We start from the raw sequence: 144,179 nt of genomic DNA on the forward strand, positions 1-144,179 counted from the left end.
TGGGAAATGTTAACGCTGACGCATTCTTGCTACCTGGAACCAAGAGTGAGTAATAGGGAAAAATATATCAGGCAGTATTTCTCATTGTTCAAAGGCCAGTTGTTCTTGTCTGATTATTTCTTCAACTAATAAGTACTGTCGGGCTGCTGTGGACAGAAGGATGGGAGAGATGTAATAGAAAATGAAATATTGTATAGGTCACAATTTCTCCAAAGGAAAATCTGCCAGGGAATAGTAAAGAAATACTTCTCTTTGAATGCATCTTGAGGAAATGTTGGAACTTAATTGAAAAGTTGTTGTGAATGACATTGCTATTTGCTGCTACTAGGCTTCAGATGAGAGCAGAAAATCATACAAAGAAGTTTAAAATCAGAGCGTTGATTAGAGGCTATGCTCAAGGGGCAGCTACCATGAAGGGAAGCCCTAGAAAGGTAAAGAATTGTGAACTGGATGGTTCCTTCCTTTCCAGGCCTTCCTTGAGATGCCTTCTGAACGCTAGAAATTGCAAAGCAGCAATATACAAAGAACTGGAACTTTGTAGTCTTTTATCGCATAGTACTCCAATAGACATAATTTAAAAGTCCTTTGTCATAAAACATGGGAACACAAGAATTCAACTCCAGTTTGCCACCTTAGCAGGGGAGAGGTGTGAGGAGAATTTACTGAGGTGCAAAGAAATCTGAAGAGTATATGAGAGGTGTCTTAGTTTAAACTTATGGAAGACCAGAGAAAGAGAAAAGGGAATATTTTACTTTGAAACTAGATCTATCCAGCTTTCTGAATAGAGGAGAAACAACCAAGAAATTGGAACACAATTCAGCATGAATCCGGAACAGAACTGGTATGGCTCTCAGGGAGTTTATAAAAATGTAGAACTTAATAGTTAAAGAAACACAGGTTTTTGGTGATATAAATCACTTGGAAGGCAATAGTTATTTTAAAATGTGAACGCTGTGATGAATGCCAGTTAGTGGCATGCAGCGTTTGAGCCATTGCTTGAAAAGTGGTTGCTTTTTTTTTAAAACCGTTTTTAAAATTGAAGTATAGTTAATTTACAATATTCTGTTAGCTTCATGTGTACAGCAAAGTGATTTGTATATATATTCTTGTTCAGATTCTTTTCCATTATAGGTTATTATAAGACATTGAAAATTGTTTCCTGTGCTGTACAGTAGGTCCTTGATGTTTATCTGTTTTATATATAGTAGTGTGTATCTGTTAATCTCATACTCCTAATTTATCCTTCCCTCTCCCCCTTTCCCTTTTGGTAACCATAAGTTTGTTTTCTATGTCTGTGAGTCTATTTCTGTTTTGTAACTAAGTTCATTTGTGTCATTTTTTAGATTCTACTTATAAGTGATATATGATACTTGTCTTTATCTGACTTCACTTAATATGATAATCCCTAGGTCCATCCATGTTGCTGCAAATGGCATTATTTCATTCTTTTTTATGGCTGGGTAATATTCCTTATATATATATATATATATATATATATATATATACACACACACACACGCACACATACAGACAGACACACACACACACACACACCATATCTTATTTATTGATTCATCTGTCGATGGGCATTTAGGTTGCTTCCATGTCTTGGCTATTGTAAATAGTGCCGCTAAGCACACTGGAGTGCATGTATCTTTTCTTTTTTAAAAAAATTGTTTACTTATTCATTTTTGGCTGCGTTGGGTCTTCGTTGCAGCACGTGGGCTTTCTCTAGTTGTGGCGAGCAGGGGCTACTCTTCACTGGGGTGTGCGGGCTTCTCATTGCGGTGGCTTCTATTGTTGCGGAGCACGGGCTCTAGGCACGCGGGCTTCAGTAGTTGTGGCATGTGGGCTCTAGCGCGCAGGCTCAGTAGTTGTGGCACACAGGCTTAGTTGCTCCCTGGCATGTGGAATCTTCCCCGAGCAGGGCTCGAACCTGTGTCCCCTGCATTGGCAGGCAGATTCTTAACCACTGCACCACCAGGGAAGGCCTGGGGTGCATGTATCTTCTCAAATTAGAGTTTTTTCTGGATATATGCCCAAGAGTAGGATTGCAAGATCATATGGTAACTCTATTTTTAGTTTTTTAAGGAACCTCTATACTGTTCTCCATAGTGGCTGCACCAATTTACATTCCCACCAACGGTGTAGGAGGGTTCCCTTTTCTCCACACCCTCTCCAGCATTTGTTATTTGTAGACTTTTTAATGATGGCCATTATAACCAGTGTGAGGTGGTACCTCATTGTAGTTTTGATTTGCATTTCTCTAATAATTAGCGATATTGAGCATCTTTTCATGTGCCTGTTGCCCACTTGTATGTCTTCTTTGGAGAAATGTGTATTTAGGTCTTCTGCCCATTTTTTTTTCTTTTTTTTTTTGCGGTATGCGGGTCTCTCACTGTTGTGGCCTCTCCTGTTGCGGAGCACAGGCTCTGGACGCGCAGGCTCAGCGGCCATGGCTCACGGGCACAGCCGCTCCGCGGCATGTGGGGTCTTCCTGGACCAGGGCATGAACCCGTGTCCCTTGCATCGGCAGGTGGACTCCCAACCACTGTGCCACCAGGGAAGCCCTGCCCATTTTTTGATTGGGTTGTGTTTTTTTTGATATTAAGCTGTATAAGCTGTTTGTATATTTTGGAAATTAATCCCTTGTTGGTACCATTGTTTGCAGATATTTTCTCCCAGTCTGTGGGCTGTCTTTTTGTTTTGTTTATGGTTTCCTTTGCTGTGCAAAAGCTTTTAAGTTGACAGTGACTGATGGGGGAGAGACAGGAATCACTGTCCTCTCCGTGAGGTAGAAGCTAGATGTTGTGTGAACTGAACATGTCTCTCAGTTGAATTGCATGTGCAACATTTTGTTCATGGTTTGGGGCAGATACAATCTGCATCAACTACAATATCCAGAAGAGGGCTATGCACAGGGTTGTGGCAGTAAGAGTTCATTAAGTTAAGTACTCATGCCAGTCCCAGGTTCTTCTGCTTTTGGATATGACTATAGTTTGATTTTCTTATAAATACATGGTGCAAATGTTAGGGAACAAGCTATTGGAACAGACATGGAATGAAATAAATACATTATAGATGCCCATGTGCAGGTGGGAATAAAGGACTGCCACGGTCTGACCCAGAGGCACTTCTGCCAGCATCTTAATTTCAGACACAAGGGGCTTCAAAGGCTCTAAGGAAGATAACAATGAAGGGGAATCAGAGCGTACCAAGAGGGCAGTTTCCACTGAGTAACCCCGAAACCCAAATCAATAGTGTCTTCTACCCACAAAGGTACTGAGGTAGTTACAGGATAACCTCTCATATTAGGATCTGGATATGTTCTAGTGGTTCGCCCTTAGCCCTTCAAACCTCAAACGGTGGCTGGATGTTGGGTGGAGAGCAATAGGCAGTGGTGTGCTGGAGCCGGCTCATGCTAGCTTGTGAGACAATTATTAAATTTTTAGGAATTTTTGAGCTAGTTACTAAACTGTGAATAGCTTGAAATTGGCTATGCCCGCCCCCCACCCCGCCCACTTCCCCAGAAAGCCAGTTGTTAAAGTTTTTCAGCACACCACTGGATATGAAGCTTCTTGTGTACACAAAGGTAAACCTAGAATTGGAACTCTTCTTGGTCCGAACACTGAAGACCTGGTTTTTCTCGAGTCATCTGGTTTTTTTATTTTATTCATACTTCACGATGACCTAGCTGCCATGGCACCTTATGGGCCATGATCTTTATCTGTGTTGACCATGCCTATAGCCTTAGTTCTTCCATATCCTTGACCAGTTTTTAGTTTTCCCTTGGTGGTGTTAACTCTGCTGGAGACCTTAACTAGGCCTCAGTTTGCCTGCCTTGAGTCCTGGCTTATGGCACTACAGCTTCAACACCCATGATGTCTCAGAGAATTAAATAAGATTGTTCATTATCTGTGTGTATCTTGAAGAATGTTCCTCCTTGTAGCAGACATTACTGGTGCTCTGTCCATATCCTTTGACACTCACTATTTTAGTGTATGCCAACAGCATCTACAGAGAACACCTGCACTCCAGTGTCTGATGGCAGTTGTAAGGTAAATCCCTCAGCTTCCTCATTTCTCAGGTGGAACAATTCTGGCACATTTTCCACAACTATCTCCCAGAAATCTCCAGTGGGATTGAGTCCCAGTTGCCCAGAGAGGTAACGGTTCATTTACATATCCCCTCTTATCTTCCTTCCCTATATCACTTTCCCTCTCCCTTGCTGGTGCTCCTGGAATCACCTCCTAAATAAATGACTTGTACCCACATCCTTGTCTCTGGGTCTAATTCTGGGGAAGAACCAGCCTAAGACACTCATCCCCCTCATTTTTATGCCAACAGCAGAATGGAAGGCACTTATGAACTACATTCTGAAAAATTCTTGAGTTATAATACCAAGACAAAGAAGATTCTTGATTGGCAGATCACATATTAATAAATGTTCAACTTGGCATCTCCTTATTTTTAATGCTGTGTGATGGCCAAACATTTTTGCAGTGGTGCTTGTTGCTTTCCCTTTGTCATCATCAAAGTGAAGTAAAAGGGACACACACATATTTGGTTTTAGTCCTGTGCTTTATTTTTAATTCTGTATAAATAAATACAAAATGACAAAAAGATATACGTTTACTGAACATTGCATTGATAGTGTGGCATTACACAGTGTGTCACAATATTTCAGCTTATAATTGTGTCCTCTAGCTGTTGATGCATAATTCTATAACTTTTAGGGTACAATTCGTCTGGAAGCTTTAGTGGAACCCCTGAGTGCTTACACTTGCAAAAGTTTGTTTGGGGAGTATCTGAGCCACAATGGCTCAAGTCTAGGGATATTTCTGGAACATCTAAAACAGTAAAAGAGTAAGGGATAGAGAGGATATTCTTTTTGCGTTCATGAGAAGCATGCAGGGGTACAAATCTCAGACTACCACACTATAGTTATTTCAAGTTTAAGCATTGGATTCAGTATGTCTATTTATAAAAATTATTCAGTAGTACTGATTCTTTCTAAAATTTGCGTTTTAACCATGGGAGGTCAATTGGCAAGGCCTGTTAACAACATTAGGGTTTTTTCTTTTTTTTTTTTTGTCATTTTTCTACAATACACGGTCAACAAAAGCGAAAGATTAAGTGGGACCCTTTGCCAACAACCTCACATTTCTTAATTCATATAAATGCAGACAGATATAACAGCCTGGGATCTTTCATTTAATGACCTCCAGTTCATGGGACTCAACATTCTTACAGATTCCACATCCGCGTTCCTGTTCAAGCTGCTGTGATAAGTATTTATTGCACATTCTTTTAGGGCTCCCTCTCAGTGGATCCTCTTGAGTTTGGTGAGTTAAGTGCTATGACTCAAGGGAATTTTTTAATATTCTTGTGAATCAGTGATGCCTTCTGCAGAAATGAAGATTTTCATGTAGATGATGAAATGTCATCTCAACATAATACCCTGGGGAAGATAACACTTGCTCCCAAGAGGGAGGGGCCTGGCATCTTGAGTCATGCCTTGGTGATGAGAATTTTTAGTTTTTCCAACCCTCACTCTTGATTATTTTTTTAATCCTAAGAAATGACTTTTCCATTTTAAAATCTTTGCCTCCCCCTCCCCCCAGGTTTTGATTAACGACTGTCAGCCCCCTCATCCCTGTGTAAGACCACCCATTCAAGTATAAACACAAATGAGAATGTGGTGCAGTGAGGTTGAAAACAGAAGTCTCATGTTTAATATCTAACATGACTTTTGTCCTGATGCCCTGTTGATCTTTGCTAAAACATACAGCTTTCCATCCTGCTTTGGATTCCAGCAAAAGCTAAAATACTTCATGAGTTACAGAACTCACCACCTTTACTGAGGGGTGTGGTAAAAGAATCTACTTTGAGCTCCAAAATGATCATCTACAATTCATTTTTAAGTGAAATTCTTTAAAAAGAAATCCCGTTTTTATCTTTTCCTATGGAACAAAGACAGAAATGGAAAGTAAAATATTTCCCCTATCAGAAATTGTCCATGTATTGAAGGCATCCAGGTTGCCTGATGACATCATCGCAGGAGTATGGAGAGGGGCAGTATTCGTTCTTCTTCCAACCTTACTGAAAGTTTTAGCAGTGCCCTTTTATAGGCAGCAGCTTGAGTGTTGGTCTATTTTTAAGGGAGATTTGGACTAAGATGGAATCATTTACTAAATATCTGCATAAGTCTGGAATGTGAACGTATTTTGCCATTAGGATTGAAACTTAACTAAGTATATGTTGAAATATGAAAATGAGCTCATTCATCTTCGCTTTTCCCTTGGTCCTTATTTTCTGGGCTATTTAGGGAAATGTTGATGCTTGAGAGTAGAGCAAAGTGGCAAAAATCCAAGGGATTAAATTTAGTTCTTATGTATGTCTTCCTGCCATAAAATATTTCCAAGTTAGTTAACTAAATTAATTGAACATGCAGTTGTGAAGTGGAATTCTTCAAAGATTTGCTAGTCAAGGCCTGGTTTTCTGACCTAAGTTTTTTTATCTGCATTACAGGTTGGCTTCTGAAAAAGGAAGCCCTTCTGGCCTTTATTCCATTTGTTGGAGAGTTACCACTGATGAGAGAGTGTCCACACAGAAATTAGCCTGTGGATGTTTACACACACACACAGGCACCCACCAAACTCTAGACAGCTTTTTTCCCGTGTGTGTGTGTGTGTGTGTGTGTGTGTGTGTGTGTGTGTATGTGGGTGGTGTGAGAGACAGAGACAGAGAGAGACAGAGAGAGAGAGAGAGAAACAAAGGGGGTGGGGGCAGAGAGGGAGAGAGAGAGATCTGATTTCAGTTTCCATGGAAATGGGCTAAATAAGGACTTTAACAGACAGGAGTATGAGTGCAACTTCTTTGCTATTCCCAGCTCAGAACTATTGAGAGAAAATTTGAAATCATTCCAATCCTTTACATTTTTACAAGATCAATATTGTAATTTGGTACCTGTGACATATAATTTTGGATTCAAACTTTCTTTGTGATGGTGAAATCATGCATCCATTCAGTTAGCCCTGTGAAATCAACTCAAGTGAACCCCCACCACACCCCCCAACCACTGATTTGACACTGCACGCATATATACTGCTTTGTCACTCCCCTCGCAGGCTTTTCTGCTCCCTCTCCATGTAGGTGTTGGCCTACACCGAGCATTTCCTTCTCAACTCTAAATGCCTGTGGGAGATCAGAATTCTATGGAAAAGAGAGACCAAATTTATATTTTTCTTTGGCCTCTGTTGACTTCCTTTGAGCCCAGGCATGTAGGTACATAGGATTCTTCCTGCTACAGTTTTATTCGACTGTTTGTGATCATATATTAAACTGAGGCCAGGAAATGTGTTTTTCTTTTCTTTCTCCAGAGACAGAGATGTAACACTGTGACCATTAAAGCCAAAGAAGGCACCATATGCAGGGTTTTTATTAAATGACATCTGCTGCTAAACAAACAAAAAACCCAAACCTCTATCTGTAAGACATTAAGTCATATAAACTTCTTTGATTGCTCATTTGGGGGAAAAAAACAACAAAAAAGAACACATACTAACTGCTTTTAAAAAGCACTGAAATATCTGAATGTAAAAAAGAAAGGAAAGGGAAAAAAAGTAAAACTGAAGATATTTCCCTGGCCCACTGCCATTTCTCTCTTTGGTGGTGTCTATCAGAAGATTAGAAACCTGTATGAAAAAGTGAAAGCAATAAGTTTGAAATCTTCTTTACCCTTGGAATTTGCTCTCAAGATTGAAAACAGGATGCTTTATTGGAAGATGGGGTTTTAATATGAAAGGATAGTCAGCTAAGGCCTCAATGTATTTGGCATGAGGCATTTCCCAGGTTTAGTGTGCTAAGTGGCTCGGCGGCTGCTACAGCCTGTAAGTTCCTTGTGTAAGCCTAAAGTATTGCCCTCTGGTGAAAGCTGGTCAGATGGAGAGGAACTGTGGGATTGCCAATCATCAGTGGGATGGTTTTCCCTGCTGATTTTGTTTTTGTGTAGGTGTGAGATGACGTAAATACATATTTTAGGTGTCAGAGGAACTCAAGTGCTACAGAATATAGGACATCATTTTCTGTTTCCTGAAGGAGTTGGTCATTTTTTATTCCTGATTTTCTTTAAACATCTTTAACATGCCTTGACTTTAGGTAAAAAATAGAGTTGGTTAATTCTCCTTGATAGACAAGTGTTTTAACTCTTTGTGGGAAATTTTTCTGGGCAAGTTTTCAATTAATTCTACCTGAGCAGGTGTTGCCTGCCACGGATCAAAGTGGTGTGACTCACACTTTGTCAAGCGCGGGTTGCAACTGTGGTATTTTTCCCAGTAGGGTTTGATGCTTATCTGTCTCAAACCTGACCAAGCTGAACTAATAATGTGCTCTAGGATTTGAATATTCCTTTTTAGTTTAAAAGTAATTTATTACTTTCAGAATCACCTACTTTCCTGTTGTGAAGAAACCCAACTAAAATAGTGGGAAACACAAGGTAACACTGGGGTCTCTGTTGAAGAAACAGATAAGACTTCTGAAGGCTGAATTTAGTGATTAATCTGACTGACAAGATGTAATCTTCAGATCAATTGCCATGGATACAACTTTAAAATTCATTGTGATTTAGCCCAAACCTTTACAGAATAATATGCAATTTCAGGAACTTCTTTCATTAGCTGTGACAATAAGAGAGGGACCACATTTTGCTCTCTAAACTATTTTATGTCTAGGGTGAGTATCTTTCCCAGCATCACTAAATGCTTGATATAGATTCTCTTCCCTTTTGTCACCCACTGAAGTTGGACTGCTAAAGGAACGTTTAGCTGTTATGACTACTTCATTGTTAATCATTGTTGGCAGGAGTTACCTTTGATGTTAAAAAAATGCATTGGCTATCTAGACATCCTTTTTATAGCTTTGAAACATCTGCACATTTAGAGGAATGAGAGAAATTTGGCCAAGGAATTATTAAACCCAAGTTGAAACTGTCCTTGTTTGGGCCTAGCATTCAACAACTCTGCTCACAGAATCTAAGTGGAGTGTGAATACGTAACTGTGGGCGGGTGAATTATGGGATCATAGACAATAAAAATAGAACCTGAGTGTGTTTCATAAAGTTACTAAGGAGGAATTATGGATTGAGAATTCAAAAGAAAATGTGGGGTCCTTTTATTTAAAAAGTATAGATTTAGGCTCCATATCTTTTATCTTATGGAGATTCCTGAACAACTCCATTATTCTCAGCTCATGTTTCTACTCATTGCACACAAATTTGATTCATTTCACCTTCCCAATAATTACCTTTTTTCCTGCCACACTCTAAATCTTAGGAACTGCACTAGGGCTCCTCTCGCCAACTTCTCTTTTTTTTTTTTTTTTTTTTTTTGCGGTACGCGGGCCTCTCACTGTTGTGGCCTCTCCCGTTGCGGAGCACAGGCTCCGGACGCACAGGCTCAGCGGCCATGGCTCACGGGCCCAGCCGCTCCGTGGCATGTGGGATCTTCCCAGACCGGGGCACGAACCCGTGTCCCCTGCATCGGCAGGCGGACTCTCAACCACTGCGCCACCAGGGAAGCCCCTCCCCAACTTCTCTTAATGTCTACTCCCTGTGTGTGTGTGTGTGTGTGTGTGTGTGTGTGTGTGTGTGTGTGTGTGTGTGTGTGTGTGTGTGTGTGTGTGTGGTGGGGTGGCTGTAAGTTTCTGGTGTTGGATAGTTCTTTCTGTTACTTGTGTGACTTTTCTCCCAAACTGATGTTTCTTATCACTAGGCTTCCCTGGGTGGCACCTCCTTTCCTTGACATGGATGAAAGGTACTGGCTTTCCCATCAAACTAATGCTGCAGATAAACGGCAAATGCCCACTCCTTAAGACTGGGAGTTGGCAAAGCGAAGTGACCACCCCATATGTACTTCTTCCTTCCTCTCCACTCCTTTTCTCCTTGGCTGGATTGCAAAGCAAAAATTCTAGGTAAATTTCCACAATTCCAGACTTTGGGAGAGATCTCTGTGGTTTGGGGTCACTGCTGTTCTCACCTATGACTTAGAAAAATTCCATCAAATGCAGTTTTCCACTAGAAAGCTGTTAGCACTTTGTAAATTCCAAGAAACATTCACTTCCTCAGGTTTCTTTTTCTTAAAGTGTATTATATGGCTGGTCTCAGACATGCTCACGCACAGAAAACATGTAAAAGGGGAAGATAATATTTTTTATGGTTCCCTACAGATAGCTGAAGCCTTTGGCTTGCCAAATCCCACCGAACCACAGGGCTGGGCCTACTAAAGCATTTTAATGTGCCTCAAATGTGTCAGGTATGTTGTAAAAGGCAGTGTGCATGTGCATGTATGTACTTATGTGTGTATATGTGTTATAGGTGTGAGTGTACATGCATTATGTGTGCCTGGTGTGTGTGTGTGTGCCTGGTGTGTGTGTGTGTGTGTGTGTGTGAAGCAGCGCTAATGGGTCGTTACCAATTTTGGCCAGTCACCTATGGTCCTGGGAGGCATCATGGAATTTGCCTTGGTGATTCTGGAAGGGGGCAAAAGCAGTTCTGGCAGAATGTTAATTTAAAGAATAAAGATGTGAAAGTCTGAGCCAGACATGTTGAAGTTTCACCCTGGAAATTAAGTACATTGTTTTGCCAAAGAGAATCGTATGGGTTTTCCCCAGGATGAGCCTGGAATGGGTGGGTAATAGGAATGGGCCGAGTCTTTGCCATTTTGTGGGAATTAAACGAAGCACCTTATAGATCTCAGTGAGCAGAGTCTTCAAACTTCATATCACATGCTACAAAGTGGGGCTGATATCCCTCCACCTCAACAGAAGGCTTCCCTTTTCACGGCTGGGCAGAGGGTTCTGTAAATGGCACTGTTCAGTCACCCGTGCCTCCTTTGTGCTTCAGGGAGGGCTAAGCAGTGCTTCCCCAGCCTTACCCTTAGGACAACCCAGGTACATTCCTTGTGCCTCAAGTTATGCCAGAGGAAGCACAACTAACAGGTACACGTAGAGTCGTTTATTCTCTAGCTTCCTCCATCCATGTCTACGATATCTAGCTGATGGTTGGGAGTCAAGAGAACTGGGCTTCAATTTGTATATCTGTGTCCAAGACACATCTGTCCTTAAATGTAACCATATGTCCATGGCCGTGATTTCCTATGTGTTCACTACAAGTATTACCGAGATGAATGAGACACATTCTCTCCCTCTCTTGAATAGAGATCACTTGGGAGCACCCCTTCAAGGATGGCATGCTGCTGCCACAAGCATAGACCTGTAAAGCTTGGAAATAGGCTGCTCTGCTGCTTCTTCTTTAACAGGGCCCACGTCCACATGTCACCTTTGCTGGCTGCCCCCTCTGTGTGTGTCTATGTGTGGGGAGTGGTTACTGTAACTCTGAGGCTATATATTCCTTTGTTGCAACAGTAAGAATGTGGTAGCGGCCTAGTATTCTTTCTGCCAATAAGAGCATGATGCAGAGGGGTCCTTTCCCCAGTCTCGCCCTGGAGAGTGTGTTTAACTGGTGCTAGAACATAGATTGGACAATGAAAACACGTTTGCAGATTAAATAAATGAGTGAATGAGGAATAAAGGAAGAGTAGTAGGCACTTGGCTGGGCATGAAGAGACCAGTACCTAGAAGCAGTTTTGGCTCCTTGGAGAAAAGATGGTTGAGAAATTGTTGATTGCCCTTTAGCCAAAATGAGGACACTAGGATCACACTCCCAGTGAGGTCTTTATTAATTGAGGACAGTTGTTCTTCACCCTTTTGGGGTCGCAGACCTCTTTGGAAACCTGATGACAACTATGAACTCTCTTTAGGAAAATGCACATATGGAACCTATAGACGCATTTTTGTGTATAATTCAATTCTAAGGAGTTCAGAGTCCCGCCCTCCCACCAACTCATTCATGGCCCCCAGGTTAAGAGCCTGTGATTTAGACACATAGAATTTGGCAGTAAAGTGGCAGAATGGAGAAAGGACTGAGGCTAGGAGCTAGGAGACTTCAATCATAGTCCTGTATCTGCTTCTAACTGGCTCTGTGCGTGTAATTTCACTTCTGCAGGTTTCCATTTTCCTAAGTGAAAAACAGAAGGGTAAGCTTAATTCTATCCAACGGTTCATCTGGTGTCAACATTCTGGAGGGGGAAGAGGCTGGCGTGTCCCACAGGAACAGCATTCCTTCCACCAAGGGCCCTCTGTGGGTCGCCTCCTTGGTAGACGTTGCTTTCTTTGTACTTTGAAAAGAAACCTTCTTTCCCCGGGTCGGCTCCTCCAAACCTTTGCCGTGCTCATTTTAATCTAACCTGAAAATTGACACACAGGCCATAGCTGTCTGCTCACCTCGCTTCCTCTTCCTTGCATGGTGCCCTCACAGATATCAGAGGACTTCAAACACATCACCTGGGCAGAAGGGGGGCAGGTGAGAGGCGGGCTGGGGAGGACAGCCTGACACTGCCTATTCAGGTGAATGGATTTTAGCTCATTCACTTTCCTCTTTGCTTTCTCCTGGACTGGCATGAAACAGAAATAAACAGTTGTAACCACCACGGGGAGGTACTCTGCAATGTGTTGGCTGAAGCCATTCTCAGTTCTTTGCCAGAGAATCTGGTAGTACTAATTTAATATTTTCCTTCGTGTTGCAGATTTACCATGCTTTAAAAAATAGGAACTTTGTCTTTAAATACCTGGTGCTTTTTATGTAGCACAGACTTAAAAGCAAATTACCCCGAAGGAATGTTCAAATGTCTTCAGACAAGCCGGGCATAGTGATGAAATAAGCGCCCTCCCCTCCCCACTCCATTCCCAACTACCTGTAATCCCTTTCTTTCAAGGATTACAATCCAACTCCACCATCTAGGGCTTGTGCCACCTTCACACTCACTCCACTAAGTGATGATCCAGCCAAATTTTGAATGTCTTAAAATGACCAGGACAACTGCGTTTTTACATAGCCCTAATCCTGGGCTCTGATCTGCACAGATCTGCTTCTCTGTAGCTTTCCATCCTGAGCTCTAGTGCTACTGTGTGGGATGGACAAATTACAAATAATAATGTCTTGAGTTCCTTCTCTATGCCAGGCCTTGCCACGAGTGCTCTCTGAACATCTTCTCATGTTAATCCTTACAGTAAACCCACAATATCACTCAAATGTAGGCTCTCGAGGGCAGATTTTTTTTTTATGTGATTTGTTTACTGCTGTCCCCAGTCTCTAGAACAGTATCTGGGTGATATTAGGCACTCAGTAAGTATTTGCTGAATTGAAAGATAGTTACTGTTATTATCGCCATTTTACAGATGAGAAAACAGAGATTCACAGAGATCAAACACTACTATAAGCTGCAGGGCTACTTTAATAGGATCTGAAGGAATAAAAAGCCATTATAAGGAGGATATCATTTGTGTCCAAGAGGCTCTGACTCATGCCACACCCCCAGGGCGGCTGCCCAGCCCACTCGTTCTTGAGATAGACACAGCCACGCTCCATTGCTGGGGCTGGAGGAAAGTGATGTCATGGTCCCAGAATGCCACTTAGAACAATTGGGTGGTGGTTGGTTAAAATAAAAGGGTTATCAAGGGCCTTGTTCAGAGCAGCATATTGCACAAATAACTGTAGCCATGGAGGATGGCATCTGATTAGCTCACTTTTGCCTGAAAATTGAGGGGGTAGAAATGGTAGAAAAGGTAGGAGCAAACACAAACAAATGTCACAAACCAAAGCAAAGCAAAACCCCCAAACCTAAAACCCCCCCAAACCCCAAACAAAGCTTATGAGCTGGAACAATGGCGAAGGAGTTTCATCAGCGATTATCTTATTTTTTCTGTGCAACAAATATGCTCCTTTTAGCCCGAGGAGCCCTCATGCTATTCATTGGGCCATTGCTATAGGACTTAACAATAATGCCCTATTTCAAGTGTCATTTTCTTTCTTGCAAACCCCAAGCTTCTTGTGAATTTACATCTTCTGTTGAGTTTAACTCAATGAGAGAATATCACCCTTACCCTGACTTTTCTTTTTTTCTTTATGAATGGCCAAGAAAGCCCAATATCACAGTTTTTTTTTTTTTTTAGTTGAGCAGGGGAAATATTTTTGATGAATGGAATATTTTCTTTGGTAAACAAACAATAAATACCAACTCAAAACCAACCAAATAAGTTTCTTTGGTAAAGTGGACATTAATGTCTTGGTTGGAATTAATTGAAAAATAAAACTTTTGCAAGTGTTTGCTAGGATTGTTCCTTCCCTCTTTATAGCAATTGAAAAAGTAAAACTTCATGAAGTAAAGACTTAAATTTTGGGGGGATGTGATTCTGACCTATTTTCAAAATGTCTTCTCCATGGTGGGGCTAAACCAATGCTATCAGAGCAATTATTAATAATGAATATTAACAAATAAGTAATAATGATCTAACAATAAATAATAAGTAGTCAATCTTGGCATGCAGACTCCCCCCAAAATAATTCATTCATTCCACAGTCAGAATTCCATAAGCTTAGATTTCAAGTGCTGAAAAGAGAAGTTGACAAGTTTGAAAATGCCCTTCATTTAAAAATACAATATCCCAAGGTGTGCAGAGACCCAATCAAGAGGGGAAACTACTATCTGTCATAAAATAAAGTTCCACATAAGTCATTCTGGTTGACCAAACTGAATGGTTAAATTCTCAACAAAATCTGCTTAATTGGTATGTGTTGTATCAGTTTTGTGGAGTCACTGTAACCCAAGGTGCTCCACGTGGCTGGCACTAAATCAATGGCTGATTTAGAACACGCTCTTCAGAAAATGATTTAGCAACATATGATTTAAGAATAAAACCAATCCCCTCTTCAGCTGTGTTTTATCAATGATAGCCTAGTTGCAGGCCCCTTGGAGAGAGAATTGATCGCAGATCTATTATGCGAACTTGCCCTTTTTCGAGGATTGCATTTGTCCTTAGATTAAAGCTCATTATCTTCTAGTTGAGTGCATAACACATTGGTATGATCACTTAGTGTGTTTGCAGGAGAGCTTGAACAAGTGTGTAATGCACTAGCTATGATCCCCTGCACATATATTTAGAACTGTGTGAACAACAGTACATGAAATAGAAAGCACAGGTTTGCACTTGGTGTAGTTACATCTGAATCATTTGGGAATTTTTGCTGTCTGGAAAGACAATGGTAAACCTAAATCCCAAACATTACCCAGACATTAAAAAAAAGTCTGCCTTATGGCCAATAAGTCCTATGTTTCTTCCTTGGAAATGTACTTTGAAGGGAGTAGTAGCCCTCTTATGAGAAGATCTAAAATTGGCCTGCCCTGTCTTAGGCATGCTAAAATGATGGAAACCCTCCAGTGGTGTGACCCTGGGTGAGTCACTTTATTCTCCTAGGTCTCAGTTTCCTCCGCTGCAGGGGATGGGGAAGTTGCACAGTACATCCGCTAAGGTCCGGAAAGGTAAGGTGCTTTGGGGAAATGCTTACCACTACAGATGTCTAAATAAGCTACGTCTCTAAAAGGGAAAAGTACTGTAGACATTTACCTCAAGTGTGACCAGGTTTTAGCTTCATTTTTATAGACTTAAAGAAATGCAGGGGTCGGGGGCAACATACACAGCCTCTTCAGATCAAACCATTTCTGTTTAGATCCTGTAGATACTGCAAGTCAACAGTATAAACATCTAGGCTCGATAATGTACAGAAGGGCCGTGCAAGGAAGTAGAGGGGTACCAACGAAGGTGGGGGGGCGTGGGGACCAGGAAGATGAAAGTGCAGCCAGGTTAGCAGGAAAGCTTGACTGTCATCGTTGATAGATTTATGGTGGTGATTACATCTTCCAGTCATTTCCATTTATCTCACTTTCAGCCCTTTATGTCTGCCTGAAGTTCTCAGTTTCAGGACTTAACAAAGTTTCAGGACTTTTCTTCTCTGTATCTCTGAGCAAGCATGTCTCCTGAGCAAAGGCAGACTGGCACTACAAGTGGGAAGCTGTGGCAGATAACCATGTCAGTGTTCATTTCTCCTTCCTCAGCTATGTGTGGGCAGATGTTATTTCTGGGCATCCATGCAAAAAAAAAAAAATGCATGTAGGGCCAAACCGCAAACAGCTGTACCAGCTGGCCTTTTTTTTTTTTTTTTTTTTTTTTGTCAAAATGGAAATACTATCTCTGGGTTCAAGTAGACACCTGCTTTTCCTTCATCATGCCAGGTATTTCGGTTTGGCTCTGTGGTTTTGGGTACTCAGAGCCTCTTGCCAAGAGCTGTAAGTAATGAAGCAGATCCATTTGGTGACAAGCAACGAGATATACCAAAATAGAATTGCCTTAACTCTGCATTGCTGGAGCTGTCATTGGTTTAAAGGTATATTAACCAAACCATACTGATGTTAAAAGTATATTGATGGTGGGTGGGTGGGGCGTATGATAAATTCATTCTGGACAACAAAACTGCCTCACCCGGGTGAGTTTAGAGGTGACTCAGTTTCAGTCCATGGGTGATGGCCATTCCGCCATGTGTCTGTTTCTGAGGTTCTGGCTTGCTTTTGGTGGCCAGAACTTTCACAAACATCCCCTTGGGGTGTTGGGGGGATAGATGAGACGGCAAAGACCTTAGACCTTAAACCACAGACGCTGCTTGGAGCTGCCGCTCTGCAGAAGTTCTGGAAGCTTTACTGTTTGAGCGACGCTCGAAGCTATTTCTGCCTTGGCAGCTGACCTTTCAATCAGGAGGTTTTTGTCACAATACCAGCAACATCTGCAGTGTGAGTAAAAGAGGATTCTGCTTGCTAATAAGCTTTTGCTTATTTGATCTTAGTTTAAGAGACTATGAGTCTCCTAGGGTGTGTGTGTGTGTGTGTGTGTGTGTGTAAATTTTCTCTGATGACAACCTTTCGTTTTAAAGATTGAAGATATGCAATGCCCATTTCCCCACCTTGTCCTTTACTTTTTTTTGGCGATGCCTATTTCTTATTCTTAAAAACCAAAGAACAACTTTCAATTTGTTTCCATTAACATCATCCCTTTGCTCTTGATAAGACCTAGGGTGAAAATATAACAAGCAGACGCTATCACACTGTTGTAATTTGGTCAACCACTCTGGTACTATCGATATCCACCATTTCTACACACTCAATTTCCTCCCGATTTTCAGGATTTTTCTTCTCTTTCCTTTTTTTCTTAGAGGGTGGCAGGAAAGTCAGTATCACAGGTAAAATGGCAAAGCAGTGAAAGAAGGTGACAAATGCTATTAAAAACAAGCACCTGAACAGTGTACAGGTCAGATTTGAAGGCACAGCTGCAAGAGGAATCAGACCAACAAGATAGCAGAGGTAACTCTGTAAAATAGCTACCCCATGCACTTCCAGGGCATTTTTTACCCACTTCGTTCTTGTGAAATCCTTGCCCAGAACAAAGGTGGATAATAGTGGAGCACAGTTGTCGATTGTGTAGTTAATTCCGTAAATTAAGCATAGCACAGAGATGCAGTCCAGTTCTACTTTCCATAATGTCATGAAACCTATAACTCCAAACTCCACGGACACAACCGTTAGAGTGAGCCAGACATTAATCAGAGAATCTGCCACCAGGAATGCCGAGAAGAAGAGCAGGAACAAAGCACTGATGCAGGAGTTGTGCAGGGGGGCTCCCAGAGAGGAGGCGTATCGATCCATGTACACGAAGGACGGATTGAAGACGATGAACTTCACCTTGGAGGTGACAGAAAGTCTCCTCAGGGTCTCCAGGAGATCATAGAGTTCTTCTCTGTTCGTTTCCATGGTCTTGGCCACCAAAAACATTCTGGAGGCCACTACATCAACCTCATCATTGTACTTTTTAGAGAAGATGATGTCCTCTTGAAAATGTGAAAATTGGGGGGCTTTCAGGAAGGAATTTCTCAACATGTCTGTGAAATTTTTCTTAGGCAAGCCAGTGGTCACGTTGAGTTTCCGAAGGTAATTTAAATAGCTCTCAAACCAGGATATTCGCACAAACCCCTTGGTGTATTCTAGCACGTCTTCTTGGACACTAGTGTTCCAGTATTCTATAGACTCGTATATGTAAAACCCAATCACCGGACTGTAGTTGCTAAAGTACTTTTGCTGGGCAGTAGTGTACTCAATGGTTTGTGTCGCCGTTGCTACGATGTTACTAAGGTCTGACCCTTCACTGACCTGCAGATAGCCCATTAAGGCAAAGGAAATATAAATAAGGTAAAAGAGAACTACAAAAGGCTTGACATAGGTGTTGGTTATCCAGTCACAGTAATAGCGTTTGAGGAAACATACCAATAGGTGACTCTCGTAAGTGTTCGCTTCCTCGCCGTCAGTTGTGTCCTCGCTGAACCTGGCCGTCAGGAGAAACCTGTACCATGCGGGCTTCTCCTGCAATGCCTCGGGCTTTGGGACTTTCCTACAGAAGATACTATGCTGGTAATTGTTTTCTATGTAGCCAGTGAATACCAGGCTGGAACCATAAAACGAGAGTACATAGAGGTAGTTGAAGAAGATTGCGATACAGGAATTGCAGCAGAAAATCCTGGCTGCCTCAATGTTCGTGAAAGGGCTGGCCCCTATGCCAAAGGTGACCAGGTACATGGCAGTGGTGAGAGAAAAGGAGAGCATGGAGTCTGCATAGACTGCTGCAGTTCTCTCTTTAACGTGTTGGTCTTCTCTAGTTTTCCTCCAGGAGGATAACATTTCAAAAGTCCCATATAATCCATGACCTGAGGGGGCAGAAAAAGACCAGATCAAAAATTTTAAAGGCTAATCTCTCTAAAGAGGGGAAACACCTTGGTCCTGGGGAACTACTGGGTCAAAGGAAATATAACCCGTCCTAGGGGTGACAGGTGACAGTAAATGTCACTGATTTCTCCTGTGGAGAGAGAAACTCGTGTTTTAGTGAATCATAAATGTTAAGGGATAGAGGGAAGATAGAGGAGCTGAGATCTTCATGGCTTCCTTGTGGCTCAAGAAAGCTGGGTGGACTTTTGCCTATAAAAATCTGAGTAGACGTGTGCCTGTGTCTTTTGGGGATTATGCACATTGATAGTTTAGGGTTGTTGGTGCAGTTTGCGGAGTATTTGTTTGCCTTGGTTGGTGGAACACTCCAGAGGGGATGCCTGGCCACTCGTCATTTTGCTTGTCATCCCCACAAGTCTGGCTGGAGGTCAGCACAGACTAAGGCGGTGGGCAGAGGGTTCTGAGTTAACGGCTCATCACCTCATTTAAGTTTGGCCAAGTAGAAGGCTTTAGGGAGAAAGAAGCACTGTATTTAATCTGAGCCTTCACAGGAACCTAAATCACAGCCTCTTTTTGCTTCTTCCCCAAATATCAATGCAGGAAGCAATAAATCTGCGAAACAGAGGGAAGCAAAATAAGTAGGGACAAGTTTCAGTGAACAGGAAGGATGGAAGAAGGAACAAGATTCATATGAACTCAGTGGATAAAAATGAAAATTCAGGTTGCAAGTTTGTGGCGTGTCTCTTGTCTTCAGGGATGTCTGACCCGTTTTGGTTGTTTATGGATGGCGTCTCAAGCAGGCGGTGACTCTGCTGGCTTCTCTGCACTCTTTGGCAGTGGCCTCTGAGGGACCGGGCCAGACCAGTAACCTCTCTCCTGAACTACTTAGTGCCTTTGGCTCCTTGGTTAGTATTCCAGTAACCTTGGAACAGCACAGGTACAGTAAGTGCCCGTTTTGACTTTATTCTACTGCCTAAAACCAGATCTAGTTGAACTTCTCCCATCTTTCCTAGTTGGAGCCAGACATTTCCTGGACGGGCCTCCCCAGGTTTCCAGGCCGCTGCAACATCGAAAAGACCCACAAAGTGACCTGTTGTGGCTTTCTATCACCCCTGTCTTGGCACTGAGATCGGCAGATCTCATTTTCTGCTTCTACACCTTGGCATAGTCAATCCCATTACTGAGGAGAAAAAAATCTTTACCCTGTGGTACAATAGTCTGGTTTTTAAAAATGAATTTAAAATCTCCAGCCAATCATAATACTGAGTAAAGTGAGTCACTGTTACCTTGTGTTCAGTCATTGAGCGCTTGTCTTCCCTCGTGCCCAGGCTGGTATTTATATATGTATTGTGAAGTCTTGGCCTCAAACCCGAATGCCCATTTCATAGTCACGATATAGATTTGGCATCTATCTTAATTTACTAGGCACTGCTTTACAGCCACTTTTAGAGGTCAGGTCAAGACTGTCAATTTGATAACTAGCACCGTGGCCCCTATTCAATTGGAGGCACCTAAACTCCCCAGACATGAAGTAAAAAGTGCACTCGTTGACTGGCATACTGTTGTTAATTATGTTTTAGATAGTTAATGTCTAGTCTTACCAGGGCAAACTATTTATTGAGTTTGTTGCCACTGTGTTCTCAGGAAGGACCAGCTGATCGTTGATTAAAATAACTGATCCCGGGCTTTCCTGGTGGCGCAGTGGTTGAGAGTCCGCCTGCCGATGCAGGGGACACGGGTTCGTGCCCCGGTCCGGGAGGATCCCACATGCCACGGAGCGGCTGGGCCCGTGAGCCATGGCCGCTGAGCCTGCGCGTCCGGAGCCTGTGCTCCACAACGGGAGAGGCCACAACAGTGAGAGGCCCGCATACCGCGAAAATAAAATAAAATAAAAAAATAACTGATCCCTTGAAATGAGGGTAAAAAAAGTACTTCCGAGGCATCTGCATCCTGGGGAAACAATACTGACCATTTCGTCTGGGGCCATGTAGAATAAGTTCTGGTGGGCAAAACACACTTTAGAGTTTCACTGAAAATGGCAAATGGAATTTTATGTGTTTTCTTGCTAGAAAGAAAAAAAAAGTTTTAAAACAGGGCTTTGGTACTGAGTCATTAAATATGGTAAGAAAATAAAGATGCAGAGAGCAGAATTAGAATTACTCATATAGTAGGATTTGAATTAAATCTGTTTTGCAGTCCTTTTTTACAATTGGTGTGATGTTTTCTAATGATATTATCTGACCCTGACTCTTGTTGGAAAATACAGTAAGAATCCTTTTCTTACCTTGCTGTTGGGTGATCTTAGAAGCTAATCGAGGAAAGGACTTTGAGTTAACAGAGCTATTAGGTGAAAAGAATAAGGCATTTGAGGGTCCAGAATGAAAATAATCAAACTCAAGGAGAGGTGGACGTAAGCTGTTCGCCTGTCTCTTGAGATCTGTTGCTGCATTTTAAATGCCTTATCCTTCTGTGGTTTGATCATTTTTATTGAGTCCTGACTCTTTTTGCACATCACACGTTCTTGGTTCTGGGGGCAGTTCCAGAGGATTCTGGTTTTATTCATAGGGGCTTATGCTTCTCCTTCATTCCTCTTGCTACAGGGGTGTGCATACAGATACAGAGGCCAGAAGAGGAAGCCCTGAGCAAGAATCTGTTTTACCTGATCACTCAGCGTTCGTTGCTAGTCATTGGTGGCCTGGCCTGCAAAGGCCCCCACCTTCATTCCTGATAGGCTAGATTCTTGATTCTCAAGCCACACCCCTCTAGCAGATGCCTACACCCTAAACTCCAGATGGCAGTTGTGCACTGTCTTCAAAGAGCTCTTTGGATTTCAGGGACAACCGCTAACACCATAACTGGGCCTCCTTACTGAAGCTCAGTCAGTCAAGGGAGAGATGAGTGCCAACATAGCTGCGGGCGCCTCCCAGGGATGAATAGCCTGGACTGCCTAGCTGGCACCAGACCTGATTCACAGCTGGGTATTTATGTTGAAGAGGTTGGTCTATTACCCTAATGGAAAGCGGAACTGTGGAGCCCCTATTTTCTGGCCTGGACTCAAGGGGAGACATGTTCCAAGAGCCGTAGGACGTGAGGAATGCTCTGCCCCCCAAGAATGTCTGCTCTGCCCATCATCACAACTGAATTCCCTGTGGTTTGGCCTTCAAGGGTATTCTTTTAAATGCAGCCCCCTCTGGAATAGTGTGTCTACTGAAGCAGCTTCCCTTTGGTCTGGGGAATGGGACAGAGAACGGAGATGGGGAGGGAGTGCAGAGGAAATCATAGGTAAGGAGGATCTCACAGAGACTAACTCCTTCCCAGTTTTTCCTCCAGCCAGCCCAGGTCTTTGTTTTTACATCCATTTCAGAAACTGGGCCAATGAAAACCAAGGAAAGGCAGGGAAGAAAGATTTTGGTACATTCTGTTCCTCTTCACTTTCCTCTCTCAGCAGCTGCCTCCTTTCTTTAGTGTCAACAAATAGATTTAGCCCTTGGTGACCAGAAGCCCTGCACGTAATGGGAGCCTGGGCTCATCATCCAAGGGGCAGGTCCAAGACCTGGGGCAGCCTGAGACCTGGAAGTCAAAGACTGCTGCGTGGTAGTGAGCCTGCCAGGAACTGACCAGCATCCTAGCGCGCTCCCTCTCTTACAGCCACAGTGGTTAAGGCTGATGAATTGCCAGAGGGAACTGCTAAACAATACATACTGATTCTATCAAATTCTGAAGATAAAGAAGCTTTTAAAGTATTCACTTAGTCTTTGAAAAGCACATTCAAGATGTTTGTTTTGGTTCATCCCATGTCTGTATAGTTACGTGCATAGGAACACATGCCTATCAGTGTGTCAAGACACACACACAGGTCCAAGTTCTGATTATTCATGAGTGAATGCTCTGTGGCAGCGCAGGCTTTTAGCCAGGCCCTGGGATAAGGACAGTAGAGCTCTTCACCAGTGTTCAGATACAGTTTATACCAGGAGTGCAATTTAAATTTTATTAGCAGTAGTCTTTGGGATTTTCATCTAGTAAAGTCAAATACCGAAGGATTTAGGCTAATCATTTTTCTTCTTTTCCAAAGAATTTTCTATCTTTCTGTGCAGTTAACTTGCAGGCTTTGGAGGCAATGAAGAGACAAGGCAGCACAGATGATAAATAACACTAATGGTGGAAAATCCTCCAGTCACTTGGGGTGAGTGTCAGGAATACTCACAGATTAAATCTCACTCTCACCCAGACTCCTTTCTGGGACCTGACCAAAGCCTTTGGGATTGTTTACAACCTACCGACGCAGGAATCGACAAGTGAATAGTTGAGAGTTAACCTAACTTTACCCAGTAGATACACTTCCGGAAAGTTGTTCATAAAGTCACTTATATTTTATACGTATTTAATGGTTTTGCTATCAGAGGCAGTCTGGGTGATTTGTTTGTTTATTTTTTTGGCCAATGAATATCACAGGCAAATCGATCTACTTTGTACATTTGGACTTTGTAAGGCAGATGTTTCTTCAGGCCCAGATTCTCCTGCCTTCCCCAGCACACAGAACCACAGCGCGGAGGCTGATGCCTCTGGGTGCTCCTCACATTTTAATCCTTTAATCCTAGCAGGATTTCCTCATCCTGAGTTCTTAAAAGTAAGGAATAACTAAGAAGATGGAGGAGGTAAAATGAGATGGCTTCCAGTTTCAATGGGAAAACATTTAATATCAGGAGACACTGAAGCCGTTGATAGCATGCCTGGCCAGTGCCAGATTTCATATATGGAAATAAAATCACTACATTCTTCTAGAAAATCCATGGAGTGTAATGAATGCATGAGAAAAATCTGCTTAAAACATATTTTATTCTTAGACAAGTTTCACTAAGTAGCTCATGTTTATAGAAAGCTTTTCCTTCCATGACATCCACATAAATTCATGATTTTTGTTTTTCTGAGAAGAAATTTAAAGTGTATATACGTCTGGCCTGAGTAACATCTGTTTTAAGGGAGAAGTTCATTAATTGGGTTGCATTTACACTTTGCCTGTTACGAACATTTACTTTCTACGCTGAACTGTTTGGTTTATCACAGCCTGTTTTGTCTGACAGTTAAGAGTGAGAGTAAAGGTGTACTCTGTTTAAGTTAAGACAGATGCTCACATCAGGGCGAATATACACATCTTACTCTTTCTACCAGAGGCTTGTCACATTTTGGTAATTCTAATCACAGCATTGGGTTTTAATCTGAGAAATGATTTTCCTTCATTTGAGAGGTGCAAATAAGAGTCCAAGAAATGAATTGGCTAATAGCTCTTCCTTGTTTTAAGATAAAGTATTTACATACTCTGTGTGTGTGTATACACGCGCGCATGCACTATATAAAATCAGTGTGTACAACTGTGGCCCATAATATATGCTATGGTCATTGTGTAATATCTCTTCATATAGAAGACATATGTAATATATAAATATATGTATATGTGGCATATCTTATTCAAACACATTTTATATATTTACATATAAAATGTGTGAATATATACTATGTAATATAGAGAGAAATATATAGTATTTCTATTCAGACATTTAAACAATATATGTAAGGTTATAAACACATAAAAATGTATATAAACATGAACTTACTGCATGATATATCATATTACATATGATATAGGTAATGTGATATATAATATGTATTATGCACCCAGATTACACAGAGACACACACACATGTACCCACACACACACACACATGCATACACACACACACAAGATGACTAGTAAGTTGATATGAAATTTATTTTACTGGTGAGGAAGAGAAATGTTAGTGCTGCTACACCAGTCAGTGCAGAGAAGGGGCTAGAATCCCTCCCTTAGGTTCCATCTACACTTTGGTTCTTGGCTGGTGAAGTAGCCTAGGTGAAATGCGGGTATCCTTGACAATGACCACGAATCTGCTTGCGTTGTGAGCTACTGTAGACCCATGTGGGCAACACTGCCGGGCCCAGCAGTGACTTTCTGAGATGCTAATCCAAATGCAGCAACAAACTAGGTGTCTCTCCTCATGGTCTTTTTTTTTTTTTAACCAGCTCAATGTCCTTCCAGCTGTTGCTTCCAGCTGCCAGACCTTCATGGAATTGGCCACTCTCCTATTCCCTAGACTAGTTGGCTAGACCACCCAGAGGATACCCAAGAGACCTGGGTCAGAGATGAAGCACCCTTGCATTCCTCTGCCTAACTGGGCTCTGCCCTCCCGGACTGTGCCCCTAGTCCCGTTCTTGTCTTCCTTTATGGTTAAGGATAGAACAATAAAACGTGTTTGATCCATCCCCTCAAACCTATTTTTCCCCACCCACCCCTTACTGTAAGGAGTGGTGGAGCATAAGAATAAAAAGCCGGTAACTAGCCACAAAACTTGATTACACAGTAGCCTTGTAAATTAGTCCCACAATGAGCACAGGTCATTAGAAAAAAGCTATTCAGGAAAAAACTTTGAAAAATTACTCTCTTATTTCAAATCAGATGTAAACAACAGTGGGAACAACAAAACCCCTATGAATCAATTATTTTTCTAGAAACTACTGAACCTTTTAGTGATTTATATCTAAGCAGAGTATTTCCACAGCATTCTAGCATACTTCTACTCCATCATGTAGATTGTTCTATTGTTGCAAATAATGGACTTCTACGATAACGTAGTAGGTTGAGCCATAGGAAATGACCACTTTTGTCGTTCAAAAATGGTCAGATATTGGTACCAATTTTGTAGGTGAAAAATGGTTGAATATTGACAATTTTGTATTTTATTATTACCTGGCTGATTTTTCCCTCCCACATTTCTCATGACTTTAGAAATATACCAGAATACTCATCAGGAAAGCAAAACTTTGCAGGTTTGCTTAAGTTTAGAGCCAAGATAATTAAGAGTTCCGATTTCTCCATTAGAACGAAATTTCTTGCACAGGAACTTTTACCTCTTTATAAGCCTGAGCTCCGTATACTGCGTCAGATTCTAGGTGGCAGCAAATAAGAGCCAATTCTCATAGAACTGAGCCTGAGCTTCTGGTTTCTGCTAAATATAGATAATCTTAGAAACCTGAACGAAGCCAAACATCCTTGCTATTAGCCTCCTCCTAACACTTAATCACATCCTTTCTTCCTTTCCTATCCTTGAATTTGAGTGGCCTGGCTGGATAATGTAGAAGGAAGAGGGAACCCTGGATCTGACATTAGACTGTCTCAAAATCCCAAACATGTGAAAGGGCTTGAAGAATATTTTTCTTGAAGAAAAGTTTTCGTCTCATCTGGGCTCTGAGTCTCTTGTATCTTAATAAATGCAAAGCAACCCTTATAAATTAGATTACCACATAGAAAGTAATATCCCAAGTATCTTTCACCGCAACTTTACTTCTCCCCTTTTAGCTGTACAGAATGTACATGAGGCACCAAACCTGCCAGATGAAGAAGGAAGAAAACCTTCCTTCTGTTGCCTTCTATATTCTCCAGCATTCCATTCCTTTCCTGATTTGTGTCTGATCAGCAAAGCTGTGGAAATATTAAGCCTGTAAGGAGAGCTTGCATGTGCAAAACCTGTGCCAATTTCTTAAATCATACCCAACTGCAGGGCAACGTTGTAAATCCTCATCCTTTAAAGGAAATTCCATAACGGATTAACATGATGAGTGTGAGATGTTTACAAATGGCAGTTCGGGTACCTCAATACCTGGTGTTAACATAGTTTGGAAAGAAAGGCTATTACGTTATGCATAAGGGGCATGGATGAAATAAACTCCTCTCCAAATTATAACCACTAAAAAATGTCAATGAGCATTTATGATACTGTAGACCTTTAAGAATTTCAGCTCTAAATAAACTGATCTGACTCATATGGACAGGGGTTTTGGCAGAAGTGGGGTTGTCTAATATGCATGACACTGATTAAAAACATTCTAAATCCTGATGTATCTATGCTTACATCATTGCCAAAATGATTCATCTGTGTAGGATATATTCTTATTGCCAGAGATGTCACGTACCGTCTTGGCTAGAAACACACAGTCACATCCCATTATGGTGAACTCTCAGAGTTTATCCAAATTCTTTCCTATTCTGGAATTTTGTCAGGTTAATACTGCTTGACACACATGGTCTTAAAATTTTCCATTCTAAATCTACTGCCATTTTGGCATTTGGCTGGGTCTGGCCTTATGTGACTGGCATCACACTGAGACTGTTTAGTTTGTTGAATTTTAAACCTATAATTGTTTATCACATTATAGACCTATTGTCGGCCAAGGAAATGTCTGGAAAGGAAAAAGAGACTTTTTCTAAGATACTTTTCCTTCTAAAGGAGGCCATATATTTTTAAAAGTTTTATTTGATCGTATATTAGTATCACAGAAAATCAAGAAGTTTTGCTTAAATCTGCTTAGTTTAGAAACTGGACAAGTTTATTGACTCATAGTGCAAAACGCTTTGCACTGCATTTCTTCTTGGTCATTTGAAATATTTATTGGCATTTTAGGACTGGTCATCAAAAAACCAGAATTAAACATTGGTCCTGAATGCAGCAGCATTTATGAGCATGCTCTGGCTTATATTCCATTTTACAATCAAATCTGAGAACAAAGAGTTTATCTGAGAAATACGGAAGGGCAGCTATCCTAAATCCGGACGCTGTTGGCTTTACGAGCATGTTAAGCATCCGTTACGTGATGCAAAGTATTTATTGCAAATGGGCCTTAGCTACTAAAATGCGTAGCTTCCTTTCATGTTGTGACTAAGTAATTTGAGATCTCTTTGAGCTGAAAATGTACAGAAAGGTTGCCTACTGACTGTCAGCAGGGAAAACTACCATCAAATCAATGCATGTAACATTCCTCACAAATTACGAGCAAGGGTGTATGGGGCACTGTGGCGCTTGATCTCTTTCACGACAAATGCCAGATTTTTCTGAATTGAATTCATGTGAAGTTCACTGATACTGGGTCTCCCTTGCTAACAGCATCTTTCCATCTCTTACATCCCTCCCCACACCAGCACTACCTGCTGTATTCCTTTTTGTGTTGACTTCTACTTACAATATTTAAAACTTAAAAAAGTACAAAAATCAGTTTTAAGGAATTTTAAATATTGTAATTTATTTTACTTAATAAAATACAAGAAGTTTTGAATATTTAATTTCATTTTACTTATAGTGAAATTAATTTGAAGAAGTTTTGAATATTACTGTTTAGTTTTACTTAAAAATTAATTTTAAGGACCTCTAAATATTGAAATTTTGTTTTATGAATGCAGTTCATTTTCAGGAAGTTTTAAATATTGTATCATTCTCTGAGCTCACTGGTAACTACTTAAGAGTGTCATAAAACCAGGAATGATAGTCCTTTTTCTATCCCTGACATCCTTTTTTCTTCCCCTTAAGAACCTGTCTCCCTTCAGTTTCCCATAAACCCTTATCCCCATTTATCTTCCTCCCACAAAAACAATCACATTAAAAAATACACTATTTTTAAAATGGAAAGCTAACAAACAAACAAACAAAACAACCCCCCAAGCATCTCACTAATCATGAGCAGAACATTTTAATTGAAATCTTGACTCAGGCCTCCGTGGAAGCTCCTCCTAACCGGTCCTTACTCACGCCTCAAGGAACCGCCCTGTATTCCACAGCTGACCCACATCGTCTTGGGGTTATCTTAGAGAGGCAAGTGATGCTGCCATCTCAACAGACTGAGTTCCGGAGGAAGTATGGCAGCCTCTCCTGTGCTGAGTTCGGCAGTGATGAGTAAACCGATCTGGTAATTGCGCAGCATGCTCGGTCTCCGCACAGTGCCCCACTTTTCCACCAAGGCTGCTAGTATGTGTTTATTGCCTGGGTTTCAGTTCCCACAGGCCGCAGAGCATGGAAGGCCGCACGTAGTTCTGTGGCTCCGCCAGCCCCACACGTTATCGTTTAACCATCATGCAGCTGAGACTTCCCGAGTAAATTCCTTTCTTTTCTACTACCCCCAAACAGGACACAAGGCATACTAATGAACTCCACCATAGTTTTTCCTCAGCCAATGAGAAATGCCACTTCATTTGTCATGTCAGCATCTGATTCCAAATGACATTTTAATTTTGCTAAAGGGATTGATGAGAAGTTGCCAAAGAAGAGGGGGAAGCTAACTGAATCCTTGGCCCACAAGAACTCTGCCATCAGGTTTGCTGGGCATGGCACCTTCAAAATCAGATGGACAGAGCAACTGACATTATGTTATGACCACTACAGCTTTACGTTGACAATTATCTCTATCAGGAAGTTCCTGCAGCCTCCAAGAGAGAACATAGTGGGATTCTCACACTATCATTTGAAAACGTTCTCCTGAGTTCATAGCAAAGACAGGAAAAAGTTACCTTCTTATTTATGTCTCACTTGTTGGCTTCAGAGTTCTCGTACGTTTACCATATCGTTCTGTGTGATGTTCGCATCCACTCAGTCCATCGGGTAGGGAAACCGAGGCCAGTGGACACTGTTCGCGCCCAACCTCTGTGCCCTCCCGTTCCCCATTCTTGAGCTCACGGAAGTCTTCTTACTCCAAATACTGGTAACCTGAGGGATTTCTCCAGCTTCAGGAATGTGCTTGGTCTTCCCTGGGAAGTGCTGGGGCGTTAATGACTCGGGGGAGAACCCTCAATGAATCATACATAGGGTTTCTGGGTACACTGCACAGCTTTCAGCCTCCTCACCCCTCAAGGAGACCTCTGAGGTCTCTCAGAGGTCCCCAGTGGGACTAAGCCACGGGTGCCCACAGCTTGTGCTGATTAGCATACCCCGAATCGTCTTCCTTCCCCGTTTCATGTCCTCACTCCCATGCTCGGGTCTCAAAGTACTTGTGTCTAAATCCTTGTCTCAGGGTCTGCTTCTGGGGAAGCCCAGCCTAAGGCGCTGGAGCACAGAGATTAATATCTGCTCAACACCGTGCAGCTACTCAATGGAGAACCAGGCCTGGAACCCAGGGCTTGGGACTTCCGGCACATTTACCAGATAAGGCTGCCTCTTGTGACCCAACACCACCTTATAGAACTGGCCCCAGGGCTTCTGGGCAAGAGGAGGAAGCCATAAATGAAACAAACTTGTTAGACGGCTTCTCCTTGCCTTTTAGGAACCCAGTCACCACCACCAGAAGGAGGAAACAGAAAAACAAAGGGTAGTAATTACCTAGCATGACGAAAGGGACTCCCAGGAAGGTGGAATTGTATTTCCCACCAGTAAGATTGATGATCCCGGCCGCAGTGAGAGTGGCCAGGCTTATGGTCACCAGCCCGAGCAGGCCCAGCCAGGGTTTGCTGCGGACGCAGTCCTGCATGGAGCAGCAGAGGATGGCCATGGTGGCCACCAGGATCAAGCTGGTGACCAGGTAGCGTTCTGATACGCGGCTGGTCTTCTGGAAATCTTCCCTCAGTGAGGAGGACGTGTAAGGGTACATTTTGACTTTGCCGTTAGATTTCTGGAACAGTCGGACGGTGTCGCAGAAGCTGGACTCCCACCTCTCTGCCACCATGTCGTTGAGACTGTTGATTGACTGCAGGTAGTAGGTGAGCTGGACGGCCTCTGCGGATTTCACTCGGTCCTTGCTGTGCACGGTGACGCCTCCAAGCTGATGCCCGTTGTAAACTGCCCTCCCGTCCTTTAAGTGAGTGATCGGGTACGTGATAGCAAAATTGGTCCGGTTGGTGGCCCGAGCATTCTTTAGCTCCTCCAGGACATGCACTATGTCGTCCACGATGCAAGTCTTATCGTTATTCAGGATACATATGTGAGCAAATGTGTAATTAAATCCAGGCCTTGGAACCTGGATCCTGGTCACAGCAGCATGCAACTATGGGGAAAAAATGAGAGTCAGTGTTGATTACCAAAAATAAGACAGTACTAAGTGACATTAGCTCTGTGGATTCAAACGTCTCTATTTTTTGTGGGGGAGGGGAAAGGGGGTCACTCATGCCATCTCTAAGCTAAAGAGTTCAAATTAAATGTTATAACCTTACATAAGAAGTGGGTAGTAAGGATGTAAAACACAGATTTGAACTTGTCAGAAATGAAAATTCTCAGACCTGGTAAGTCACAGTCTCTGGCGTGTGGCCTAGGAATCTGGGTTTTCACAAGCCCTTCGGGGGATTCTGATATAGCTAAAGTTTGAGGAGCACCACCATTATTTCTACACGTTGTGTGTTCTTTATGTGTGACTCAGTTGGTCTATAAATATCTGAAAATCGTATACTGGTCCACCCCAGTATAAGGTCTCCCCTTGAAAATGTAAAAAGTGAACTAAGGTGCAATTCCAAGTGCACAGGCCCCCTGTAGGCCCATCCCTTGCTGCCGATTTGTAGGGCAGCTAAATGATTTCCCCATTCAATGTAGTCACTCTGTGACATAAAAGACAAGCGGTTCACCTTGAGGGCCCTTGTATTCTCTGCTTCTGTGGGAAGGGAGCTGTAACTGCAGAGCTTGGCTGGGATACATGGCAGTCATGCTAAGGGAACACAGTAGGATTTATTCCGCACACCTTGCCCTAAATCACATTTGCTGTGCCCGAGTTCTGTATGCCTGTGATCCAAGTGCACATGGGAATACAGACGCTCATTTAACAGCCCCTACTACGTGCAAGGCACAGTTCTAGGCCCTTTATATGGATTAAGTCATTTAATCCTTACAAGAAACTCTAAAGTAGGTACAAATACTAGCCTCATTTTACAGACGAGGAAGCTGAGACACAGAGAAGCCAAGTCACTTGCCCAAGGCCACACAGAGCTGGGCTCTACCAGGCAGTCTGGTTCCAGAACCTGTGCTCCTAGCCCCTCACCATACGCCTCTAGGTTGGCAATACCAGAAGCTAGATGAAGGTTCTTGCTAGCAACTAAATCCTGGTTTTGTGCTTTCACCGCCCCACCTCTAAAAAATTACAAGGGCTCAAGTTCAGACATGTAGGAGCGTGTGTAATCTAGTCTAAGGTGAGAAAATACGGCCTTCTCTCTGTGAAATGAGGCCATTAGTGGACATGTAGCTGAGTGTTAAACAAATGAGCACATCTAGGTCCATGCCTGGCACTGAGAGGGCTCTCCCAAGAGCAGAGCTAGCCGTTATTACATACCTGATGAACGAAGAACATTTCACACTTAAAGGGAATAAAAGCCTCGTATCCGGAGTTGCCGTACTGTCGCAGCGCCACTATAGCTCATAACCTTCTGAGCGTCTCCATGACCCTGATAGATTTGCTCTTAAATCTGCTGTAGCTGGATTATCTGCTGAGACATTTTCCTGTGTATGCATGTGCCAGGGTGAGTGGGATACTATGTTTTTTGAAAATGTCTGAGGGGCACCAGCTGTCAAAGTCCTCCTTCCTCACGTCTCCTCACGGGCCCCAACCCGTAAACACTGAGAGTGTGTTTTCATCCATTCTTCTCTAAGCTTGGCCCAGTGAATTTTGATTAAAAGAACTCCTAACTACAAAAAAAATTCCAAAATATGAAAAGTTACTTTGGAGGAGAGAAGAACCAAGAGGAATTTAAAGACAAGAGGGAGTTAAAAGAAAGACTTTGGGGGCAAGCTTCAGAATAGGCTAGAAAAGGAGTGGTATTGAAAGCATGCATATGTGTAATATTTAGTGCATTGTTTGTTCCCATGAACAGTCTAATAAATCTCCCTTAGAGTGATTACTAAATATGTCAAGAGAAAAAGATTGCCAAATAAGATGGTGCTAAGTCACAGGGCTGAACCCAGTTATAGCAAGGGGATATTTTCCATCCATTCTCTAAGGCGACCATGCCACGCTGGGTGGGGAGTTGTAAACTATTTAGTGATCTGCCAACTCTGCCGATCTACTGCTGGGACCCCCTGGGACCACAGACCAAAGAAAGCAGACATGCTGTTAACCCCCGTACCACCAGCTCATAGGAGGGAGGCTTGGAAAATAAGAACCTTCCTGAAGTTTGAGAGGGAAGGTTTCTTAATTCTCAGTACCAGAACTGCTGTGAGATTCACCTGCTTTGAATTTCCGAAGGGAAGGTGGGTAGAACATGTGTCACTCTTGCTTCTCAGTGGCAGGGAGATGCTGGGTGAAAAAGCAGCCAGAGAAGGGGCGTTGGCTGAGGCCACCCACCTGGCAGGGGGAGTCTACTGGGATTCTACTGTGGGATAAGAGGTGCGAGGATAATGAGAGGTCTGGGAAAGGAGAATGGAGACTCCCTCCTGGGGCTTTTGGGATTACTCAGTTCTGATCTTTGGTTCTTATGCCTACACGTCAGGTACACACACATTCTACTCTTGGCTGTCCACAGAGCCACGGGCAGACACACTACACGTGCTACTTGGACATCTACCTGTACAGGGTTTTTAGAATGCCTTGATTTACTTTCCTAAAGGAGCCCCACTCAGGACAGCAGAGGCATTAGTAGGTGATCTTAGATTATATTCACAGGGGAAAATGGAAGCCAGAGATCAAAGCTATGCTTTTGTTTTTTTGGTTTATACTCACTTTAAATTTCTGCACTGAAAAAGAAAAGCAATGTGAAAATGATGACAAGTTAGTTTACAGTGACTTCATCTTTGTCTTTAATCTTTGCTCTTAGGGGCAGAAGGGGGAAAGAAAGATAGGAAGACATCATAGCATGATAGTGAGATGGTGACCAAGACACCTCAGTCCATGAAATGGACAATCTCAATCCCTGTAAGCTTATTATTTAGAGACCCTCAGAAAAGAAAAGGAGAGGGAAATGACATAAAGTCATAGTCCTGACCCTTAATATAGTCTGAATCTGTCATGTGAATCAGCATATAATCCACGTTTCTATAACTATGTACAGATTTTGGATTATTCACTCAACACACATTGAATAAGTACTCATCAAATCTACTGTGTTGTCAAAATAGGATAATTTCCCTGAATTTAGGGTGCTCACACTTACACATGGAAAATCACATAAGAGATCTGACGTCCAAAACAAAGGGGCTATTCTAACAATGCCGAGCGCTCTAGTAAAGCCTAATCCAGTGTCAGTCTTGATCGCAATATGTTTATTATTATTGTATTTGCCGCCAAAGAGGCCAAAGTGAATGTTAAATTGAGATTCGTTCTAGGGCTCTGAACATACTGTTTAAATTGTTAGATTCTTTTCTCTCATCACCCTTCAGGCTAAGAATGATGACAGTAATAGTAACTCGTCTGCTAAGCACTCTCTATATAGTTTTCAAAATTTCTTCAATACAAGACTCTATGGACATGGTTAAATCGTGATTCCCGTTTTATGGCTGGAGCAGTTGAGGCCTAACGAGTCTAGACCAGGGCAGCTTTAGAACTTTTGGGGAAGAATGAAGAATTGTCAGCCTACCTGGTTCAAATGACCGGCCTTGATGTGACTGAACTGTGGGATGGCCACATTTGGGGATCTGGGGTCCATTAAGAGAGATCAGAAATAATCCAAACAGCCAAACTTCATCTTTAGGCAGCAACGGAACATGGCAATGTTAACAGGTAATGAAGGGGATGGGTTTTGAACTTACTGAATTTTCTTATTCTCCATCCAGCCTCTTTAGTTGCCAAATGAAACTTCTAAAACCTCCTTACCAAGAAAAAAGACCGGGGGGCATAATGGAATCCAGTAATAGGAAGTTTTGACTTCAAGTCTGGCTTTTGCTGCTTAGGTAGGAGTGTCGGAGACCCTAGGAATGTCACTCTGCTTCTTCATGTCTCAGATTTTTCAGTAAAAAAAGGAGGTTGGTCTAGCTAATCTCCACGGACAATTTGGTTCTAACATGACATGATTCGAAGATGAGTGACACCCACAAAGTATACAACCAGATCCTCAGTGAGAGAAAGTTAACTTCATAAATATCAACTTGAGATTTATTACAGCTGCTTGAAGTATGCTTTTCCAACACATTGAAGTTCTTTTTAGGTCAGTGACAGATCTGATAGTAGATGAAACCCAGAAAGAAAACCACAGGATAGGGAAAATAGGTTTACTGGAAAAAAAAAAAAAAAGATTCCCTTCTCTGAGTGATTTCCCGTGCTGGGGAGGCACTGGCTCTTATAATCCCCTTCTGCCAGAGCCTGGGACAAAGCCAGTGTGGGCTGCTGGTCACGACAGGCCAGAGTCTAATTTCCTCTCTGCCTCTCCTTGGCACACTCAGATCTTCCTCAGAAGACAGCAGGGGCACCTTGTAGAGGAGAGTACAGAAGGGAACTGGGAGGAAGGAAGTGTCTGCTCCTGAGTGGTAATTGACATAGGAAAAATACCTGTGGGTTCAGAAGAGCTTTTCCATACCTTCCAGCTCTTTTTGTATTTGTTTCTTGTTGAAAAAGGGGAGAGAGAAGGCAGGAAGGCCATTAAGGCAGGGCAATTAACACCTCACGCTGTCCCCCAGCAAGCTCAGCTGTGCCGGAGGCTCAGAGGACGTGGGGGGTCCCCAGGGGGGATCAGTCTGATGGCACTACCTTTATCAGCTGCCTTCCTTTCCTTATCTCACCTTCCCGCCCCCTCCTTCTGCCACTCCCAAATAAGCTGCGCACATGGGAACAGTTTAAAAGGGGAGCTTATTGGTTTGCCTTTCTAACCTATATCATTTGCCCCCAAATATTACCTTCAAAGTGATGCTAAATCAAAATTGCTTTAAAATGCTTTCAAGGAATATCTGGTTTTCATGCCCAAATGAAGTGTTTTCTTCACCGAGTCCCCTCCAAATTCCAGGCCTTGATCAGGGTCTATATGCTGCCACTGTAAGTGGGTAGGAACGGACTGGCAAGGTATCCTCACCCAGGACACAAGAAAGCACCTTGAAGTGGATGGGTCTGGTGTCTGCAGTTCATCAATTACGCTAGCTCCCTCGGTTTTATGTTCTGTCTCTGCATGATCTCACTCTCACCCACTCTCTTTCCTCTTCTTTTAATAGAAGTGTATTACATCAGAACATCAGTCGCAAGTTGGGGATTGTTACTGTGATTCATTTGTAGTGCAGCCAAAAGCAAGTTAGTCATGCCTTAATAAGTGGACAGAAATATCATTCTGCCTTTGAAACATAACGTGTTCGGAGGACACCAAATTTAAGCTGTGGATATAGCTAAACAAGTGACTATCCACACGCTTCCTTTACACACAGGTGCCTGGTGTCATGCTGACCTGCTCCAGTGACAAAAAACCCAAACGGTTACCTTTGTCAGTACTGCAGTGCCAGTGCAGGTCTGGGAGAGTGGAATGTTTCTGTTTCTCTCCTTGCTTTACCAGGGGGTAAACACTGTTTTGCGGGTGCTGACACTAAAAGCCCCACATTATAATTCCCCAAACAGGTTGTTTGTCTTTGCAGCCTTGACTGAAAAGACATCGCAGCTTTGGATTTGAAGGAAATAAATCTGCGATTTTCCAAACAAAATATAGTAATGACGAAGGAAAAGGCAATTGCAATATCTCATTGCAACTTTTGCCTGATTCCACGTTGGTCTGGATGAGACAGAATGCAATGAACCACAGGTTCAATACTCTCTTTTTTCCCGTAGTCTGGGAGAAAATTTGGCTTGCTCTTGATTACCAAAAAAAAAAAAAAAATTCCTTGATATGAAGACTCCTGGAAATCTGTAAAGTTAAACTTTCTGATTAGAGTGGTTATTTTTGAATCCTGCTGTCCTCACTTGACTTTCATGGTCAAGCTTAAACTCTGCTTGAGCAAGTTTGTGGGTCATGAGTTTTGCTAGGTAACTAAGAGAACAGGATGCTCTCAGAAATGGAAGAATATTAAAGCTGACTGGCTAAGAGGCAAAGAGAAGTCCCAAGGAGCCGAATGCCTGGGGAACTGCCAACAACCCTTTTAAGATTTGGTCAGGAGACCACAAATAACTATGCAAGGGGACAGACAAAATTAAAGGATACCGAGGACGTCTAGGTCTGGAGAACAACTGTGAACCTAAGTGGGAAAAGCACTGGATCAGGAGTCAGAAGACTTCAGTTTGAGTCCTTGTTCTGGGTCTTGCTGGCCACATGAGTTAGAGATAAATAAAGAATGAACTTTGGAAAACACATACCATGCCACTTCCCTGCCCTAAAGTCTCCAGTCGTTCCTCATCGTGCTGAGAGCAAAAACCCAAGTCCTGACTGTAGCCAACAAGATGATCCATTGCCCCTGGCACTTTCTACGGATTCCTATCTCACCGTGCCCTAGTCACACTGCCTGTCTTTGCCATGAGTCTGCCTGGAATGTCTTCCCTTCAGATAGCATTACTTCCTTCACTTCCCTGCTCAGATGTAATCATCTTCCCTGACTCCACCCCCAAGTTAAAAAATAGCATCCCTCGTCATCACCATCATCTTTGCTTGTTTTAAGTTTTTCATGGTACCAACTATGATATGGCATTACATTATATGTAATATATACGTATTAGTTTCTTTATTCTGCTGTCCCCACTAGAATATGTTTTACCATGCTGGAGTGTTTGTCTCTTTGGTCTACTTCTACATCTCCATTACTTAGTTCCTGAAACATATACTCAATAGTTATGGAGTAAACACATGACTATAATAATCTTGTGAGTGAATGGATTTTAGTCTGTCTCACAGGCACGATGAGGGCCAGTGAGGTGATAGATGTGCATGCATATTGTAAACTCTGGAGGGCTACACAAAGGTAGTTCTTATTCAGCAGGGAAGCATGGAGTGGTTAGTATCTTCCAGCTGCCCAGACACAACCCTACAATTGATTCCTGATTCTCCTGGAGCCCGTGATCTTTCCCACGATTTGGCAACATCTTGTGCTGTAGTGGGAGGGACATGGGCTATGAGGTCAGAATGCCACCAGTTCAAATCCTGCTGCTTAGTGCTAGCTTTCAGGGCATAGATAGCTGCCCCTATCTCCTTACCACTTCAGTGCACACCAGCCCTGTTTCCAGCCTGATGTGGAAATAATGAAGCATTAACGTACTATCTCAATCCCAAGCAGCCTGGATCGATGACTCAAAACAGTTTGTGTATAAATAGCCCAGCTCCCTTGTCCCCAAGGTGGGCTGACTCTGCAACATGTGTTCCTCATTGGCTCCTGGAGTTGCCCAGTGGGATTAGGCTCCAGTTGCCCACAGAGTAACCGGCTTGACAATGTCCCCATAACTTACGTCTTCCCTTCCCCGGCTCCTGTTGCCATTATCTTATCAGTGCTTCCTGGGGTTGTCTTCCACATATACTACTTGCATCAGTTCCTTGACTCTGCGTCAACTTTAGCGGGAAACCAAACTAAGACAGTTACTTCAGGCATTTAATTCAGTTTCATTATCTGTAAAATGGGGATAAACCTGACCTCGTAGGGTCATTATGAAGATCAAGTGTGATAACATAAAAAAGGTGTGTGGTCTGGCATTTAATATTGGGTTAAACCATATGAAATTTCCACTTCTATAGGTAAAAGAGTGGTTCAGTATTGGCAATTTTATGTGGATCGCCTAACCTTCAGCGAGGGTCTGTTCTTTCCCCTTTTAGCCCCTCCTCCTTTCCAAGAGTCCTGCCAGAACTCCCCTGGAGGGAAGGGGTCACAGACAATTTTATTTGGTTTCCAAGGACCAGTTTGGTGGTACCAGGACAGGCTTTTAGGAAAAAGACAACAGTTTGGGGCTAGAATATCCACTCATTCCCTTTTCCACGAGCAAAACTGAGACTTGCAGATACTGTGGCCATGAGTCCCTGCATGCAACTGGAATGCACACTTTTAGCAGTTTTCAGCTTAAGGGAAAAAAATGCTATATAACCCACATCCCTGATCTATTTGGAACTGCAAATAATTGATAACAATATTAAATCTACAAAATTATGAACAAGCGTCTTCATCAGACGAGATCTTTGGCAATTTTTTTTCCTTCAAAGGATTCACTAAGTTTGTAATGGGCACGGAGCAAGGAAAAAGTTCCGCCTAATGACATGGCGGCGGCACTCCTGAGTGGTGGACCATGAGCTTTGTAAGAGCAAGTACTTGATTTAATTCATAAAAGAGTGTGTTACCTGATAGTGCATGTTTTTCCTGGAAATGGTTTTTTTTCTGTTTCCCAAACTACTGACCTTACAAAGCTACTGACCTTAAAAATCACAGGAGTGTCTCAGCTGCTGCCCTCCTTTTCCAGATCTGAAAAGAAGTCTTACAGAGCAATTGGTCAAGGCCATGATAGTTTCTGTGATTCAGCTTGCTAGGGCCTTGAATTTTCTGGGAGGTGCCAATGTCGGTGGCCTCGTGTGGCGTGGAGAAGACAGACTGCCTGGACTCAGTTGCCAGCTGTGGCTCTTAGTAGATATGTGATCCTGAACACTAAGCTGTTACTTAATAGCTCTTTCTGTGCCTCAGCTTCCTCATCAGTAAAATGGGGTCAATCATAGTACCTATCTCCTTAGGATTGTTGGAGGATAAGTGAGAAATTGAATGGAAACTGCTCGATATAGTCTGACACACAAGTGCTACCCAGTAAAGGTTTGTTAGCAAAAAAACCAAAATGAACAAACAAAAAACCCCCTTTCTATCCTCTGTTTTGCCTTGTCCCGCTTAATTTTTTTCTTTTACCCATAGAACTTCCTCAGTGTTTCTTGAAAAGTATCTTCAATGAAATGTAAAGGTGACAGATTTTTGCTCCCATCTTTACTAGAGACTAAAGGGTAAATGGGGTTAATAGCATGCATCAGTACACATAATTGAAGAGAAGAGCTGGACTGTATGTGTTTACAAGTTGCACTCCCTAATTCCAGGATAAGCTCCCAGCCTGAAAGCATTCCACCTTTTTCAGGTTAGCTTCCCAGTTAGATTACCGTGCACATCCGACTAGGAAGGGGACTATGGTGTGGGCGAAAGAAGGAAACTAAAAGGTGTTAACTGCCTATGAAGGGTTGGGCTTTGTGCAGAGAATGCTGCATCTATCATCTCATTCAGTCCTCACAGCAGTTCAGAGAGGTCAATGTTACATTGCATTTACAGGTGAGGAAACTGAGCCTCAAGGAACTTAACTTGCCCACAGTCACAAATTTAGTAAGTGGATCGGCCCAGATTTAAATCTTGGGCTCAGAAGATTGTCTCCCAGTGGGGTTTTTTTGGCACAGTAAAGACCTTACCCCTTCATCTCTGTGCTTTGGCCATTTGGATATTGATAAACTTGTTTTGGGGTGTTAGGCTTAAGCATGGTCAAGCCACAGAATGACATGGTTAGGGGCAGTTATGAATTAAAAGTGGTGATGACGTAGCAAAATCAAGGGGTCAAACATGACAAAGCAGCCTAGGGGAAGCAGCAAGACTCTGACCTGTACTGAACAGTGAGACCCAGCAAATGCCAGCTATCTATGATAGAGACCTCAGAGAGAAGCTACAATCTCATTACTAGTGACAAGCACATGCCACTAGCTGGAGATGCCGAAAACAGATGTATGAGGACAAGCCTTTCATCGGTCCAGATAGCATCCTTTGCATCTTGTGTGTTTTCTATGTGACTCTCCCCCCACCCCCCATACACACACGCAGAAGGAAAAAGAAAAAAATACGTTCTAGAACATGTTTGTGAAAAGGGCCGGCAATTTGGGGGTTTATTGCAAAACATGAGATTTAAGTTGGGGGTGTACAGGATTTGGCTATCACTCCGCCACAAAGGCAGTTTAACATTAGAATATAAATGCTCCATGAGGGTCTGTTTCCCTCCATACTGTATGGTACATAGAGGAAGCCCGACAAAGCCGTGCTGACTGAACCTTCAGTGTTTGTTCCTTCTTGCTGATTTATATTTTCTCTGGTGACATTGAATGATACTTCATTTGTACCCAAAGGCTACTGTTCTACCTGCATATCATTTCCATCTTAAATAAACAGATGACATTGAATTTAGTCCTGTCACTTACACACTGCAGACAAATGGCTGACCTCATTAGACAGACGGATATGGTTAGAATACAATGTAAAAAATGTAAGAGCAGAGAAACAATTTAGGTAGGAGATTGGGTAATTATGTGTTAAAAAATAATTGGGTAATTATGTGTTAAAAATAATTATGTGTTATGCTTAATTATAGAGTAGTTTGAATTTTTTCTAGTGTTTTTGTTTGTTGGAGGGGAAAAGTTTTGTTAAAAATACAGAATAGTTTAGAGACTAACATAAAAACTCCCATGTACCTATATCCAGTGTCATGTCTGTTTGAAGATTCTGGCCCTGGTGTTAATGCTGTCCATGTAGGTGACCATATAATTTATCATGCAAACTGGAACACTTTTTTTAAAAAAAAATAATGTTATAGCCAATTATGTCTCAGTTTTTTTTTTTTTTTTTTTTTTTTTTTGCGGTACGCGGGCCTCTCACTGCTGTGGCTCTCCCGTTGTGGAGCATAGGCTCCGGACTCGCAGGCTCAGCGGCCGTGGCTCACGGGCCCAGCCGCTCCGCGGCATGTGGGATCTTCCCAGACCGGGGCACGAACCCGTGTCCCCTGCATCGGCAGGCGGACTCTCAACCACTGCGCCACCAGGGAAGCCCTCAGTTTTTTTTTTAAAATTAATTAATTTATTTATTTTTGGCTGTGTTGGGTCTTCGTTTCTGTGCAAGGGCTTTCTCTAGTTGCGGCGAGCGGGGGCCACTCTTCATCGCGGTGTGCGGGCCTCTCACTATCGCGGCCTCTCGTTGAGGAGCACAGGCTCCAGACGCGCAGGCTCAGTTGTTGTGGCTCATGGGCCCAGTTGCTCCGCGGCATGTGGGATCTTCCCAGACCAGGGCTCGAACCCGTGTCCCCTGCATTGGCAGGCAGATTATCACCCACTGCGCCACAAGGGAAGCCCTGGAACACTTTTGAGAGTGCAAGAGGGCACTGGTAATTTCACAGGAATACCAGGCATAGAGTGGGACCATCATAAGCAAAGCAGGATGTTCTCCCTATGTATGGGGGTCTCAGAGGGGGTAAGCACTGATGTGATTTCATCCATTTATGCCTCACAATGGGCATGAGATGGCAGTCCTTTGGTTTGCAGACCCATCACTGCTGATGGAACCTAGACTGTTGCAGGTGATGCTATCCTGTCATCAGACAGGCCTCTGGGAAAGGAATCTGGAGAAACTCCTTCCGTCTCTATCTACTTCCAACCACACCTACCTTCCCACCGTTGCAACTTCTTTCCATGTCACGGCTCTGATGTTTTGCAAGATTCAGCTCTCACATAGCCTAGTTCCGTTCACTCCTGCAGAGGTGGAGTGCATCTCCATAGTACCCTTAGAACATTCCATCTTCCTGCCCTGAGCACACTGGCCTTGCTGGAATTGACAGATAGCTTCCCCTTGGTTGTCTTACTGACATGTGGCTTCGTCCAGCCAGGAGCCGAGGTTGCTTTCCATGTCCAAAGGTGTCACTCTGGGTGATTCTATCTTGCTTTAAGGCCGACAGTGGCGCTCAGACTTGGCTGATGAAATTTTTCAAGGCTCGCAGATGTGAAGACTGTGATGGGTCGCAGGCAGGTGGGAGGCCAGAGCATTTTTGCTTCGTTGGGAGTTAGAGGTCACACAGAAAAAGTCTTAGGCATTTCATCACCAGTTAAAGCAGTGAACCATCTACTCAACATGTACTAGGTGTCTACACTATGCTGGGCATTAATATAAGCCCTGGGGAGATAAAGAATATTGACATGGTTTTACCCTCAATAAACTTATTATAGAGGGACTTTAGGCAGATTGTCAGAATTGGTTAGCACAGGCAAACCATAGAGTGAAGTAAAGTGCTACAGTTCTATAATAGGAGTAAAGGGGGAGTACACGGAGTCTAGTATGTTGGGGTGTGTGTGTGTGTGTGTGTGTGTGTGTGTGTGTGTGTGTGTGTAGCAGTGGGGGGTACAATGAAATACAAAGTTGGAGAGGAGACGGGCCAGATGAGGGAGGATTTTCACATTCAACAAATATGTATTAGTAACTATTTGTAAATCTTACATAAAGCCATGTGAACAAGATAGGTATGGCTCTGCCCTCACAGAGCATTCAAACTATGGGAGATACAGACAAGCAAAGAGGCAATTACAAAATCTGCATGGAGTCCTAAGATGGGAGAAATACTGGATATTAAGGGAAGGGCACCTACACCAACCTTCCTGGCACCAGGGAAGTCGTCTTCTTGAGGAAGTGACTTCTAAATTAGCACTTGAAGAATGACAAGAAATTAACCACAGGCAGAGGCTTGGCATGGGTTCTGGAACTGGTGGGGAGACTATATCAGGTGGAGGCTACAGCATGGGCAATCTCGAGGCACAATACAGATGTCGGGGAAAAGGAAGTGATTCAGGCTGGTCCGGGAACTGAGAGGAAAGGTCCAAACCACACGAAGCCTTGTCTGCTGAACCTGGAAGACAGGCTTTGTCCTGTCGGCACTTGGGAGCCAGTGAAGGGTTTCAAACAGAGGATGAGGTGATCAGAACTGTGTCTTAGGAAGATCACTCTGTCTGCAACATGGTAGCTGGAATGGGAAAACTGGAGAGTGGAGGTGGGGAACTGGACTAAAATATTAATGCAGTAACTAGTTCATTGGTGAAATGAAGATCTGAACCATAGTGAGTAGTCATACTGGCGTGAAGGAGGCAGAAGGTTGATGTCTCTACCTTTTTACAGATTTGGACAGCTTAGCCCAGGGAGTAAGTCAGGTAGCAGAAGCCGATGACAACTTTTAAATCTGCAGTACTGATTAAACACTTGAACTGCATTTCCTACGTTTGGGTCTTAATGTGTCGTCTATCAACTGCATGTTTATAGATGTGCAGGTCTAGCCGATGTGTGGCCTTTCACTTTTCTGTGTGTATGATTGTAAAGTGCAGTCATAGACCATACAAGTGCAGAAGTTCTTGGCCAGTTGCTTCAAGTTCCTCTGTAGCAGATGTGGTTGGCACCTTGTTCATATCCTCCAGCCCTTAGCTCTTGAGAACATACCTACCTAACCTTGAATCCCAGTACCCACCCCTCTTTGTCAGAGAGCCCACTTTGCCATCTGCTTGGCAGGCCAAAAGTTCTGGGGAATTAACGTCCCCTGGGAGCAGACCTCAAGCAATGACAGATGGGAGTTGGCATAGAAATACCCAGCTCCCTCCCCATGGGTGGGATTACTCATGGGTGAGTGTGTTTTAAACTGGTTCCCAGAGCTTCCCCAGCGGGTTGTGCTCTAGTTGCCCACAGCCTTCGTCTGCTTGATCACATACCCTTTGAGGCTCCTTCCCCTTTGTCTCACTGCCCTGCATCCCTTCTGGTTGCCCTTCAACTCCCAAATAAACTACCTTTACTTGATTTCTTATTTTAAGGTCTGCTTCTGGGGAAACCCAAACTAAGATGTCTAATAACACTCAAAGCCTCTGGAATTAGAGTTTCCAAGTCTCCTCAAAATACTAAAGCATTCTAAAACCAACCCCCCAGTTTCTTGTGTATGTATTCAAGTAATGGTTATGTCAAAACTCAACCCTTAGGGAGTAAATTTATGATCTTTTGAGCTTCTCTTCATATTGTCTTTTGATGGTGGACACATTTCTTTGACGTTGCCAACTTGCATGCAGTAGGTATGCAGCAAATATTTCTCAAGTGGCTCTGATATGTTCATGAATGTAAATGTCCAGATGCTCCCAACAGCACTTCTCCCTCATTTGGGGCAGAGTTCATTCTCTTCGTTAAGGTTTATAGCTAATCACATGTTGGGTCCAGGGTATATTGGTGACAAGAATGCACGGTAACCCCTCAAGAAAGGATTAGGCCTACATCCTGCCAGGAATGAACTGTGAGATGACATGATCTCTCATCTTTCTTGCTGATGGTAAAGGAAGCAGGCATTTCTTTGGCTTTCCTTTATTTGAAAAAAAAAAAACCACTCAGAGACACAGTTAGCAGCCTCTTTGCATGCTTCTGGAACATGTCAGCAGGTAAGGTCTCAGGCTTCAGTGTTCTCTGTTGACAGCAAGTGCTGGAATGTCACCCATGTTGGATGAGAGTCCCTATCTTTACATTTCTGGATTTCTGCTGTTATGGTGGTAGGTGTGTGGGAGAGACAGCTGATGTGTTCACTGGATTCCTTCCCAGGCAGTGATGTGCCCAGGGAGTATGTGCTGCCAGTACAGGTGTTGAGTCTCCATGGTGGTGGTGTGTCAGATGTCAGTAAAACTGAGCTGATTTGCCTGCCAAGATTCAGACTGCTTTTCTTCATGTCGGTCCTCACCACTGTTGGATGCTCTGCTGGGATGGTGGTCTAACGCTTCCGCCTTTTTAACAGGGTCACTGAATAGAATGTGTATGTGTGTACAGTGTTCATTATTGAGGTATAACATGTATATAGGAAAGTGCACAAATCTTAAGTGTACAGCTCAATGAATTTTATATGTACGTACCTATATAAACATTGCCTGGATCAAGACACAGAACATCTGCTGCACCCAGAAGGCCCCCTTGTGTCCTTTCTGCTCAATACCCCTACAACCCCCAGGGGAAGGTTATTCTGACTTCTATCAACATTGATTAGCTTTGCTTATTCTTGAGTTTGCAATAAATGGAATCATGCAGTATGTATAGCTGACCCTTGAACAACACAGGTTGGAACTGTGTGGGTCCACTTACATTCGGGTTTTTTTCAGTAAGTATATTCTACGGTACTACATGATCTGTGGTTGGTTGAATCTGTGGATGTAGAACCACGAATCTGGGGGGCCCAACTGTAAAGTTATATATGGATTTTCAATCGTGCGGAGGGTCGGCATCCCTAACCCCTGTGTTGTTCAAAGGTCAGCTGTACTCTTTTGTGTCTGCCTTCTTTTACTCAGCCCATGGCCTCTGAGATTCATCCCAGTTGTGTTTATCTATAGCTTGTATTTTAATTCTTGCTGCATAGTATTTCATTGCATGAACATACCACAGTGTATTTTTTCATTCTCTTATCGGTGGACGTTTTGGGTTGTTATCAATAAAACCGCGATGGGCATTCTTGTACAAGTCCTTTTGTGGACATCTGTACTCATTTCTCTCAGGTATATGCAGTGGTGTGTTGGGAAATGTGTAACAGTAAGTTCTCTAACAAAAGTAGCTCTGACTTGTACGATTTGTAAATACCGCCACCATGACCAGTTTCAAGCTACCAAGGGGATGTGGGTTAGGAAGAGGTGTGCCCAGTCAGCTTTCAAGAGCCAGTGGGAGCCAGTCTCAGCATACCACTGGGTACAGAGACCAGGAGTGGAATTTCAGAAGCAGAGAGTAGGCATATATTTGGTTTAAGTTTTCCAAAGTGATTGTACAATTTTACATTCCCGCCATCGATGTATGAGGGTTCCAGTTGCCCCATATCCTCGGCAACACTTGGTATATCAGTCTTTACATTTTTTACCATTCTGGTGGGTGTGTACTGGTACGTCATTTTGGTTTAATGTGCACTTCCATGATGCCTGAAGCTTAGCGCCTTTGCATATGCTCATTAGCCATCTGGCTATCCTCTTTTCCAAAGTGCCTGTCTGAGCTGTTTGTCCCTTTGGTTATTGGGTTGTTGGGTCTTTTCTTTATTGATTTTTAAGAGAATATGTAAGTTCAAGACAAGTGGGGCTGGCTTGTAAAGAAAGCCAAACAGAAGAGCCCCAGAGGCAGCCTGGCGTGCTGAAAAGAGCCTGACATTGGGGCCACACAGACGTGATCACATCCAGCCAAGCTGGTGACTACCTGGTAACGTTGAGCATATGCTTTTCTTGAGCTTCAGTTTCCACATCATCAAAATGGGCTTACTATCTAGAGTGCTGTTGGTTTCTGAATGGGACAACATAGATGGAGTGCCTGGCAGAGGAACACATCACAGGTTCTTAGTAAATGTTGGAGCCTCGCCCCATCTCCATCAGAATCACCTGTGAGCTTCTAGTCACGAGGCACATGATGGTTTTAATGCATAGAAATCCCATATTCTCCCTGGCTGTCTAGTGGTGTCTTGTCATAAAGCTACCGCCTGTCTCATGACATGAGGGCTTTATTCTTTGTGAGAAGTAGCATTTCTCTTTTTGTGGGAGGCACAATGGCAAGGTTTCCTAAGCATGATCTTTTGCAGTGCCTTATTTGATGTGAGGCAGGAAGGATCTGCAGGGCACTTTTTAGAGCCATGTTCTCTGTTTAGGGGGAGAAGCTGCTGCAGAGCAGGACTAATAAGAAAGTGAGGCTGCTTTGGAAAGGGCTGCCGAGTGAGCAGCCTAGTTGTGGTCCCCAGCCCTCCCTTCTGGGACTTTGGACTTGTGAGGAGCGATGGACTCAGCTCAGGCATCACCCCCTCCAGGAAGCCTGCCCTGGAAATGCAGACAAGGTCCTCTCTGGTCCCCTGCGTGTGGACACATCTGTCTCATCACCTGCCATATTATAAGGACATCTTCTTTCAGCTCTCTGAGTCTTATTCTTTGTTATATCCCCACTCCCAGCACAGTGCAGGCACACAGTACTTAAGGCAGAAACGTTCTGGACAAGCCAACACACTCTTGCCCAAATCGCCTTGGCATCACCAGCATGCTTTAAACAGCTTCCACTTGCATGGCCTAAAGCCTGGTTAAGTACTGAGAAGTGATCAAGCAAAAGAACTAGGTAGTTCTCAAATACTCGGGGGGTGGGGTGGGGGGGAAAGCAAAACAAACAAAAAGGCCAACAGACAAGCAAGAGGTACCAGAACACGTGGGGAATGGTGATTGCTACAATGAGTATATGTACTTTTATGTCTAAAAGTAAAGATGCTGTGACAATTTAAACACAAAACAAAACAGCCCTGTAATGCTTTTCCAGCCCAGCTCTCAAGGGAATACACAGGCAGTTATTAATATAAGCAGTTCTAGAAAGAATAGGACCTTGGAATTTGGAATAAGGAGATTTTTAAATTCTGAGTCTATTATTTCCTCTCCCCTTTTCCATGCTGAAGTAGCTTTATCAGAATCAATATAAACCAGCCTGCAGATCTCAAAGTTAGTTCGGGTTCATTTAAGAAATGGATGAGCCCAGGCATTACTCTGTTACCTTGTAAATAACATAGCTGGTAAAGGCTGAGACACAAACACAGAAGTATCCCTGTAAATGTCACCTTAGTGTTTTCTGTCTCACATTAACCACTTAAATCATTGTTACACTCTGTAATGTGCTTATTATATGTTATGAGGTGCTTCTGCACTATTATAATGGATATCGGTGAGCTTTGTAACTTCTCTTTTTAAGTTAAAAAGGGTCAAAAATGTCTTTAATGGGGAAAACAGAAATGCTGAAGAACAGACCATTTTGAGATGGAGACACCTTCATGGTGCTTTGCACACAGCTTTATGAAGAGAGGTCCCAATAGGCAGCAAACAGCTCTCAGTGGGGAAACCCCAGATTGTTTTTACGAGCTGGAGACTGGTGGCATTGGCGGGTCACCCTGAAAAAGATAAACCACTAGCCATCGGCTACTTCTGACTTGAAGCTCTGAGGGCATGGTGCACGGCCCCAGAAGCCCTTCTATGGAATCCGGGGGCTTATTAGCAGTGAGCACTGACTGCGGAGGCTCCATTGCGCCTGCTGGCCTGGTGACCCAGGAGATGTGGTGGTGGCGGTGAGGGCAGGGGGCGGGCAGGAGCAAGCTTTTGGATGGATTCCAGAAAGCAGCCTCAGCAACCCCAAAGGAAAGACTTGTTCACAGGAAAACGGGAACAGCATCTGCGTGGATTTGGGAGAAAGGTTGGGAGGGGCTTCCAGAATGTGCAGAGGGGCCAACGGCAGTAAAAACAAGAAATTTCACCTTGTTCTCAAAGCATTTAGCCTAGTCTCCTGAAGACTTGTTTGTATAAATCCTTCAAAATTTGGGGTTAACAGAAAGTTGCTGTTGTCGTTGGTTTTTTTTTAAATTGAAGTATAGTTGATTTACAATGTTGTGTTAATTTCTGCCATCATCGTTTTTAGTTTTTAATACATTTATTTATTTATATATTTGTGGCTGCGTTGGGTCTCTGTTGCTGCGCGCGGGCTTTCTCTAGTTGTGGCGAGCGGGGGCTACTCTTCATTGCATTGCACGGGCTTCTCATTGGGGTGGCGTCTCTTGTTGTGGAGCACGGGCTCCAGGTGCGTGGGCTTCAGTAGTTGTGGCTCGTGGGCTCAGTAGCCGTGGCGTGCGGGCTCTGGAGCGCAGGCTCAGTAGTTGTGGCGCACGGGCTTAGTTGCTCCGCGGCATGTGGGATCTTCCCGGACCAGGGCTCGAACCCGCGTCCCCTGCATTGGCAGGCGGACCCTCAACCACTGTGCCACCAGGGAAGTCCCTGTCGTTGTTTTTAAATAAGCTGAAGTTATGTCTGGATGGCACAAACGAACTAAGGTTTTATTTTCATTTAAAAAATATATGTTCAGACAAGCCATGGGAAGACAGCTAGGTTGCAAGGATAATGGCTTTACACGTTTTAACTCAGAGTCTTACAGTTTTACTCAACATAAAACAAATGGAAGAGGAAGGGCTACCTCCCTAATTTATCCTGGCTGCCTCTCTGCTGCCTCCTCGTCATCCTCTGTGGTTCCAGCACGACTGGACTGAAAACCTGTGAGGTTTCCCCTGCACTTCCCGCCTCCTCAGTCGGAGCCAGCTGCTCTCAACCCTGCCCATGGGAACCACCTGTGGAACTCTACAAACTCAGATGCCTGGGCTCCCCCTCACACCTTTAAATCAGAATCCCTTGGCAAGGGCCCAGGTATCTGTATTTGAAAAAGCTTCCCAGGGGCCTACACACACAGCCAAGGTTGACGAATCCTTGAATCATTCATCACATCCTGTGGATTCTGCCTCCAAAATCTCTCAAATCCATCCTCTCGTGCTCCATTTCCATTGCTCCTGATTTGGTTCTAGCCCTTATAATCCATCTGGATGACAGAAACAGGTTCCTAACTCATCTTTTCTGCTTTTAGTCAGTCCTCCAAACTGCCACCAGATTTATTTTTCTAGAACACAAATCCAAACCTGTCATCCCGCTGCTTTAAATCCTCCAATGGCTCCGCTCCGAATGAATGATGGAGCCCGTTTATTTCTTAGATGATGATGGACAACAGCTGCTCCTTATCCTGGGCAGGCGTTCTCTTAGCTTAAAATGTTTTCTTTTTAACTTTTTCTTTTAAAGTGATTTAAGACTCACAAGAAGTTGTACCTACAGTTCAGAGTTCCCATGTGTCTTATCACTCACCTTCCCCCTAATGATAATATCATACATAACCACAGTACATGATAAAAAGCATGAAACTGACTTGGTACAATCCTATTAACTCAACTACAGGCCTTGTTTGGATTCAGCGGTTTCTACGTGCACTCTCTGTGTGTGTGTAATACTATGACATTTTATCACATGAGCTTAATTAATACGGTTTCAAAAGGATCTCTTTTTCTGTGTAGCAGTGGTTCTCAAGTCTGGTTGCACATTAGAATTTCCTGGGGGAGTTTTAAAAAGTACCCATGACTGGCCCTGCTCTAGGCCATGCTTTAGCCCAGCATTTCTCAGACTTTAATTTGTACACAGATCAATTGGGGATCTTGTAACAATACAGATTCAGATCTTGTAGGTCTGGGTGGAGTCTGGATGGAGCCTGGGTGGAGCCTGCTGTCCTAATAAGGTCCCAGGGGATGCTGCTGTCGCTGCTGCTGCCAGTGTGAGGACCACATTTAGAGTGGGCCACCCCGTTGTCAGACCAGTGGAATGAGAATCTATGGGTGTGAGACCTAGGCATGGTATGTTTGAATTCCTCCAGGGATTCTACCATGTAGCCAGGGTTGAGGACCACTGAGATACGTGATGGAATTCTAAGGCCATGTTACCCTTGGAGATCACATCATGCCAACCTCTCTTTGAACCATTCTAGGTCATTTCAGTCTCCTCTGATGAGCCATTCAGATGCCAGACAACTCTTGGAGTTAAGAAATCCTTGCTTCTATGTAATCCATATTCTTCTAAAATGTAAATGTAGCCAGTGTGAGCTCAAAAGAGAGACAAAAGGGAGGAAGAGACTGTCTCTTCACTTTCATACCCAAATTCCAGAGAGATTGTTTCCAGTTTACCACCTAGTCTCTTCATTCCCTTGTCAATTAGCCTCCAAGCCCATAGATATTATAATGACAAACGCTCACTTTCTTCAGCACTTGACAAGACTTTCAGCTACTGACCTTGTTTTCTATCTTGCAGAGAAAACCCCAAGCCATAGACGGAAATTACCCTCAACTTGCTGCCACCATATCTCTAAAAATACCCACATCCATTCGTTTCTAACCTCCTCCTCCTGTGAAAATCAAGGCCATGACCCTTCCTCTCTCTAAGATCAATTGCTTCCATTGGGTTCTGGCTTTCCTTTCCTTTTTCCTAGTATTGTTTATCCCCTCTTCTCCCATGGCCTCAAACTTTTTCTACTAGTTCCTTCCCATGAGCTTTGAAATAGGCTTATGTCTTTCCCATATTAAAAAAGGCCTCATTGACCCCGCTTCCCTTCCAACTTCTGCCATAGCTCCCCTTCTTTAAGAGGCTCTTTACATATGCTGTCTCCAGCTACACTTGAAAGAGTGATTCACGCTTGCTAACTTCATTTCCTCACCTCCCACTCACTTCTCAAACCACTCCATTCTGGACTGTATCCCAGCACTCAACCAAAAGTCCACAATGACTTCTAAGCAGGTAAATCCAGTGACTACTTTTCAGTCCTCATTTTTTTGAACTCTCAGCAGATACACACAGTTAAGTCAAAATAGTACTTTAAACATATCTAAGATGGTTAGGCATTTTTGAGATTTTCGTGGGAATCCAATAGGTTCCATTAAGGCATGGGCATGGTTTCTTCACTGCTGCGTCCTTGATTATGTGCCTGGCAAACAAAGGTGCTCAATATGTGTGGTTTGACCAAAACCCTCCCTCTCTCCCACGATGAATTCCATGACACAATTTTCTCCTCTCCTCCTACCTCTCTACCTGGTTTTCCAGTGTCTATCTAACCGACTTCTCTACCTTTACCTACCTTGTAAATTTGATACTACTCAAGATTCTGCCTCTGGCACTTCTGATCGTGTCACATTCATAAACTCTTCTTGGGCAATGAGTTCCACCTCCATGGTTTGGCTTGCCATTTTTATGCTGACCAATCCCCAGTTCACATCAATGCCTCACCTCTCTTCCAAACTCCATATCTGAATTTCCATCTGCCTCCTGATGATTTGCAAATACATATTATGGCAATATTTCAACTGGCATATATCCAACAGCTGAATCTTTTCTTCCAAATTTGTTTTTCCACCTGTTTTCTGTTATGGTTAACATCCTTCTCCTCTTTCTGCTTACCCAGGTGGAAACTTCTAAGCCAACTTCACCCTTTTCCCTTTGTTTACTCACAGATCCAGGGAACCTCAAATCCTATTGATACCATCTCCCTATTTTTGGGATAGTATTTTCAGTCTGTATTCTGAAGCACATTAGTTCCTTGGGTTGTTAATAAGGGTCATCAAAAAAGTAAAAAGTATTCATGATCAAATAAATTTCAGAAATGCTGAACTGGATAGAGTTAAATAGATTTCTTTACAGAGGAGCTTTTAAAAGCCTTTGATATGCTAATGTGCATTCAATATGGGGCTACTACATGCATCGTTTCCCAAAGTTATTTGGTCACAGAAGCCAATTTTCTTTGCCGCATCACAGGAAATTTTTACTAAAGCACATTTTGGAAAATAGTGGTCTAATTTAGCCCCCATCTTTTCTCTTTCTGCAGCTTTTCTTCTCAAAGCCTCTTGCTTACAAACTTAAATAAGTCTCCTGGGTGGAGGAGGGGATCTCCCCTTCTCCAATATCTTGCCTCTCCAACTTAACCTCTATACTTCTATAAGAACTGTTGTTATAAAATTTGGGTCATGACTCTCCCCAGAGTATTAGACATCCTGCCCCTTACTTCTGTCCATGTCATCCAAATCCTTACTGATTTTCTGCCTGCTTGCTCTATCAATTACTAACAGAGGAATGTTGAAGTCTCTAGCTATAATAGTGGGTTTGTCTATTTCTCCTTTCAGTTCTATCAGTTCTTGCCTCATGTATTTTAATACTCTGTTTGTTAGGTGTATACATGTTTAGGATTGTTATGTCTTCTTGGAGAATAATCCTTTTATCATTTTGTAATGTCCCTCTTTATTCCTGATAATTTTCCTTGTTCTGAAGTCAGCCATATCTTAAATTAATAATAGCTTTCTTTTGCTTAGTGTTAGCATGGTACATCTTTCTCTATCCCTTCATTTTTAACCTATCTGAGTCTTTATATTTAAAGTGGGTTCCTTGTAGGCAACACAGAGTTGGGTCTTGTTTTCTCTCGATCCACTCTGATAGTCACTGCCTTTTAATTGGAATATACCATTATACCATTCATGTTTTAAGTAACTATTGATATGGTTGGATTAATATCTACCATAGTTGTAAGTATTCTCTATTTGTTGCATTTGTTCTTTTTCTAAAAAAATTTTTGTGGTTGCCCTAGCACCTACAATATATATCAATACCTAATCTAAGTTCACCTTCAGATAATACTGTAATGCTTCATATGTAGTACAGTTGTAACACAGTAGTTCCAGTTCCTGTCCCTAGTGACATGGCTGACATTCATTCTACTTATCCATATGTTATAGTCAGTCAATATATTGTTACTATTATTGCTTTAAAGTTATCTTTTGATCAATTAAGAATAAGAAAGCTAAAAAGATTTTACTTTACCTTCATTTATTCCTTCTCTAACACTGTTCTTTATATAGATCGGAGTTTTTGATCTATGTAATTTTCCTTCTGCTGAAGAGAATTTCTTGCAGAACAGGTCTGCAGGCAATGAATTCCGTCAGTTTTTTTTTTTTTTTTTTTTGGTCTGAGAAAGTTTTTGTATCTCCTTCACTTTGAAGCATAATTTTGTGGAATTATAGAATTTCAGGTTGCTGAGTTTTTTTCCTTTCAACTCATTAAACATTTCATTCCACTATTCCTGCTTGTGTGGTTTTTGATAAGAAGTCTAATGTAGTTCTTATCTTTGTTTCTATATGTAAGGTGTTCCCCCACCCCAATCCCCTGTCTTCTTTCAAGATTTCCTCTGTCTTTGGTTTTCTGTAGTTTGAATATGATATGCCTAAGTGTGCTTTTATGGATACTCGTCCTCTTTGGTGTTCTCTGAGATACCTGGATCTGTAGTTTGGTGTCTATCATTAATTTTAGAAAATTCTTGGCCATTATTATTTCAAACATTTCTTCTGTTGCATCCTCTCTTCTCCTGACATTTTAATTACGTGTATGTTATTTTGATATTGTCCCACAATTCGTGGATGTTCTGGGGTGTTTTCACTCTTTTGTCTCTTTGTGTTTCAATATGTGAAGTTTCTTTCATCCGGTATTTAATCTCACTGATTCTTTCCTGGGTTGTGTTGAGTGTACTGATGATGGCCCATCAAAACCATTCTTCATTTCTGCTACAAGTTTTGATTTCTAGCATTTCCTTTTGATTTATCTGGAGAGTTTCCATCTCTCTGCTAACATTATCTATCTGTTCTTGATGTTGCCTACACTTTTTCCATTAAAGTCAACAACATATTAATGATAGTTACTTTAGATTTCTTGTGTGATAATGCTGACATCTGTGTCATATCTGAGTATGGTTCTCATGCTTCTTTTGTCTCTTCAGACTATATATTTTTTTCTTTTTTGCATGCCTTGTAATTTTTTCCCCAAAGCTGGACATGTTGTATCAGTTAGTAGGAACTGAGGTAAATAGAATTTTATAGTAAGGACTTATGTTAATCTAGGACTTTGGATGTATTTAATGTTTGTTGTGGCTATAGGTACCAGAAGCTTCAAATTTCTCTATTGTCATTCTTTTTGTCTCTCCTCTTAACTTTGTCTTTCCTAAGTACTCCTCCTCAGAGAGAGTCTGTGTCTTACAGCTCTTCAGCTATAATCCACTATTATTATATTGGAGCCCTGTTGGTGTGGTGGTAAGGTGATGGGAGGGTAAATGGTATATAATCTTTTGAAGAAATCTCAGTCTTTAAGTGGGCCTGTGCCTTGGGGCTATGACCTTCACAGATATTTCTCCAGTGGTATAGTTTTCTTCCCCTGCCTCCTACTCCCTTTCCTGGCTGCTGCACTCCTAATCTGTTTCCTTGAAGCCCTGACACCTGTGGACTCTGCATCCCCAACTTACGTGAGACAAAAGCTAAAGGGGGCTCCAGTGGGAAGGAGGAACCTAGGATAAAGTTTCAGAATTGTGCTCTGGCAAAAGTCTTTTTCCCTGGAGAGTAGCCCTTCCTTATGGAGAAGACTAGGTGAATTTCAGGAGGATTACTTTTCTTCCACTCCCTGCCAGCAGTACGTCAAGATTACCATTTAAGTGTTTCTACCAGAGACACGCGCTCCAGGTCAGCAGATTGTTTCCATGCCTTTATGGATTTGCGGATAGCACTTTGCCCTGTGACCTCAGTTCTCTGATGTGCTCGAGAAAAATCATTGATTTTCAGTTCGTCTAGGTTTTTCCTGTTGTAAGGATGGGGATGACAACTTCCAAGCTCTTTACATGTCGAAGCTGAAACCGAAAGCTCCTCCTTACTCTGTTACTGATTGAAATACTACTTCAGGGCCATCTGGCACCAGGGGCCACGCCTTGCTCATCTATTTCTGTATTTCTTGGGGGCAATGTGGTGGAGTTAATTTTTTACTGATGCTTTAGAAGCCAGGTGTGTGTTTCCATCTTGATTCCTCTGCTTATTAGTTAAGCTGTATGATGCATCAGTGATTTCTTTGTGAAAAGCAGTGTTGTCGGATAGAACTTTTCTGATGATGAAAATGTTATCTGTCCTGTCCATTACAGGAACATGTGGGCTACCGAGCACCTGAAAAGTGGCTAGTGCAAGTGAGGAAATGAATTTATTTTAATTAATTTAAATTTAAATCAGATAGCCACATGTGGCTAGTGGCTTTTGAATTGGACAGTGTAGGTCTAAGGCTTTAGAAGTGTAGACGATGGGTGATCAGATATGCTATTTTAAAATTCTCCTTGAGTAATTCAAAGTAAAAATATAGACTGATGTAATATTACATCATCTGGGAGTACGAGGCCATGTCAACAAAGCTTCTGGTTAGTAAAAGGTAGTCACAGACTGTACAGATACTTTTTATAAAAGGAGACGGTGATTTGGAATGTGTCAACTGAGTGACTAAGGTGGTTAGTCTTCTCCCCTGGGAATCCCCAGGAGGTTGTTCTCTTGCCCCAGACAAACACGTGTGCGTTCAGTGCAGATATTGGGAGGTTTGTGTGGCTTTAGGCGTGCTGCACTTTACAAAGTTTGTTTACACACGTTATATCTCCTTCTGTCTTCCAACACCATGACGATGATATTGCTGATCGCATTTTATGGGTGAGGAAATGAAGACCCCAGAGAGGATAAATGACTTTTATCACAGACACTTTGATGGTTCACAGCCTCAAACACAGAACTTTGGGGCTCTGAAACAATGCTAATTCCACTATGCCAAAATCAGTACTTACTGAACTTCACTCCAGTTCTACTTTACCTCTCTCTAACAGAACTGACGTCGGTCAGTAGTTGAAACTGAACATTAGCTACCAGGGTCCCCCCCATGGACACTTCACCTCTGGCAACCAGAGCTGGGTCCTTGTCTCAGAAACACAACATGTCGCTCCTATTTGTACCTGCTGTGCCTTCTGGTCTGATGTAAACGATGTTTCTGCAAAGGCAAATGGCAGGTGACCCTGTGTGGGAAGTCTTTGGAAGGAAGGAAGCTTTGGTAATCACACTGATGGTAGTAACAACATCCACACTGCATGTGTGTGGAGTGGGGGGGTTATCTCTCTCCCCCCCTCATCTCTGAGCGTCCTTTCTTCTACTCAGCCCCCTTCTCCTAAAGTCCAGCTCCTGGAGACAGGCAGCAGGGGCAGGGCCCTCTGTCCAATATGCTTGCCTTAAACCGCAAACTTAAAGGTTCAGGCTTATGTAGTCTCCTTTGAATGACAGCATCATTCAAAATTAACGGCTGAACAAATAACTTTTTCACCCTGCTGTATCTGTTGTCCAGGTTTCTACAGAGAGAGAGAAACTGCACTTTTAGAGTTAGTCCTGGCAGCTAATTACTAGGATGCTTTATAGCAGTGGTTCTCAAAGTTTGGTCCCTAGACCAGCAGGAACAGCATCACCTTGGGAACCTGTTTGAAATGCACATTCTCAGGCCCCACCCCAGACCGACAGAATTGGAAATTCTGGGGGTGAGATCTGAAATCTGTGTTCAGACAGGCCCTCCAGGGGATACCTACTCAAGGTGGAGAACCACTGCTTTAGAGTATGGAGGCAGTTAAATGGCATTAATTAGTCAGGATATATTATGCAAAGGTTCTTCGGGTCCACCAATCCACTGATCTAGTCAGTGTGGTTCTCAGACCAGCAGTAGCAGCAGTAGCCCTGGGAGCTTGTTAGAAATGCGGAAGCTCAGGCCTGCTGTCTCAGACCTATTGAATCAGAATATGAACATTAATAAAATTCCCAGGGAATTCCAAAACATATTCAGATTTGAGAAAAATTGCTAATCTTCACTTAAACTGAGGTTAGTTTTGTTTGAAGAGTTTAGGCATAGAGAACCAGGAAGGTAGAGAAATTTTCTTCGATCCTAAATAATTGTAGGTTTCTTTTATAACCCTATGAAAAGAAATTTTAGACAAGGGAAGGTGAAGAAATGCACTGACCTAAATGACTAAAACCCCCAGTCAGCAAAATTTTACATTTCACAGTTTCAAGGGGCCTTACTATCACTTGGCCTGGTTCTCCTGATCTCTGGCAATTCTGACACACTCTTCCCTTTGAAGGGCTTGTGGGGAAGATTTCCCAGGGAAACACTGTAGTCATGTAAATTAAGTGACAGAGGAGAGTTATCAACTCGCTCACCTAAATTGCTGGAGAATCCCTTTCTGGCATGCTGGGCTGTGAGCGAACCTTGAAACTGGAGCCCACAGACTCCCAGAGCTTTTCATTCCAGAGATACTTCTGTACAAGAAGTGAATGCTTCCTTTGTGTGCAAAGCCCTGTCAAGCAGGAAGATGAGGTTCTGAGCCTTGCTACTCAAAGTGTGCTCCACTGACCAGTAACATCACCATCATCTGAGAGCTTGTTAGTAATTCAGAATTGCAGGTCCCACCCCAGGCTGAATCAGAATCTGTATTTTCCCGAGATGCCCAGGTGATGTGTGGGCATAAAGAGTCTAAGAGCAGTCAGTTTACTCAGTATGACCACTTGCCTACATGCTATACCAAACCCAGAATAAAAACGAGACAACAGTGCAAAACTCAAAAAATTAAGGTACTGAGTATTACGAAGATTTTTTTTTTGAGCACTTATGCTAGTTGTATAGCAGAGATACGGTTTTTACTGAGACAATTGGAAGGAATTGACAAAGCCATGGTATTTGACAAATTCGTGGAGCCCATGGAAGAATGAGCAAAGCAATCTCCCCTTTAATGCTGAGAAATGAACAGTTCTAGTGTTTCTGTTAAACTCACCAGAGATACACTGATTTTGTACCAGCATCGTTTTTTAAGTTCGCCTCTTAGAACAAGTCTTTGTTACCCTGGGCTCCCTCTTGAGAAATTCGAAGCTGAATGACATCAGAATGGTGATCTCTTGAACACTGATGCTACAACTGGGAAAACCACTCCTCCTTGATTAAAAAAAAATGTGTTTCATGTTTACATTTGAGTATGGGTTAGGCCAGTGTTTTGAGACTTTACTTCATGTACATAAGGACACGTGTAGTGGAGAGCTGACTTTGACGGTACTTGCTGGGAACTGCAGAGTGCTCTGCCCTCCCAAATGGGAATGGATCACTGGAGATTGAGGTCAGTTTACACCTTTCCAAACTACTTGAACCAAAAGAGGTGGTCAGGCGTTTGGTTTTGGTTTTTCTTTATATGAGTTTCTCCCCGTATAAAGTAAGTACCAACAGATCCTAAGGCAGAATGGATGCTTATTGCTTATCATCAAGTTTGAAACCAAAATTTATCAAGGATGAGAAGTGAAGACACATCTAAAGAAATCACATGGTCATGCTGCCCGGCAAAATTATATTCAAGCAAAATAAATGAATAGGGAAGGCAGAGCGTGTTTTCCATCCTACAAGCCATCAACCAGCAACAATTTATTAAGCACCTGCTGTACATTCCACATTATACTAGTTTCTAGGAGAGATGTGGGAGTATAAGACATTGGTCTTGCCCTTGAAGAGCTTTATGATCTTAAGAGAAAGCATCGCATGACAATACAGCAAATTATAGAACAGTATCTAGTTAAGCATTAAAGAATGTGGGTACAACTGCAAGCCAGATAGATTTAAGGGAGGGAGGGAGCCATGAATTCGGGAAGGCCTCACAAAGTAGGACACATGTGAGTCTGACCTCATAGTAAGCAGCGAGTGCACTTCTAGCGGGGGAGAGCAACACAGGTAGATGTGTGAAGATGGGGGCTGTGAAAGGGGGGCCTGCAGACTCCTCTTGTATTCCTGAAGGGAAGAGGGGCTGGACACAGGCCACTCAAATGTGAGGGCTTGATATAAAACCACAAATCCGGGTGGCGTCCAGGTCCAGCTTGGAGCCATCTTTAGCACCATCCAGTGGCCAAAATGAAAATGGCAGTTACTTATCAAATTCAAGAATAACTGAACAGCTGTGCTGGGTCATTCTTGCCTGCGTCATGGCCATCTTGTTGAGTGAAGGGATGAACATCCCTTAGCAATGTGGGCCCTAAGCTCCTAGAGGTGTGTCTCTAGATGGGTGTAAGACCCTTAGTGCAGATGCTCTCAGGGTTCCACCTGTATTCTCTCCACTCACACTCACCTCTACATGTCAAGGCCGCTCACCGTGAGCACCTGCAGCTCTTTGCCTGTGGCTTTTATAAAACAACAAGAAGAAACAATTCTGGGGCTTTCCTGGTGGCGCAGTGGTTGAGAGTCCGCCTGCTAATGCAGGGGACACGGGTTCGTGCCCCGGTCCGGGAGGATCCCACATGCCACGGAGCGGCTGGGCCCATGAGCCATGGCCGCTGAGCCTGCGCGTCCGGAGCCTGTGCTCCGCAACGGGAGAGGCCACAACAGTGAGAGGCCCGCGTACCGGAAAACAACAACAACAACAAAAAAACAACAAAAACAATTCTGATTATGGGAACACATACAGCATCTGGAATTGCTAGAGATTTATTTACTGTGCCGGGCTGCAGCCGGATCAACTAATGATGGCTGGAGACTTGGGAGAAGATTATCCAGGTCCTTCACCCACAGTTGGGATAACTTGGATGGAGGTTATCCAGTGTCTCCCAGAGTTCCCCAGTGAGACTGAGCCCTGGGTGCCCACAGTGGACACTGGCTTGAGAACACTGCCGTGGCTGGCTTCCTGCTACTCCCTATTTCCTGTCCTCACTTCCTTACCGATGTTTTTGGATATCACGCGCCAAGGTAACTGCCTGCACTCAAATCCTCATCTCGACTGGACTTGAAGCCCACAAGTTAAACCTAAAGTAGAAGACCTAACAAAGGGGGTCTTTCAAAACACCGGAAACAATATTCTCAAGAGGATTTCCTGGAGAGCAAGAAGATAAATATAACTTCCCTGTCCCCTCACTGCCTTCTTTTGTTCAAAATATGACTTCGGAAGTTGAAGGCGCGACATATTATTCAGAGCTTCCCACATGAAATAACAACTGGTGTTGATTTTCCTTTTTGTTCTTGTCTTTTAAAGGTTAGAGATTACTCACCTCCCCTGCTGGTCATTAAATCAGTCTGGCAGAATACCTCGGAAGTTCTGTGGCCTTCCGGGCATGTGGCAGCAGCACAGGCAGGGCGGCAGACAGGCCTGCTTGCTGTGATGTGCTACCAAGCAGGTGACTTCAAAGGTCTGCTTCAAGCCTATCTCAGGTATCACTTGGGGCTCACACTGAGCCCCAAAGTCAGGTACCAGATGGCATATACCACAAAGTCAGAGCTGATCAGATCCCCTAGCTCCTGCGCCAAGGGATGCTGCAACCTCTCGGGTAGGAAACAGATAACTTCTTTTAGCTTACTTCTCCTTCTCTTAGTTATCACAAGAAGTCACCGGTTAAATGCTCAGCTGTTGGATGAGGTTTGTAAGTCTGGTGAATCCTGAGAAGTTCAGTCTTTGTGTTCGTTAAAAAAAAAAAAAAATCATCCTTCTCTAACTCTAATACGGCATCTGTCAAGATACTCTGAGTCATTAGAAAGGTGGGCTTCCTCTCACACTACAGCTTTATATTTAAATTTCAGTTTAAATTAGCAGTTTACCCAAAGTTTGTTCTAAATGCTTATCTACATGGGCAAGTCAAAGATTGCTCCCCAAATCTAAATGAGACAAACAGAGTGGGCATTGGAGGATACTAGTCACACAAATGACACGTGCTTAGAAGTCAGACAAACCTAGAATGATATTGAACTTGGATTATTCGGATGCACCTTCCATGAAATGCAAGGAGAATGAAACGAGATCTCACCCTCTCCTTACTTTGCTCCTAGTGTAAAAATAAAGTGCAAAAGGCAACTGGCTGGTCCAGCAGATGCACGAATGCTGCCCTTTCAGGCCTGGCCTCAATCTTTTCTAAGAGTACATGCCACCTGGATAACTCATCGAAGTGACGGGACTGCCCAAGGCATCATAGCACCTGTCACCAGACAAAGCACCCTGAGATGCGAAGAGCACATTCCAGTGTCTGCGGAGATGACCTTTAAGGTGCCTTCCAAACCCAAGGGTCTTTGATCCCCTGTCCTTTGGATGCAAGCTCTTCGTTTGTCATTTTATGTTCAGAAAGGCAAAGCAGCTGGACTAGGCAACAGAGCACGGCCTCCTGTCTCCTCGGCAGGTCACTGTTCACAGTGGGGTCTTACATACTGTCAGGAGAAGTCCGGCCTGGTGGGTGGCTGCTACAGACTGAGGGTCAGGCCTGCCAGCAGTGGGCGCTCTGACAAGTCCCAAGGGCAGCAGCAATTCAGCAGCTTTATCATTCAAGCAGTTAGACCGTATTCAGTTTCCTGGGTTCCTCTACATTGGGATTTAGACCATAAAGGACAGAGCTCTAGGAGAGCAAGATAAGTGCATCTTGGGGAAGGTTACATTGGAAAATCTGGTCTTTGGCCAATTGCCCAAGCGAGCATCTCCTCACAGCTTGTAGTATTTGTCCCCAGGCAAACTTCTATAAGATTTTTGGATGTGAACTTCTCTTTGGCATTTTTTCATTTTACATAATCAATGCAGATGAAAAAATCCTAGCAGAACAAAAAGAAATACGCACATGAACCCTTTCAAGCAGTATTTGGGCCCAGATAATTCTTTGCTGGATGGGGCTCTCCTGCACACAGAGGATGTTTAAGAGCATCCATGACCTCCACCCACTAGATGCCAGTAGCAACTCACCCCTGGTTGTGATGAGCTAAAATGTCTCCAACCATTGCTGAATGTCCCCTGCAGGGCACAGTCGCCCCTGATCGAGAACCACTGCCTTAGAGATTACTTAACAGCATTAACTTCCTGAAATTGCTCCGGTAAGGGGGTTTTGGAATACAGTATAGGAACTTCTTTATGTAAAGGACCAAAGAGTAAATATTTTAGGCTTTGAGAGTCTTAGACCATCTCTGTCTCATATTCTTCCTTGTTTTTGTTTTGTTTTGTTACAATCTTTAAAAAATGTAAAAACTCCTACGCTCAAAAGTAGGCTGGAATTTGCTGATCCTTAGACTGTAGAGAAAGACGTAATGGCGATTCCTATAATGACTGAAAGTGCTGAGACGGTATTTGGAAAAATTGGGATCTTGATCCAACTATCAGGTCTTTGTGACCCGGAGCTAGCTGTTGTGCTGCCCTTCGTGGAAAGCTTGAATTAAATAATTCCAAGTTAAATTCTATCAATCTCATTTTGCAACTTAATTCTCCTTAATATAATTAAACATGAAAAGTTTAAATAAAGTAGAAACTGAATATTTGAACAAAATGAGATTCCCCAGTAAAAGGAAGAATGTCTGCATAGTGAGTATGTGTCCTTCCCTTGGTTTGGAATAAAACAGCCTATGAGGTCCCCCCGAAAAAGAGGACGTTATGCAAAGGGGACGCCCCTATGCAACTGCAAAACTGAAAAGTGTTTTGATATGACTACAGAGGTGATCTTGGAAAAAGAGAAAGGGAGAACGGTATCTTGGATAAAGAGAAGCCTTAGAATCTGCCTATAAAGTTGTACACATAAAAATGTCATTGTGAAAATACATTTCAGAGTAGTTTCTGTGGAATTTTCTTTGCCCATCACGTAAATGTCTGAGCAAACTAGGGCACGTCCCTTGGACAGATATTTACTGAAGGCCTACTATGTGCCAGGGACTGTGTGAGTGAGGCATTGGAGTTGAATTCACCTGGACCTGGCCAGTGAACAGCACTGAAACAGGAAATCGCTGCATTCAATCATCCAGAGGTTTTTTTCCGGTAAAATAGTCTATCTTTCTGTCTTTGTATATTGCTAATTACAAGTATCTTATGCTTTACTTTGGGCACGTAGAGTTTGTGTAAGTGGATTTCCATTGACATTACGCAGCATCAGTCGAGAGAATGTCCTTATGATCCAACTGCCACTGTTAGAACAACGGTATACGGTGGGGATGAGACTTTGGTTGAATATACCTCATTTGGATACCAGAAATGTACATTTAAAATCATTCAAGTAGTTTATCATATGGGAGGCAGTAAATGATAGTGAAAAGAGCACTGGGCGGGGAGTCAAAACCCTGGGTCACAGTCCTGGTTCTGTCCTTGTCTTTTTTTCCATAGATAATTCGGTTAATTTCTAAGGCGCAGTTTTCTCATCGGTAAAATGGAATCACACCATTTCTCCTGCCTACCCTTAGGTGTTTGATGTATTTAAACATACTATATGCTTATAACTTATAAGCTGTTATAAAGGTGATATCATTATTATAAGGAATGGGCTAAATTGGTTCTTTACACAGATGGAACAAATCAGGTATTGACTTGGTCACAGCCAGATCGGTTATCAACTAAGACCTGCTTACACGTCACTTTAGGTGATCAGGAAGAGACATATCCATAAAAGCTCGGGAGGCACTACTCTGAAATTTGCTCTGAGATGAACAGCATGGATTTTTGTTAAAATACAGTAATGAGTTAAATTTAATATTCTAGTGAAATGAAGACTTTCGAAGATCAACATGTATTTAAAGGGGTTCAGAAATTAATGGTTGATCCTTTGCCAGTACCATCAGGCCCCACCTACTTTCACCCAAAATTACATCTTTGCCCTGTAGGCTTCAGAGGAAACCATTGCTAGGGAGAGTCACCCGTCTCATAGTTTGTGGTCAGATTCTAACGCTGCAGAGGTCAGAGTATGGCAGTCATGCCGCTCGCATGAATTTGAGACAGCTCCTCCAAAGCAGATCAGCTGGGGCTGTCAAGGGTGGATTAGTTTTTTCTGTGATACTCTCAATTATGTTTTTGAAAAAAACAACCTGGATTTTCATTTTTTGTCATCATCCCTTCCCAGTCTATTTTTGATCAGAAAGTAGCTGGACTTAATATTGCAAGAAGGATCGCCTTCATTGAGTAGGTACAACCCCAGAGCACCAGGAGTGAGTGACACAGCCCTGCAAGTTAACTTCCTTCACTTTTGTCGTGGGGCACGAGAAAGCCTCAAACCCTGGTTATGCATTGTCCACTTTACTTCCAGTGCGCTGTTATAAAACAGGCAGGGGCTGGCTGGTGTTGTGTACAATGTTAACTGTCAGTGCTACCCCTGATGCCAACAACAAAGTATCAGAATAACACCAGTAAGGGCAGAAACAGTGACTCTTTCACTCCTAACATCTTGTGTAAAGGACAAATCTTTCATGTCTCTAATAGAAAAAAAGAGGAAAAAAGTAAGTGCTTGTTCCCACACTTTACAGTACCATGACTACCGAGGGTCCATTTTTCTGTCCCCCAGCTCCATACCTACCAAATATAGGCGTTGGATATAAGAAGAAAAAGATGGATATATAAAATTGAAGGCAGTTCCCTCAGTTTCATGAGTCTGGGTTTTCATAAGCTCTGTGAATTCATTTTCACCAGAGACCCATCAGCTAGAAGTGAGTTCTGACCACTATGCCACTTGGTTTTGATCTTCCCCAGAAACCTAGAACACGAAAAAACATCCCATTTCTTAAAACAATTCACTCACAAGACCACCGTCCTTTAGATATGAAGGCAAAGCCAGCCTCCCTGGCTCTCCAGTCCCCACTTTCTCTTCTAATACGGTTTTCTGTCCTGAACAGATCAAAATCAAATAGGAGAGAAACAGTCCAGTTGAAAAGACATCTGATGTGCCTGTTGATGTCTCATTAACCTTGAGAGTGAACAGAACTGGTGACTGCCCGTCAGAGTGGCGTGACGGTTAGCGGGGAAAAAAACCCCCCAAAAACCAGCCAGTGGAAACATCACCTCAAAAAACAAAAAACAAAAAAAGAGAAACATCATTTAGTAGATCATCTATCAAAAGACGGGGCAGCTTTCTAAATGTCAGGACTGGCTAAATTATAGTTTCCTTAAGCCTATGATGAAACTACTACATGTTTTCTTGGGAAAGCATTTGGAGCAGTATTTATCTGTGTGTCAAAATACGGTAACTAAAGTATCGGGGGAATAAAAACCCACTTCGATGTTGGAAGCATAATCATGAAAAAAGAAGACAACTCGGGATTAATGTTACTGAGGTTCTGTGGTGAGTATGTGTGATGATGTGTGTGCCATTAAAAATACCACGAGCCACCCAATGTGGGAAGGTCCTAATTCCACTGAGTCTCTAGTCAGATTCCCCTCATTACTAATTGCTGATTGATAACATGTCAACAAATACGGGGGGAAAATTCGCTTGTCTCTAGGGGGTTACCTGTAGAGTAAAAGAGAAGGAAAGAGTCCCCCAGGTTCACTGGCTGACTCCCGATGGGATAAGTAGACTAGAAATCTAACCAGCCTCCAATCCTGGATCTGGACCAGAGACCCACACAAAACCAGCACCTTCCATCCCTCCGCCCCAGGGCTCCAGCTGGGACTGGCTCCTGTCTGCCCTCCCCAGAGGAGTACCTTAAGTAAACAAGACCCAGAATCCCCACCAGGGCTTGGATGGAACATTCTCACCTATTTCTGCTTTTCTCTCCCAAGGTCTCCACTTTTCCAACTCTAGTCCTCACTCCTCTGCTTTTCTTAGGAACTTCCTGAAAGTTATCACCATTAACCTCACTTTTTACATCAAATTCCCACCTCAGGCTGACAGCACACCCTGTTTCTTTGAGTGTCACCCTGTAACCAGCTGCTCGGTTTCCTGTGCTCTTCTCAGGGCCACACAGCCTGGCTTCTGTCCTCACCCTTCTGGCTCTGCCCCTCACCCTCACGCCCAAATACACCCAAATGAAAGTGCATCAGTCGAATCCCTCATTTCCCAAAGAACTTTTTGCATTTCAAAGGAGAGGAGCTACTGTGAAAGATGAAACAACTGCGAATTACAAACGTTCTCTCTCACCCTAGAAGTCAGAGATGGCTACCTCGCCCGGGGAAGAGGGCAGCAGGGCAGCCCCTGTCCTCTCTCCAGGACCACACTTCTTTCTGGTGGATGGGAGGCATTTTCTTTACCATCCCGTTCACAGCCCCTCCGAGCAGCCTTTTCCAAAACACTCCGGGGTCAGAGGAAGGGAGAAGAAATGAGGACAGGAGAGAGGGGTTTCTGAATCCCCCCAAGATGGTATTTTGTTTTCAAGTAGCAGGACTTTCTAGAATGTCTTCTCTAGTTCGGTTCCTTCTGGCCCAGTTACCCCAAAGCCTCCCCGCCCCCAAGACCACTGCAACCAAAACAAGCGCACCGACCACAGCACCGTAGCCGCCGCCGCCCCAACTGTTGCAGCGGCTGCCGGCGTGGCGGCGACGGCGGCCAGGGCAGGGCCGGGCCCGGACCCGGACGCTCCGCGCCCGGGAGGCTGGGAGGCTCCGGGCGGCCTTCGAGGGGCGCGCGGTGCAGCAGAGCCCCTGCGGCAGTCGCCTGGGATGGGAGAGGAGGCGCTCTCAGCCCGGACCCCCGCGCTCAGCCAGCCCAACCGCGGCAGCGGCGCCCGCAGAGGCTGCCCGTGCCCGCCCCCCTCTCACCTTTAAGATCAGGTCGGTGTGATGCTGGTCCAGCATGTTGGCTTTCTGGAAGGAGGTGACGATGACCCGGCCGTAGCGCCCAGGGGTCTGCAGGTCCGAGTAGAGCCGGTGCTTGGAGCGGTTGACCGGGAAGAGGCTGTTGACGAGGTTGCGCTCGATCTTGGCGAGGCTGTGCTGGGGCGCCAGCAGGTGCTCCACGCTCTCCTCGACCTGGTAGCGGCTGAAGCTGGCGCCGAGCAGGATGGAGATGAGCACCGGCGCCGAGGCGAAGAAGACAGGGTGACTGGCAATGAAGTGGCCGAGCCGGGAGAAACACGTCCTCAAGCCCCTGTGCAGAACCTGCCGCAGCATCCTAGAGCAGAGCGGGCGCGGGAGGAGGGCGAGGCGCACGCTCGGCGCGGGCTCGGGCGGCGGCGGCGGCGGCGGCGGCGGTGGCGGCGCCCGCGGCGGCGGCGACGGCGGCGGCGGCGGCGGAGGCGAGACCCGGTGCTCTCCCGGAGCCGCGGCACCACCATCGGGGAGTCCCGCGCCGCGCTTCGGGAGGGTCCCCTCGGGCCGGAGACACGCCCTCCTGCCCGCGGCCGCGCCGGCCCTGAGAGCCCCCCAGCTTGGCGGCCTCCGCGCCGCCCCCACCCCGCCCTACCCCGTGCGCCCTCCCCACCCCCCGCCGCCTCCCCGCCAGAGGGGCTCGGAGCGGCGGGGCAGCGTCCCGGCTCAGCGCCGGAGGTGCCCGGGGCAGCCCCCGCGGCGCGTCATGACCCCACTCACCCGACCCCCGAGGCCAACGACGGGGTGGCGCGGGGAGTGGCGGCGGCGCTATCGCGGGGAGCTTCTGCGCGCCAGCCTAGGAGCACGAGGACGGAGAATTCCAGGCTACACCCAGTCCCCTCCCCTCCCCGCACTCCCCTCCCCCGGCCCGGCCCGCCGCGCACGCTCTCCCCTCCCCTGTCCTCCTCCCGGGAGACCCAGAGATGAATAAAGAAATGGCCCCGATTTTCCAAACAAAAAGTAAAGAGTTTTCCCGGGGGGCGTCGGGCGGACCCGCTCAGAGCCGAATCCCCCCAGAGGCGGAAAGGAAGAGGCTGAAGACTGCGTGCGCCCAGGCTCTCTCGCCAGGCTCAGGTGGTGGCGCGCACTGGCTGGTGTGGAGAGGGGGTGGGGAGCGAAGACGCTCGAACGTGGAAATCACGCCTCCTCTCAAGTAAGAGCCATTTAAAATATCCCCAACATTGCAGCTTCCGCGGGACCACAGAGTCCGGTTGTGCGTCTGGGGCACGTCCACTCCAAAGGCGCCTCTGGAGAGTCTTCTCGCTCTCAATTAGGGGCACTCCAGAGTGGGTTGGACAGTTCTGCCGCGCGCCCCTCAACCTCCCCACACCGTCCCCCGGTAATAAAAGTGCTGATAATGATGGTCGGTCGGTGGAGCCGCCGGTCGCCAGGGCTCTGTTGCTCCCGGACTCCCGCCTCTCCGCACTGACGCCGCCGCCGCCTCCTCCTCCTCCTCCTTCTCCTCCTCCTCTTCCTCCTCCTCCTCCTCCTCTCTCTGTCGTCACTGGCGGGTCTGGGGGACCTGGTGCGGCGGGGCTGGAGCGGGCGCCCCTGCGGGCATAGAGTGTTTGTGAACAGCTGGTTAGGGAGTCTGTAGCGTTACTCTCCTTCTCTCCTCCACTCCGCCCTCTCCTCCTCAAATGGGCGAGTGTAGGAGCGGGGGACACCTTATCTCAGACCTGGAGAGATGTGGTCTCCGAGAGTGCCGAGCCGCAGGGGGCGCGGGGGAACCCGGGGGGCGCCGACGGCTCGGCAAAGTTGGGCGTGTGCTTGTGCGCGCCAGCCGTGAGCTAGAAGGCAGCCACTGTGGCTCCCCTCGCACACCCCCTCCAGAGAATTCCCCGAGAAGGCGGGCGCCGGCTTCGGGCCCGGGATAGACCTGCGGCGGCGGCGGGAACGGCCACGCACAGGTACAATTTAGCGCGGTTTGTTGCGCGCTCCAATCCCCGGGGTCCATCCGTTGCAACGCAGACCGAAGCGGGATCTCGGAGTCTGGGCCGCTGGGGCGCTCGGTCCGGCCAGGGGGGTGGGGACCGGGGCGCGGAGAGGGGTCCCCAGGCTTCGCGCTTTGAGCGCTCGGCCTTCCCATCCCACGCCTCCGGTCGCTCCTGCTTAGCTTTTTAGTGCCAAGGGTCAAGCGAGAGGCGGCGGTGACTGGAGGCGCGGTCCCTGGAGTGTGGCCCGCACTACTGAGCATGGGCATGCATATTAATCAAAGCTGAAGGAAGACGGGATAGGGAGAGGAAGAGAGGAGGAGAAGAGGGAGAGGGAGATGGATGGGAGACCGCGACTAAGGGGGGTATTTCCCTAACGTTCCCAGCCCAGATTCCCCAATGCCAAGCGGCCCTCCACTTCTCAAACTGAACTTGGGAACTTGCACGTCAGAAACAGGAAGTCGTGGGCCAGGAAATCCTCCTTTCTTGGTTCCTCTTCTCCCTTTCCCCACACCAGACCCTCCGTCCTATATTCCCTCAGCAACACCTGCAACTGCTGCGCTGCCCACCCCGGGGGCGCACCCGCTCAGCTCTGCCTGCGCTCCCTAGGTCCTTCTGCCCAGCCGTACTCTCGTCCACTTTCTGAGCTCCACCTCGCTGTTCCCCACACCGCTCTCTGTTTCCAAAGGCTCCCTCTGGTTCACCAGCAGCTTCCAGCCGACAGCGCTCCCCCCCCACCCCCTCAGAACTGCCGTTCCCGGGAGGGGCTCGAAATTCCCCTGCAACACTCCACTTGTGCCCTTCCCCCGTCATCTTAATTTCTGCTCGCGGAGACGCCGCTGCTCTGCAGCGCTTTGCTGATTCACGATGATCGCGGAGGGAAAAGCCTCATTGACTTGTGCCCCTGCTAGCGGCGACTCGAGCGCGAGCGGCTGCGAGGGCACACGCTTTGGGAAACCACCCACCACTGCGCAGCCGAGGTGCTAAATGGCAGGGTGGATGCCTCGCCTGGCTCTCGGCCGGGGCACTCGGAAAGAAGGACAGGGCCGGCGGAGGGAGGGGGGTACGGTGGCAGTGGGAATTACTGCGAGCACCGTTCTCTGCGGCCGAGCCGGCGGCAGCTGGTGGGTGGGCACCTCTCAGGAGGCCTAAAGTCGGTCTCTGCGCGGGGAGCAAACAAAGATGTTGCCTGTTGCTCTGGTGCCAGCGCAGCGCCAGAAGTAAGAGAAGGGAAACCAGCCGACAGGTCTGCTGGGGAGCCTTTAACATTTCGGCAAAGCTCTTTGCATTCTGAAGTCTTTGTCCCTCCAGATGGTTCCCTCCCGTCCCTAGAATTTTCGGCCTTTTACTATAAGCCTTCACGCGGGCTGAAGAGCTGGCATCCCCGCTCTCAGTGCCTGGGCTGAGTCCTAGAGCGGGACAAACGCAGCAGTGCTCACCGGGCCGGTGGGGGTGTTTTCTCCCACGAGGAAAGGGCCTTACCTTGGAGACCGAGGCATTTGCTTCTAGTCCTCCCAACTCGGTTCCTAATTGTTCTTCGGTATACTGGGGGGAACATACCCTACCGGCTTTAATTCAGACACACGGACCGGCCTGAGAGTGGGTCTTCCTGCCACTTTTTAATGCGGAAATTGTCTAAATTGAGTTGGAGTTAAGAGAAAGAGAGCGCGCGCGCAGGGAGGGCGTTGCCTCCTCCCGATTTGATTTGTCTTCTCTTTTGATTCAGACATTCAGGGGAGCATTGCCACCACCAAAGACTTGGGTTTGCATTAGGACGATGACCTTGGCTTGGGTACAGAGCTTCCATGAGTACATTTGTAAATTATTCCTTTTTCTGGTTAAAAATTAATACATATTACTTGTAGAAAATTTAGAAAATAAGAACAAGAAAAAGAAAGAGAAAGACACCTGTATTCCTGTACTTTCACCACCTTTCAAAGGTAACCTCTATTAATAATTTATTGTACACATAGACAACATAATGTAGAGGTTAAGGCTATTGGTCTATAGCCACTAAGTTAAATCCTTGCTCTACTACTTTTGTTGGGTAAGTAACTTAACCTCTTTATGCCATACTTTTCTCTCCTGGAAAATGGGAATATCGATTGTACTTACTACATAGAGTTGCCGTGAAGGTTAAATAGGTTAAAAATGTAGGGCACTTAAAACGGTGCCTGGAATATCACAAACAGTAAATGATATTTGTTACAATCCTAGTTCTCTCTGACTGAATATGTGTGTGTGTGTGTGAAAAAGAAAGTCAGTCCCTGCCAGTCCCTGCCATGCAGAAGCTGGCCTGGTATAATCTGCTGGGACTTGGGGTTGCTAGGACCTGCTCACAACGAAGCTTTGGTGTTCTCCTGTTGAGCAAAAACCATTCCCGAAACACTAATGGCAGATAAGGTCACTCTGTAACTGTGATGGATCCAGACAAAATTAGGAACACTCCATAATCATGTCTGAACACAGACAAAACAGGAACCTTGTCCAAACCACAAAAATGACCAAACATGTTCCTCCCCTGGCTAATATGAGTGACTCTTGTGGTGTGTTGAACAACAAATGACAGCTTTAGCCTTGCTCTAGTCTCTCTCCCTCCAGGTGAAGATTTAGTAAGACACAATCATAAAACTATGCCTGCTTCCCGAGAGCATCCAAACCAGAGCAAGCCCCACTGCTTTAAACCTTACCCCAAATCATTAACACGAGCCCAAATCCTATGATAAGTCTTCTCTAACACCTTCTTATTGAGACGCCCCTCAGTTCTCCATGGTGCGTGTTCTCCCTGGCTGCAATGAAAAATAAAGCCAACTTGTTCGATTATTGGCATGTTCCTGGTGGGCTTTGGCAGGAGGGCTTTGGTAGTGCGTGTACAATGTTTATACACTGCCTTTTTCTAAAATAGAGGGTTATAATAAACATTCTCTTTGATAAACATTTTTCCCATTAAATAGATTATGAACATTTTCTCATAGTCAATTCATATTGCTATAAGACATTTTAATGGCTGCGTAGAATTCTGTCATATGGCTGAAACTTCAACTTGTACCATATTGCTGGACATTTAGGTTTTTAAAATTCTTACTTTTGTAAATAGCAGTGAGATGAACAGCCTGTAGGTTAATGTCTGACTGCACCTCTATTTTCTTAGGGTCAAATATCCATTACTACATTTTAAGTGGACAGCTCCTACCTAACCAATGTCTTTCTGATTATTGTTCAGTTGGAAGGGACAAGGGCATTCCTTCACAGGGATTACACTCCTTGGTCAAATAAATGAAGTATTCCTGCTTGGGGGCAGGGGATTTCTATCATCTGTTACATTTGGAGTCCGTCTCTTGGCTCAGTATTGCTCAGAGATGCCAGAGGGATCGATCATGGTGTGGAAGGAGTGTGGACCCAAAGGAAAAGCTTATTTGGTTTGAAAAGGTTAGAAACAAGGGTATTCTCTGGTCTCACAAGTATGTCAAACCTTAGCTTTCAATAATCACACCACCATTTTCTGCCTCAGAAACAACAAACTATTTTCATTCATATATCTTAAATCTAAACTGTTCTATGTCAACCATGAAATCATTGTACGTGGTTTCATGTACAGCAGGATCATGCATAGGAAAGTTGGGTGGCTGCAATTTAGGGTGGTACGTAGCATAGTGTGTTTATCGTCACTTTATACTATCCTGATCTCAATAAGCCTGATAGATTTCTTAAGTGGTGGGTGCTTCTGCCATCCTAAAAGATGCCATCTAGGTAAGATTTCTTGGAGAATGGAAACAGATGCAGGGAAGGAGAAAGTGTAACAAGCATTTTCCTTTCAGAGTGAGGAGGGTCCCCTGGCAAACATCAGTGTTTTTTGCGGGGATGCCTCCGTAAAATATCTCCTGGGACTCAGCCCTATTTTGACCAAAAAACCGTTTTATGCAGAGCAACACTGTATTCACAGAAAGTTTACGCAAAGGGAGACTTCTGAAGATAGTTTAAACTTGCAGTTGAAGAGAGGACACGTGTGTGGCAAGTCCTAATAGGTTGCTTAAGATAAAGAGGCACGCTGCTGTGTGTAGATGATCCCCTCTGAAAAGTGTGCTGATTGGATATCTGAGTCTTTCAGGATATTCTGCCAACTCAGTAGGCTCTCAATATCATCATGAGTCTTGTAGCAAAATGATCAATCATGACATAGGGAAAAAAGTCATGCAAAATAATTTTCTTGAACAAACATAGGACTCCAGGGCTAAGAGAGGGATATTTCATGCATCGATTCAGGGAGAAACATTTTGAAAGACGCTATTTGGGTGTCTGGGCTCACCATGCCACCCGTAGGTTGAGACGGCCAGGTCCAAATTGTTGCTTGCTTTTTTTTCTCCTCAAAAGCAGAAAGCGTGGCCTTGCCCTTTCTCCATCTTTCAAAATCCTTCCGTCCTTCAAGGTTCTCTTAAAATCCTAGCTCATATATCTAATAAGCTTTCTCTGACTGCCAAAACAACATTGATTAATTTAACTTGATTGAACAATTTTATTTGAATTCTTTCAGTGAGCAAGTTTCTACTGAGGTCAACAACTGGGAGAAATTGAGTGAGGGATTCCCTGCTCTCAAGAAATTTTTAGTCTAATAGGGTTGGATAAATATACTGAGAATTAAAATAGGAACCAGAGTTAAGGGTTAGAGGAGAGGCAACAAAAAAGGCATAGATGATATCTGGTTGGTTTCCAGCCTTAGAATACCTTTAGCCTTGAGCTAGCATCTTGCTGTTCTGAGCTTCTTTGTTATCTAATGTTATAGATATCTACACGTTAATGAGATGTAAATATTATGTATCAGTTTTTGATAGGCTTTTGACCACTGGGCTGGGCTGATAGAGGCCCCCTTCTCTCTTCCCTTGGGATGGTCCTAAAGTTTTGAGCTTGGTCAAAGATGACCGCTCCTCATTCTGGGAATTCCTGAGTAATGCCACTTTCTTGAAATCTAAGTGCAACTCAGGTTTTTCATTAAGTGAAGCTGGCTTTCCTTCCACTGCATCTAAATGAGGAGAGTTTAGGTACTTTATTCACTTTCAGCACCAGGGACAGATCCATTACAACCTAGTGACTCCTCCCCTTTCCAGCCTCTATCACTTCTAAATTGGTTTTGGGGAAATTTTAGAGCTAAAGAGTTTCTTTAAACTAATATAATCAGGGAGTTGATCATTTTTTTCTAAGCCAGGTCATTTAAAATGGAAATAAGTTTAAACTGGTAGACCATTAAATCCAATATGATCATATTTAAAATTGTGCCCAATAATTTGATGCATTTGTGGTGTGTTTGTATTGAGGGGGGGCATTTAAAGGAAAATGTTAGAACAAATTCTAAACTACAATCTCGTGAATTTTAGGAGCGATTGTGCTGAAAACTCACAGGAATGATAGAAAATGAGGAAAAGAATATTCTCCTGTGTTTTATGTGCTAAGTTTAGCCTTAGGCACTTTCCCGTATCTTAGTCCATGTAATTTGCAAAATCACTCTGTGGGCTGTAAGTATTGTCAAACCCATTTTAAAGAGAGGAAATTGAGGATTAAAGAGATTAACTGTCTTGTTCAGGGTTACACTGTAATGGAAGTATAAATAGAATCCACGCCTATCTGATATCAAAATCCATGTTTTCCTGTTCAATCATTCTTTTAAGCAGAAAATTACCTGATTCCTTTTCTAAAATGCCTTGATTGAATATCATGAAGTGTAAAAAACATCATAATCAGCTTATATAATGTGCTATGAATATTATAAACAATTTCATGCTGTTTCTGTATTTACTATTCATTTAATAGTGTTGTAAAGTGTCAGTATCAATGGCCTATCCGTCAATCAGGTTTTCAGTGTTTGTATTCATTTCTGATGTTGGTATTCCTTAGAGGAGTTCTGTGGACCAACAAAAATATTGTTATGGAACCCAAAGTGTTTGTTGATCTAATCCAACCCACTCTTTTTGCAGATGGCAAAATTTCTGCAGTCCTTGTCTGGATTCTACCAAGAAAAATCCCTCAAAATGTTAAAATGGAAAACTGTCAAGTGGTTCCAAAATACATAGCAGAAAAAGCAACCAAATAGACTCTGACCTTATGCCTGTTGAAATTCTTCCATTTTTTAGTGGTTCACCAGTAGTCATTATACTGCAAAGGAAAGATTCTTTAATTCTCTTCCTTTACTTACTGTGTAAAGTGAACAGAGACCATTATAATCACCAGATCCATTGTCTTATGTATGAGCATAGGGGACATAAGAAAGCAGGGGGTTTCCTGATACAATTCTTAGCTTCGGGGCAGTCTTTCTTTGATGTTTATATATTTAATTCCTTTAAAAATTGTACTCCAGAGCATAACCTAAGAACAAAGCGCTTCATCTCTTCTGTTATTAGAACTGTGTACTTCTTGCTTTGACTTTTAAAAATGACAGAGCTACAAGGCATTCTGTTCCCCATGGCTGATAACTTCCTTCTAGTGAATGGCATTACGTTGGTGAATTAATTAATAGTAAAATCTGATTTACATGTTCACAAATATTAGAATTTTAGAAAAGTTACATCGGAGGCAGCTCCTAGGAGGGTCTAAGTGAGAGAAGGAAAAAAAAATCAAAGAATCCTTTTTCAGAAAAAGCACAAGACTTGGCATTTCTGGGGCTGCTTTGCTTCCACCTTCAGGCATCTTCTGAATATTGTAAAGGGGATTATTCTAGTTGTGGAAAAGCCTTTTCTTCCATGAGTTGAAAGGTTTAGCCTCAGGTGAATGCCATTACCTCCTGTGGTCCGCCTAGCAGCAAAAACTGAAGTAGTTTGGCTACTGGCCTAGCCATCAGCAAATATGGCCTTCCATCTAGCTCTGTCTCATCACCGTATTTCAGATTTGTCTTCATAAAAATCAGAATGATAAAGATGATGATGCTATCTCCCAGGTAAGGAGATCTTCAGGTATAAAACATGATAATGAATGTAAAGTGCTTTGAAATGACCATACCCATTATTGGGCTTGATAAGTCCGAGGCATCTTGCTAAATGTGGAGAATGAAGACGTGTGAAGACCTTGCATTTGAAGTGTCCACAGTGCAGTGGACTGGGGCCACCAAGTGAAACAACAAAATTGTGTAGTGTGGCAAGGACATTGGTGCTATGCGACCAGTGAGAAGGTTCCTCTAATCCAATCTGAAAAGCAGAGGTAGGGTTTGGAAAGGCTGTGAAGGGTATGTGTAGAGGTGCTGTCTGGTGCTCCAACCATAGCCTCTTGGCCTGCTCTAGAAGTTCACTCGAGGTAGTTCCTGTATATGCTGATGGCTTCCTGCTTCTCTCTGTCTGAGATATTCTCTGGCCACGGGGGGCAGGCTGGAAGTGCCAGAGAGCTAACAACCTTAGGAGTGGCCCTCAGTTAGTGAGGGATAGGAAAAAGAAAGAAATACCCAAATTTCTTTGCCTCTCTGTAGGACAACTCAGAGAGGTGTTTCACGCAGGCTCTCAAAGACACCACAGCAGAGCTGACCCCACGGTTGCCCATTTGTGAACACACCTTTTATTGGCTTTTCTCTCTTCTCTCTCTCCCTTCTCCACTCCCTCACTCTGCTTTCTGGAAATCCCCTCCCAAATAAACTGTTTGTGCCCACATGTTTGTTTCAGTATCTGTCTTCGGGGGAGCCCATCTGAAAACAGGAGATGACATCCAAATGGCATCTCAAAGGTTAGCAGTTAGTCAAGCCTAGTGAATTTAGTGGTATATAAATTATACCTCAGTAAATTTGTCTAAAAAAAAAAAAAGGAGTTGGCCAACCCATCATGGAGGGAAAGAATATTCCAGGCAGAGAGAATAACGTTTGAAATTATAAAGATGGCCATAGAGAGCTTAGCTTGTTTTGGTAGCTGCAGACAGTTCAAGATGGATAGACAATAACTTGGAAAAGTAGACAGGGGCCGTGTTAAAAAGGGACTTATAAGCCTAGATAGAGAGCTGGGTGTTTATTTTGAAGGCGACGGGGAGCCATTTCAAGGCTTTAAACAGGGGAGTTTATGGCCAGGTTTATGTTTTATAAAGTTACTCTAGTGGCTGTGTGGAGCGTGGATAAAGAGAGGGCAAGACTAGAGGCAAAGAAGCCAGTTAGGAGGTCATGATAACAATTAGAACAAGAAGAGATTAGGGCCTGAAGCAAGGTGGAGGCCAGTGGGATGGAGAGAAAGGGAAGGATTGATACATTTTTTGGGGGGATAGAATTGACAGGACTGAGGTGATTACAGAATGGAGCTAAGGCACTGCCTCATGGTTTCTGAAGACACAGTTTCATTGCAAAGAGCTATGCTAAACCATAGCCAACCTTAGAGATATTAGTTTATTGTTACCAATTCTACTGGAGAACAGAGCTTCTTGTCAGGGTGAGGAAGAGGAAAGATGGACTGCGTTAAGCTCTAAGCTACAGCAAATGGGGATTGAATGTAATGGTTTGGACATGAGAGTTGGACAAGAGAGGTCAGTAGCCTGGAGGAGTCCCCAATGTGGAGGCTAAAGTCAGTTAGGTCAAGTCTGTAATATGGTGATTCGTGTGGATTAATGAATGTCCTTGCTCCCTAGGGAGCTGAGTTATATCTTAAGGCCGGTTGCTTAAATGAGACAACTTCACTGGGGAGAAGGAAAAGGAGATAAATGAGGAGGAGGTGGTGGGGACAGGGGCAGTGGGAGGAAAATGAAATATATGGCCTTCATGGGTGAGATTTCCCAGAAACCTCCCTCTTTGGTTTATCTCAATTCTCTTCATCTTTATAATGCACCCCTGCGAATTTCCCCTCTGATGACCCTCTAGAACCCATCTCCGAAGGTGACCAAAAACCAGACCCTATACATAAGGCCCCCATTCCTTGGCAGAAGCTTACGTTTCTGTTAGGAAACACACACACGCATATGCCACGTGTGGGTGCTTTAATTTACACAATTAGCAATCACATTGAAGAAAACAGGCACCAGCATTTTATAGTATTAGACACTCATTCTTTCACTGTCACCTATATGGGAGCGCTGTAAATATTAGACCATTTTAATGAAATATTTTTAGTCCTATTACGAGTTATGCTGCTATTAACATTTGTGTACAAGTTTTTTGTATGGATATGTGTTTTTATTTCTCACGGCTATATACCTAGAAATGGAATAGCTGAGTCATGTGGTAACTTTACGCTTAACATTTTGAGGAACTACTGAACGGTTTTCCAAAGGGCCTGAACCATTTTACATTCGCACGGGCAATGTTTTTTGATTGTTTGCTTGTTTGTTTCAATCATATTTATGCTAGTTTTTTCTCTGCTTATTATTAGATGGTAGTTCACGAAACCTTTCAGCAGTCTCTTTCTGGATTTGTCTGTCTTTTATTTATTTATTTTTTATTGGGGTATGGTTGCTTTACAATGTTGTGCTAGCGCCTGCTGCACAGCGAAGTGAACTAGCCATAAGTATACACATGTCCCCTCCTTTTTGGATTTCCTTCCCATTTCGGTCACCACAGAGCACCGAGTAGAGTTCCCAGTGCTATATAGCAGGTCCTCATCAGTTATCTATTTTATACCAAGTGGTGTATATACATCAATCCCAGTCTCCCAGTTCATCCCACCCCCCCACCCCCTGGATTTGTCTGTCTTTTAAATTCTCCCTTTGTGATGAAAGACATTTTTTTTTACATCTCAAAATGTTACTTGAAAATCCCAGTAATATCCTAATAAAAATTCGGATAATGAGATTGTCTGGAAAATATACTTGATTGGACTAGTGTATTACTTAGATACATGTGGAAGCTCATCGTTTGGGGATTTTGAATTTCAGATTGTGATGTCCACATCTTACCAGGGATGCCCAAACCTTCCACAGAATCTCCAATTTGGGGGGATTTCTTTAAGCCATGGAACAGCAAAGATGGCAGTTGGGGCCACTAGGATGCTCTCTCAGTTTACACTCAGAATGGGAAAGAAAGGAGGGCGAGGCCAAAAGGAGATGAAAGACTCAGAGAGAGCTGTAGGAAGGCCACAAAGACATAATGTGCCAACTATCGTTTATAGCTCTGAGGGTAGCCAGAGGCGGGTAGTGCCTGAGGTACAATAGTGGGTCTGGTTTGGACCCACTTGGAAGCTTGTCAAATTCACTTTATCCCCTTTCTCTAGTTGAAACTACTCACCCCAATTTACTCCTTCCAGTTCCACCCTACATTTATCCATCCAGTCCCCGTCAATCTGGCCAGTGGCTGGTGAGGAAAATTAAGGAATGGGAAAAAGAGAACAATAAGAACATATGTATTCATGACCCTTCCCCCACTTCTGCACCTCCCTATTTATTATCAGTCCAGTAGGCATTCTGTTTAATTTGCCTTACCTGAAGTGATAACACTTTGGTCTCCATAAGCAGTAGTATCACCTAAGTCATGGTAATGAACTCCCCTATAGAACAATAAAGGTGAAATTAAGTGGTGACAGAATCCCACAGGAAGGACTAACTAATGTTATTAAGTGATACTTTCTTAGTGAAGATTCCCTCCACTGTAATATTTCATTATTAATAGTCCTTGGGAATTTAAAGAAAAGAACGACCTTTTTATGTCTCTGGCTTAGTCTCCTGGTACTCTTAAAGGAATCCAGGCTATGCTTTATGATGCCAAAACCCACCGGTCAGTCCAGTCCATATGGTAATAGAACAACAACCAACCACATGATTTGGCATTATATAGACAAAACAGCTAATTGTTTGACGGAAATAGTCACATGCAAATCGGTTATTTTGACATCATATGGGCACAGTCCAAGTAAATATTTAAACGGTAATTTAAAAATCATTAATTGGAACCATATTTGTTGATTATCTCATATATACAGGGATTTTTCTCATTTAACAGATGGCTTTGCATCAAGCCCATCTTAGAAATTAGTAAACACAGATTTTTCTAACTGTGGAAAGAAGTAAATACATAAGCAGGGGCCAGAGGCAGAAGGCAACTTAAAGATAACTGAAAATGGTGGCAGTGGTAGTTCGCTAGCGGTCGTAAGATAATGTATGGAGGAGCTGGCGCTTGGGAACTCAAATATTGGAAGCTTCAATGATTAATCTGGTGTGTTAGATTCCTGGGGTTGCCATAACAAAATACCCAAAACTGTGTGGCTTAAACAACAGAAATTTACTGTCTTACCGTTCTGGAGGCTGGAAGTCTGAGATCAAGGTGTTGGCAGGGTTGGTTCCTTCTGAGAGCTGTGTGGGAGAATCTGTTCCATGCTCCTTTCCTACCTTCTGGCAGTGTGCTGGCAACCTCTGGCATCCCTCCGTGTAGTCTCATCACGCTCACAGGGTGTTCTTCCTGGGTGTGTGTGTCTCTAAATTCCTCCTTTTTATAAGGACATCAGTTATATTGAATTAGGGGCCTGTTCTACTCTGTATGACCTTATCTTAACTAATTACATCTGCAGTGATCCTACTTCCAAATAAGGTACTAGGGGTTAGGACTTTAATATATGAATTTGGGGAAGGAGGTGGACAATTCAGCCTATCACATCTGGTATAGATTACTGTTCCAGTATAGAGGTTAATACCACCTCCACAGAGGACCAGAATTCCCCATGAGCTCTGGCGAGAGTCATCTTTTTTTTTTTTTAGTTTATATTGAGTATAGTTGCTTTACAGTGTTGTGTAAGTTTCTGCTGTACAGCAAAGTGAATCAGCTATATGTATACGTATATCCCCTCCTTTTTCGATTTCTTTCCCATTTAGGTCACCACAGAGCATTGAGTAGAGCTCCCCGTGCCATACAGTAGATTCTCATTAGTTACCTATTTTATACAGCCACTATGGAGAACAATATGGAGGTTCCTTAAAAAACTAAAAATAGGGCTTCCCTGGTGGTGCAGTGGTTGAGAGTCCACCTGCCGATGCAGGGGACACGGGTTCGTGCCCCGGTCCGGGAAGATCCCACGTGCCGCGGAGCGGCTGGGCCCGTGAGCCATGGTCGCTGAGCCTGCGCGTCCGGAGCCTGTGCTCTGCAACGGGAGAGGCCACAAGAGTGAGAGGCCCGCGTACTGCAAAAAAAAAAAAAAAAAAAAAAAAAAAACTAAACTAAACTAAAAATGAACTACCTTATGACCCAGCAATCCCACTCCTGGGCATATACTCAGAGGAAACCATAATTCCAAAGGATACGTGCACCCCAATGTTCATTGCAGCACTATTTACAATTGCCAGGACATGGAAGCAACCTAAATGTCCATTGACAGAGGAATGGATAAAGAAGATGTGGCGCATATATACAATGGAATATTACTCAGCCATAAAAAGGAACGAAATTGTGCCATTTGCAGAGATGTTGATGGACCTAGTGGATGTCATACAGAGTGAAGTAAGTCAGAAAGAGAAAACAATTATATATTAATGTATATATGAGGAGTCATCTTTTTTTTTTTTTGCGGTACGCGGGCCTCTCACAGCTGTGGCCTCTCCCGTTGCAGAGCACAGCCTCCGGATGCACAGGCTCAGCGGCCATGGCTCACGGGCCCAGCCGCTCCGCAGCATGTGGGATCTTCCCAGACCGGGGCATGAACCCGTGTCCCCTGCATCGGCAGGCGGACTCTCAACCACTGCGTCACCAGGGAAGCCCTGAGGAGCCATCTTTGGATGTTTTGGGGTAAAGATAAGGGCAAAGTAGAAATCTGCTGTCAGCTAGACACTAACAACATAAAATACTAATTTTTCACTTAATGCCCTCTTGATGCCTCCTCTCCATATTTGAGAGGACTGGGGCTAACAGTTACCTTAAGATTTGGGGTCCAAGAGAAAGTTGAACATCGGTGACTCCCATGTTTTTTGAGAGTGCTTTAGGTCTCCCCTTGGCTTGAAGATTATAATGCAAGAAAATTCCTACTTTGTATGTTTTGTATATTTTCCAGTCCAATTTGAAGTTTTGTCTCAGATGACTCTTGGGTATTTTCTTTTTTTACTTTTTATAAAATTACTCTCTCCCATAAGAGCTATTCCCCCCCCCATGAATTTTCATAATTTTAATCTAACAATTATGCTTTCAGAGTCTTCCCTTCTACTTTGTTTGAAAACAGTTTACCTGCCAACGTCCACTTCCTCAGGCAACGCCATGGCCATCTCTACCCCATCCTCACCCTTGTGTGCCTTTCTATTTGGATTCGGGAGAATCACTTGACTACCATTTCCCACCTGGAAGAAAGGGGATGGAGGTCATCCTTTTAAATATCTTAAACGTCTCGGTTAGAACCATCGTGTCTCAGTGGTCAGCCCTTGATGTGAGTGATGGATTATGCTTTGCAAGGTTATCTCTTTCCCGAGAACATCACTAGCAAAGCCCTGGTAGACTTTTCCTGAGTAGTGTCACAGGGTATTTGTATCAGTGTTAAACTGGCCTTAGAAGGCACCTTGCTCTTACCGGCGATAAACCCTCTTATCTTGATCTGCTTCATTTGAGAACTTCTTCAGAAGTGGCTCCTTTTAATTGTCGATGATTTTTGTTGCAAAGCTTTCAGTGAGAAAATAATAGAGGCTATGTATGCATGCAGGAAGAACAGTTGGAGGGTTGAGTCAAACCACCAGGCAGTTTGGTGGGAAAAAAGTTTTCCCAAGCCAAGCTTTCATCTGGCACCTCTTGGCTCAGTGTTGTATATATTTGTACATACATGTTTCATGGTTACATGCTTATATATGTGCATATACAAGCAAATCATGTTCCTTAGCTGTCAAGTAGAAGTTATTGAAGTAAAACATGGTTGTCTGTACAAATCAGTGACCAAATATCTATTATAAGCCCACCGTGTGTATCACTAGGGGTGGGTGGAAGGAGGCAGAAATCTAGATTCCTGTTCTCAGTGAGCTTGATATGTTGGTAGGGAGATGAGATTCTTCATTCATTCAACATAAATTTATTAAGCACCTAATATGTACTGTGTCCAACTTGAGAACTGATAAATGTTGTAAGATAGCATCCCTATCTAAAGGAGGTCATACTTTACTGGAGGATGTAGAGAAGGTGACAAAAACCTGGTGAGGACTTTAATAGAAGAATGCGTAAGGCATTGCAAGAGTTGGTATTAGGGGTGACTAACTCAGACAGAGAGGGTTGGGAAGGCTCACTGGATGTGGAAGATAATTAAGACCAACGCATAAGAGTGCCGTAAGTGTTCAGCACTAAATGAGTGGTGCAATGTTAGTGGCATTCAAAGATGAGGAAATCACTTCATGTTGGGGTGATGAGGGAGGACTTCATGAAGGAGAGAGGTTTGAGTGAAAATCGATGTCAAGAACTTCACGTACTTGGTCTTTCTGCAACTGTGTGCTGTGGAACCTCTTTGTAGGGCGTTGGGTGATAAGACAAACCCAAGATCTAGGATAGGTTGGAGCTAGATATAATTAACCAGAAGAGAAGGATTTGACATCGAATGTGAACCCAGTTAGTAGTGCTATCCAAGGGTTGTCACCTGTGGCATCGGTATTTGGGTAGTCTCAGCGGTTGCTAGGGAGGGGTCGGCCTCACAGCAGATGGGTTTGGGAATGGAGCAGAGTTGTTACCTTGAGTTGATGGATAGATGTCGGAAGGACAAGACTATTGTGGTGTATGAGTTAGGAATGCTTTTGTCCACAAGTTACAAGATGCAACTAAGAGTGGCTTTAACAAAAAGGGACTGATTTTTTCCTGCGTAATCCAAAATCTAGAGGTAGCCGCTGGGCTTTGGTTCAGTGGCTCAAGAACATTAGAGATGGCAACTGTGCCCTTCTCCTGGCCTTCCCTTTGTGTTTGTTGCCTTATGGTTGAAATATGATTATCGCAATTTCATTTCAGGCAGGAAAAGGGGGCAAAGTTACGTCTGTTCCTTTAATAAGGAAAGGGATATTGTCTCCAGAAGCACCCCAGCAGATTTCCCCTTATGTCTGCACGGCCAGACCTGTAGCACATGGCTACTCCTAAAATCAAGAGAGGTTGGGAAAGAGATTAGGGTTTTACGCCTGTCAGAAAAGGGAGAAGGAGGTGGGAAATGTGTGTTGGGGGGACTAAGCAGGAACTAGGGTGTACGTGTGTGTGTCTTCAGGCCTGGGCAGGGCTACCTGTACCCTGGCTGGGGTGCACGACTAGGTGCAGTACCAGTAGTGGCCTAAAGGGGGAACCAAAGAGAAGGACACTCGGCTGGGCCCCGCACAGTGCTCGTTTCTTGACCCTCGGGTGGCTCGTCTCCACCATTGTTGCTTCTGTACTGCTCCCTTGAGTCCATATCCTCGGCCTGCCCCTCAAATGTTGGTTTTCTTTTCGGTTCTGTCATTGGCCCCCTTCTTTTCTCACTCTTCCCACACCTGGAGGGGAGTCAGGAAGCTGACACCGGCAGGGCCTGACTCCTGCCAGACCTAGAAGCTGTGCCAACCATAAGCTCCCTCTGGGTAGGGTTCAGAGTTGCCAAGTCTCACATCCCAGCCAGACAGAGGGAAGTAAACTATCAGGGGCTTGAGTGTCCAATGATCCATGCCAGGCCAGTCAGTGTGAAGCCAGACTGCACTCACCCCGGGATAAGAAATCCGTTCCGTGAAGACAAGTGATTCTGTACGTTTGCATTTTCTACATGGTTTCTACCTTTCTCTCTAGTGTCTTAGCAAACTTTTCCAGAAACCCTACCTTTGTCATCTCAGAACTAAAGCAAAAGAGGAGTTGCCCACATCACACCAATGAGCCCCTCTCCCTTACATCCTGGGCCAGGAATGGGAGAAGCCAGCCTGTCCTAGCCTGCAATTCTGGTCGGCCTAGGGTGCTTAGTGAGGTAAATACCTTGGAGAGGGTAGCCAAGGACAGGGTGATTTCGAGGTGTGTATACTCAAGGGCATTCATTTAGAAGGTTGTTGGTGAGATTGGGGAATCAGAAGCTCTGGCAAAGTTGAAATGTGATGGTTTAAAACAAAGCAGCACTTTGCCCCACTGAGTGGTTTTTAATCACAGTGTTTAATTTGTTTTGCATTTCAGAGAGCATTTCATTTGCATTTCAGAGACCATCATTAAAGGTGGTCATGAATGTTTATTAAAAGGTGGCATGGCCCACAAAAGCTAACAAACACTGCTAGGGACAGTGACACAGGACAGAGTGGGGTGTGGTGTGGAGACAAATAAGATAAACTTGTCTGCACTGCAAAGTTGCCTAAGGCAAAAACTTCTCTGAAGTATCAGTGGGAGGATTTGGCCACTTTAATATAGGATCTGAGGTGGGAGCTAGGCTTTGGAAGTCTGGCAAAGCTTGTGGCATTCCTCTCAGAAAATGTTTTAAAATACATAAAATAAAATACATGTAACAAAGGAAATCAATTATATTGAAATACTGCTGTATGGGAATTCCCTGGCTGTCCAGTGGTTAGGACTCCGCGCTCTCACTGCCAAGGGCCTGGGTTCAATCCCTGGTTGGGAAACTGAGATCCCACAAGCAGTGCGGTGTGGCCAGAAAAAAAAAAAGAAATACTGCTGTCAAAATACTAAAAAAAAAACCCAGATTTGTGCTAGAGTAATATGTGTCCTGCTTTATCAACGTGGGAAATAATAAGGTCTAGCGATAGGTCTAATAACCGTTGTAATTTTGAAGTAGTGATGGGTGTTCACTGTGTTTTGAGCTCTGCAACAACCAACATGTGATATGACAACAACCTTGAATTTTATTGGTGACAAAGTCACAGGCAGTGCTAGTACTGCTGAGGTTTCCTGCCTATGTTGAGTTGAAGGAAATGCCAAATTTCAGTTAGAGAATGAAAACAAAAAGGTAAAAATTTCCCCATTCAAGTCATGGACCCCCTGGGACTTCCCTGGTGGTCCAGTGGCTAGGACTCCACGCTCCCAATGCAGGGGGCCCGGGTTCGATTCCTGGTCAGGGAACTAGATCCCACATACCTCCACTAAGATCCCGCGAGCTGTAAATAAGACCTGGCCCAGCCAAAATAAATACATAAATAAATAAATATTTTAAAAAGTCATGGACCCCCCTGAAATCTACCCATAGACCTCATGGTGGTCCACAGGTTTAGAACTTCTGACCACAAAGAGGAGAAAAGCAGGTTAATGTTGCCATTAAGGAGGGGAGACAGAAGCCCAGACACTAACCACAGGGGCAGCTTTGTCGTTTGTCCCATGCACCATCCACGCTTTCGTGAACGGCCTGGAGTAGAAGCTGTGCTCCATTTTCTGGGTCTGTTTGGACTCTTAGATAATGCCAAGTCCAGGAAATGGTGCTGTTAATGTTTTATTGGCAGTAGACATGGTTATCTTGCAGGAGATTAATGGATTTAGAGTCTGGTCCAAGCCTGTGGGGATTTCTGGGGACAGTTTGCTCCCAGCCTTCCTGCCCTGACTGAATCTGATGCCCGTTCACACAGTGTCAGCCAGTGTAACGTTTATTTGCCTCCTTCCCGAATGTGCTAAATGCAAACGAAAAGCCAACATCAAACGCAAAGGAAAGGTGCAAGATAAAGGTTTGGCTTTGGGTGGTCCCTCTTTCTGAACGTGGCACTGGGAGTCTAATCGCTGACAGACATTGCGTCCTCAGTCCGAAGGTCGCCTGAAGACTCACGTTAATCATTTTTCTCATTTTGCAAGCAGAGAATGAGGCCTGGCGATGAGTTCAACGCTGAAGAGCAGGTCGGAGTGTGATGAGTAGAATTTCCAACCAAAGAATCACAATCCTTCTGGCCACGGACACAGTTACACTTTTAAAAGCATGGCCACCAGTAAGCAAGTGGTGATTGAACGCCGGGCACTTGACCAGCAAGGTGGGGATGAGGGCCTCTTTAGCTCCGGTGGCCAGGTGAGGCCTCTCTGAAGAGGTGACAGTGGAGTTGAGAGCTAAGTGAGGAGAAGCAGAGGGAAGAAACGACATGCAGGGACACCCTGAGAGGGCAGCAAGCATCGCAGGACAGGTGGAAGGCCAGGCAGAGGGAGAGCGAGCACTGCAGCAGATGGAGCTGGAGAAATCAGTGGGCCCAGAGCTTGGAGGGCCCCGAGGTCACGGTGAGGGGTCGAGATTGTGGTCTGGATGAAATGGGAAGGCCCTGGGGTTTGAAAGGGAGCTGCCTGCTTGATCAGCACGCTCCGATTTCGATTTCTCTTTCCCACCATAGCTCACACGGTCTCCTGGGAGGGAGTCGGGCCGACTCGGTCTAGGGTTGTAGCTGCGTGGAGAGTGAGAAGTTGCTAGATCCTGGAGATACCTGAAAAGCGTAGATGATAGGACTTAACTGATGAATTAGGGACTTCCCTGGTGGTCCAGTGGTTAAGACCCCATGCTTCCACTGCAGGGGCGAGAGTTTGATCCCTGGTCGGGGAACTAAGATCCCTCATGCCGCACGCTGCAGCCAAAGATTTAAAAAAAAAAAAAAAAGAGTTAAAAAAACCTGAAGAATTAGATGAGGGGTGTGAGAGAAAGAGCGAGTATCATGGATGATGCCTCAGTAACCCGGGGAGAGGCTTCTGAGTGAGGGGAGGCTGCCCAGAGGTCTGCCAGAGCTGGCAGCACTGTCCGTGGGAAAAAGTGACTTATGGAAAGTGTGTCTTGTGTCCTCTGATACTTCCCTCCATGACCCTTCTCAATGCCACCACCTTCTCAGACTCTAATTTTCTTTTTGGCTTCTCAAGGGTCTCAACCATCCACCTCTGTCTTAGAAAGCAGTATGGGGGCAGTAGACAGATGGTAGGATTTGGAACACAAAGAGACTAGAGCTTGAATCCTGCATCTCTCCCCCCATTTACTTGTTGTGTGACCTGGGCAACTTGCTTCTCTGAGTATCAGTTGTTCTTCATCTGTGAAATGGGATGAAAAGAATTGTCTCATCAAATTAAAAAAAAAATTTTTTATTGGCCATGCGGCGAAGCTTGCAGGATCTTAATTCCCTGACCAGGGATTGAACCTGCACCCTCAGCAGTGAAAGCGCAGAGTCCTAACCACTGGACCGCCAGGGAATTCCCTTAATTTTTTTTTGATACTGAATAACACAGTGGATGAAAAATGCCCAGCCCAAAGCAGGCTGTCAGCAAATTCATCCCAACTTCAATCTACCTCTCTTGTAACCCATTTGGGCTGGGAACAGACTGGCTAGCTGTTTAGTAATACACTAAATCATGTTAAGATGTCCTGATTCTCAAAGCTGGACCCATATAAAAGAAACTGGGGAGCTCTCCAAAATACTCAGGCTCACACCCTACCTCCTAGGGGCTTTGATTTGATTTGTTGGAGGATGTCAAAGAGTCATAATTATTTTTTTTTGAATTTTATTTATTTTTTTATACAGCAGGTTCTTATTAGTCATCAATTTTATACACATCAGTGTATACATGTCAATCCCAATCTCGCAATTCATCACCCCCCCCCCCAACGGCTTTCCCTCCTTGGTGTCCATACTTTTGTTCTCTACACCTGTGTCTCAACTTCTGCCCTGCAAACCGGTTCATCTGTACCATTTTTCTAGGTTCCACATATATGTGTTAATATACGATATTTGTTTTTCTCTTTCTGACTTACTTCACTCTATATGACAGTCTCTAGATCCATCCATGTCTCTACAAATGACTCAATTCCGTTCATTTTATGGCTGAGTGGTATTCCATTGTATATATGTACCACATCTTCTTTATCCATTCGTCTGTTGATGGGCATTTAGGTTGCTTCCATGACCTGGCTACTGTAAATAGTGCTGCAATGAACATTGGGGTGCATGTCTCTTTTTGAATTATGGTTTTCTCTGGGTATATGCCCAGTAGTGGGATTGATGGATCATGTGATAATTCTATTTTTAGTTTTTTAAGGAACCTCCCTACTGTTCTCCATAGTGGCTGTATCAATTTACATTCCCAGCAACAGTGCAAGAGGGTTCCCTTTTCTCCACACCCTCTCCAGAATTTGTTATTTATAGATTTTCTGATGATGCCCATTCTAACTGGTGTGAGGCGATACCTCATTGTAGTTTTGATTTGCATTTCTCTAATAATTAGTGATGTTGAGCAGCTTTTCATGTGCTTCTTGGCCATCTGCATGTCTTCTTTGGAGAGATGTCTATTTAGGTCTTCTACCCATTTTTGGATTGGGTTGTTTGTTTTTCTGATACTGAGCTGCATGAGCTGCTTGTAAATTTTGGAGATTATTCCTTTGTAGGCTGCTTCATTTGCAAATATTTTCTCCCATTCTGAGGGTTGTCTTTTCGTCTTGTTTGTAGTTTCCTTTGCTGTGCAAAAGCTTTTAAGTTTCATTAGGTCCCATTTGTTTCTTTTTGTTTTTATTTCCATTACCCTAGGAGGTAGATCAAAAAAGATCTTGCTGTGATTTATGTCAAACAGTGTTCTTCCTATGTTTTCCTCTAAGAGTTTTGTAGTGTCTGGTCTTACATTTAGGTCTCTAATCCATTATGAGTTTATTTTTGTGTGTGGTGTTTGGGAGTGTTCTAATTTCATTCTTTTACATGTAGGCATTAGTCCAGTTTTCCCAGCACCACTTACTGAAGAGACTGTCTCTTCTCCATTGTATATCCTTGCCTCCTTTGTCATAGATTAGTTGAGCATATGTGCGTGAGTTTATCTCTGGGCTTTCTATCCTGTTCCATTGATCTGTATTCCTGTTTTTGTGCCAGTACCATACTGTCTTGATTACTGTAGCTTTGTAGTATAGTCTGAAGTCAGGGAGTCTGATTCCTCCAGCTCCGTTTTCTCCCTCAAGACGGCTTTGGCTATTCGCGGTCTTTTGTGTCTCCATACAAATTTTAAGATTTTTTGTTCTAGTTCTATAAAAAATGCCATTGGTAATTTGATAGGGTTTTCATTGAATCTGTAGCTTGCTTTGGGTAGTATAGTCATTTTCACAATATTGATTCTTCCAATCCAAGAACATGGTATATCTCTCCGTCTGTTGGTATCATCTTTAATTTCTTTCATCAGTGTCTTATAGTTTTCTGCATACAGGTCTTTTGTCTCCCTAGGTAGGTTTATTCCTAGGTATTTTATTCTTTTTGTTGCAATGGTAAATGGGAGTGTTCCCTTAATTTCTCTTTCAGCTTTTTCATCATTAGTGTATAAGAATGCAAGAGATTTCTGGGCATTAACTTTGTATCCTGCTACTTTACCAAATTCATTGATTAGCTCTAGTAGTTTTCTGGTGGCATCTTTAGGATTCTCTATGTATAGTATCATGTCATCTGTAAACAGTGACAGTTTTACTTCTTCTTTTTCAATTTGTATTCCTTTTATTTCTTTTTCTTCTCCGACTGCCATGGCTAGGACTTCCAAAACTATGTTTAATAATGGTGGCGAGAGTGGACATCCTTGTCTTGTTCCTGATCTTAGAGGAAATGCTTTCAGTTTTTCACCATTGAGAATGATGTTTCCTGTGGGTTTGTCGAATATGGCCTTTATTGTGTAGAGTTAGGTTCCCTCAATGCCCACTTTCTGGAGAGTTTTTATCATAAATGGGTGTTGAATTTTGTCAGAAGCTTTTTCTGCATTGAGATGGTCATATGGTTTTTATTCTTCAGTTTGTTAATATGGTGTATCGCATTGATTGATTTGCGTATATTGAAGAATCCTTGCATCCCTGGGATAAATCCCACTTGATCATGGTGTATGATCCTTTTAATGTGTTGTTGGATTCTGCTTGCTAGTATTTTGTTGAGGATTTTTGCATCTATATTCATCAGTGATATTGGTCTGTAATTTTCATTTTTGTAGTATCTTTGTCTGGTTTGGTATCAGGGTAATGGTGGCCTCATAGAATGAGTTTGGGAGTGTTCCTTCCTCTACAATTTTTTGGAAGAGTTTGAGAAGGATGGGTGTTAACTCTTCTCTAAATGTTTGATAGAATTCACCTGTGAAGCCATCTGGTCCTGGACTTTTGTTTGTAGGAAGATTTTTAAAATAAATTTATTTATTTATCTATTTTTGGCTGCGTTGGGTCTTCGTTGCTACGCGTGGGCTTTCTCTAGTTGTGGCGAGCAGGGGCTACTCTTCGCTGTGGTGTGCGGGCTCCTTCTCATTGTGGTGACTTCTCTTGTCGCAGAGCACCGGCTCTAGGCCCGCATGCAGGCTCAGTAGTTGTGGCACATGGGCTTAGTTGCTCCGTGGCATGTGGGATCTTTCCGGACCAGGGCTCGAACCCGTGTCCCCTGCATTGACAGGCGGATTCTCAACCACTGAGCCACCAGGGAAGACCTGTTGGAAGATTTTTAATCACAGTTTCAATTTCATTATTTGTGATTGTTCTGTTCATATTTTCTATTTCTTCCTGGTTCAGTCTTGGAAGGTTATACCTTTGTAAGAATTTGTCCATTTCTTCCACGTTGTCCATGTTATTGGCATAGAGTTGCTTGTAGTAGTCTCTTAGGATGCTTTGTATTTCTGCAGTGTCTGTTGTAACTTCTCCTTTTTCATTTCTAATTTTATTGATTTGAGTCCTCTCCCTCTTTTTCTTGATGAGTCTGGCTAATGGTTTATCAGTTTTCTTTATCTTCTCAAAGAACCAGCTTTTAGTTTTATTGATCTTTGCTATTGTTTTCTTTGTTTCTATTTCATTTATTTCTGCTCTGATCTTTATGATTTCTTTCCTTCTACTAACTTTGGGGTTTGTTTGTTCTTCTTTCTCTAGTTCCTTTAGGTGTAAGTTTGGATTGTTTATTTGAGATTTTTCTTGTTTCTTGAGGAAGGGCTGTATTGCTATAAACTGCCCTGTTAGAACTGCTTTTGCTGCATCCCATAGGTTTTGAACTATCTTGTTTTCATTGTCATTTGTCTCTAGGTGTTTTTTCTTTAAATTTTTATTTATTTATTTATTTTTGGCTGTGTTGGGTCTTTGTTTCTGTATGAGGGCTTTCTCTAGTTGTGGCGAGCGGGGGCCACTCTTCATCGTGGTGCATGGGCCTCTCACTGTCGTGGCCTCTCGTTGCAGAGCAGAAGCTACAGACGCGCAGACTCAGTAGTTGTGGCTCACGGGCCTAGTTGCTTCGCGACATGTGGGATCTTCCCAGACCAGGGCTCGAACCCGTGTCCCCTGCATTGGCAGGCAGATTCTCAACCACTGCGCCACCAGGGAAGCCCTGTCTCTAGGTATTCTTTGATTTCCTCTTTGATTTCTTCAGTGATCTCTTGGTTATTTAGTAATGTATTGTTTAGCCTCCATGTGTTTGTGTTTCTTACGTTTTTTTCCCTGTAATTCATTTCTAATCTCATAGCGTTGTGGTCAGAAAAGATGCTTGATATGATTTCAATTTTCTTAAATTTACTGAGGCTTGATTTGTGACCCAAGATGTGATCTATCCTGGAGAATGTTCTGTGTGCACTTGAGAAGAAAGTGTAATCTGCTGGTTTTGGATGGAATGTCCTATAAATATCAATTAAATCTATCTGGTCTATTGTGTCATTTTAAAGCTTGTGTTTCCTTATTTATTTTCATTTTGGATGATCTGTCCATTGGTGTAAGTGAGGTGTTAAAGTCCCCCACTATTATTTTTTTTTTTTATAAATGAAATATTTTTTAACAATACAAAGGAAGGAACTCTTAAAGTCCCCCACTATTATTGTGTTACTGTTGATTTCCTCTTTTATAGCTGTTAGCAGTTGCCTTATGTATTGAGGTGCTCCTATGTTGGGTGCATATATATTTATAATTGTTATATCTTCTTCTTGGATTGATCCCTTGATGATTATGTAGTGTCCTTCCTTGTCTCTTGTAACATTCTTTATTTTAAAGTCTATTTTATCTAATATGAGTATTGCTCCTCCAGCTTTCTTTTGATTTCCATTTGCATGGAATAGCTTTTTCCATCTCCTCACTTTCGGTCTGTATGTATCCCTAGGTCTGACGTAGGTCTCTTATAGACAGCATATATATGGGTCTTGTTTTTGTATCCATTCAGCAAGCCTGTGTCTTTTGGTTGGAGCATTTAATCCATTCACGTTTAAGGTAATTATCAACATGTATGTTCCTATGACCATTTTCTTAATTGTTTTGGGTTTGTTTTTGTAGGTCCTTTTCTTCTCTTGTGTTTCCCACTTAGAGAAGTTCCTTTAGCATTTGTTGTAGAGCAGGTTTGGCGGTGCTCAATTCTCTTAGCTTTTGCTTGTCTGTAAAGCTTTTGATTTCTCCATTGAATCTGAATGAAATCCTTGCTGGGTAGAGTAATCTTGGTTGTAGGTTCTTCCCTTTCATCACTTTAAGTATATTATGACACTCCCTTCTGGCTTGTAGCGTTTCTGCTGAGAAATCAGCTGTTAACCTTATGGGAGTTCCCTTGTATGTTATTTGTCATTTTTCCCTTGCTGCTTTCAATAATTTTTCTTTGTCTTTAATTTTTGCCAGTTTGATTACTATGTGTCTCGGTGTGTTTCTCCTTGGGTTTATCTTATACGGGACTTGCTGCGCTTCCTGGACTTGGGTGGCTATTTCCTTTCCCATATTATGGTAGTTTTTGACCATAATGTTTTCAAGTATTTTCTCGGGTCCTTTCTCTCTCTCTTCTCCTTTTGGGACCCCTATAATGTGAATGTTGTTGCGTTTAATGTTGTTCCAGAGGTCTCTTAGGCTGTCTTCATTTCTTTTCATTCTTTTTTCTTTATTCTGTTCCGCAGAAGTGAATTCCAACATTCTGTCTTCCAAGTCACTTATCCGTGTTTCTGCCTCAGTTATTCTGCTATTGATTCCTTCTAGTGTAGTTTTCATTTCAGTTATTGTATTGTTCATGTCTGTTTGTTTGTTCTTTAATTCTTCTAGGTCTTTGTTAAACATTTCTTGCATCTTCTCGATCTTTGCCTCCATTCTTTTTCTGAGGTCCAGGATCATCTTCACTATCATTATTCTGAATTCTTTTTCTGGAAGGTTGCCTATCTCCACTTCATTCAGTTGTTTTTCTGGGGTTTTATCTTGTTCCTTCATCTGATACATAGCCCTCTGCCTTTTCATCTTGTCTATCTTTCTGTGAATGTGGTTTTTGTTCCACAGGTTGCAGGACTGTAGTTCTTCTTGCTTCTGCTGTCTGCCCTTTGGTGGATGAGGCTGTCTTAAGAGGCTTGTGCAAGTGGGACTGGTGGTGGGTAAAGCTGGGTGTTGCTCTGGTGGGAAAAGCTCAGTAAATCTTTAATCCACTTGTCTGCTGATTGGTGGGGCTGGGTTCCCTCCCTGTTGGTTGTTTGGCCTGAGGCAACCCAACACTGGAGCCTACCTGGCGCTTGGTGGGGATAATGGAAGACTCTGGGAGGGCTCATGCCAAAGAGTACTTCCCAGAACTTCTGCTAACAGTGTTCTTGTCCCCACCGTGAGCCACAGCCATCCCCCGCCTCTGCAGGAGACCCTCCAACACTAGCAGGTAGGTCTGGTTCAGTCTCCTGTGGGGTCACTGCTCCTTCCCCCTGGGTCCTGATGCGCACACTACTTTGTGTGTGCCCTCCAAGAGTGGAGTCTCTGTTTCCCCCAGTCCTGTCGAAGTCCTGCAATCAAATCCCGCTAGCCTTCAAAGTCTGATTCTCTAGGAATTCCTCTGCCTGTTGCCAGGTCCCCAGGTTGGGAAGCCTGACGTGGGGCTCAGAACCTTCACTCCAGTGGGTGGACTTCTGTGGTATAAGTGTTCTCCAGTTTGTGAGTCACCCACCCAGCAGTTATGGGATTTGATTTTATTGTGATTGCACCCCTCTTACCATCTCATTGTGGCTTCTCCTTTGTCTTTGGATGTGGGGTATCTTTTTTGGTGAGTTCAGTATCTTCCCGTTGATGATTGTTCGGCAGTTAGTTGTGATTCTGGTGCTCTCGCAAGAGGGAGTGAGTGCACGTCCTTCTACTCTGCCATCTTCAAGAGTCATTATTTTTAAAAGCTCCCCAGGTAGTTATAATGAGCAGCTAGGTTTGAGATCCCCTGTTAAATTGGTAGACAATTTTAATTTAATTAATGACCATCAAGTAGGCACTAGCATTTCTAGAAAAATATTGGGGGTTGTAAAGATTTACTCCAAGATGGAGTTACTTGAAGAGCTGAGGGCCTTTCTATTTAAAGAAAAGAGTCCTTCAATAACTAATATTTACTGCGTACTTACTATGTGTCAGACAGTGTTCTAAATTCCCTTTCTCTCCCTCTCTCTCCCTCCCTTCCTTTCTCTCTCTCTCTCTGTCTCTCTCTCTCTGTCTCTCTCTCTCTGTCTCTCTCTGTCTCTCTCTCTCTCTCTTTCCCTCTCTGTCATCTACCTGTTTCACTACTATGGCTCTGTGGCTGACATTGGCGAGGACCCCTTCCTAGACCTTGAATTCCTCTATGTGGAGCTCCCATTTAAGACCTCTTCAGCAGCTTCCTGTAGGACTTAGGTTGAAGAGCAAACTTTAGTAAGGTTGTTCTCTCTCTCTCTCTCTCCTCACCTTAACTGCATTGGGTTTCTTTCTCTTCATTAAAAATCCCATCTTCCCTGCCCCCTCAGGACCTTCACACATGCTATTTTCTCTAGCCTGCTTCCTTTACATCCCCTTTGCCTTGAAATTCTGACTTCTGATATTGTTTAGATACACCTTTTGTAGGTAGCTACCTGTTTTCCTGCTTGTCTAATATGTGTCTTCCACACTCTACTGTAAGGTCTGCAAAGGCAGGGACACGTCCCTTTTGCTGGCCATTGAATCCCCAGTACCTTGCCCAGCACGAGAGTATTTGTTGAGTAAGTGCAATGGTGAATGTGTCTTCCCTAAGTGTTAGACTCAATCAGGAGTGGACTATGGGTGCGGACGGATTCCAGCGCCAGCCTCCCAGAGGACTCCAAGTGACGGTCCTCTTCCAACATGAGTCCTTGCTGCTAAATCCAGTCAAGTGGTTACTCTCGGCCACCCTTCCTTATGACCTCAATGCACTTTTCTGTTATCTGGCCGTGGTCAGGGCCATGAAGTGGCTTCAATCATGTTGAACCTCACACAGAAATGGTTGGAATCTTAAGCTGTTCTTTCCAAGAGACTCCTCTGCTTCTATGTTAATTCCTAGCTGTGAATTGATCCATGGGCTGAGGAGTGGGGACCATTTGTCCAGCAGTATCACCAGTGTCTTTGCTAGGGTGCCTGACTCAACTCTGCCGGTCCAGGCCCTGATTTAGTCAAGGTGTTTCATTATCGAAGGCTTTACTGGCCTATTGGTCAAAAGAGAGGTTATACTGATAGCAATATATAATATGGTTTTGGTGCCTGCCCATACCTCCTATGGGGGAATGTGTGGTGTATTTAGAAAACAGAGCTCTAAAGTCATTTTTATTCCCCCATTCCCAAGTATGAGACCTTTCATTGTTCAAGTCTGTGGGGCAGAAAGACCCATACATATCACTGAGAACATTTGCTGAGTGATTTTAGCAGAGGGTCCCCCATAAGCAGACCTCGAGACAAGATAGGGATGCAAGTAGTTTATTTGGGAGCCATCCCAGAAAGCACTGGTAGGAAAGGGGCAGAGTGAGACGTGGAAGGGCAGGAAGCCAATAGAGACAAGCTCACGAGAGCCTTACTGTTGTGGGTGACTGACCGTCAGTTCTGTCATGGGCTTCTGCAAGACAGTGTACAACATGCCTCAGAGTTGTTCCACCCCAGGGGTAAGGAAGCTGGGGTGTGTATCCACCCACTCCCATCCTTCATTGTTGACAGCCACTGGGGGCAGCATTAACTCCTAGCCCTTCAGGCCTTCCCCATGCGTGGACAGAGCATGCTTCCATGGCTAGAGTGGCCTTTCAGGCAGGGGGCCACAGGGACTTGCCTTGAAAGCCAAAGGCATGTAAGAGAATAATGGATGACAAGAGGACGTGGGCAGGGTGCCAACAGCCTCTCATATCTGCTATACTGAGGATCTCTCTGTGTGTCATGTTGCGAGGAGTGGCAAAAATAAAAGTTAAATATTTTTCTGGAGGCTCATGGGTTCAAACTGATGATAATTCAGGCAGATATATAGAACATATCATATAGAGTAAATGTTCAGGACATATGCCTATCTTCAGCAAATACAAACAAGTAGATGAATTAAGAAGGAATGTACCCTGAATGCAAATTGAGTCAGCACTAGCTCCCTTCCCTTCTATAGGTAAACTTGCAGGATTTGGGTTGGGGGCAGATTTAAGGAATATCAGAGACATCACAAGACCATTGCCAGAAAAATGTGCATCCTTACATTTATATACTTTCCATACAGCTTTCCAGCAATGAACAGGGAAAGTATGAGTGGATTTAAACGGATACATTTATCAAAAAATATTTTTTCTTCCTGTTTGCTGCAAGTTTAAGAGCTGTCACACTGAATGTAAGTTGTCCTATAAATTAGGGGTTAGCCCTACTTGAAAGGCATATAATGTAGAAGAGCTGAGAAGAATACTGGTAAATAATGGAGAAAATATTGATGTGCAGAGCTCTAGATGTGTGAAGATGTGGGTCGTGTGTGGTGGAGGCTAGGTGGGCGTAAAGACTAGAATTGAAGATGAGCCAGCAGCTAGCCTAAGAGATTGGTAAATACAATAGAACTATTGTGAAACATTTGTCTTATCCTCTGTTTCCTTCCTGTGATTTCATGTGTTTCCCACCTTCCCCCCCCCCCCGTCCAGCCGAAAGATAAACCGAATCAGGGGCTGTTAACTCAAAAAATTATTTATCAGGGTTAAGACCTTATCCTGCCACACAAATGTCAGCTGGAAGTGTAAGAAAAAAAATACATATTTGCTTTGGCTGCCTTGTATTTTGCTTTGGGTTTGACTGAAAACCATTAGCATTTTTTCCCAGCTCCCCCCACTGCCTCTAAATCACTGAGCCAAGACTGGTTTTATTTTCTTGAGGTCATATTAGCTCTGGGCATGAGGGGCTCAGTGACGCTCAGAAAGGGAAGCTAAATGCTGCAGTCAACGTCTGCCAGAGTTCAGTTTTAAAGTATTCATCTCGATGCATTGCATTAATAATTTCTAGAAGTGATCTTTTTTAAAACCAAAGTTATTTATTCAGGGAATCATCCTCCTACATTTCTTGAAATATTTGTTGGTTAATATTTAATCAAAATACAACACAACCAAAACACTAGAGAAATAAAGATACCCTACAGATATAACAACATTATTATGGCATTCATGTGTAAAAACCAATACTAAAGAGTTTCCAGTTTTCTAAATGAGTTTTTAGCTTGAATTTGTTTCTGGGCTATGATCTCTGCTGGGGTGGAAGATGTTTAGTCCGGTTTTGAAAGTACATTTGCTGGTGAGGTTGTTCAATGTCATGGGTTGGGAACCTTTTCCTAAGCCCTGGGCTAAGGTTCTGTTTACTTGGCTCCTGTGTGGGCTGACTGCATCCTCATGCCAGAGTATAGGCACAATTACATGTGTGGCCTCTAATTCTTGTGAGGGTTGGTAGCTCGTGTGCCCCTCCCATGACTGGCTGGGGAGAGCAGCCTTTGGAATGAATAGTGACAGAAGTATGGTCGTATATGGTCTAACATCATTACAGATCACCACTATTGACACCTGTGTGGTAGGTGGATTGACCGATGGGGTTAATGGGTAAAGGAACTCCTTGAAGACTCCCATAGATCTCTTCCATTTCAGCTACCTTTAGATGCACACAGTATGCCCTTGTAAGACGGCCCAGAAACCACATTACAGTTAAAGGAGGAAGAATGGCAGAAAGAATAATGGTGGGGAATGGCAATATTATCAGAATCACCTCTACAGCTTCCAAAAATAACGTATTGATCCTTTCCCCAATCCCTCACCAGCAATGGAAAACTCCCCTTTCTTTCTTCATTGACAGGCGCTGCCTTGGTGAGAATATCAATTAGGATCTAGTCAAGAAAAAAAGAAACTACACTAGGAATTTAAATGGAAGGGATTTAATACAGGAATTGGTTACACGGGTGTTGGAAGGCTAGCGAACAAAAGGAGAAGCCTAGGGAGGCCCTAGATGAACAGCTGTAGGAGCTGTTCCCACCCTGGGCTGAGAGGACAAGAGGGACAAGGGGTGTCTTAGAGCCCAGGGGCTTGGAAAAGGAGCAGGTTGTGACTGGTGCCTGGACCTCCGTGGAGCAGATGCCCTGCTGCTGGTACTGGGGCCAATAAGGGGGTAATCCAGTGGGTGCTCTGATGGCCTAGGTAGCATGGCCCAGGGAGGGAGGGAGCACAGATGACTGATCCTCCAGCCGCTCCTGGCACCTCTCAGGGTGCAGGGTGAGGCTGCTGTCGGAGTGATGCTGACAGAGACTGGGAAAGAAGTAGGAAGTCCCCTTTCCCCTCCTCCCACGTTCCAGCTTTCTCTAGGAGCTCCTCCACGTTCAGTCTCCCACCGGGAAAACTGGACAGGAAGCCAGCTAGCAAGGGTGCTGGGAAATTGTGGCTTGCAGAGTTCCAGCTCCAGGCTCACAGAAAGGTGATCTTAGAGCTGAGAGGTAATAGGTAAAGGACAGTCACAGTGACCCTCTATCACCAGTACAAGTGGGCCTTTGTCCTTGACCCTGGTCTCTGCTTTCCATTCCCTCCCTCTGTCCTGGCCATGAATAACTCCCCAGCCTGGCTTGTCCCTTGCTTGGTTCCCCTGGAAGGATGTTGCACAACATGAAGATGCGAGGGGCTTTGGTTTCTATTTCATGTCAGCAGTATTTTCTCCACTCCTGCACTTCCGGAGGACCTGGCGAAGCTTTGGATGTTTAATTGAATGCAATAATATCAATTGGATTTGATTTTAAAATATACCATTAATTTGAACAAGATTCAAGAATATTGAGGCTTGAGAGAGACCAGGAATGAAAACAAACACATCAGAAAAGTTCAACGCAAGCAATTGATGAATGCATCTCCCTCATAATCCCTTATAAAGTACTTTGCTGTTTACAAGGCAAAACATTCTTATTCTGATGAATTTGAGAGATTTAATAAGGTCTTAAAATTGTCCTGGTTCACTTTTAAATGAACCAGCAAGCTGTAAGGTTCCCTTTGATCCATGTATGCAAATTGATCTTTGAGGCTGATGCAGGTGACAATGGAATTTTCCAACTGCACAGCAGTATATGCTTAATTATACATGGTCGTGTTAGAGACACCCATTTTTCATGGAATTATGAAGGTTTCATAACTTTGGCAAAGTCATTTAGTGAAAGCAGGGCTGAGATTGTGGCACTGATATTCTAAGTAACATCTCTAGTCATCAGTGGTTGGGCTTTATGGGGGTTTGAAATTTGTGATAAATAACTCCTTTTATGTCTGAGGGTATGTGCTTTATTAAAAACATTTTCTATTTGTCAGTGAAAGTTTTTGAGAAGATAAGCTGGCTCAGTGGCTGATGTCATAAGGTACCTTCCAACAATTAGCATGCTTTACTTTAGGAAATATTTGGGGAAGGAAGGAAAGAAGTAGAGAAAAAGTTTATGGGGAGAAGGATAAGTATTTAGGTTGATTATATGTTTAAACAATTACTTTGTGAAGTGCTGGAGCTGATAGACTCTTTTTTTGTGTGTCTGGAACTCATGGGCATTGATTTCATATCAAGGAAATTGGAACCAATGCCTAAATAAGATCACTCCACGCTCTAATTTTTTAGGTTTATGCCCTGAGTTCCCTCAATCGATATGATTTTTGGAGTGTTTACTCATCTTTCCTTATCCCCTGTCCTGGGCACATATCTTTCTTCAGTATTCTCTTGAATCTGCAAAGACTGTCACTTTTCTGCTGGTCTGGCAAGCATCATGCTTTTTTTTTTTCTATTTTAATTGGATTTTCTCAGAATGATGGAAACAATGGTGGCACATGGTTTGGGGTCAGGGTATTCCTCCATTCACTTCAAATTGTCTCAGTACCACAGACTTCCTTGTATATGAATTAGGCACTTCTGAAAACAGGATGCAGTCTTCGAGACCTACAGCTATGCTTAATTATAATACCTTATATTTGCATAACGTTTTAAAGTGCATTGTCTCCTATAAGGGCTCTTAACTCATTATATTTTAATTGTATTGTTTACAGGTCTGTCTCTCTGAAGGCCAGAAATATATGTATTTCTCATGTGGCAGGCCCGGTGCCTGGCATATAATTAGTGCTTTAATAACCATGTGTTGAATACGGGGAACATTTTCTACTAGTTTTACTCACAACATTGTCACGAGGATTAGATGAATCATTAGATGGAAAAACCCTGATCACTGAGCCTGGTACATAGATGGCTCTAAGTAAATGTTTTGGAATTAAGTAACAACGTTGTGATACAGACAGCATACTTGAAAGGGGTGGAGCCCTGGGATGCAAGTCCTCAGCTTCTTAAAGTGAGAAATTTTCCATCCTACCCACAGATTCTCACATAGACCCATAGCCAGAAGAGCTGAGAAAGGCTATTCCTTTGGTTCTGTAAATAAATTCAATGATTTACTTGAACGAATATATCTATATGAGACCATATGACATATGCATGACAACAGAAGGGGGGCAATGGTGAAAGGATTTCAAAATAATGGAGAATCCCTCAAAGCACTTATTCCTCCTAGAAATGCAGGATAAGATAAGGGTAACAGATTTACCTTTATTGTTAACTTTTGATTATAGTCGTAGCAGACTGCAGTGGAGTCTGTGTGGGTGGATGTTTAATGATCAGTTTTTGACTGTAAGCTCTAGCAGGCCAGCTTCTATCATGATCAGCACTGTTTCCTTAGCGCCTAGCACAGTGCCTGGAATATGGTAGGTACTGTCGTAGACTGCGTTCGTGGGCTCAGTTCTTCACTCCTCCCGTATCCATATCCTTTGCCATCTGACTGTGCAGTTTGTCCCATTGAAGAGGAGGAATCTATTTTCCTGCCTCTTGGCTTTGAGTTTGGCTATGTGACTCGCTTTGGCCGATGGAATATTCGTGGGTCAAAGGCTTGGAGGGCCAACCAAAAGCTTGGAAAATACTTGAAAATGAGCCTTATCTTCCTGTACCTCTACTATTGCCATGAGAGGTACATGCCTGGGCTCACTGTCCGGCCCCGGGAGGAGGAGGATGAGAGACATGGAGAAGAGCTGTACCACCACAGCCAAGTCCCAGCCAGGGCAGCCAGTCCATAGCTGAGACCCGCAGAATTGACCAGGGGAACCCATCCTGAATTATCTGCCCCTCAACCAACACATAAATTTGTGAGAGTATAATGACTATTGTTTAAAGCCACTTAGTTTGGGGTGTTTTTTGTAGTTTTTTTGTGGCAATGGCTAACTGATTCGTTGAAAGAATAAATGTATAAGTGATATTGCATGGCCACCTTTTCTTAGGTACTTACTTTTATCTAGCATCACTCCTCAGAAGAAGCTTTCAGGCACTGAAACATGGAAGAAAGTGCCCAGAACTGTGAATTAGGAGGTCCAGGTTTTAATAGTGGCTCTGCCAACTATGAGTGGCTTCACTGAGACAAATCTGTAAAGTGAGGATAATTGTACCAAATACTTGGCAATTTCATAGGGAGGGTATGAAGATGGAAAGAGATGGTAGACTTTGAAAAACTGAATGTCGTCTACTACTATTGTTACTAGGTTTTATCATAATGACCAATATATCTGACCTCATCAGAGAATGAGATATTTCACAAAAGAACATTTTTCGGAAAATATAAGTTTACATGTGTAAATGCCATTACATTTATTTTTACTTTTCGTAGCCTTCTTAAACATAGTATTTTGACATGATCATTACTTCTTCCTAATGACCTGGGATTATAATTTTTAGCAGCAATAGTTTTGTCACTTCATCAACTCCATTGTAAAATAGGGAAGGGTCTAAGGTGACTTCCAGCAACCTCCAGTGTCCTTTCTTGTTCTAGTATTGTAATATATTTAGGGGCTGTTGAAGCATGGAGGACTCAGATGGTCCATTCACTGAATGTCCGCCCTCACCCTACTGCTCTGCTTGGACACTTCTACTTCTGCCTGCTCTGCTGATCTCTTGTTCCTTGCCACTGGTAGACTTTCTTTAGCTCTCAATGAGTTCTGTATCTAATCCATTGCTGTTTTTCACACATATGGTTATCTGGAGGAGACCAGTGGTATCTGTACATATTTCTAATATTATTAATTTCAAAGCTCTTTGGGGCATCTGTGGTACCCAAATGTCCTTTAAACTAATTTTGAGGTCCCCTGGGTTACAACTGCCTGAGGCTGCTGCAAGTCGGACCTCTGAGTAGGCGAGGTTTTCTTGAACTGTTGGCCTCCCATCCACAGCTGTGTGTTAGTATAGTCTTGAGTGTGTACTCAATTCATCTATCTCCCTTCACTCCACATTGCTTTATATGCTTTGTAGGGGAAACAAAGCCAACTTTTCAGATGCCTACTTTGCGTCCCTTCTTCCTATCTCCTATTCTGCCTTCAGATGGAGGGCAATATTTTACATCCCACCTCATGGCGATAAACGTGGACACGTTGATCATGGTGAGGCACTTCTAATGTGTGGTCCAATGAAGGTTCTCTCGCATCAGTTATATCACATGGTGTAGTGGAAAGAATACAAACATAGATTCAGATAGACATGGACTCATATATTGACTTTGCCACCTGTTAGCCGTTCCATCTTTCCAGGTGTGCGATGAAAAACCTCTAAGTTGTAGTTTTTCCATCAGTAAAATGAGGTTAATCATAGTTCCTACTTTTTGTCCTGTTTTGAGGTTTAAACGAGGTTTAAGAAAGTAAGAAAGTGTATCACAGTGACGGGCAGATATAAGAATTTAATAAATGGTATCATCGTTCATCTCATTATTAATATATATTAATTGTAGAAATTTGTAAGATATGCAACAGCATAAAGAAAACTTAAAAATAACAGAATTCTACCACTTACAGAACTATTGTTAATATATAGACTTAGGTATATTGTGCGTGTATGTGTACGTGGGAGGGGTGTGTTTGCCTGTCCCACTCCATGTTACTCTATAAAATGGGCATTTCCCAAAGAAACTCTGATTAGAACCTCAGACTTTGGACCTCATTTGGGGTTTCCCAGACATGATTTTGGAGGAAAGTATTGACACATTTTTTAAGCAAGTATCTTCCCAAAGGACTGGAGGGAAGGTTCATAGTAAAATTATATACAGCAATTAAAAGCCTCATTTCTTCTAAATAATTTAGCTCAGTTCAATGACATTTTCTAAGCACGTGCTACATGGAATACACGTAGCCATTTCTACGTTTATCCTAGATAAAACATCAAGAGTAAAAATGCTCTAAATTTGCTTTTTGCAGGGCTGTATGTCCAAAGGTTAGTAATTTTCCTGGATGGGATGGTATAAATTATCTGTAAGGAATAGTTAGGCTTTTTGATAAGGGACTGCCATTTTTCCCTCAGAGATACCCCACAGAACAGGCAGCCAGAAATCAAGTTAAATGCTCCAAAATGTCAAAGCTTCAGTTGAGAAAGAAATCATTTTAGAGTCATGGTGTGAAGTGCAAAGTAGGCTTTCCATGAAATTTTGACTCACATCTGAGAACAAAAGGCACCAAGTCCCCTGCGTTTTGAGTTCAGGGAATTGCCAGTCTGTAGGAACAGTCACCTCCCTCCGGAGCCGGCCTGCTGAGAGGCCCCGTTTCAGCAGAACACGCACCAACATTCCTTCCCTATTTGCTTGCTTCCTCCTCCATCAGGTAAAATATGGCTGTAGGGTGGGAAGCCATCTTTGGTGTGTGGGGGGGATAGAGATTCATGGAGTGGCGACCATCCCCTCCCCCTCCTCTTCCTGGGGGACATGTAACTTACCTACTCCTTCCACCAGATTGAGCCACACAACCTCCTCACCCCAAATCTGACAGTAAGATTATCTCCTGGACCAAGATTGCTGAGCCACCAAGCCAGAAGGGTGCTTCATTGCTCTGGGGCACAGGGTAATGGTAAGGGTGAAATGTCAGAACTGGGAGGTGCAGTGCCAGGTGCAGCCAGCATTCCCACCCTTTGGTGTGACAAGAATGTGCGACTTCCCTGTGTCTGAGTGGGTGCCATGGGAGATGGCTAGCATGTAAACTCTCCTGTTGGTATCCTCCAGCAGGGCTGCCAGCTTAGCGAGGAAGTCGCATCAGCAAGTCACCATGGGGAAGTCACCAGGGAGGGGTGAGAAAGAGGCCAACTTCAGCTGGATCTTCCCTCCCTGATAATAAAATGAATGTAAACAAACTAGATGAGAATTTTTAGGTTGGAGAATTGATAGTTTTTTAAAATAGGAACTTTAAAATTGAATCAGTAAATACTGATGTGTGCATAGGTGTATATATACATATACGTAAAGTTCATACATTTTATCACTGCTCGACCTATTAATTTAAAATGCACCTTGGATGGTATTTAACATGAGTCTACATAGAATTTTTGAAGAACTCAAAAATACCTGCTGGGAAAATCTGTACTAGGCTCAAATATATTTCGTGAGAGAAGTCCTCAAGAGGAAAGTGCAAAAGAAATTAGAATAACCAAAGTCTTTAAGAGAAAGGCAATGTCATAAATAGAGATACCACAAAATCTTTTCCTCGACTCCCTACTTCCGATTGGCATTTCCCTTTTCTTTACTGCTCTGTCAGTGATTTATTTGAGGCTGAGGGCAGATGCCTGGATGACTTGCAATGCCTACCTAATGCCACGGTGATAGGGATCAATGATTTGCTCTAAGAAGTAGTAAAATGCATCATCTCTATTGAACAAATGATATTTCTAAAAATATTTTGCCAAGCATAGGAGTAAAACTTGAGATTTACTGTCAGGAAAGAAACCTTAGAAAGTTAATCCATCTGCCTCATGACACGACTGGCATTTCTCTCAGTCAAACTTTATCTGTTGTCCCCATTGAAAGGAAACAGGTGCCTCCAAAAGATGTTCATTTCTAAACAGTCTTCTTTGGAGGAAGAAGAATTCTGCTCAGTACAGTGCATTTTGCTGTATCACTCCTTTTCAGTATGAAATTGAGGACAAGAGACTCCTAAGACCAATATGAAGCAAAACAATTTTTATATGTAATTACATACCAAAAGCTAAGTGGCTCAAAGAAGTCCTTTATGTTTAATTCTTGATTTTTTACTCTTTCTCTAATTACAAGATGAACTGTATGGTCCGTGCAAAAAACTTGGAAAACCCAAATGAACACAAATCAGAAAGCAATCACACCACCCAAAGACAACCTTCTCATCTGTATTCATTTAGTATATTTTTCTATAGTTCTGCTTTAGTTAAAACATTTACAGGCCATGGATTTCAAACCAGAAGCTGGAAACCTGGAAACTTGATACTACTGGATGAGAGAATGGGGCATAATGACAATGATAAGAGAAACAAAAATTTAAAGAAATGAATCTGTAGAAGTGTGATGAGTGTATTTAAAAAATATTGCAAGTTAAATTTTGTTAGAGATAATTGATACTTTTGCTCTTCTGATAAGATACATCCATATTTTACAAATAAAATACATTATAATGCATCTAACATACATATACAGTAGTATATAATTAGTGAGTAGGGCTGTGGTAGTCCAGGGAACATTAGCAAGTTGGGAAATTACAATTTTACAAATGCTACACTTGGAATATAGAAAGAAATAGTCAAGGTAGGAAAAACTGAAATCACACCGAAAAATGTCTCCTGATTCTTAGGAAGATCTAAGGGCTTGAATATACGGTGTTAGCAAGAAATATCTGAAGGGTGGTCATGTAAAAGAGTGATTCAGTTTCATCCTATGAATTCCCCAGAAGGACAGGATAGAGACTTTGGAGAGTTCCCTTAATTTAAAAAATCACTTTAGAAAAATAAACATTAAGTTAAATGATAATTAATAGCATCCTACCCTCATGAGAAAATTTCCCTTAAATTTCAGCAATTTTACTTTACTTTGGATGTCCCTCTATTAAAGCCCGGGCAGGCCTTTGGGACCATATTAAGTTGTTTCCCTTTTTGGAAAACATTTTGGTCTCTTCATGTTGAGCATTTCCCCCAAGTCAGCCTGTTAAGATATTTCTTTCATATTTTAGTTAGAAACATTTCCAGCACTTGAAAAGCAAATACAGTATGTTTATGTCATCTAAGAAGCCACTAGCTTTTTGCTTGTCACCCACTGATGTTAAAACGACATAATTTGTAACAGCCCAAAATGGCTGAGATTGCAGAAAGTTGAATTGTCTGCCTTTGAACATTTAGCATTATTATTACCACGGGGTGTTTATTTTATTCTCTGTATAAATCAGGGTAGAATAAGTGTCATAACAAACGATTCAAAAAATCTCAGTGGCTTACTACAGCGAGATTTTATTTCTCGCTCGTGTCACATTCCAACTCAGGTAGGGGGTGTAGGTGACTCTGCTCCACTCAGTCATTCAGGGACCTAGTCCCTTTCTTTGCTGTGGTGTAGATCACTTCCACTCATATTTCACCAGTGGGAACTCAGTAATATGGTCCCTCCTAACTGTGACCCAGCTATATGCCCGGGAGGAAAAGAAATGATATTTTGTGAATGCATAGAAGTCTCTGTGTCACCTCTAAAAATTGGAATAGTATGCAGTGAAAAGTCTAAATTCTTCTAGATTTTTTCTTAAAATAGGAAATTACCATTAAAATCAGAAGAATGGTTATGTGGTTAACATTTTGGCTTTGAGGTGCCGCCAGTATACATCTGTGCATCCCAAGTTGCTCTTAGGGAGACCTTTCTGTTGCTGCGCTGTGGGGGGCCCTTTACTCATGATCATACATCATCACACGGCATGATAGGGGTCAGTGATTTGTGACCTGGGTTCCCTCACCCGTGAAAATTCTGAAAGTGGATCCATGAACCCATATGCAAAACTCATTTTGTAAATTAGCCACTGCACCATGTTAGGGGACATTATATAATGCCCAAGAGTGCCATGCTATTCTTTGCTAACGATACTATTCTAAGAATTGAGTTGTATTTTTTGGAGCCTGTTTAAGAGGGCTTATAGCCAACTGAGGGACGTTCAGAGAAGAGTGGCTAGGAGAGTGAGGGCATTTCACATCACATCGTTCACTCGACAGTATCGAAGGCTTATCACGTCCCACTCACTGTGATGCTGGACATATGGGGAGAACAACACAAGCAGTGTTTCTCCCTTCATGGAACTTAATAATGGTAATAATGAAAGAGGAAATAAATGTATGAGCATGTTAAATTTTTTCATGTCTGAAAAAAATAGAGTGATGTGCTAGGGAGTATCTAGTAAGGATAGGACTTCATTAGACTGGCTAAGTCAGGGAAAGTCTTTCTGAGGAGGTGGGATATTCTAGTGGAGATCTGAATGATTAGAAGGATCCAGCCACGTGGGGAAGAGCATTCCAGATAAAAGCCGTAAGGTGAAAAGGACTTTGGTGTGTTCAAGTGACAAAAAGGCCAGTGTGAACATTAGGAAGTTGGGAAATGATAATTTTACAGATGCTACACATGGAATATAGAAAGAAATGGATTATTTAGAGGACTACGAAGTATTATAACTTGATAATGGATGTGAGCCCCTGAGCTCCTGAGAAAAGGGGAGGAGCGGCAAAGAAGCAGTGAAAGGGATGGGGAGCGGCCAGATGATGGTGTTTGTATTTTACTCTGTGTGATGAGAAGCCACCAGAGAGATTTCAGTAGGAAAGTGACACGGCTGGGCTTACATTATTAAAATGGCATTCTGGCTGCTGTGTGATGAGTGGAATGTAGGGATGCAAGAGTGGAACCAGAGAGAGCAGCTATGGGCTGCTAACCACTAGGTGAAGGATGATGGAGCTTGTAGAAACTGGTAGCAATAAGAAGGCAGAAGCAGTTGGTGGATCTTTTTTGGAGATTAGGTTTTTAGCTTGAACTACCGGCTGGAAATCTTTTTGGAATGTTGAGGGAGGATCCAAGTGTTGGATGGGGAACTTTAGGGTTCCTTAAAACTTAAGGGCCAGTGATACGATGAAAGACAGAACAAGAGCTGGGTGGGGCATTGATCCTAGTGATAGGGAGATGGTGACCTGGCTTCTGGAGGCTCTGTCCTATAAAGCTTTAACCACAGGCTCCCATAGGTACCATGGGCTCGGCTGCTGCGGCACTGATCCGTGGGAGGCTGCACTACCCACTGCATTAAAATAGAAAGCGGTCATTTTGTAGACTGGATCGCTTCTTCCATCTTACCCTCCTTCTTTCCTGAGCCATATGGGCTAATTGCCATTCTTTGTCCTTGGTTTAAAAAGCTTAATCTTATTATGAGAAGTCACATTCTGGCTAAAATACATTGCCAGGTTTGCTTATAGCTAGGGGTGGCCAATGAGATGTAAGCAAAACATGTTGGGCAGGACCTATGAGAAGACTGTAAGAGGGACAGTTCTGCTTGGAACACAGGAGTGATGGCTGGAGATTAAGCAACTGTCTTGGCCTGAAGCAAGCTTGAAGATGGAAACCAGGAATTGAGGGACTCGGGAGAGTAGAGCAGAAAGGTGAAAGGAGCCCACGTCTCCGATGACAGCATGGAGGCAGCCTATGTTTCTGAATGGCCTATCCCCATGCTTCTTTTATGCAAATGAAAAAATGTTTTGGCCACTATGTTTCAGACCACTTATATTTTATTTTATTTATTTTTATTTATTTTTTTTGCGGTGCGCGGGCCTCCCACTGTTGTGGCCTCTCCCGTTGCGGAGCACAGGCTCCGGACGCGCAGGCTCAGTGGCCATGGCTCACGGGCCCAGCCGCTCCGCGGCACGTGGGATCCTCCCGGACCGGGGCACGGACCCGTGTCCCCTGCATCGGCAGGCGGACTCTCAACCACTGCGCCACCAGGGAAACCCTGGACCACTTATATTTTAATTACTAGTGGCCAAATACAACTGCTTATTGATACACTCCTCCTCCCTAGCTGAAACTACCTTTTAAAACAACCTCTTCGGAGATATGGGGATATCTGTATATGTATAGCTGATTCACTTTGTTATAGAGCAGAAACTAATACACCATTGTAAAGCAAGTATACTCCAATGAAGATGTTTTTTTTAAAAAAAAACAAAACCTCTTCTAACTTCTTTGAGCTGCTCGATGACAGTTTCCTTGGGCCAGTGAGTTTGGTAAATGTTGCGTTTTATTATATATCCCCCCTCAGGCCTGCCTTACCCACCCTACTGAAAAATGCACCCCCTCAAAGTGTACTCCTCATCCTCACTTCCTGCTTCATCTTTCTCCATGTGACTTAGCATTATCTTACATGTCATATGATTTCTGTTTTTTATTTATTGCCTATCTCTTGCACCTCTCCCCACAAATTAAAAGTAAGCTCTATGAGAATTTTTGTCTGTTCCATTCACTGCCGTATCCTCTGATCTTCTGATTCCTCCCGAACTGTTCAGTTTGTAGGGAAATAAACAGGCAGAGCGACAGTGACAGTGACGCTTCTACTCCTCTTTTAGCCTCTATTCTCTCTCTCTCTCTCTCTCTCACTGTCACACACATATGCACAAACACACACATGCTGCATGTGTACATTGTTATAGGTTGGCTTCTGTTCTGTTTGGACCATGTCTTACTGGATTAAAATGCATGTTAGTAATCAAGTTAAAAAACTAATTGGCAAGGAGGAGAAAGGACAAAGTTCCAGATATTCCCCTGTCTCTTGTGCTGGAGCTTCTTGTGTGATGTGAACTTGTTGGGAAATGGTCCCCATGTCCCTGCACTAGGCGCTAATGATGACCTGGTGGATCGTCTTGGTAGAGGTCAAATGATGAGGGGAGATAGGCTCTGTCTGGTGTTCTCTCTCTGAAGGGAGCTGGCAGCAAGTGATGCTGAGATTTGGGGCTGAAATGATTGGAGAAACTCGCAAGGATCTTGCTGTTCGTGCTGCCTGCCCCCAACCCCATGTTAGCTGGTCTTCATGCGTTTTCAGTGCTCACACTCGCTCTCTGTTGCTCTCTTGCCTCTGAAGGGTGTGAGCTAACAAGAATGAAGGTTTGCTCGATAAGACAAGGGGCATTACAGAGATCACAAATGACCCCAGCCAGGGCACTACATCTCCAGCTCCAGGGAAAGGAAGAGATGCTTTCCTGGTCTGGGCATAGTGTGTTCGAGGGGGTGCAGAGCCCTGTGCAGTCAGATCACTTCAGAACTGCCCCTGTTTGTTAGTGAGGCAAGATGGTTGGGAGGCAGGGCCTGGGTCTAGTCTGGGAGGCTGAGGCCTTCGTTCTGGTTCCGCAGTCTTTACACCTCCTCAGGGGAAAGCCATTGGCCTACCCTTGCCAGTCTCCCTCCTGTGCCTTCTTAGGACTCAATTTGTGCAGTTGTAAAAGGGAGATGAAAAGGTCCGAGATCTGCCTGTTCCACAGCAGTTTGGGGGGATGAATCAAACAAAAAACTCTAACCTATTTCGGTGATACATTGCTTGCTTAACACCACTCTGAGATGCAGTGGCTTAAATCAAAGCAACTTATTCTTTCCCATGATTTAATGTGAGTGTAAAATGAGTTCATATATGCATAGCCCTGAGCCCAGAGCCAGGCACAGAGTTGGCACTCAATAAGCGTTACCCCTTATAATGTGGAGGATGACCTTGCCCATGAGAATGTCCTGAGGCTGTGTGCCATTTCCAAATTACATAGTCAAGCAGCACAGGAGAACTTTGGGACTGCTTGGCAGTAGGGCCACCCCTAAAGTGTGTGGGGCACTGACGAATATTTCGTGTGGGACCTCTATCTGTGTAAGTGATTCAGTGTAAAACATATTATAAAAATTCATGGACCCATGTGAGGTATAGCAGTGTATTGATGAAGGCTGAGGATAGTGGGTAGAGATGCAGTAGATACATATTTGGTATTTTTAAAAATTTTATTTATTTTTATTTTTGGCTGCGTTGGGTCTTCGTTGCTGCACACGGGCTTTCTCTAGTTGTGGCGAGCGGGGGCTACTCTTCGTTGCAGTGCGCGGGCTTCTCATTGCGGTGGCTTCTCTTGTTGTGGAGCACGGGCTCTGGGTGTGTGGGCTTCAGTAGCTGTGGCTCGTGGGCTCTAGAGCGCAGGCTCAGTAGTTGTGGCGCATGGGTTTAGTTGCTCCGCGGCATGTGGGATCTTCCCGGACCAGGGCTCAAACCCGTGTCCCCTGCATTGGTAGGTGGATTCTTAACCACTGCACCACCAGGGAAGCCCTACGTATTTGTTTATTGTCAAATCAATACACCTGAAGATTCTTTCTCGTGTCCAGCTATAACCTCTACTTGCTCAGGTCTAGGTCCCATCTATTAGTGTTTTTTATTGTCACATGCACCATTCCTGGATAATATCACCTCCCCACCTGCCTCTTCCCTTCATGAGAAAGAGACACTCAGAGTGCCAGGGCGCTTTGGAACCTGGTTATACTGGAACAACGTAGATCTTATTGCCCTGCAGTTCCCTAAAACGCTTTACTTAATGCTGGCTATTTCCTTACCCATGACACTGCATCAGCCATCATGCTGCCATAAATACTGGCTTCCAGTGACTCTCTCAGATGTTGTTTACCATGCTTTGTTGATGCTGAACAGACTTATTCAAAGTATGCAGGAAAGTGTGAATGATAAGTCACTTTCTGCTCATGTTAAATTTACCTTTCAGAATCTTATAGTATAAAGGCAAAAGGACACATTGTCCAACCATGTGTTCTCTTGAACTCCTTAGGCCATAATCACTGCATTCCTAGAGTGATCTCTTTCAATGTTGATAACATCTTGGGTGTCAGTGTTGGGGTTGGAGAGGGCAAAGTGTACCTGCTGCTACCCCTGTAAACCAGAGGTAGAACAGGGAAAGGAGACTTGACACACATACCCGCACTTGTGGCTCAAACTTCTTTCTGCTATACCTGTAATTTTCTCTCTCCCCTTGAGTAGACTTACTGGCTGGAAAAATGAAGAAGATTCTGTATCAGTAAGTCATAGCACTGACCTGGGATTTTATTAAAATATAGTGAGGGGATTGGGAAGGGAGTAGTTTCAGAAACTTAAATGAAAGGAGAGTGTGTTTTTCTTACTAGCATTTGGCTGTATTAGCTATTTGACGAGAATACTAGTTTCTCCAGGGACTCAGGTGGTATAGCTTCTTAGAAGTGGTCTCCATTGCGAAGCATGCAGGAAAAAAATATTAGAACTCCTATTTGTATTTACTTCTGGTAAAAAATGAAGAAAAAAAAGAAGAAACAAATTAAGCTTTTTTAGTATTTAGGGTTGCCAGATAAAATACAGGATGCTCAGTTCAATTTGAATTTCAGATAAACAATAATTCTTTAGTATGTTCCAATGGGGTATACTTATACTAGAATAGTTGTGTTGTTTATCTGAAATTCAAATTTTACTAGGCATCTGATAATTTTATTTTCAAAATATGGCAACTCTACGAGTATTTAATATCCAGATGGACATAGATGCCCACACTCTGCCTATATGTTACTTGGTCACCTATCATATATCCTGAAGTGAAAGAGGAGTTGACAGTGGTACCATGACTCACGTATGTGTTTTCAGGAAATTGCCACTTACTGACATTTATGTGTACCTTGTTAAGGGGCTTATAGATATCATCTGTTTTCTAAACATATTATTATTACAGATATTTAGTTATAAAGATATTAGATTTTTTTCACAGCATGTATTATCAAGTTTTACAATTACCCTTACTTCTTCCATTTGAATCTGTGTATCTTTGTGGGATCTGTCTCTTTCTCTCTTCTTTTTTAGCTGTCATAGCTTTAAAATCCAAGTATCAAAATAAACTGAACTTAGCACAAGACTTTTGAAGGAAGCTAAATTTAAAAACATTTTAAAAAGCACGCTTGATCATATTGCTCCCCAAATTTTCATATTTTCCCAGTAACAGCAAAAGTGACTTTTGTCCTTTTAATAAATGAAACAAAATTAAGCATAATTTAAAAATAACGTTGCATTTTCATTTTTAATGTTTTTAAGGTTTCAATTTGGGGAGCATGTTTTGTAATGGGATAATATATTAGTGTAAGTACTTTATAAATAAGGGTACATACACTTGGGAGTGTGCAAAATAATTCTTGTATGCTTGATCCAAGTAGTTTGGAGACCCCTGGCTTAAAGTACAGTTTTAGAAAGAGGTGGTGGTAATGTGGGTCTATCTAAGTGGAAGCAACTACTAGCCTTCAGAAAACTTGCCTATGTTTAAATTGCAATCAGTAACACTCTTGTGGTTGGACAAACTGAAAAATTTCACCAGATTTATACTTAGATGCCCAAAGGAGAGAAATTTGGAAGCCCTTTAATATCTGTGTAAACGTCTAAATGAGTGGCTATGCTGCTTGGGAGAATAGCTCAGAACCCTTTGTTGCAAAGACCTGGAGGTTTGCAAGAGACCTCATTTCCTTAGTTGCTTGTTGCCTCGGATTCAGAGGGAATTTTCCAAGCGCATTGTGCCTCTATACACATGAAGAGTTGATCCAAGGATACAAATTTGCAGCCATGAGATGAATAAGTTCTGGGGACCTAATGTATAGCATGGTCATTATAGTTAACAATACTGTATTATATACTTGAAAGTTGCTAAGAGGGTAGATCTTACATGTTCTCATGCCGCCCCCCCCCCCAAAAAAAAGGTTAACTATGTGAGGCGATGGAAGTGTTAACTAACCTTTCTGTGGTAATCATTTCACATTATGTACATGTATCAAATCATCACATTACACCACACCTTAAACTTATACAGTGTTGTATGTCAATTATATCTCAATAAACAACTTGGGGGAAAATGTGGGTGGGGAATGGCAAATGTCAATAGGGGGTGAAAACCAAATACTTTTCCAGAAAATCCCTCATGGGGGCATTAGCATCCTGGGCTCCTTCCTGGGGTCTTCTGCAGAGTGGGAGGCTCTGGAGGACACAGCCCAACCTGGCAGCTATGGAAAGAGGTGGTCTCAGCTGCTGTATTCATTGCTGTGGAAATCAGATCCATGGGTGGGTGACATGATTGACTCCAGTGCCCAGAGTAACGGGCGAACCAGGTCCCCTACCACACTTCAGGGCTGGAGCAGCATTGCCCTCGAAACTGCAGCAAGAGAGGAGCGTCACAGCATGGGTGGCAGGAGTCTTGGCAGCCTCCCGGGATGTCTGCAAATACCATTCACTTATGCAGTTTGGCAGTGCAGTGGTGCATGGAGATGGCATCCTGGGTTAGCTTGGGAAATATTGGCCTTGGAAGCAGACTTCTCAGTTTGGAATCTTGAGACCAAGGCTTAAAACAGTATGGAAAGGACCGTAGCATTTTCAGAAACCCTTCTCTTTTGCTGGCCACAGATGGTGACTCTAAATCTGCAGTGCAGTCAGGTTAGGAAAGAAGAAAGTATTTAGAGCGCTAGTAGAGCCATTATTTGAATAGTGTGGAACATAATGGTTTCTTTGGTAACCAAGCCAGAGAGACACCCACACAAAGTTAGAATGCATTGGGCTCCTTTCTGTTCCCCACCCCTCCCCCCAATCCAGCAAGATTAAAATAGTATACAGAGAAAAATGAGATGCAGCAGCATTTCATGCAAGACGGGATTTGTTCCCTATGAGAATATATTAGTGATCTATGTTTTATCTTATGGATAACCAGACATCGTAGTTTCTAGCTATGAAACTCTGTTATCATGGTCACTCGGATTATTTACCCTCTGCCCAGACTTCAGCACTTATATGTCCTATCTGGACACTGAGAAATATGAGACGGGAAAATGAGAAACGTTTAACCCATTCTGCTTTGCTTATAGTTTCAGTGCTAACCAGGCGAAGGCAGCACAAAAAGGCAAAACAAATGAGTTTGAAAGGGAACCATTTGTCTTTCAAGAACAATCTCTCTTCAGCTCTATGAGTAATCTGTCTTCTAGCTGATAAAGTTCCAAATCACTGCTCTGGGTGAGGGTTTTAAAAAGTGTCAAATAACAGGAGTGACATGCAAAGAGTTGAAAGGAAAAGACCCTCCTAGATTCATGGCTCTCTGTCCAACAGAATTTTCTTTGATGATGGAAATGTTCTAAATCCTGCTGCTGCACATGTGGCATTTGCATTTTAATAAATTAAAATTTAATCGAATTTAAAATATAGTTCCTTGGTTTAAATCAAATGGCCATATGTGGCTAGTGGCTACTGGATTAGTAGTGTAGTGCTGTCCAAACAGCAATTTTGTCTTCAGTGTTTCACTTTCCTTGTTTTTTTCTGGTGTCAGCCTTGCTCGTCTGGAAGTCACCCCATGGGTTACCAGAAGCAATGTTTTACTTAACAGTTCTAATAATAGTGTATCTAAGGGGCTCCGAGCGCTCCACAAACCTCATCTCATTAATTCCACCAACCTCCCAATGGGACAGGTGAGGAGTACAGATAATTATGTTTAATTTTATAAAAGAGGAAAACAAACACTAGTCTAAAATGTAAATTATTAGCAGCAAAGGCCCTTCTGGAATACCACTGTTGCCTTCTTTTGCTTTCTTTGTCCTTTAGAGCAAGAAGTTAGTGTTTTCTCATGTCAGGAAGAAGATTCCTCAAACATGTTAGGATTAAATGACGAGACCTCCACATCCAGTTATAGATAGAATATTGTTTGATTAACATTAGGTTAAAACAACTAAATATCTATTTCCTTCTCATTCCCACTGTAAGACTTTGGACTGTACTTCTGAGATAATTAGAATATGCTATTTGACTAGAGTAGCAAACCGTCAACTTTTGTTTGCCTTCCTTCATTCCTCTCGCAGGGATATAATATACTGTTATTTAAGAAACATATTGCTTTATACATGGTTCTTATGAGAGTGACCTGGAAGCATAGGAGTATGCTAACCAAAGATTCATAGGAACTGACAAGCTCCATGAAACCTCTTTATTCATACCATGGATATTGGTGAAGCCCTTAATATGAGTCAATAAGTATGCTCTGGACCGTGTATACAAAGTCAGCAAAACCAGATAAGATTTCAGCACTCATGTTTAAGGAGCCGACTGATAATAATCAAATGGTCAAGACAGTGAATGTACAATTTCATCTACAGCAGGCGCCAGGGAGGAGGGGTTACCCGTGCTTGTAATAGGGAGAGTTGATGCTGTCAGGGAGACCAGGGATGGTTTGTCTTGAATAGGGGCCAAGAGCTGGAGGATGAGTAGGAACTGACTAGGTGAAAGACAGGAGGATGAAGAGAGCATTCCAGTTAGAAGGAGCAAGGCCCGTGCGTTAATGTGGAGCATATGGTGAGAAGGAGGGACTGAAAGAAGGCTGTCGCTGGGGAAACACACACAGAGAGAAAGCGAGCTGGGTGCAAGATAGGTTGGAGAGGTTGGCAGAAGCTAGAGCAGGCAGCACCTGTAGGCTAATGTAAGGAGTGTCTTTTCACCCTGTGAGCAATGGATGTCATTGAAGGGTTCTTGGTGGGCTTTACAACCCATGACACAATTATATTTCAAAAGACCACACTGCTTGATTGTGGTGACTAGAGAACAGTTTGAAAGGTGGTCATATCGTGAGGTGGTGTGGAGCCGCTTTATCTTTAGTTTTTGCACCTGGATTTATTCTGAGGCTATTGGGCGGTCTCAGAACTTGCACTTAACCATACTTCTCGTATATCGCGCGAAGCCTTTTGGCCTAATGGGATGCCCTTACTTTTCTGATAGAGCTAAGCACAGCAGTGGTGGGTGGGGGACTGAGGGGGCTCTGGCCTACAGTGTTGCAGTAATACTTCCTGTGACTGATGACTTCAGCATCTTAGGGTCTTTTCTTTTTCCTTCTTTGTTGCTAGTTTTCTCCCAGAAAAGGTAAACACCATTATTTTCTTTTTTCACTTTGATGTCTTGAATCCTTCAGCATAGGCTGATTTGAAAGTACTATTTCAAATTCCTGTCCTGCAGGGTTTTGGTCTCATTGTGTTCCAGGCTTTTGAGAGCAACTCCAAATCTAATACAAGCGTTTCTAGGTTCGTGCTTGAAATACGATAATTTCAGGTGATTTATTTAATAAAAAAGGAAAAAGACCCTAAGGTTCTATTGTGCTTTTTTGTATGTCTGTTACTGGACTTGTTCATTCTAATTTGCATTACAGTTATTTACACATGCACATTAAGCTCTTTCTACAGCCCCACTTGCCTTCCCTTTCAGCTCCTACTCATCCTTCAGATTTCATGTTATCATCACTTCTTCAGGGAAGGCTTCCCTGACCTCTCGAACTAGGATGCTTCCCTATTTTATATGCTTTCGTGGCACTGTGATCACTTACACAAACTCCTCTGCTATTTGAACAGTCCACCTGCTGGATGGGGAGGTTGTGGGGAGGCTTGAGTGTTGCCCTTGACTGTGCTCACCACTGGGTCCACCGCACTAGCACAGTGCCTGCCACAGAGGAGGCGCTGACTCAGTGTTTGCTCATGAATGAATAACTACACTTATGTGAATGTCCTTGAGGTCAGGGCATTTTCACTTCATGGTTGACCTGCCTGTTTCTCCCAACAGCTGAAGGATCGATATAAGCTTCCGGCAGGCTCCTGGGAAACCAGGCCCCTTCTCACCTTGGTGCATGTTGGCTCTGGCAGCCTCTGGCAGCTAATGCAGCCCCAGGTGGCTCCTGTGGCCCCAGGTAACATCCTTGGCACCAGGCTCCCGGCGGTTACAGGACAGTTGAAAACGCAGGCTCCCACATAACCCCTGTGTTACCAGGCTTCCGGTGGATTCCTGCGAAGCCAGGCTCTCAGCTGGGTTCTGGCACTGGCTGGTTGCCATGGCCCCGGGCAACTCTCATGCCACCAGGCTCCTGGAATATCCCAGCACTAGCCAGCTCCTGTGGCCCTGGGCAGTTCCCCAGGTTCCCAATCACCCCTGTGAACCCAGGCTCCTGGGCAGGCCTAGCACCAAGCCTGTTCCATGGACCCAGTCGTCAGGCTGGTCCCTGTATACCCATGTACCAGGCCTGCCCACCTACTGACTCAAGCACCAGACTTGCCTACCCAAGGACTTCAGCAGCAAGAATGCCCACCAGAGCCACCAGATGGCCCACCCAGAATCTCTAGACAGGCTGATGGGGGAAGGGCTTTGCCTGCCAATCCAGTCTGTAGAGATTGGAAGAGTCGTTTACTTCCTCAAAGCTGTAGACACCAGTGTAAGACCACAAGGATCATGAAAAATCAAGGAGCCATGACCCCACCAAAGGAAATTCTTTATTTTAAGGAAATTAAGAAATGGAGATCTACGAACTGTCTGACGAAGAATTCAGAATGATTCTCCTAAAGAAATTCAGTGAACTGCAAGAAGACACAGATAGAGAACCAAATGATTTTAGGAAAACAACGCATGAACAAAATGAGAAGTTGAACAAAGAAGTAGAAACCATTGAAGATAACCAAACCGAAATTCTAGTGTTGGAGAAAATAGCAACTGAACTGTAGAATTCAATGGAGAGATTCATGAGCAGACTCGACCAAGCAGAGAAAAGAATTAGGGAATTTGAAGACACATCATATGAAATCATTAAGCAGATAAGCAAAAATGAATGAAAAAGAGCAAAGGTAGTAGCCTATGTGAATTAAGGGACACTATTAAAAGAAAGAATCTATGCATTATTGGAGTCCCAGAAGTAGAAGAGAGGGATAAAGTGGCAGAAAGCTTATTTAAAAAATAATGGCTAAGAACTTTGCAAATATGGGGAGAGATTTGGACATTCAGTTTCATGAAGCTAACAGGTGACCCCAAACTTTCAATCCAAAATGATCTTCTCCAAGACACATTATGATAAAACTATCTAAACCCAGGCACATAGACCAGTGGAGTAGAATAGAGAGGCAGAAATAAACGCACAGATGTACAGTTTTTTGACAAGGGCACCAAGAACACACGATGGGGAGAGGATAGTTTCTTCAATAAGTGGTGTTGGGAAAACTGGATATTCACATGCAAAATAGTGAAATTGGATCCTTATTTTTATGCTACTCACAACAATTAACTAGAAGTGGGTTAAAGACTTAATGTAAGACTACTAGAAGAAAACATAGGGGAAAAGCTCTTTGACGTTGGTCTTGGCAATGATTTTTTGGGAAATGATACCAGAAGCGCAAGCAATAAATGCAAAAGTAAAGTGGAACTACATAAAACTAAAAAGCTTCTGCACGGTAAAAGAAACAGTCAGCAAAATGAAAATCAGTCTACAGAATGGGAGAAAATATTTGCAAACCATCTATCTGATAAGGGGTTAATATCCAAATTATATAAGGAACTCATACAACTCAATAGTGAAAAAACCCAATCTGATTAAAAAATGGGCAAAGGATTTGACTAGACATTTTTCCAAAGAAGACATACAAATGGCCAACAGGTACATGAAAAGATGCTCAACATCATTGATCATCAGGGAAATGCCAATCAAAAGCACAATGAGATATCACTTCACATGTTAGGATGGCTATTATCAAAAAGTCAAGAGACAACAAGTGTTGGCAAGGATGTGGAGAAAAGCAAACCCTTGTGCACTGTTGGTGGGACTATAAGTTGGTGCAGCCGCTATGAAAACAGTATGGAGGCTCCTCAGAAAATTAAAAATAGAACTACCATATGATCCAGCAATCCCACTTCTGGGTATATATTCGAAGGAAATGAAATCACTATTTTGAAGATTTATCTGCACCCCCATATTCATTGCAGCATTAGCCACAGTAGTCAAGACATGGAAACAACCTAACTGTCCATCAGTGGATGAATGGATATAGAAAATGTGGTATATATTTACAATGGAATATTATTCGGCCATGAAAAGGAAGGAAATCCTGCCTTTTGGGACACTATGGATGGACCTTAAGGGCGTTGTGCTAAATGAAATAAGTCAGACAGAGAAAGACAAACACTGTGTGTTCTCACCTATATATGGAATCTGAAAAAGCTGAATTCATAAAAACTGAGAGTAGAATGGTGATTACCAGGGACTTGGGGGTTGGGGAGATATCGGTCAAAGGGTACAAACTGCAACTGTAAGTTGAATAAGTTTTGGGGCTCTAATGTGCAGTATACGGTGATTATAATTAATAATACTGTATTATTTGTATTCTTGAAAGTTATTAAAAGAGTAGATCTTAAATGTTATCACCACAATAAAATGGTAATTATGTGAGATTGATGGAGGTGCTAACCTTACTGTGGTAAACATTTCACATTATATATGTGTATCAAATCATCACACAGTACACCTTCAACTACATACGTTATATGTAAATAACATCTCCATAAAACTGCAAAAAGGGAATTGATGTAAAACCTGTATTATTGATTTCAGTCATCTCACATGTATCAATAATTGTTAGCAGCAATGCCAATATCCAAGTGGACATAGTTTGCCACTTACTATAAATATATTAGTCCATTTAAAATGGAAACAAAATACTAAACAACATAAAATATACAGAAATATAGTGAAGTGGTCAAGAGCGTGGATTCTGAAATGAAACTATTAGGATTCAAATTACGATTCTGGGGCTTATTAGCTGCGTGGCCATGTCCAAGTTATTTAACCTCTCTGTGCCTGTTTCCTGATTTGTAAAACTGAGATAATGATTCCTGCCTCAAATAATGCTATGAGTTGTAAATAAGTAAATCTATGTAAATCATTTACAGCGATGCCTTGTGTAAGTGTTAACTGTTATTATTATGTGACTGTTGTTAGGAAAAAGGAAAGGCTATGTCATGTTCATTAGGCCCATAGAGCAAAACCATTCGAGTTCCTCCGTGGCTCCTTTCTAAGCTGAAAATGAGCTTTACAGTGTTCTCAGTTTATACTCTTCTTCAATAAATTGATTTGATTTTTTTCAGCTCCCACATTTTAATATCATGCAGATGGTAATGGAATTATATTGTTTTCCCACCAAAATTTACTGCAAATGCTGTAAACTACGGATACTGAGATGACATTGATGGTATCAGATTATCTGGGAACCTTTAAGAAAAGGGTATAAAAGCCCCAAGGCTGCTGAATTAGTTTCCACAGGGCACGTGAGTGGGTGTGTATGTGTGTTTCGGGGGTGTGGAAGCTACTGGGCTGGGAGCAGTAGGTATATGTGTATGTATTTTAAACTTTGTACTGGAGCGTAATATATACACAGAAAGGCACATACACATAAGTGTACAGGTTGAAGTTTCAAGAGTGAACACACCCGAGTAACTAGCAACACCCAGAACAAGAAGTAGAACATAACCACAAGCCCAGAAACGCTTTCCAGTCACTAATCCCCCAACTCAAATCACCATCTTGACTTCTAACACTGTAGATCAGTTTTGCGTGTTTTTGTTGTTTATTCAGATAAAGTCATACAGTACATGCTCCTTGTATCTGGCTTTTATCCTCAATATTAGGTATGTGAGATTCCTCAATGTTGTTGTGTGTAGTTGTTCCTTAAGATGTTATGGAAAGACCCGAACGAACTTTCTGGCCAGCCCAATATCTCATTCATTCACAGGCTGTAAATTATTTTTTCGTCTGAGATGGTGTTTTCCCTGCTATTGTTGATGGGCATTTGGGTGGCTTCCAGTTTGGGGCTACTGTGTGCAGCTCTGAGCATCCTAATACATATTTTAGCGCACATACGTGTGTATTTTTGTTGGGCACATGCCTAAGAGTGGAATAGCTGGGTCATACAGTATGCGGATGTTCAGCTCTAGTAGATTGTATGTGCATTTTTTAAGCTCTAGAGGTGATTCTGATTCCTAGCCAAGGCTGGAAACCACGGATCTATAATATCTACCCAAAAGGAAGGTTTAAAGCCACACTATCAAAGCATGGATGAGCTCATTAAACATGTAATATTAAGAAGATGAACTACAGGGATCATCCAGACCGCCTCACAGATAATAATATCTGTTGCTTCAGTAGTTACCTTGCTGTTTCCATAGGGGGTCAGGGTGGGTGGGTTAATGCTAGATGCTGGTGCTCTCATTTTCTTTTCTCCCTTGGTTCGACCCTGATTTCTCTCAGGTTCAGCAAAGTGGAATGCCGACCGAGAACTGAGACTGAGAGAAAGCGTTGCCAAGTACGGTTAATTATTAATGAAATGAATTTGCATCAAACTGGAGGGCATTAAAGTGGCTTAAAATGAATAGCAAGTTCTCGATAAGGCTCTTCCTATTCTCAGGTGACTGGAATGATGCACTCGTGTTGGAGCACATTAATTTAGTAGAAGCACTGCTTCTCCCAGTGTAGCTCGGAGCTGGATATAAGCCCAGCCCGGGGACAGAAGGTTCCAGAGCAATTTCTGCTTATGTGGCTGGGGTGAAACAAAGTGACATGAGCACCACACAGCCGGCTGAAAAAATGCTTTAAACGTACCTCAAAGCAAAACGTCCTTTCCCTACCCCACCCACAAGCACTGGGGAGAGAAAAGGACCTTGCTACTGTGTCAAACAGATCTCAGTTCAAACCCCAGCTCAGCTTTACCAGGCCCTATGATCTTGAAAATTTCCTAACCTCTCAGAGCCCTTGATTTCTTCATCTGTAAAATGGGATAATTATCCAGACCTCAAGGGATCACATGTAAAGTGCCAGGCGTCCAGTAGGCACCAAGCAGGTAGCAGTTATTATTGCCTATGGTGCTGTGGGAGACTGTTGAGATTATACCCGTGTGGTAGGAAAGAAAGAGCAATGGAGAGAAGGTGGCGCTCTAGAAGCTAGTCTTTGGACAGATGGCAGGCCCCTACTGAAAATGGAAATGTTTCCTCTGCTACAGATCCAAGGAAAGTCTTTAAGTCTGTGTAAAACATAAAGGGATTGGCTACCAGAATTTTCTATTAGTTCATTACACACACAAGCACACAAATGTGCCAAGGACGTGTGGAAAGCTCACTAAGCTTGAAGATGGGTAAGAATGTCAGGCTGCCTCAGCAGGGCATTCTGGACAGGTCAGGACATTCTAAGACATCCCTTGAGGGACACTGTCCCCACTCAAAGGAAACTCACCTAGGTGGCCATGTTCTGCTCCGTGTGTCCCCAGTTCTCCTTGGCCACAGCTGACTAGACCATAGATGAGCGTGAAAGCTGGGGCCCTTTAGTCTATCTTGCTCATCTCTTAAGGTCTAGTTCAAGTGTTATCATTTACAGAAACCTTTCCCTAAGTGTCTAGGCCAGTAGGATAGAACTGACTTAGATAGAGTTGTGACAGGATAGGAAGGAACTAACAGGCATAGGGATAGACTGATTATCATCCAAGCCCTAGACACCGATCAATCAACATGGAAATAACGACGGTGACAACAGTGCAACATTTATTGAACACTTATTTTGTGCAAGGCATTAAGCTCAACACTTTTCATGCATGATCTCCTCTGATAACCCGTTAAAGAAGATACAATTACTTCCCCCATTTTAGAGATGAAGAAATCGAAGCTGCATTTAGTTCAGTGACTTTCCAAGCTTGAAGCAAGCTCGATCTCATTGTTTCTAATCCCATGCCCTTAAACCACTCCTCCACAGCCTCACCATTGGCGGACAGCAATGCCAGTGTGGCATGAGAGCTGGGATCTGCTCTGTTGTTCAGTAGAAACCATTTTCAGAGTGAGTGTGGTACCATTTTTGCCTGCATTCTTTGTATTTGATGTTTTAGGCTGGATTATTTCAAGTCGTGAAAAAAATCACTCTTGTTCAATTGATGGCAGTTCGTTTGTTTCATGATTAAATGGTCACTTTTATATTTAAACAACATTTAATTCAATGAAAGAAATTCTCAGAGCAGCATTTTTATTAGACCCAGGACCATATAATAAACATTTGGAAAGCACTTGGTATTTTACAAAATGGCCAGGTCATTGATTGATTAGTTCAAATACTCCTTATGTGGTGGGTGCGTAATAGAGTAATCTATGTTTTAGGGAGGAGTTAAGGAAACCCTAGGAGGTTAATATGTACCTAGGTTCCCCACTGAAAGAGATAATGCAGGCTTAGAATTCAGCATCACTAACTAGTTATCCGACCAGTTCCTTGGGACTGAAAGGAAATAACCCCTTGAGTGGCTGCATACATTACAGAACTGTTCAAATACTTGAATTCTGTGCTCTTTGGAGTTAGGTTTACCGACAATTCAATACTATCTTCAATATTCCCATTCTATAATTTTAATGATGGTAGATTTGCATCAATTGATTCATTCCACAAAATTTGTTTTGTAATTATTATGTGTAGACATTGGGCTCCATTCTGGAGACACAACCCTCGGCAAGATAGAGCTTACATTGGGAGGTGAAGACAAGTAAACTGCAGTTACGTGGGGCTGATGAGAGCCATGGTGAACGCACACACTGAAGGGGTGGCGTGGAGCTGTGATGCATGAAGCTTATGTCTGCTAAAAGAGCACTTTTACTGTCCCAGACTCTTTCCTACCAGTTACCGGAACCCAGAATCCTATAGACCAGTGGTTCTCAAACGTCGGTGGATGTAAGAATCAACCGGGAACTTAGTCAAATACCAAGACCCAGGCCCTGCCTCACTTTAACAAGAATGGGCCTCTGTGTCCTTCATCAGCTCTCTATGCGATCCTGATACAAATCTTTATTTGAGAATCACTGCTGTGGACCAACAGTACACCGTTTCACTGGATAAGTACGATCGTCCCGCCTTGTCCTGAAGATACCAAAATCCGCAGATGTTCAAGTCCCTTCTATCAAATGGCGGAGCATAGAGCACTCTGAATCTACACGTGGAACCCGTGGATGCAGAGGCCCAACTGTACGATATGTGTGGCGGTTCAATCATTTTCTGTGTTTTCTTTCTGGAGTGTGGAATAGGACCTGTTACAGGATATCTGATTTCAAGAGACTGGCTTGTTTGAAGCTGAATGACTCAAAGTGGGAAAATCCAATTTTATATCTCCTTTCATGTTGGTTACCTTGCCCCTGACCTATATTTTTGGCCTATTGCACTCATTTTCTTTGACGTTGTTTTCTGAGCAGAAAACATTTTGTTGAAAAGTGCTCCTGTGAATTCAAAATGTGGGATTAAGTAGGAAATACGAGCGCTAGGACACAGACAAATACTTGATTGAAGACACTATCCCTTTGGGAGACAATCCCCATTTCCTAGTTCTTTGTTGCTTTTTCATTTCCATTGAGACAGGGTTTAAATTAAAGCTTTCCATTCATGATTATGTGATTTAGGGGAAGTTGCTTAACCTTTCTGTGTTTCCATTTTCCTCATCTGTAAAATGGGGATGGTGATAATAATAGTGCTTCCATCACAGGGTTGTCATGATGCTTAACTAAGTTAACACGTGAAAACACTTAGAACTGGAAGTCTAGTAAGTGCTAACTAAATGTTCCTGCTATTATTTTTTCCCATCATACCTTTTAAATATCTCATTCCTCTTCATGCATCTGTTGTTGCCTTTTGGATTATGTTCAGCCTAAAGACCAATGGATTCTGTCAAGATTAAGAAAGAATCAGGGCCTCATAAAGGACTAATATGGAGTTAAACTAGCCTCAAAATTACTGCCAATACTTCTTATAGACATATAATGTTTAGAAACTGGGGGTTAAAGTTTAGGAACAGAACCTATTGTCAACCAAGGGCAATGTGAAACTGTATCAGAATGGTGGACCAGACCCATGAATACTGATTCTCCAGAACTTCCCCAGAGGACACCAACAACCCACCCCTCCTCCCCTTCCCAGGACTTGGCAGAAGGGCCGAGGTGAGAAACACCTGGAGACTGTGTATAGCGTTGGGGTAGGGGGCTGCTTCTGAGGTAGAACTTGAATTTCAATAAGATATCGGTATTTCCATTTTGCTTTATTGCAGGCTAATACGCAAATTCTCCATCCAAAGGCTTGTTGCCTGTCTGATTCCTTCAGGGTCCCATTGTGGTCCCACAGAAACCGCCCTGAGCATTAGTTCTCGGGCAGGCCTCCAAGCACGTCTCTGCTCCCTCTTTCCCAGATGCTGCCAGGGGGTCCAGGTCTGCATCCCTTCAGCTTATGTGTCCTCAGTTTCACAATGAAGCCCTCCACTCCTGCTCTGCCATCCACTTTATTTTTTAATTTTTTTTACTGAGTATGGTTTTTAATTTACCACATATAGCAAAAGGTAAGTATTAACATTATTCTGTACATATAGTTTAAGGAAATTGCTTTTTTTTCAATTTTACTATCTTTGTTTTGACATACGCTCATGAAGATTTATATAAACTTCTAATTTCTCTGTACTGGGCCATTATGGACCATACACCATAGTGTATGTTATCTATCCTCCTATCAATGAACCTTTATGTTGTTTCCAGGTTTTCACTGTTGTGAACACTGTTGAAGTGAACATCCTTTCACAGGTCTCCTTTTGCCTGGGTGTTACCTTACCTGACTTTTTTAGTCAGTTTGGGCTTCTGTCTCTTTTTCAGTATGAAGCACTTAAAAACATTACATCCATTTGAATTCGTTGTTCTCTTTACAACCTCAGGTTTCCTCTTTAAAAAATGTGTATTCATTGTTACCCACCCTCTCCTAGGAAGAGTGATATATATACTTTGTTTCTATAAACAGAAATAAGACCACAGCTATAAGGATTTGACGCATGGACAATGTGGGAGATAGGAAGGATTGGTATACTATATAATTTTTAAAAATATAGTTAACTTAGTTTCATTTGTGTTTGGTCATTTCTTCAGTGGGTGCATTTTGTATCAGGTTCCTATTTTTCATCTTTGTTCTCACATACCAATTCTTTTTTTTAAAAATTAATTAATTAATATATTTTTTAACATCTTCATTGGAGTATAATTGCTTTACAATGGTGTGTTAGTTTCTGCTGTATAACAAAGTGAATCAGCTATACATATACATATATCCCTATATCTCCTCCTTCTTGCGTCTCCCTCCCACCCTCCCTATCCCACCCCTCTAGGTGGTCACAAAGCACCGAGCTGATCTCCCTGTGCTATCACATACCAATTCTTAAAGGAGCATTTCTTAAGCTATAGTACTAAATTTAGTATGGTGGTCACCCTTATACGTTATTACTTTAGTATATTAAATATTTTATGAGAAATTTCCCATTTGCTAAAGAAGAGAGAGAAAATGTGTCCATGTCTACCAATTTAGACATGTTTTAAAAATTTTTCATCTTGAAATAATCATAGACTCACAGAAAGTTGCAAAAGTAGTATAGAATCCCCTGCATCCTTCCTTCAGCTTTCCCCATCGGTGACATATTACACAGCTGGAGTATAATGAGAAACCAGGAAATTGACATCAGTACAACACTGTTAAATAGACTACAGATCTTCAGTTTGCACCGTTTTTACACACATTCATTTGTGTGTGTGTGTGCACGCACGCGTAATTGTATTCAGTATTATTCCATGTGTAGGTCCATGTAACCACCATCACAATCAAGATGCAGATCTGTTCCATCATCACAGAGCACCTCCCTTGTGCTACTCCTTTATATTTGCATGCCTGACGACTGCCAATCTGCTCTGTATCTCTATAGTTTTATCTTGTTGAGAATATCATGTAAATGAAAGCATACAGTATGTAACCTTTTTTCATTAAGCATCATGCCCTTTAAATCCATTTAGGGTATTGCATATGTGGATAATCTGTACCTTTTTTTATTGTGGAGTAATATTCCATTGTATGGATGGACCAGAGTTTATTTAACCATTATTATTTCATTCTCTCCCATTTTTAACTCACCTTTGTTAGTCTTTGAGGTGCTGATTTTCTGTTATAGCTCCTACACCTAAGGACGCCAACATAATTCAGTGAGTTGAAACAGAATTCTAGCATATCAGAATTTACATATGAGAATTTACATATTTACACATTCTCAGCTATGGATAGTAATCTTTTTAGTATCATTTGGGTAGGTTTTACATATCTTTGAACCACAGAATGGACAGTATTTTCAATTATGACCAGTTATTCTAAAATCTTTACTTCCTATCATAGATTCGTCACTTTACATCTGCTTTTTTTTTATGTACTCATATACCTATCCTATATTTGTGGGATGGTATCGATTTTTTAACATTGGGTTCTTTGTCCAGCATGATAATAATATTTTAAATAATTTTAATTATTACTAATGAAATCATACTCATTATAGAAGTTTCCAATGATCGAAAAGAAGAAAATTGAAAAATCACCTGAAATCCTGACATACAGGAAAAACTGCTGTTTAATATTTTATTGTAAATCCCTCCAGGGCCTTTTGAACACTTGAACTTTTTATTCCTCAATATTAAACGGCCCCTCCTCTAGACCTTCCTTGGTGTTAGTTATATCCGTGGGAGCAGAATTGGAGTGTCTGTGTCCTGTGCTGGAGGGTCTGAGATATGACCAAAGGAACCTGAGCCATATGCTCCCTCCGTTGTTATGGTTCAGACTTTTTTTTTTTGACCACGCCACACAGCTTGTGGGACCTTAGTTCCTCCACCAGTGATTGAACCTGGGTCCTCGGCAGAGAAAGTGTGGAGTCCTAACTACTGAGCCACCAGGGAATTCCCTGGTCCAGACTTCTGTGTTGAGCAAATGCCCATCTTCTTTGCTATCTGATGGGCTGGTCCAGAATTTGCAGAAATCTCAAAAAATCTCTTTGTATCCTCCCCCTACCTTTACTTTTCCCTGAGACTTGGGGCAGGGCCAGCCCCAAGCTGACATCCCTTCCTGAGAACCCCTGCTTGGCCCTGCTTGGCCTTCCAAGGTAAGGGTACTCCCCTCCTAAGCTGAAGTCACCCATAGTTTCCCTCTCTCGATACTAATTCCACCAAGGGGAAGGGATTCAGCGCCAGGAGAAAGAAAAGGGTTACCTGTGTCGTTCCTTTCATGGAAGCCTCTATGGCCAGAACACTGGTCTATTGGATCCTAAAGATAACCTTCCTTGATGTCTGCCAGAGTTCTCCCCCTTGAGATCAGAGGGAAGAGAAGACGGCTGTGGCCTGCCTGCCTTTCCTTCCCCTCAGCGATGTGCTGGAACATGGGTAAGGTGGCCTGCCGGTGATGCGAACTCCATTCCTGGCCTGTGAGGTATATAGCCTGCCCCCCCCCCAGCAGCTTCTGGTGAGCTCCAGGATGGAGGGCACCCATTCCCATCCTGTCACTGCTGTGTGCTCAAATGTGTTGCTCAGAGGAGATGTTCAGCAGTTACTGTGGGCTCCCTTGCGCCCTTCTTCTCCCACTCCACAGAGCACACTGAAATGTTAAACTGACATGATTGCAGGGATAGCCTTGAATCATCTCTAGTTTATAAAAATAATGAAATTGATCGCCAACTTGTTGCTAATATCGGTTACAGATTACTAGGGCCCATCCCCCAATTGATCCTGGCACGTCAGTGTGTCTCAGCTTTGTCATATCTTCGGCCTTATCATCCCTTTGAACTGCATAATTTCTGCATTTCTGAGCTCTAATGTCCTAGTCCATCACTTGAATTGTGACTGTCTTTTCCTTACTGATCTTGCCAGCCTCCTTTCTGGCCCTCTCTTGAATCCACTCACCGTATGACCGCGAGAGAGTGGTGTTTCTGAAGGGCACGTCCCTTCTTGGTCCTCCCTGGCTTGCCAGTATTACCCGGATGGCACCCAGGGTCAGTTCTCTAGCTTCGCGTCCTCTCCCCCACCCAGTGCAAGCTTCCACGTATTCCTACACATCATTCCCTCTGCTAGGATGGTCTTTCAGTTTGTTGTTCTTCCGAGTCAAACTAAGCGATGCTGTCTTTTGAAAAGAGTTCTCTGATGCTTTCTGGAGAAGCTCTATGCCCCCACAGCTCCTTGGGTGAACCTCTACTGCAGCTCTGTCAACGGTTAATTTATTGTTGTCTCCTCCACCCCGCCCTTATCACCATACTGCAAGTATTTTGTGATTTGTTTTTCTTTTCCGTGCTGCACGGCATGGGGGATCTTAGTTCCCTGACCAGGGATCGAACCCGCGCCCCCTGCAGTGGAAGTGAGGAGTACTAACCACTGGAGTGCCAGGGAGATCCCCCTACTGCAATATTTTGAGAGAGAGATTTTATTCAGTCTTGCATCCTTAGTGTCTGAATAGAGTCGATGTTCAACACATGTTTTGTGAATCAGTATAATTAAAAACCTCCACGTTTTTGGTTTTATGTCTGACACCTGTGTCCATATTTAAAACAAAATTCTTTCTCAATATTTTTGTCAAATAGCTCATATTACCACCATGTTGGTTTTTCTCAAGTCTGTTTTCACCCCCCTCAGAAGATACCTTCACAAGCATTGGCACCAGATAGCACTTCTTTTAGGTGAGTCTCTTGAAAATACAGCAAGAGCAAATTTTCCAACACATTATGTGTTGACCCCTCTTGACACAATGTCTGTCGTTAATCAGAGTTAAATATGAGTATTATACACATGGTTGGATGATTCTTCAACATTGATAAAACTCTACCACTGAATTTCATTGCCCAACTTTGTTGATCTCTGAGCAGGTTTTATTAATTATTCTTTCACATTCTCTCTACTGGGTTTTCTCCCCCCTGTAAACTGGCTTTAGCCTTCAACTTCATAAAAGCACCATTATTAGCGCTGCTTATAATGACTTTCCTTTGTCACACCTGGCCCTGTCTTTCCACTTATGCTTTCCATAGACTCTACTATAATGCTTCCCAAACTTAAGCGTGCATCATAATCACCTAGAGGGCTTGCTAAAACACAGACTGCTGGGCTCCACCCACAGAGCTTCTTATTCGGTAGTTTTGGAGTGGGGCTGAGAATGTACGTTTCTTAACAGGCTCCCAGGTGATCCTGATAATACTGATAGGGGACTCACACTTTGAGACTCCCTGCTCTGCTAACAGGCCTAGCAGTAGTTGACAGTTTTCACAGCTGTATCCACTTAACTCACACGTTGATTCCGCCCCCGCCCTCGGGAAGGTATAAAAGGCCTTTCGTTGGCTCAGAACCACGTATCTTCACGGCTGATTCGAGGTGCGACTACGCTTGGGCCTTTGCTCAGTGTTCTAGCTCCCCGGCTTTATCCCTTCCTGGATTCCTTGCTGGAGGCGTAATTTCCCGTGGAACTAAGGTACTTGGATTTCCCTGGCTTGGTTCCTTTTGGAAGCTGAAGATCAGAAGCTAAGTTTCTTTCCCACTTACGGGCATCTGTCGGTTTGCCTAGATCTGTATTTGTGATCCTATGCTTACCTTGGCGTTGGTTTGCCTGCACTGATTTCTTCCCGTTGTTAAGACTCTGGGATTTGCTTGCTCTGTGCCAGTGAGCCGGTGTCTCAGGCCTGGTTAGTTCTTATCTGGCATTCCTTAGTGTGAGCTGGGCCTTAAACTTTAGCAGGTACCTTATTCTCTGCTTTTTTAAACATTGAATATTTATTGAAGTGAATGACTTTGTTGCTCTTGATGTGGTTGTTGCTTATTTTTTTCCCCTTTGGATTTCTATATGTGTTTCCAAACCCCTCAACCTTCTTCCCCCTCACACCCTGAGACTCAGTGCTGGCTTGTTTTTTTTTCCAGTGTAAATGATTACTTTTATGGTAAGGTCATGCAACTTGGCTGTAAGGTTCTAGTGCCATCTACTTACATAACTTAAATCAAAGGAAGTAAAATATTTTTTCTCTGTTTCAAACTTGAGTCAATGAGGTCTATGGGCTCGCTACTTAGAGCACAGTCTGAGGATCAGCTGTGTTCGCATGTTAGAGGAACTTGGTAGAAATGCAGAGCGTCAGGCACTACCTCAGACCTACTGAATTAGAATCCACATTTACTTTATTGAAATATGGTTGATTTACAATATTGTGTTCGTTTCAGGTGTACAGCAAAGTGATTCAATTATACATACGTATTTATTTTTCAGGTTCTTTTCCATTATACGTTATTACAAGATATTGAAGTTAGTTCTCTGTGCTATGCTGTAAATCCTTGTTGCTAATCTATTTTACATATAGTAGTTTGTATCCGTTAATCCCATATTCTTAGTTATTCCCTCCCTCTCCTCCCTTACCCCTTTGGTAACCATAAGTTTGTTTTCTGTGTCTTTGAGTCTGTTTCTATTTTGTTTATAGATTAATATGTATTTTTTAGATTGCACATACAAATGATATATAGTATTTCTCTGTTCTGCCTTCACTTAGTATGATAATCTTTACGTCCATCCATGTTGGTGCAAATGGCAATATTTCATTCTTTTTTTATGGCTGAGTAATGCTTCCTTCTTAAACCAGTTGTCTGTTGATGGGCATTTAGGTTGCTTCCATGCCTTGGCTATTAAAATGGTTCTGCTGTGAACATTGGGGTGCATGTATCTTTTGCAATTAGTTTTCATCTTTTCTGGATATATGCGCAGGAGTGGGATAGAATCCACATTTTTAACAAGAGCCGCAGGTGATTCCTATGCACATAGGAAAGAACTGATCTGTGGTATAGCTCCTATAGGATGAATTGCTACCACCTGACTCAACGTGCCTCACTCTTAGCTATGTCATTAGTTTTTCAACTTCTTATGGCTACTGATGTAATTACTACAGACCCGTGTTGGTTGTTTCCTTCTGACAATATGAACTATGATGAACAACCCATGATCCTGCAGGCACCCAGAAACTCGCTGTGTATGTTTGAGATTTGTTGTTTCTTGAGCTATCTCTTTGGCAAGGCTTTTCCAACTATGTCCCCCTACCAAAGAAATACTTATTGAGTAGGCTTTCTCCAGTTTTATTGAGATATGATTGACATACAGCACTGTATAAGTTTAAGGTGTACAGCATAATAATTTGACTTACATATACATCATGAAATGCTTACCACAATAAGTTTGATGAACGTTCATCCATTGTCGCATATAGATAAAAACTTAAATAGAATGTATAAATATTTTTCCTTGTGATGAGAACTCTTAGGATTTACTCTCAAAAACTTTGTCATACAGTAGTGTTAATTATATTTATGATATTGTCCATTGCATCCCTAGTACTTATTTATCTTATAACTGGAAGTTGGTACCTTTTGGCCACCCTCATTCAATCTCCCTTCCCCCAAACCCCCGCCTCTGGTAATACCAAATCTGATCTCTTTTCAGCATGCTTTTTGTCAGGGTCTTATGTGGTCGTGGATGAGAGGCAGGCTAAGTCCAGGGTGAATGAGTACCACAGCACTGCATTTCAGGTGCTTAAGGTAATGCTCGCCCATAGTAGGTAACCATGGGCAAAGTGTTGAAAGTGGATCAGGCTGGGTGAACTAACTCTACCCCAGGGTTTGTGTAGTAGATGGAGCCAGCAGCTGTGGTCTGGACAGTGATAAGTGACCGGCCTTATTGCCAGATGCCCATCCCTCTAGGAGCAGGACTCCAGCCAGTGACTTAAAGTCCAGAAGTTAGGTCCAGCCTTTGCAGGGAGAGGGCTGCTAAGACACGTATGATGTCAGGGCCTCAGTCAAGGTTGCCTAAGTTCAAGATGAGGGCTCCAGCCCCAAAGGGAAGAAACTTGAACATCAACTTGGAGACCCAGGTGGAAAGGCCCTTCTTCATAAGCAGGGCAGTAGAAGGAACGGTGGGTTCTAGAATCTAACCTGAGTCGGGATCACAGGCCTGCCTATTCCTAGTTGTGTGACCTTAATTAACTTAACTAACCTCAGATGGTCCTCCTAGTCAAATGAGACTGCATGTAAAGGGTCTTATAGAGGGATTCAAATAGTAGATGCTTAATTAAATGGTAGTTGCTAATATGTTTTTTATAATAGAGGCACATAGACCTCAGGGCTGTTCAGGTTCTTTGAATTCCCAAGGTTAGAGCAACAAGGCTAATTCTGACCCGATTGGTTGGGGCATTGGGTATCTAGTGTACTGCTTGGTTGGCCAGGATCTGGGCAGAATCGAGCCTGTGTGCTCAAAGCACAGCTGCTTATAGTTAGATTTATTGGAGAAGGTGATTGTAGTGGTTCAAGGGAATTGGCTGCACGAAAAAAAGTCACTGAGAAGTGTGGGGCACTGGTAGTCAGGAAGGCTGGATTCTACACTTAGGCTGCTGTTGAGTTCTGTGTCTTTTGGTAAGTAGGCGTGTTACTGTGGGCCTCAATCTCTTCTGTAAATAGAAGAATTGAAGTAGATACCCCTGCAGATAATGGCAATTCAAATTCTTCAGGTGTTTCTAGTACAATAGGGACTTTAATGGGAGTTCCCTGTGTTCGATTAATGAGTATGATTTTCATGATTGTATGTACCTATGTAAGTATGCCTACTTATAGACTTACATAAATTCAAGTGCAGCCTACCATATAAACTCAGGTCTTTAGGCAGTCAGTGAGCTTGAGCCATGGTGATGAGGGAGATGGACTAAGGCTAAAAGTCAAAGTTGAGTCTCATCCCTGCTCTTAAACCTTGGAAGGACCTGTTACAGAATCTCAAGATTTCAGTCGCATCTGGACTGAAAGGGACTGTTAATCCCTTTCTGAACCAAGATCCTACAGGTGAAGGTTTCAGTCTGAAAGCAGACTGAAGTGTTGTGTGTGGTTTTTTTTAAAATAATTCTTAGATGTATAACATCCTTTTTCATGAGTAGGCTCTTTATGTATGCTATCTGTTTTGCTGGTGAACTTGGCTTGCTTATGTGAGTACCAGGACCCTGTGCCAATGGAAGAAAACCAGATGTCACCCAGGGACCAGATGGGGGTCTTTCAGGTCTCCTGGAGTCCTATGTGCTTTACTGTGGCTGCTATTGAGATGTTTGGTTAGTGCTTCTCATTCAAGTTGTGCATAAGTATCATCTGAAGGGCTTGTTGAACTTAACTCCAAGACCCCATCCTCAGATTGTGTGGATCTGGAGTAGAGTCTGAAAATTTGCATTTCCAGCAAGCTCCCAGGTGATACTGTGTTGGTCTGTGGACGCAGTTTCAGTATTGTGGGCCCAGTTTGAGTAACACAGCAGTAGGCTGCTTCCATTACATCATTTTCTGTAGTGTGATTATCCTCCCACATTTAGTGACACTCTGTCAGTCAAAATTGATCACCTTTCCTTTTCCCTTAACCTATCTTCCCTAATGTAAAGGAAGAAATGGCCAAGGTGACCCTCCTGTCAGCCTAGAGTGGATTTATCCCTTACTCCGAAGGCCTCATGGCTTGGATGCCTTTCTGGCTAAGGCAGTTTTGGAAAATTAAAGAGGCTTCTTTATGCCCAAGCTTAGGAGTCTCTCCTTTTAACATCCTGGGGGCTGGGTGAAAGCTAGACAACCCAGCCACCAGATATTTGCTTGATTTGTTGCTCAAGTCTTGAATCCCTTTGTTAGAAACCAGAGTGGAAAACAAAAACGAAAGTGACAAACGTTCAACTTGAGTCTCGTAGACTTTTTTTCCCTCCCAGCTGGCTTCTTCACCTTGCAGAGCCTGCTGTACACCAGTGACATGCCACTGGTGAGATGGGTTTAAAGGCTGCAGAATATTCCATGGTGGGGCAAATATTCTCCCTAGATCTAAGCCATGAATCCTCACAGCAGCTGTTCTAATATCCTTCGGGAAGATTCCTCACTGCCTCTTGGTCCTGAGTAGAGTCCCAAAGCAAAAAACCTGGGTCCTAGCCAAACACAGCTTTTTGAATAGCTGTGTGACCTTGGACTGGTTTCCTCACCTTTCTGGCCCCTTTTTTTTTTCTCCATACATACTGGGTCTAATCCTAAGCCTGGGGGTTAGACTTCTTGTCTCAGCCAGACAGGTAGGAGATGGGGTGCAGGGTGATCTGTTTGCTGGTGGTTTGTAAATCTCAGGCTTAAGGTATCGTTTAGCCTCACTGTCTTGGTCAGGGGCTGTTAAGGGCTAAGGGGCCCTTTGTATGGAAGAAGCAGGAAGCCTGAGGCCCCGTCTGCCCAGGACAGTGGGGAGGTGGTTCAAATACCTACAGTGGTGAGCAAGTGATACATAAATAAGGGAAGTGGGGAAGGAGTGATGACTCTGGTCATTGGGAGAGCATGTGCTATGTCTAGACAGGACAGCAGTCAGGAGCCCCAGGAGACTGGTGGCCTGTAAGAGTGTAGCCTGGAGCTGCCAGATTTTCAGAAGCCCAAACAGGGAGATTCCTCCCCCATGCCCTAGTGTGACATAAGTATTTTGAAAAGTTGTCAAATGTCTTAAATACCTCTTTAGGTTGAATTTGGCCTGTAAAGGCCCTATTTTGACTTCCAGACTATGGCAAATTGAGCAAGGAATGAACAATTGAGTTTATTGGCTGTTGATAACCATTTATCAGTACGGATTTCTATTGTTTCAGAGGCTTTTGATCCAGTTCCCCAGCTTGGCTTTACTTATGTTTTAAGCAACAGATAGTGATTCAACAACAGATATTTTAATGAACATTAAAATAGAACTGAGGGTTCTGCTCCAAGCTTTGTGCAGAAATGGATCTAGATATGTATATTCTATATTGGGTACTCTTTCACTCCGCTTTTTCTGCGAACAGTTACATTAAAATGAAATAATTTAACCCATGGATACTGATGGCATATGGTATTAATACAAACCTATGACACTAATTTAAGCATAGGAAAGTGAAGAGTGAACACCAGCGGTTGAACAACAATGAGTAAATCTAGTGAATTGCTGTGAGTCTAAATTCTAGCCAGCTGCTACTTTTCTCCAGAGATCATGTTGACTCATTCTTCCAAAACACTTAAAAGGGAGGTAAGGGGTAAAGAGAAAGCAAAATACAAACTTCAACTGGATGAAAGATACATTAAAAAGCAAAAGTTGCTCTCTTTACTCCTGTTGCATTGTCTGTGCTGCTCTGGGGCCCTGTAGCCTGAAAAGGGAAGAAGATTAAATATTTTCACATTTGTGTGTAAAGGCTGTTAAATAATATGGAAATCTCCGGAGTACGCAGCAGAGACACGTTAAAGCCCAGTAACTCTTCACAAGTTACTAGCTCAAGATTTGAACACTTCCTTACTTATCCTTAAGGACTCTTAAAACCCAGAACCCACAAATGTCAGCATAAGTGGGTCATATTATACATTTATTAAATCAGTGGCCAAGTGATAATACTTTTTACAACTCTAAATGTTTTTAATGATCAGAATCTGTTCTTATGGTCTGTATTTTTTTTTCTTTTTTTGTAGAGAAGTTTTAAAAATAAAATCCCCATTTAAAAAAAAAGGACTGAATACTCGAGACTGGGAGAGGCCAGGACTCTGAGGCCACCAGGATCTGTATGTTCTGACTGTCTTGATGCCACGTAACTGGGTGCTGGGGGATCTACAGGATTGCCTATCTGATCTTGAAAGACTTCGGTCGCCTTGAGCCAGCCTTGCTAGAGAATACTAGGTAACTACATGTGATAGCTATACCCTTCCCAAAGGCATCCGGAATCAACCATACGGCATTTTGCAGCACTTACTGTCTGCCTTAGACTTCTGAGCTACTGTATCCCTGTGTTTTGGTATTGAAGTCCACTTATTCCAAAAGCTCAGACATCATCTAAGTAGTTGATACTACTTTCTAAAGAAGGCTTACTTTGTCCTGTTCCAAGTCCTCCTCTAACTGTTAGGACCTACCATTCATGTCTTAAAATTATTTTGGTTCTAAGGACTTTTTAAACAAGTCTTCACTAACTAAAATCACCTGTTCCTTGTCATTCTAGAAAGTTCTTTATCTTGCCCTTCAAAGAAATCTACGTCTGTCTGTAGCTGGCTGGTCATATACAGTGAATTAGTTGGAGACTGAAATACGCCTGCTGCTTGGCTCCTCAGACAAAATCCCCAAAATGCTCCACCTCAAGCTAGTTTCTTCTCCGACCAAACTATGGATTTGGACTCCTTTCATTCACTAAACCTCTTAGGCTTTAACCTCTCTGAGCTCCATGCTTCTTGTTTACTGTAGCCCATCCTCCAGTGGACAGAGCCCAGTGTGAATGGGCCATCTGGTGATAGATTCTTGGAGCTCCAGTATCTGAGCACACACTTGGCCTTACTCTCAGACTCCTGACTATATGTCTGCTTTCGACTCCAGAGAGTAAGTCCAGTAATAAGTGTTACGTAAGTTTTGTTTGTTCACAGAGCTCTATAGGCCACCAGATGATGGAGAGCAGACTATTTGCCTCATACTTTTATTAAAGTCATAGTGGTCCCTCCTGTGGTTCCTCCTCTCAGCTCGTCTGTGAAGACCAAGACTATTCTGGGGCCGGGTGTAAAGAGAAATCAATTATCTTACGGTTTCAAAATAACCATAAACGATTTTCCCCTTAAAATTTGAAGAAGTCTTATGGCTGGGAGATGGAGGACGTAGAAAAGTAGGCCTCCTATGTATCCTGAGTACTAATGGGAATATAAATTAGTACAACTTACCTAGAAAGAAATCTGGCAGTTATCCTATCTACTCCCTTTCCAGGAACTTGTCATAAGGAAAATTGTTAATACCAATAAAAGTAGTACATAACTAATTTTATTATAGATAAGAAGAAATGAGCAACGAACAAATAGAACAGTTACTCTAGTATTCTATGGAGCACTGGGTACTCATTAAGAATCATATTTTGAAAATATTTGGGGAAAATAATGTTATTGCAAAAAAGGAAGATAGAAGAGTAGAGTATGATCCTAGCTTTATAAAAACACATGGATGGGCTTCTCTGGTAGTGCAGTGGTTGAGAGTCCGCCTGCCGATGCAGGGGACACGGGTTCGTGCCCCGGTCGGGGAAGATCCCACATGCCGCGGAGCGGCTGGGCCCGTGAACCATGGCCGCTGAGCCTGCGCGTCCGGAGCCTGTGCTCCGCAACGGGAGAGGCCACAACAGTGAGAGGCCCGCGTACCGCAAAAGAAAAAAAACCCAAAAACACATGGAACATTTTTTTCTTTTTCTCATAGGTTGTTACTGGGTAATAGGCTTGCGGTCCTCGGTCTTGTCATCTATGTTGACTACACTTTTTGTTGCTTTTAGAATCAGAAAGTTAAAAAAATGTATTGAATGATCTGATGCCTTGAGTGAAGCTGTTACTGTCAGGGCAGGTGAATGAATATAGCCTTGCATTGTTGCTACTCCACAGCCTGGGAGCGATGGTTCAATTATAGCGTCTAAAACCTGGCATATGTGGGTTTGACTTGGCCTGGTGTCACCATGAAGGGAAGTGATTACAGAACAGTGGAAGTATAAATGGGAGGTGGCATCGAAGACTCCAGGGGGAGTGTTCTGGTTTTAGAACTGTACTCAATATCTAAAGACTGCTTCCTTCATTTCTCTATGCTGTGATCCTTGTGTTTTCCTGTTTAATTCATGTTCCATGTTTCTAAGTACTTTTCCGCCCCCATACCAGACTAGATCCTCTGTCTTGACAGGAACTACCTATTGTGAAACGCCTAGGACTTAGTCTATCATGAATGACTAGCTGTTGTATACCGGTGGTTTGTGGTAGGGTTACAGGACTTCATCTATTAGGAGATGAGGTTACCGAGACTTGAATGATTTGTTTATACCCCATCAAAGCCAGCTGTTGTTCACGATGAGCCTCCACACTCAGAGGATGATTGAACATCTAAAGAGGTAGTGAAGCAGAAGCACCATTATATGACAAGCTCATTCTCGGAGGTCACTTGCTAATGTATTTAACCTCACATTCCTATGATTTGCTTTATTAATAATCTCGTATTACTAAGGGGATATGTAAATTTCAGTGTTGCTAGATAAAATACAGGATGCCTGGTTATATTTACATTTCAGATAAACAACAAACAACTTCAATAAATTTTCGGTAAGAATGTATCAAGTGTGTGCCAGTATAAGTATGCCTCAAATACTGCGTGTGACAGATATATACAAATTATTTATCTGAAATTCAAATGTAACTTATTCACTAGTTAAATCTGCCCTAAACTTTGGGTAACTTACTTTGCTTAAAAAGTAGCAAATGCAAAACTTGAAAGTAGTTCTGATAGAGTTCAAAGCTTATTCTCTTCACCTTGTATGCTGTTGGCCTTTTACTCCAGTTGTGTGGATTTGGCCAATGTGGGAGAGGCTGAAGCTTGGCATGTGAGTGTCCAGAGCTCAGCAGATACTGGGTTTATGCCAGCAAGATTACCTTTCAACTAATGAACTCCTAACGGACTCATTCAGGATTGTCTGTGGGCCTTGGAGGGGGGTGTCTGTTCAGGTTGACATCTTGAACCTTATTTAGGTTTCTATACCCTAGATTTGTCATTTGCTGTCCCTAACCTTCATTTTTAAATTCATCGAGGTCATTTATATACCGTAAAATTTACCCATTTTAAGTGCACAATTCAATGCCTTTTAGTAAAATTGAGTAGTGTGATCATAACCCCAGCTTTAGAGGTTAGAGAAATGCCTTAAATGACCCTGCTCGTAGTTGATTATGAAAAACCAAGGTGATAGTCATATTATGGCCTTTCTGGTCCTTAAAAGCTGGCTTTGTTATACCCCATTGGACTGGGGGGTGAGGAGGGTCACAGATAGCAGAGGGAGCTGAGGCATCAGATCTGATGTCCTACAGGCATACTCAGCTGTTTAGGAAGCTGGAGTTTTAGAGAAGACGACATAGAATGTGAACCATATGCTACCAAAATGCAGTAAAAATGGGTTGTGAAATAGTGGAAGCAACGCAAGTGTTCACCCACTGGTGATTAGTTAAATGAGGTAAATTGACACAATGGCATACTATTCAGCAGTGAACTGGAACAAGCTACTGATGCGTGCTGAAACATGGATAAACGTCAAACATTATTCTAAGTGAAAGAAGCTAGACGCAAGAGGCAACGTATTATATAATTCTATTTATATGAAATGTCCAGAAAAGGTAAATCTATAGACAGAAAGTAGACTAGTAGTTGCTTAGGCAAGGAGGTGAGGGAAGTGAAGGGCATAAATGTAAATGGCCAAGAGATTTTATTGAAAGGATGGAAATCTTCTAGAACTGAGTTGTGATTGTTGCTGATAGCTCAACGAAGTTATCTCATTGGGGTGGAATATCTCTTAAATCTTGGTCCAAAGTTTGTCTGTTTAAATACAGGTTAGATATGCTTGTAATAAAATCTAGATTTTTTGTGGTAGTGAAATCTTGTAGTAAACTGTAAACTAAGGAGTCAAGAAGTGAATCTTACAGGTCTTGTTTGCTACAGTGATTTTTTTTCTCACCGAGGTGACTTAAGGAGCTGGACTTAGGTGGCAAAAACCTAGGGCTGAGTGGCATAAATGGGAGTCTTGGTACAGCCACTGACTGGTTGTGTGGCTGCACAGATCACTTAACCTCACTTAGTCTCAGCAAAACAATACAGGCTTTTTGGGGAGACTACATGCTTTAATATATATGAAAGCACACTGCAAACTATAAACTTTTACAAGACTGAGCCATCTTTTTTTTTTTTTTCTTTGCGGTACGCGGGCCTCTCACTGTTGCGGCCTCTCCCATTGCGGAGCACAGGCTCGGGATGCGCAGGCTCAGCGGCCATGGTTCGCGGGCCCAGCCGCTCCGCGGCATGTGGGATCTTCCCGGACCGGGGCACGAACCCGTGTTCCCTGCATCGGCAGGCGGACTCTCAACCACTGTGCCACCAGGGAAGCCCTGACCCATCTTAATATGGCCAAGAGTGAGTTAACCTCATCCAACTGTGGTTAGAACCTTCTTTTTTTATTAAAAGAACTAAATTTGAAGAAAAACATGAGCTGTTGTAACTGTTAGAACTCTGACGTTGTAAAGTTAATCCCTCTAAGACTCCATTTTGTTTGGCTCAAGAAAGCAAGTCAACTTGGTTTCAAGGCTTTTGCTGTATTTAAGTGACTGTGATTGTGTTAAGTCTCGCTCTCTTAAAGTGTGACACACACATCACACACAATAAAGCACTTACAACTATTTTATGAGATGGGTGTTTTCAGGACATGATTTCATGGACATTTGGCAAGTGTTAATTCTCATGTTCAAGGAGATTGCCTTTAAGATAAGGATATGCATGATGGCATGCAGGCTTAGTTGCCTCGCGGCATGTGGGATCTTAGTTCCCTGACCAGGGATGGAACCACCATCCCCTGCATTGGAAGGTGGATTCTTAACCGTTGGACCACCAGGGAAGTCTCAGTTCATGGTCTTCTCTTAAAACAAATAAGTTTTAAGATACAGCTCTAGAAAACTGGTAAAACAAAAACAGTAAAGCCAAAGTGAGGAAGTAAATACAGGAAAAGAATGGAATTTAAAAAATCATTTTAGATGTATACAACCAAAAGCTAAATCTTCAGAAAAAATGATACAGGCAAATCTCAGGCAAGAGTGATCTAGAAAATTAGAAAAGAAATACTTGGAATGAAAAATCGTGGCGTAACTCATAGCAACAACAGAAATCTAAATTACTTAGAGAAATTGGTCAATGAACTTAAACCTGGACAATTAGGGATTTTCTAGAAATAAGCATATATACCCTGTGTGTGTACATACATGTACACACATACACAATGTTCACTCAAAAGTAGCAAGCTTCAATAACAAGTCATTAAAACAGATTTAAAATACTTACCTCCCTGAAAACTCAAAGACTAGAGAGTTAAGAGTGAAGTTTTACCAAAATTTAAGAGAACAGACAACTCGTTTCTTCAGGATTTGCTGTAGAATATATTTAAAGGAAAATACATAAAACTCACTTTGTATGACTGTAACTAAAGCCAATGGGTCAACCAGAAACCATAGGCCAACATCACTTAGGAACACTGATTAAAAAAAAACTCCAATAGGGGCTGTCCCTGGTGGCGCAGTGGTTGAGAATCTGCCTGCTAATGCAGGGGACACGGGTTCGAGCCCTGGTCTGGGAGGATCCCACATGCCGTGCAGCGACGAGGCCCGTGAGCCACAACTACTGAGTCTGCACGTCTGGAGCCTGTGCTCCGCAATGAGAGGCCGCGATAGTGAGAGGCCCACGCACCACGATGAAGAGTGGCCACCGCTTGCCACAACTAGAGAAAGCCCTCGCACAGAGACGAAGACCCAACACAGCAAAAATAAATAAATAAATAAACTCCTACCCCCAACATCTTAAAAAAAAAAAAAAAATTGGATAAATAGCAAAGCTGTAAAATCAAGTGGGAATTTATACCAGGAATGCTGGAATCTTCAACATAGAAGCTATCAGTGAACTCACTACATTAGCAAATTAAAAGAAAACAGGTGTATATATTTATCCCAGTCAATGGCAAAAAAGGATACAAATTTGAAAAGTCATTAGTGACAAAAATCTCGTAAATAGAAACAAAATGAGCAAACATCATAATTGATGCTGACATTTAAGAAGTATTCCCATTGAGGCTGGGATTGGGACATGATGAGAATGTCTCCATTTTTCCTACTTAATATTGTACTGGGGGTCTTACAATTTAATAAAACAGGGAAAAAAGAAGTATAAGGACTTAAGAGAAGCCCAAACTTTGATTACGGATATTTCTTGGTTTACAGTGGGGTTACATCGTGATAAGTTTATCTTAGGTTGAAAATACTGTTAAGTCGA

At 43.1% G+C, this 144,179-nt stretch overlaps 1 protein-coding gene across 1 annotated transcript; it reads right to left on the reverse strand.

Moving 5' to 3' along the window:
• Positions 1-11,711: 11,711 nt before the first annotated feature.
• PTCHD1 (patched domain containing 1) lies at positions 11,712-67,287 on the reverse strand. Its single transcript, XM_067724654.1, has 3 exons — positions 66,878-67,287; positions 29,885-30,545; positions 11,712-18,697 (listed from the first exon to the last, which is right to left on the reverse strand). The coding sequence occupies exons 1-3, from the start codon at positions 67,226-67,228 to the stop codon at positions 17,043-17,045; spliced, it is 2,667 nt and encodes an 888-aa protein (XP_067580755.1). The 5' UTR covers positions 67,229-67,287; the 3' UTR covers positions 11,712-17,042.
• Positions 67,288-144,179: the final 76,892 nt, after the last annotated feature.

This window comes from Pseudorca crassidens, chromosome X (genome assembly GCF_039906515.1).
Source record: "Pseudorca crassidens isolate mPseCra1 chromosome X, mPseCra1.hap1, whole genome shotgun sequence".
In the NCBI taxonomy this organism is placed as follows: domain Eukaryota; kingdom Metazoa; phylum Chordata; class Mammalia; order Artiodactyla; family Delphinidae; genus Pseudorca; species Pseudorca crassidens.

Bases quoted from the DNA above. Each gene is read 5' to 3' on its own strand.
- PTCHD1 (XM_067724654.1), bottom strand. From the start codon at position 67,228: ATGCTGCGGCAGGTTCTGCACAGGGGCTTGAGGACGTGTTTCTCCCGG. The intron at 30,546-66,877 runs GTGAGAGGGGGG...TTTTCCCCATAG, and splicing joins ACACCGACCTGATCTTAAAG to TTGCATGCTGCTGTGACCAG. The intron at 18,698-29,884 runs GTAATTACTACC...CTGCCCCCTCAG, and splicing joins AGTCCCTTTCGTCATGCTAG to GTCATGGATTATATGGGACT.